The sequence below is a fragment of the Antechinus flavipes genome, chromosome 3, assembly GCF_016432865.1.
Source record: "Antechinus flavipes isolate AdamAnt ecotype Samford, QLD, Australia chromosome 3, AdamAnt_v2, whole genome shotgun sequence".
In the NCBI taxonomy this organism is placed as follows: domain Eukaryota; kingdom Metazoa; phylum Chordata; class Mammalia; order Dasyuromorphia; family Dasyuridae; genus Antechinus; species Antechinus flavipes.
The window spans coordinates 375,089,838-375,234,016 of NC_067400.1; positions in this window are offsets into that span (position 1 = coordinate 375,089,838).

Sequence of the window (144,179 nt, forward strand, 5' to 3'; positions counted from 1 at the left end):
GCTATGGGGAAAGCATTCTAAGGTCCCTAGAATAAATTTGTAGTGCAAAACACAATTTCAGACCAGGGACCAGAGATGGCAGAGATGTCAATCTATTCCTCATATAATATTTCCAAGTCTTTCTAGTACTTGCCTGTTTCAAAATTTCATTATTCTTTTTCTTTCTGAAGCAAATGATTCAAACTTATTAGCTTTTCAAATATTATAGCCCATTCACTTCTAAAAGGAGTACCAAAATGAATTATTTAATATTAGTAATATTTTAAATATAAAGTATCCTTTAAATTATAAAGGGCAATAGAAATATACAATATTATTGTTGTGGTGGTGGTTATTGTTTTTACTCTAGTTCTGGTAGAGTTGTTCCCACATTTGGTAGAAGAGGTGAAATTGGTATGGCAAACATATCTGCCAAGAAAGCATGACTGTAAAATTTTTTCTCCCTACATCAGATCTTAAATCAAAAGTGGTTGTGAACAATTATTCCTAGAGGCTTAGAAGAGTTATTGTAAATAATATTTCCCTTTGTTTTATTAACAATTTCATCATCATTGTGATTTTATATATTGATATTATAGAATATAAAGATATTTAAGCTTGGTTTGTACAAATTCAAACTCATTAATAAAAATAAGTTGGAGAAAATAGATACATAAATAGAAAAGTTTTAGGACTTTTGGGCTTTGGTTATAACTTTTGTTTAAACAAAATGCATATAATACAAAAATTTCTACAAAATCGGTGGTGAAGTTTTTAAAAGTAAATTAGAACCAATTATTGATTTCTAAAAAGCTTACTTCAGCCAGAAGCTTTCTCTCTTGTTTGCTCATTTCCTTATGTAAAAGAATTTTACCAAAGAAAGCCAGCATTCTAATTCAATTTCTCCTCCTAAGTATATAATTTTATTTTGTCATAATGGTTGCTTTTATTTCCAGGGTCAGATTTTATTTAAATTTCAGTCCATTAGGAACAAAAACTTGCCATTTTCTGATAAACAAAATCAGCAGGGGAGCCTCTTCAAACTCAAAATGTATTTCCATCAACCTTTGTTTTATTTGATCTAAATGCCAGGTATATACCACTTTTCCTGTGTTTACTTTTAAAGATTCCCAAAAAAAGGCTGACATTTTTAACAAAACTAGCAATCACCCTAGCAGTCATATGACAGACAGATGGAAGAAATGAAAAAAGAAAAAAAATAAAAGATGTAATCCATTCTTTAGACCACCAAAGAGGCCTAATATGAGTCATTAGCAGAAACCGTTAATTTTCTTTCCCTTCCATTCTGACTGTTGTTTTTAGAAGTACTTCAAGCTTTTGAGAATTAGGAAGTTTAACTATTTCTTGCAGTGCTCCAGCATGGACTCTAGGGCACAAAGTGAAAAGAATTAGATGATGGTAAGTGTATTGTTTTAAAAGTATGGACAAAAGGGGAAGAAGGGAGTGTTTATTCCAAACTCAATTTACTAGCTCAGATTCCTTGATGAAAAACTACTATGACACTCATATAATTCAAACACCTTATTTTGCAGTGAAGAACAAAGAGGTTAGCTAACTAGGCCAAAGTCACGTTATTAAGTAGTAGAATGAAGATTTGAACTCAGGTCTACTTTTTCCTCATTGTGCCATGCATTCAAAGCAAATTTTTAAAATTATATTAAAAAAAATAATAAAACGCCTAGAAAACCGCAGTCAAAACCAAGAAAACAAAAATAACATTTAATTTTCATTTTGACTAGATTATACTTTTTCATACTTTTTATTTTAATTTTAAATAAATAAAGTAATAAATAAATTAAATAAATTAATTTTAAAATGACAGCAATATCTGGAATTGGATGGATTGCAATTGGATTAATTCTTTAAACCAGTAGGAGAATGGAATATGAAGGTATTTGTCCAAGGAGCTTTAAAAGCTGACTCCCTATCTCAGATGAAATGTAAATATTTCCAGATCAGAATTCTAGAATGCAGGTGATTTGTAAAAAAACTGTAAATAACTGTTTTCTTAATAAATAAAGTTGTGTGAATCACAATTAATATCAGATTTATATACATTTATATTCAAAATTGTTAAAGTAAAAGATTAAAATATTTACATAGTCACATTACCTGAGATGGAAATATTTTGTAAAGGTATTTGAGGACTGATCTTAGAATCAGGAAAATCTGAGTTCAAGTTCAAGGCTACTAGTTCTATGATAATGAACAAGTCTCCTCTGTGGTAATGACAGTGAGGACTGTCAATGACTCGGCACCCTAAATCCTTTGGGTACTAAAACTTATTTTCCTAAATCAATATAATCACAAATATAATCCCCTCACTGGCAATAATTTATTTGAAATTCAAATTATACATATTGATGTGACTTAGAAGGTTTTAACAAATTGGCTTTTTGTGAGTGATGCAAATCAAGGTAAAAATCATTAAGTATAAAAAGAAATTTATATAAGCTTTAGTCATAACCTGATCAAATAGCATCTTTTATCATTAAGAAATGGAGAGGCATTCTCAACTACTACAAATTGATTAGAAAAAAAAAAGAATTCATGAGTTAACCATATTCTTTATATATATATATATATATATATTTTGCTTCTGTTTTTGAAAATCTCAAAGTTTGAACTTAATTTATATAAAGACTCTGAATTTATATAGTGTTTCAAGGCTTACAAAGCTTATCTCATTTAATTATTTTTTCCTAGTAAATTTATTCATTTTTAATACATATTATTTTATGAAGTATGTTGATAAAGAAAATTCAGAGCAAAAGGGAAAAACCATGGGAGGTATAAAAAACAGAAAAAAAGAAGTGACTATAGTACATGTTGATTTACATTCAGTCTCCTTAGTTCTTTTTCTGGATGCAGATGGCATTTTCTGTTCAAAAACTATTGGGATTGCTTTGGATCACTGAACCACTGGGAAGAATCAAGTCTTTGATGGTTGATAATTACACTTTTTTGCTGTTATTGTGTACAACATATTACTGGTTCAGCTTGTTTTGCTGTATATCAGTTCATGTAAATCTTTGTAGGCCTTTCTAAAATCAACTTGTTAAACATTTATATACAACAATATTCCATTGTCTTGGTCAACTATTCCCCAAATAATGGGAATCTACTCATTTTCCAATTCTTTGCTACCACAAAAATAGCTGCTACAAACATCTTTGCACATGTGGGTTCTTTTCTCTTCTTTAAGAGGGATACAGACCCAGTAATGGCATTTCTGGGTCAAAGGGTATGCACAGTTTGCTGCCATATAGTTGGGCAAAATAATGCCTAATTATTTCTTTAAATTCTTTTTCATTGGTGGTAAGTTAACCCTTTTCATTTGTGATGTTTGTGACTGTTTTTTTCTTTCATTTTTTCTGATCAAATTAACCAAAGGTTTATCTATTTTGTTGGTTTTTCATAAAACCAACTCTTAGTTTTATTTATTAATCCAATAGTTTTCTTAGTTTCTATTTTATTAATCTCTCCTTTGAGTATCAGAATTTTTAACTTGGTGTTTAATTGGGGGTTTTATTTATTTTTTTATTTTTCTTGCATGCCTAATTCATTGATCTCCTCTTTCTCTATTTTATTCATGTAGCTCTTTAGAGAGTAAAAAAAAAAATCCTCTAAGCCCTGCTTTGGCTACCTTTGGTATGTTATCTCATTATTGTCATTATCTTGGATGAAATTATGGATTGTTTCTGTGATTTTTTTTTATTTGACCCACTCATTCTTTAGGATTAGATTATTTAATTTCCAATTGTTTTTATTCTATCTGTCCCTGGCCCTTTATTGAATATATTTTTTCTTGCATTGTGGTCTGAAAAGGAAGCCTTTAGCATTCCTGTCTTTCTACATTGATTGTGAGGTTTTTATGCCCTTAGACATGGACAATTTTTGTATAGGTGTTATGGACTGCCAAGAAAAAGGTGTAATTTTTTCTGTTCCTGTTCAATTTTCTCCAGAGGTCTATAATATCTAAGTTTTCTATGATCCTATTAACCTCCCTAGTTTTTTTCTTGTTTATTTTGTTGTTAGAATTGTCTGATTCTGAGAGGGGAGGATTGAGGTCCTCTACTAGAATTGTTTTGTTGTCTATTTCTTCTTGCAACAGGTTTAAAATCTGCAGAAATTTTTCTATTCTACCACTTGGTGCATATATATTTAGCATCAATACTACTTCACTGTTTACAGTACTCTTTATCAAAATGTACTTTCCTACCTTATCTTTTTTTAATAAGATCTATTTTTTTTTTGCTTCATCTGAACATTTTTTTTACTTCAATTGAAATACAATGAATTCTGTTCCAGCCTTTTACCTTTACTCTGTATGTGTCTCTCTATGTCAATTTTTTTTCTTGTAAATGACATATTTTAGGATTCTGTTTTTTAATCCACTCTGCTATTCATTTCCATTTTTTGGGAGAGTTAATTTTATTCACATTCAGTTTTTTTAAACCAGTTCTGTATTTTCCTCTATTCTATTTTTCTATTATGTATACTTTTTTTCTCTGATCTTGGCTGTAAGCACAGAACCCCTTGTGTTTGCAGGGGTAGCTTTGCCTGCTCTGTCCTGAAGGACACAGCCTGGTTTCCCATTTTCCTCCTGAGTTGGGACTGGAGGCTGCCCCACTGCTGTGCTCCTCTGCTGAGCCAGGACTGAGGGTCTTAGTTGCTGCTTTGCTGTGAGTAAGACCCTCTCACCAGCTTTCCCAGAGTCTGTCTGACCTGGGCTGAATATCCTTTTCTCCCCAGTGACACTGACTTTATTGAAGTTTTTTCCGTCTATCTTGTTCTGGAGAGGGATTTCCTTCCATCAGACTCTGTCCAGAGGCTTGGTTTCATGGGGTGTTTGAGGGAAACTGGGAGAGCTCGAGCAGCTTCATGGCTTTATGATACCATTGTGAGTCCACCTCCAGAAGTCTCTTGGCTCCACCTCTAGAAGTCCTCATTTAATTCTCACAACAAACATATGAAGTAGAAGGAAATGAGTTTCACAGTTAAGTGATTTGCCCTGAGTTACATACCTAGCAAGTATCTTAAAAGGGATTCAGATCCAAGTTTTTCTATTCCAGACCTAAAACTGCTACCTGTGAAAAAAACAAAGTAAATGTAAAAAGGAGAAGCACATTATAGAAGGTGACACAATCTCTGTATTCTTTGTAAATGGTTTGTAACCTGTGATGGGACCTTTGAAAAATCTAATATAATATCTGAAATTAGTTCTTCAGTTCTTTAGAGTTGTCCCTTCAATCAATTATTGTGAATTAGAATATCAAGTATAGTCAGTCAGTATTTGGACCTAATAAGAAGTAATTTTAAAAATACCTTTGGTTTGGTTAATACCTAAGTATTAACTTAGGATAAACATGGTACAGAATTTAGTAATTAAATATATAATTTCTAGTTGAAATAAGCATAATTATAAAATGTTTTCTTTAGAAAATAAAAAAAAGGTAGATTGATAAATTTGGAACTATTTAATCTAAAAGTCAGGAAACCCCAAAGCATAGATGTGTTTTAGTTTTTTTTTTTTTTAATATTTAAATGTGTTCATTGTTGAAAGCATAAAGGTAATTAATTGCTTGGAAGAAGGTTCATAATCTATTGAGACTGTTATTCATCCACTCCACCAAAAAAAGTTCATCATTCCACTTTTGACTTAGAAAATTTTATCTGAAGTACTGGATGATATAAAATATGACTAAATTCGATTAAAAAACTAAGAAGTCTAAACATTATTAAAGCTGCTAAGGATATGAAATTTGAACATCTATGTCCTCATGGAATTCATAATCTACAGTATGGTAAAATATATTTCACAAATATGCAATAACTATATAATAATTTTAATGTTAAAAGGACTATAGAATAACAAACAAGAGATACTTTCATGTGAAGTATGAAGATAAAAAAAATTATACCCAAAAGAGATATAGGAGGAAATTCAAGAATAAATTCATGAATGAGGAAGCCTTTGTATTAAGTTTAAAAGATTTATATTTGGGGAAGATATTCCAGGCATAGATAATGTTACAGTGTGAGAAAAAGCAAAAAGTGAAAAAAATTTGGGGGTTGACAAAAGAATACAAAGAGTCAGATTTTCCACTATATGGTGCATTTCAATGGGAATACTAATAAGAAATACATCTGAAAATATTCAAAGGGACAAGATTATAAATATTCCTGAATTCCATGTAAAAAGTTAAGTATTTACTTCTGGGATTACCTAATGGAGAACTACTGAAGTTTCTTGGCAGAGGAGTAAAAGATCAGACCCATTAGTGAGAAAAATTAATCTAGCAATATTGTGAAGAGTGGATTAGAGAAACAAGAGAATGAAAGTGAAATGAGCAGTTAGAAAATTTCAGTTCCGGTTGGTCATCATAAAGTTGTAAACCAAAATAGAAAGAATAAATGAGGTGATAGTTATAAGAAATTTTATAAAAGAAGAATTTATGAAATTCTCTAGCTAATTTGAAATCAGAAAGAAGGGAGATTAAAAGCATTTAGCATTCTCAACTGGATAAGTAGTGGTGCTATTTACAAACAATACAGTAGAGAGAAGAGTGAAAGCAAGGAGAGAGAATGTGAATAATTCTATTTTTGATTAATTAAATTTGAAGTAATACCAAGTACAGTAACCACTAAATTGTGGGCATCAGGGTTTTGCCCAGAGAAGGAAGGCACCAGTAATACCATATTGCTATGTACTTTTTCCTCTTAAATAAGGTGTCCCTGATTTGCATAGGGAAGAGCAATCAGAATGGAACTATAGAAACCTCACTGTGTAGAAGCTCTACTCCTTCCTGACATCACACACCAGCTGACACATCCATTTCTCATAAAACAAATAAACTTTCATCTTTTCCAATCTCCAAAACTTATATTTATGTTTGTGAAACCAGGTCATGTACTTTAAAATGCTCAATATGCTGTTATAAATGTGTCTGAAACTAGAGAGAGTAGTTAAAGCTGAAAGATAACCATATGTTTCTACAACATCCCCTGAATACCATTCATTGAGAAAAGAATATGGGATTAGATGTACCATGGGTTCTTGTTAAAAAGCTAAAAAAATTCCATAATTCTAGTTATCTATCTACGAAGGTCATAAGTACATCCCATGAAAAGAACTCCAGATAAAAACTTTGTCATTATAAAGGATAGCAGTCAGTATTTGCTCAATAAATGCCAATTTAGGGGCATAATATTTGTGCTAGACTTCTCAAATTCCCAGAGAAAAGGTTTCCTGCACCTGAAGAGTGTCTTGGATAAAATTAGTCTCGGAATAGAACAGTAGAAACTTCCTATCAATCTGGGAGAGTACTACTGGAAATCACTTAATAATAATTGTTGATTTTTTTTTTACTAGTCTTTAAGGCTATTGCTTTTTAATATATGAACTTGACTTAATCTCGTAATAACTTTCTGAAGTTGGCACTATATCAGTGATTCTACCTTCAAAAAAGTTATAGATGAGAAAACAGCCTCAAACGAAATGGCTTACTTATAAGCAAAAAGCTAAAAACTTAGGGGCTGAATATGAACACAAATTCATGCCCTCAAGTTCATCATGATAGCCACTACACTACCCTGCCATTTTAGCAACAAATCCTCTGTACGAATCAAAACCATTGGACTAGAAGCCATGACTCAGAAAAAAAAACACCTTGACTGCCTTTTCACTCATAATAAATAGACTACCACATACAATCTCATCAATTCCCTCTTTCCCACTCATGTTGTACTTGTTTCATTGCCATTCACACTTTAGGGTTTTTAATGCAATATGATAGATTTATTTTTAAATGCTTTCAGTTTGCTTTTCTATTTAATGATTTGTTACATTATTTACAGGCTAATTTAGTGAACCCACATAAGATTAATTGCGTGGTCTTTTAGAACACGTGACAAATCATTAAAAAGTGATAAAACCAGGCAACTGAAAAACAAGCGGATTGTGACATATGCATGGAATCCCCCGTACTATTTATTAATGCATGTTTTGAAGTGATTTGTTACAATGTCTATGTCTAAAATGATACTAGCTCTGAAAATGAATATACGATTGTGTAATATTTGACCATAAGGGTTGACTCCATCAAGCAGAAAAGTAAAATTCAATAATTTTGAAAGCAAAATGGAACATTGACATATCTATTCTAAACACACATGCATACACACACACACACACACACACACACACACACAAATCCATTATATAAAGGTGCAATTTTCCCTTAAGGGAAATAGAAGGGAGAATTTAAGGAAAGTATGCTTAGTTCTTATAGGTTCCCTTTAAAGGAACAAATGTATTTTTTTTTCTCTTTTAATAACATGCTCAATGTCTAAATAAGAATAACAAATTTTCAAATTAAAACTGAGAAAGGTAAATCTGTGGTGTGAAGGTGGCTCAGACTTCCAAAGGCAATGAGCTCAGAGCACAAGTTCTAAAGAGGCTTTGGAAAGGCTTTGAACATGGGCTCAGAGAAGGAATATATCTGAAGACTTGTCTAAATATGGAAATGCTGTCAAACCGGAGATTTGGTGATGCTGTCCCAGATGTCCTTCTTGGGACCTAAGCAAGGCCCTCTTTTCTTTCTTTCTTGTAATAATTAGGAGGGTTGCTGTCTCCCTGTAGCTGTAATACCTACTGTGCTAAAGTAACAAAGTCCTGCTTTGGTAGCTGAGGCAAGGGTTCTGCGGTCAGGTTTGGGTTGAAGCAGCCTGTGCTGGGATTGCACACTAGACTCCTACACTGTGGACTCAAGACATTTTCTTCTGATCTCACAAGTCCTCTCTGATGTTTCTGGGCTGAGAGATAGTCACCAGTACTAATGATGATTCAGAAGTCCCCAGACCCACTCTTGCTTTATTTTCCTGGGGCTGGCATTGTGGCCTGCACCTAGGACTGCACCCTGATGTTACAGATCTCTTCTGCTGACCTTTCAAGCTGGATTTGGCTAGAAAATGCTCCACTTCATCTTCTTGACTGTTCTGATGTTCCAAAACTTGTTCAAAGTCATTATTCAAAGGAATTGGGAGTGCCTTGGGGAAGTGTTTGGATGAGATCCTTCCTTTACTCTACTATCTTGGCTTTAGTATCTTGTTTTCAACAAAGTCTTACAAAACAAATTCCATATGGATAAATTAAATAAATATAAAATTTATGGCATAAAACAATTAAAGAGAAAAATTGTCATATATATGACAACCATAATTAGGGTAAAAATGAACACTTAGACAAGTGATATAGGAAATTATGGAAAGGAAGTAGATAGTATCAATTATTTGAAGTTAAAGACCTAATGCATGAAAACATTCAATTAACAATCTAACATCCAAAATCTATCAGAAATATGAAAGTACATAAATCTTTAATAACTTTTTATTGACAGAACCCATGCGAGGGTAATTTTTTACAGCATTATCCCTTGCACTCACTTCTGTTCCGATTTTTTCCCTCCCCCCTTACACCCCCTCCCCCAGATGGCAAGCAGTCCTTTACATGTTAAATAGGTTAAAGTATATCCTAGATACAATATATGTGTGCAGAACGAACAGTTTTCTTGTTGCACAGGGAGAATTGGATTCAGAAGGTATAAATAACCCGGGAAGAAAAACAAAAATGCAAGCAGTTAGTATTCATTTCCCAGTGTTCTTTCTTTAGGAGTAGCTGCTTCTGTCCATCCTTGATAAATTGAAACTGAATTAGCTCTCTTTATCAAAGAAATCCACTTCCATCAGAATACATCCTCAAACAGTATCATTGTTGAGGTATATAATGATCTCCTGGTTCTGCTCATTTCACTTAGCATCAGTTCATATAAGTCTCACCAGTCCAATCTGTATTCATCCGGCTGGTCATTTCTTACAGAACAATAATATCCCATAACGTTCGTATACCACAATTTACTCAACCATTCTCCAATTGATGGGCATCCATTCATTTTCCAGCTTCTAGCCACTACAAACAGGGCAACCACAAACATTTTGGCAAATACACGTCCCTTTCCCTTCTTTAGTATCTCTTGGGGGTATAAGCCCAGTAGAAACACTGCTGGATCAAAGGGTATGCACAGTTTGATAACTTTTAGAGCATAGTTCCAAATTGCTCTCCAGAGTGGCTGGATGTGTTCACAATTCCACCAACAATGTATTAGTGTCCCTGTTTTCCCACATCCCCTCCAATATTCCGCATTATGAAAGTACATAAATCTAACAGCTAATATTTACTAGATAAGTAGTCAAACGTGTATGCAATTTTCAAAAGCAGAAATTCAAACTATCAATCACCACATGAAAGTATGTTTCAAGTCATGTATAAGAGAAAGACAAATTAAAATAATTATTATATCACTTAACAGACATCAAATTACTAAAGATTAGAAAAGGTAAAAATAATGTCTAGGTAGCTATGAGAAAACAGAAATATTTAAAACACTTTTGATGGAGGAAACATTTCCAGGAGTGGAGCCAAGATAGTGGAGTAAAGTCAGGAAGCTGCTCAAACTCTCCCTCTTTCTCACAAAACAACACATAAAATTAATCCTGTATGAAACCTCTCTCCAGCTCAAGACAGACTGGGAATATTTCAAGAAAGGTCAGTCTTATGGGGGTGAAAAGAGTGCTCAGACCAGCTCAGACAGACTCTGGGAAAGCTGGTGAGAGGGTCTTGCCACAGGAAAGCAACTAAGATCCTCAACCTGGCTCAGGGGAGGAGCAAATCAGTAGGGCAGCATCTAGCCTCACCTTAGAAGGAAAACTCTGGAATCTAGGCAGTTTCCTGAACATAGTAAGCAAAGATACCTGTTACAAACACAAGGAGCCCTTGTGCTCAAAGCCAAGGAGTAGAATTGCATAAGAAGCTGGGGTAGTGCTCCTTTTACCCAAGGAGCAGAGCTCAATGATAAAAGTTAAAAAAAAAAAAAAGAAATGCTAAAAAAATTAAAAGATCAAGAAACAGAAAAGAGCCTTAATCAGAGAAAGCTACTATAGTGATAGGACAGATCAAAACACAAACTGAGACAAGAAAAGAATGTCCACAGAAGAAATCTCAAAGAGTGATATAAATTGATCTCAAGCCTGAAGAGGCTTCTAAGAATTGTTCATAAAAGATTTTAAAAGGCAAATAGATGAGGTAGAAGAAAAATGTGAGGAATACATGAGAGTCAACAGATTGGAAAAGGAAGAGAAAAAATTGTCAGAAGAAAACAATGCCTTAAAAGTAGAATTAACCAGAAGGAAATAGAGATACAAAAGATAATTGAAGAAAATCACACCTTAAAAACTGAAACAGGACAAATGAAAAGTAATGACTCTGTGAGACAGTGAGAATCAGTCAAACAAACTAAAAAGAATAGGAAAAAATGGAAGAAAATGTGAAATACCTCATTGGAACAACAGCCAACTTGGAAAATAGATCCAGAAGAGACGAGTTAAAAATTATTATCATATCTGTAGGCTATAACCAAAAAAGAGCCTAAATACCATTCTACAAGAGATCATTAAGGAAAACTGCCCCTATATTCTGGAAACCAAGGAGCTATTCATTGAAAAAAATCATGAATCACTTTTGGAAAGAGGTCAAACAAGCAAAACTCCAGAACTACAATCAAGGGAAAAATACAGCAAGCTGCCATTCAAAAACAATTCAAATGAATACTCAGGATCTGACAGCTTCTACAATAAAGAGTCAAAGGGCCTGGAATAATGTTCTTATTTGGTTTTCTGGAGGTCTCTGAGCAGGATTCCTTTCAGCAGAGTCATCACAAGAATAGCCAGGTGTTAAAGTCTTAATCCTTTATTATCTTCTTCACAATCTAGTTTCCTTGCCTGGGGCTGGACAGCTTTCTGTATAGCTTTTCAAATGGGCCTTGGTCTCAGTGGGGGAAGTGCAGGAGGCCAGGCCAGCCACGATGAGGCTGATGAAGATGGAATGAATCTCTCTGAGTCCTAGAGTTTGAGCTCCCGCCTCCAGTCCACTTGTCTTGTCTGGCTCTATCTTTGAGTCTCTCAGTCCTCCAGGAGAGCCACCAAGAGCCTGACCAAAGATGGAATGAATTTCATCCAGTCCTTGCTGGCTGTTATATACTCTATTATCACAGGTGTGAATCTTGTGGAACTGTATTAAGTACTAAGTACATGTACTGAATTAAAGAACTATTAGTCACTATGCTAAACTAGATAACCATTGGATCATCAATTCCACTGACTTAACATTTTGTAAGAATACTTGTTTCAGAGTTCTGACCCATAACAACCTGAAATATCATATTCTGGAAGGCAAAGGACCCAGGGTTACAACCAAGAATTAATTACCCAATGAGACTCAACATCATCTTTTAAGAAAAGGAATGAAGTAATAAATAAGAGAATTTCAGCCATTTCTATTGAAAAAAAAAAAAAACAACAACCTAGAACTAAACAGAAATTTTAATCTATAAAACATAAGACTCAAGAGAAACACAGAAAGGTAAACAGGGGAAATATATATATATATATATATATATATATATATATATATATATATATATATATATATATATATATAAATAAATTTAAACATTAAATTGTTTACAATCTTCGATGGGAAAATGATATCTGTAACTCTTGACAACTCATTATGTCACAGGGGCAGACAGAGGTGGGAATCACTTGGACTGAGGGGGTAATTTGAAAGGACTTGATGGGATGATATCCAAGAAAAAGACATTAGGAATGGGAAGAGGTCGTAATTTAAAAAACGAGGAAATGGAATATAATGGGACAATTAGTTCACATGAAGAGGTGCAAAAGATCTATTATAATTGTATGGAATAGAGAGAGAAAGTGAAGAACTTACAGGAATGTAAGAATTCTTTTTCTGTATTTTATTTTCATTATTTCTGTGTTTACTCTATGACTTGTATAATATGTGCAGGCCCATATTTACTTGAGCCTTGGCCAGCTATAAACATATTTATTTAACCTGAGCTGATGGCATTTATCAATATTTAGTTTGACTACTATCTGCTTGATTAAGCCTGAAAGCCTGATTTTTCTGTTTCCTAGAAATCAGGTGATTTCAGGGAAACAGAAACCTTCCATTCCAATCTCTCCAAATAGCAACAAGCAATTAGTTGTCTCCCCCTCCCTTTCTCAATGCTCTCTTACTTGTGATGTAATCTCTTGTATAAAAGCTATGTATCTTTACTACTTCTTTAGCCCTCCTACCACCAGCTTTCTCTTTCTTATCTCTTGATGGGACAGCTGATCCTCCAGAGGTTTTAATATACAACTGTTCTGCTTTCTACTGAATAATCTCTGAGTATTCATTTTGGGTAAGGGTCTTCTACATCCCTCATGTAATAGATGGAAAGAAGGAATGGGGATGAGCATTGTTTGAAGCTCTATCTCATCAGTTTTAATTCTAAGAGGGAATAACTTAGTCATTTAGTTGGGTATAGAAATTTATCTAACTCAGTGAAGAAGTATAAGGAGAAAGATGAAAAGAAAAAGAAAGGATAGTAGAGAAGGAAGAACAAAAACACCAGGAGAAAAGGTAAGAAAAGAGGGGAAGGGGTGAAAGAAGATAAGGTACTAGATGGTGTAAGTTTAAAAAACCCTACTAAAAGAAAGGGGAAAGACAAGATAAGATAGTGAATGGGGTGGGTAAAAAAAAATACAACAAAGGACACAGTGGAATGAGTAAATAAAAGTACATACAGGGGAAAATAGGATGAAGGGAAATACAGGGCTGTCAAAAATAACTGTGAATGTGAACTGAATGAACTCTTCTACAAAACAGAAATGAATAGCAGAATGGATTAAAAAAGAGTACTAAAATATGTTGTTTACAAGAAAGCTATTTAATGCAAAGAGACACATATAGAGAAAGAAAAAAGGCTGGAACAGAACTTATTGTGCTTCAGTCAAAGTAAAAAAAGATAAAGCCAAATAAATTAGATTTTATTAAGAGATAAGATATGAAAGAACATCTTGATAAAGAGTACTGTAAATAATGAAGTAGTAATTATGCTAAATCTGTATGCACCAAATGGTAGAGTTGGCAAATTTCTGGAGAAAATTTTAAAAGTGTTACAGGAAGAAATCACTAGCAAAGCTATGTAGGGGACCTCAAATATCCCCTTTTGGAATCAGACAAATCTGACCACAAAATAAACAAGAAATAAACTGGAGAGTTTAATAGGATCCTGGAAAACATAGATAAGATAAACTTCTGGAGAAAATTGAATAGGAACAGAAAAGAATCTTTTTCTCATGGTACCTGCACAAAATTTGACCATGCATAAGGGCATAAAATCCTCACAATCAGTCCAGAAAGATGGAAATAGTAAATGAATCCTTTTCAGACCACAATGCAATCAAAATTATATTCAATAAAGGGCCAGGGAAAGATAAATAAAAACATTTGGAAATTAAATATTCTAATTCAAAAGAAGAAGTGGATAAAATAACAATCACAGAAACAATCATAATTTCATACAAGAAAAAGACAATCTTAGGAAATTCTATGTTTTTAAATAGCTGCATGATAAAATAGACAAAGGAGATCAATGAATTGAGCATGCAACTAATAAAGGTAGAAAAAGAAAAATGTTAAAAACCTCAACTAAAAAGCAAATTAGAAATTCTGAAACTCAAATGAGAGATTAATAAAATAGAAAGTAAGAAAACTATTGAATTAATAAATAAAACTGAGTTGGTTAATAAAAAAAAAACAAAATAGATAAATCTTTAATTAATTTGATCAGAAAAAAAGGAAAGAAAAAATCACCAGCATCAAAAAAAATAATAATGAACTTACCACAATGAAAAGAAATTTAAACAATAATTAGGAGCTATTTTGCCCAACTGCATGACAGCAAGCATGATAATATAACTGAATTGGATGAGTATTTACAAAAATATAAATTGCCCAGATTAGCAGAATAGGAAATGAATTACTTAAGTTCTTGCATTTTAGAAAAAGAAATTGAACAATACATTAATGAACATCCCCCGCCCAAAAAAAAAAAATCTTCAGTGTCACATGAATTCTCAAGTGAATTCTTCCAAACATTAAAAAAAAAATAATTCCAATTCTATGTAATTTTGGAAAAATAAAGGAGTCCTGCTAGATTTCTTTTATGACACAGATATGGCACTGATACCTAAACCAGGAAGAGCCAAAACAGAGAAAGAAAATTACAGAACAATTTCTTTAATGAATATTGATACAAAAATTTCCATGAAATATTAGCAAAGAGATTAAAGTAACTTATCAAAAGGATAATATACTATGACCAAGTGGGATTTGTATCAGGAATGTAGGACTGTTTAGATATCAGAAAAATTATTACCATAATCAACCTTATCAATAACAAAACCAATAGAAATCATATGATAACCTAAATAGACACAGAAAAAGCTTTTGGCAAAATGTAACACCCATTTCTATTAAAAACACTAGAAAGCATAAGGATAAAGAGAACTCTTCCTAAAATAATAAACAGCATCTATCTAAACTGAAAAGCAAACATTATTTTTAATGAAAAGAAGCTGGATACATTCTCAATAAGATCAGGGGTGAAATATGGATTCCCATTATCACCACTATTATTCAGCATTATACTAGAAATGTTGACTTAAAAAAATTAGAAAAGAAAAAGTAATTAAAGGAATTAGAATAGGCAATGGGATATAAAATTATCTTCACTGACGATATAATGATAGAGAATCCTAGAAAATGAACATAAAACCTACTGGAGAAATTTAACAGCTTTAGCAAAACTGCAGATATGAAATAAACCCATACAAATCCTCAGCATTTTACAAACTGCCTCTAGAATGATTTGATCTGTTCACAGTTCCACCAACAATGTATCAGTTCCCAGTTTTCCAACACTCCCTCTAACATTCATCATTACCTTTTCCTGTCATTTTAGCCAATCTGACAGGTGTGTAGTGGTATCTCAGAGTTGTCTTAATTTGATCAATAGTGATTTGGAACACCTTTTCATCTGGCTACCAATAGTTTTCATTTCTTCATCTGAAAATTATCTGTTTATATTCTTTGACCATTTAGCAATTGTAGAATGGCTTGAACTATTATAAATTTGAAATAATTCTATATATATTTTAAATTTGAATCAATTCTATATATATTTTAGAAATGAGGTCTTTATCAGATCTTTGGATGGAAAAATGTTTTACCAGTTTATTGCTTCCCTTCTAATCTTGTGTCTGCATTAGTTTTGTTTGTATGAAAACTTTTCAACTTCATATAATCAAAATTATCTATTTTATGATTGATAATGAACTCTAGTTCTTCTTTGGTCACAAATTCCTTCCTTTTCCACAAATCTGAGAGGTAAACTATCCTATGTTCTTCTGATTTGTTTATACTATTATTCTTTATTTCTAGAATATAACTTCATTTCGACCTTATCTTGGTATACGGTATTAGGTGTGGGTCTATGCCTACTTTCTGCCATACTAGTTTCCAAGTTTCTCAGCAGTTTTTGTCAAATAGTAAATTCTTATCCCAAAAGGTGGGATCTTTTTCTAAGTTATTATAGTCATCTGTTGGAATCTTTACAAACTGCTAACTCATTAGAGTTGATAGATTATTGATCTGATCTTACAAGAAGATGTTTTGGGCCAGAACCTGAAACAAGGTACTAAGTAGAACTAATTGATACAATGGTTGTGTTCACACCTTTACTCATTGGAATTCACAAGTATGAGAGATTCACAAAGTTAATTGTGTAACTTTGTGAATTCACACCTCCCTTGAAGCTCTTAGGGCCAGAGAGCACTGTAGGAGAAAACCCATAATCCTTCTCTCTCATATCCCACAATTCTTCTCTCTCATATAAAAGAAATAGAGGCTCTCAGACAGATTTCAGCAGAATTACATGAAGAGTGGAGCTGATCTGGGAGCTGAAGAGAGCAGAGGCAGAAGCAAAGGACAATCTGCAAGAGCCCTTGGAACCAAGGAGAGAGAGGAATTGTGGGATACGACAGAGAGGAATTGTGGGATATGAGAGAGAGGAATTGTAGGATACGAGAGAGAGGGATTATGGGTTTTCTCCCACAGTGCTCTCTGGCCCTAAGAGCTTCAAGGGAGGTGTGAATTCACAAAGTTGCACAGTTAACTTTGTGAATCTCTCATACTTGTGAACTCCAGTGAGTAAAGGTGTGAACACAAGCATTGTATCAATTAGTTCTACTTAGTACCTTGTTTCAGGTTCTGGCCCAAAACATCTTCTTGTAAGATCAGATCAATAATCTATCAACTCTAATGAGTTAACAGTTTGTAAAGATTCCAACAGTCATCAGCTACTTTGTTCTGTGAATTTAACCTGTGGTGATTCTTGTTCTTCTTTTAAAATAAGTAGAATAGTTCTCTCTGGGGGAGAGAGCAGGTTTCTCAGGGGAGGTTTTCTTGAAGCAGTCTTAGTTGCAGTTGAAAGTAATAATCACCCAAATGTAGCCAGCTGGTAAAAATACAAACGTTTATTTTCTCCTTCCAAAGTAGCCTGGTTACTTGAGGTCTCTCTCTTTGCTTGGTTCCAAGAGCTCCCTCCAAATGTCTCCAAATCCAAAGGTTTTGTCCTTCAGCCTCTGCCTCTGCTTTCTTCAGTCTCCAGAGCCTGCACCAAGTTGAATCGGTCTTGCCTCTGAGAGAGCCTTCTCAATCTTCACTGAACTCTCAACTCGTAGCTTCTTCCTCTGAAAACTCTTCTTCCGCTACCAGTCAGCCAAGTGGAAAAATATTCTTGAATAGATCTCTCTTGCCTTGGAGAGAAGGCTTCTGGCATAATTCAGCTGAAATCTGTCTGAGAGCCTCTGTCTGTTTCTTTTATACGAGAGAGAGGAATTGTGGGATACGAGAGAGGGGGATTATGGGTTTTCTCCCATAGTGCTCTCTGGCCCTAAGAGCTTCAAGAGAGGTGTGAATTCAGATATCTCATACTAAACCCTGAAATTTCCCAAACGTGTGAACTCCAATGAGTAAAAGTGCAAACACAAGCATTGTATTAATTAGTTCTACTTAGTACCTTGTTTCAGGTTCTGGCCCAAAATATCTTCTTATAAGATCAGATCAATAATCTATCAACTCTAATGAGTAAGCAGTTTGTAAAGATTCCAACATTTCCCCCTTTCTTTTGTTTTAGAACATAGGATGGTCATGACCTCCCTGACTTCTCAAGGATGTGAGAAGCCCCAACAAAAGGTGATCAGGCCTTCCCTGACACCTCAGGAAGGGAGAGGAAAACACCAAAGGAAATAGGAAGTCAAATCAGATTAGCGGGTTTCTGAAGGGGCTCACTTGAAACAGGTATGCATAAATCCATCAATATGGGCCAGAACTTTGAAACAGATACATATGGTATACATAAATCCATCAATATGGGAGACATTATACATAATTTACATAAGCACATAGCAATATAACACAGGCTAGTAGTAATGTAACAAATAACATGAATCAACCTGAAAATTTACACATGTCCATAAGTCCTAGAAATAGTCCATAAGGACTCCATTGTCCATTAGTTCATGTGCCAGGAATCTAATAATTCCTGTGACCTCTGAAGTACTGCAAAAAGTCTCATCAACAATTTTTCCTCTTAAGGAATCCAATGATTCTTGCTGGTTTTTTTCAAGAACTAAAACAGTCTCATCTTGTGTTAGGAAATCCAATGATTCCTAAAGTTTTTAAAAGTCCTTTTAACAGTCTCATTGTTAGTCATGCTGTTTCAATGGTGAGCACTGTCAACAACAGAACTACCCGATATTTCTTGGGTCTTCTCCTTTGTTTCAAGGGTCTGCTCCATCTCTCTGCGATGGACAAGGCAAATGCGGCTTGCTGGCACCCATCTGATTCCTTCTCCACATGTAGAGATGCAAGCAAACCCTCTCCCCCAAGCAGTTATCCTATCTGGTCCCTTCCATTCACCACTTTCTGAATCTCTCCACATCACCTGGAGATTATCTAAAGATAGTGGAGCTGCTTGCACTGGACACTGCTCTTCTGATGAGTTATAAAACCTGTTTGCTGGAGCCAGTGCATCTTTATCAAACATTAAAAAATTAATGGTATAGAGAACTAAATTTAGAAGTTCTCTAGGGTTACCCATGGCTCCCCCTTTCTTTTGTTTTTGGAGGAGTGTCTTAATGTCCCTGTTTCTTCTTTCTATGATTGCCTGACCTTGAAGATTAAAGGGTATGCAAGTAGTGTGTAAAATCTTATACTGTGCACAAAAGTGTTCAAAATGTTTGGAGGTATATGTCGGTCCATTATCTGTTTTTATTTCTTGTGGCACACCCATAATTGTGAATGCTTGAATGAGGAATTCAGTGACCACTCGGGCTGTCTCTTTTGCTGCTGGTATTGCAAAAGTGAATCCTACTACAACGTGGATAAAAGACAGATGACCAAAAGATTTATAATGGGTCACATCCATTTGCCAGATTTCATTGGGTCTCAAACCACGAGGGTTCTTCCCTGGAGGCAGTGTAGGAGCGTGGAAAGGAAGGCAAGCTGTACAGCTTTTTACTATGCTCCTAGCTTCCTCTTTTGTTCTCCCAAATTGTAAACGCAAAGCTTGAGCAGCCTGATGGTATTTAGAATGGGATTCCTGGGCCTCCTGAAATAAAGGCGTACTGGCTAACATAGTTAAAAGGTTATCTGTCTTTGAATTTCAATCAAAAATAGGACCTGGAAGTCCACAGGTAACCCTAGAGAACTTCTAAATTCTAAATTTTAGTTAGCAGTTTGTAAAGATTCCAACATCAACCCATTTCACTAATCAACTCCTCTATTTCTTAGTCAGTACCAAATGGTTTTGATGACTGATGCTTTATAATATAGTTTTAGATCTGGTATAGCCAGAACACCTTCATTTGCTCTTCTCTTCATTAATTCCTTTGAAATTCTTGACCTTTTGTTCTTTCAGATGAATTTTGTTGTTATTTTTTCTACTTCAGTAAAATAGTTTTTTGGGAGTTTGATTGGTATAGCACTAAATAAATAGATTAGTTTAGGGAGTATTGTCATCTTTATTATATTTGCTCGATCTCTCCACAAGCACTTGATATTTTTCCAATTGCTTAGATCTGATTTAATTTGTGTGGATAGTGTTTTGTAAGTTTGCTTATATAGTTTTGGACTTTCCCTTGGTAGATAAATTCCCAAATATTTTATATTATCAACAGTTATTTTGAATGGAATTTCTTTTTTATTTGTCTCTTGCTTTTGGATTATGTTAGTGTTATATAAGAATGCTGATGATTTATGTGGGTTCATTTTGTATCCTGCAACTTTGCTAAAGTTGTGAATTATTTCTAATAGCTTTTTGGTTGATTCATTGGGGTTCTCTAATTATACCATCATATCATCTGCAAAGAGTGATAATTTGGTTTCCTTATTACCTACTCTAATTCCTTTAATCTTCTCTTATTGACAAAGCTAGCATTTCTAATACTATTGAATAGCAATGGTGACAGTGGGCAACCTTGTTTCACCCTGATCTTATTGCGAATGGTTCTAGTTTATCCCCATTACATATGATGCTTGCTGATGGTTTTAAATACATGCTACTAACTATTTTAAGGAAAAGTCCATTTATTACTATATTCTCTAGTGTTTTTAATAGGAATGGGTGTTGGATTTTATCAAATGTTTTTTTGGTATCTATTGAGATGATCATATGGTTTTTGTTAATTTGTTAATTTGGTTAATTATGCTAATAGTTTTCCTAATATTAAATCAGCTCTGCAATCCTGGTGTAAATCCTACTTGGTCATGGTATATTTGGTGGGGGTGATTATCTGTAATCTCTTTGCTAATATTTTATTTAAGATTTTTGATCAATATGGTCAATTCTTTTTCTATTTTTTTATCTCTCCTATGGTTTTCCCTTTTGCTCTGATTTTTCTCTCCCAACATGATTCATAGAGCAATATGTATTAAAAATAAATAAATTTACTAGAAAAATTATTGGTGAAATTATAAATTCATATTATAATTTTTAGAACTATTTGGAATTATGCATGAAAAGCTACTAAATTATTTATGCAGGTTGATCCTGAAATCCCACTACTCAATCTGTATTTCAAGGAGATAAGTGAAAGAGACATAACCAAAAGTATAACAGTACTATTTTAAACCAAAATCGGAAATAAAATGGGTGTCCATTTGTTGGAATCCTTACTAACTGCTAACTAATTAGAGTTGATCTAATCTTACAAGAAGATGTTTTGGGCAGAACCTGAAACAAGGTACTAAGTAGAACTAAGTTCAATGAGTTCACACCTCCTTGAAGCTCGTTGGCCAGAGAGCACTATGGGAGAAAACCCATAATCCCTCTCTCTCGTATCCCACAATTCCTCCCTCTTGGATAAAAGAAACAGACAGAAGCTCTCGGTCAGATTTCAGTAGAGTTACGCCAGAAGCCCTCTCTCCGAGGCAAGGCAGAATATTTTCTACTTGGCTGGCTGGTGGCAGAAGTGTTCTTCGGAGAGAGGAAGACTCTACAAGTCGAGATTTCACCGGAATGACATGAAGAGTTGGAGCTGGCTGGAGGCTGAAGAAGGCAGAGGCAGAGGCTGAAGGACCAGACCTTTGGATTTGGTGACATTCGGAGAGAGCTCTTGGAACCAAGCAGAGAGATAGGCCTCTAAGCTAACCGGGCTACATTGGGATAATAAAAGGTCTGAACTTTGATCACCTGGCTGCGTTTTTGAGAAGAAAAAGCTCACCACATTTTGGCGCCCCACGTTGGGCGCCAAAATGTTGTGATCTTTTTCTTCTCAAAAAGCAGCCAGGTGATAAAAGTTCAGATCTTTTATTATCCCAATATAGCCCGGTTAGCTTAGAGGCCTATCTCTCTGCTTGGTTCCAAGAGCTCTCTCCAAATGTCTTTAAATCCAAAGGTCTGGTCCTTCAGCCTCTGCCTCTACTTTCTTCAGCCTCCACAAATGTTGTGATCTTTTTCTTCTCAAAAAGCAGCCAGGTGATAAAAGTTCAGATCTTTTATTATCCCAATATAGCCCGGTTAGCTTAGAGGCCTATCTCTCTGCTTGGTTCCAAGAGCTCTCTCCAAATGTCTTTAAATCCAAAGGTCTGGTCCTTCAGCCTCTGCCTCTACTTTCTTCAGCCTCCAGCCAGCTCCAGTCTTCATGCCATTCCGGTGAAAATCCCCCAAAGTGCTCTGTGTCTGTTTCTTTTATACAAGAGGGAGGAATTGTGGGATACGAGAGAGAGGGATTATGGGTTTTCTCCCATAGTGCTCTCTGGCCCAACGAGCTTCAAGGGAGGTGTGAACTCATTGAACTTAGTTCTACTTAGTACCTTGTTTCAGGTTCTGCCCAAAACATCTTCTTGTAAGATTAGATCAACTCTAATTAGTTAGCAGTTAGTAAGGATTCCAACATCCATTGATTGAAAAGTTAATCAAATTGTGTTTTTTCAATGTAACAGAATATTATTGTGGACTATAAATGCAACACAATTCAATACATTACACTTTTATTAAGTGTCTATGTGGCAGGCCTTGGACTAAAGAAATAGAAAGACAGTCCCTGTCTTCAAGAAGCTTATAGTGCAAGATAAGTACTGAAAGGAATTTGAGGAGGAATAAGGAAAAGGTTACCAATGGGTAACCAAACAAGTTCATGATGTTTTGTAGAATCCAAATCACCGAGCTGCTAATGAAAAGTAGAGCGTTAATTCTAACCTTTTGGAACACAGGAGGGCTTATTCTTCTTATGAGACTTAGTCACTTCTGAATCTATCTTAATTCCAAGTATAGTAGTGTGCGTGTGTGTGTGTGTGTGTGTGTGTGTAAATGGCAAAGATAGATTGATTTAAAGGAACTCAATGTACATAGTATATTCAATTGAATCATTTCTTCAGGTATTAGTGTTAGTTACTCTGTTAGTAAAGTAGAATATTCTATTAGTAAATAGGGATGCTACTTGCAACATATGAATTCAAATTAAGGGTTTATTGTTCTAATGGCAATATATCAAAGAGAGAAAGAAGGCATAAAAGAAAGATGAAAGGGAAGAATAAAAACAAAAAGGAAACCTAGGTTAGAAAAAAATGCCACATGAAGGGAACTGATAAAAAAAAATACAGTAGCTCTTTTTTCATCTTATTTTTTGTTTCTCTCAACTGATACAAGTCAGTTTCTACCTATCAAAAATATGTTTTTGACTTTCATATGACTAATGGGAAAGTCAGATTCTATCTTTGTCTTTTTTATTTATCTTTTTCTCTGTATTTCTTCATAAGTTAAAAGCTTTATTGGATAAAACATTAACCTCTTTACATTGTTCTTCCTAATAAAAGTGGAAAGACTAGTTTTCTACAATTCTGTTTTACAGATTTCACTCATATGAGGAAATTAATCATGATGAGTTAATCAGATTCCTCTAGAATAGAAAATGTGACTTATTTTTCTTTTCTTCCAACAATCTTAATTCTGAGTTGTTCACTTTTACCAGATAATGATGTGGTATAGATAATGGAAAAATTTGAATAGGAACTACCAAAAGATCTAAGGAAGCTCATTTTAATCTATTAACATAATAACTGATAAACAAAGTTGGAATTGGGTTCAGAATGAGAAAGCGAATGGTTAATAGTATTAGTACAATAAAGAAATTTAAAAATAAACAAAGGGAGAAAGGCTTTTTAACACTATACTGTGATTACTGGACATTTTCATGATGATAGTTTTTTTTCCCCTTGATATGGCACAAAATTATGTATGTAAAATGGTCAGAGTTGAGTTGTTAATAGACTGCATTTTCCAGAAATTTAATTATGAAGAATGACATAAGGTTAAAAAAATAGGGAGTACAGAAATATGATGTTTTAAAGCTGAATGTTGCATTGAAGGACTGAAATGAAAATGTCATCATTCAAATAAAAACCCCTTTGTCTAGCATTTAGCTCTTCACAATCTGGATCTACAATATGGATCACCTACCTTGGTAGTTTCCAGATAAATTATTCTCTTCACTTTTTCTAGCTTTAGAAAATCCACCAAAAAAAAGTAATTGTTTACTATATGTCAGGAATTGTATTGAGAGTTGGGGACATAAGGAAAGTTAAAACTAATCCTTACCTTCTAGAATTTTACATTCCAAGAGGAAGAAAGCATACAGATAAATATGCCCATATAAGATATATATGGTATTCATTGATGGTGAAGGGGGAAAAAAAAGAAAAAAAAAAAACATTAGCAGGGAATTTGGTGGGGCTGGGGATTATGAAAAATCTCTCATGGAAAATTAAGCTGTGTCTTGAATAAAACCATGAATTAGAAGTGAGGAGAGAGAGTGAGTTCTAGGGAGGAGGGAAGCAGTTTTAACAAGGGAAAGCTATGGAATTGAGAGATAAATTGTTATGTATAAGATTGGACAAATAGGCAAATATAGCTGGATTGTAGAATATGTGCACAAGAAAGATAAAACTAAAAAGTTAAAGGGGCCAAGGTAGAAGGAGCTTTTGTCAAATAGATTTTATATTAAACATAAAGTAGGAGCCAATGAAATCTATTGAATAAAACATTGCTGGGACAAAAGTTAACTTTTAGGAAGGACTCTATCAGGTGAATGTACCAATGGATTGGAGTACTAAGAGAATTAGAGAAAAAAAAAACAAAAAAAAACAAGAGTCTATTGCAATAGTCAAGCATGATTGTGTGACTAGAAAGAAGAAATATTATGAGATATTGTGAAGCTAGAAGCAGTAAGACTTGGTAACACACTAGAAAAATATGATGAGCATAAATAATGCTTTAGATGTGATCTTAAGACTGTAAATTTAGGAGACTTGAAGGATGATAGTGCCTTCAAGATAAATAAGAAAGCTAGTAAAGCTAGAGGACTTGAATGGGGGAAGGAGAAGATAATTATCTTCTCTTTTGAATGTGTTGAGTTGAAATGCCCATACAATTCAAGAGGTTTAAAATACTGTTATTAATGTGAGAAACTGGAGCGCAAATAAAAGATTCGGGCTAGTTATATGAAGGTGGGAAATCTGCATAGAGATCAGAGTTAAAGTTATGGAACATGATGAGATTATGAAAGAAAACATTATAAAGAGACAGAGCCTTGGGGAATGCTCAGAGTTAGCATAAACTGAATGAAATTTAAGTAAAGGAGACTAAGGGAGAGGTCATGAAAGGATAGTACTATGTAAATCCAGAAAAGAGAATGTATTCAGGAAAAGAGATTCACAAATATCAAAGGTTGATGCAAAATCAAGAAGCATTAGGACTGAGAAAAGGATAATTTGAAATAGTAATTATAAGTAATAATAGCTGTAATTTATATATTTCTCATTATTTGCCAAACTATGCTATGTACTTTACAAATATTGTATCATTACATCTTCATAACTCTAGCAGTAGGTGTTATTTTATTATTTTCAAATTACATCTTAATGAGACAAACAAATTAAATGACTTGCCTAAGGCCATATATAGTTAGTAAATGTCTGACATTGGTTTTGAACTCAGGTCTTCCTCATACAGACTTAGCTCTCCAGTTACTTTATCATTTAGCTTTTTCAAACCACTAGTAATGAGAGAGAGAGAGAGAGAGAGAGAGAGAGAGAGAGAGAGAGAGAGAGAGAGAGAGAGAGAAGTTTCAATTAGAGAATGAAGAAAGAAGTCAAATTTCACAACATCTAGAAATGATTCTTTTTTTTTTAATAACTTTTTATTTGCAGAACCCATGCCAGGGTAATTTTCTACAGCATTATCCCTTGCACTCACTACTGTTCCAGTTTTTCTCTTCCCTCCCTCCTCCCCCTCCCCCAGATGGCAAGCAGTCCTATACATGCTAAATAGGTTACAGTATATCCTAGATACAATGTATGTGTGCAGAACCGAATAGTTGTTGCACAGGGAGAATTGGATTCAGAAGGTATAACTAACCTGGGAAGAAAAACAAAAATGCAAACAGTTTACATTCATTTCTCAGTGTTCTTTCTTTGGGTGTAGCTACTTCTGTCCATCCTTGATCAATTGAAACTGAGTTAGATCTCTTTGTCGAAGAAATCCACTTCCATCAGAATACATCCTCATACAGTATTGTTGTTGAGGTATATAATGATCTCCTGTTCTGCTCATTTCACTTAGCATCAGTTCATGTAAGTCTCTCCAAGCCTCTCTGTATTCATCCTGCTGGTCATTTCTTACAGAACAATAATATTCCATAACATTCATATACCACAGTTTACTCAACCATTCTCCAATTGATGAGCATCCATTCATTTTCCAGGTTCTAGCCACTACAAATAGGGCTGCCATAAACATTTTGGCACATACAGTTCCCTTTCCCTTCTTTATTATCTCTTTGGGGTATAAGTCCAGTAGAAACACTGCTGGATCAAAGGGTATGCACAGTTTGATAACTTTTTGAGCATAGTTCCAAATTGCTTTCCAGAATGGCTGGATGTGTTCACAATTCCACCAACAATGTATCAGTGTCTCTGTTTTCCCACATCCCCCCCAACATTCCAAATTATCTTTCCCTGTCATTCTAGCCAATCTGACACATGTGTAGTGGTATCTCAGAGTTGTCTTAATTTGCATTTCTCTGGTTAATAATGATTTGGAGCATATTTTCATATGGCTAGAAATAATTTCAATTTCTTCATCTGAGAATTGTCTGTTCATATCCTTTGACCATTTATCAATTGGAGAATGCCTTAATTTCTTATAAATTAGAGTCAATTCTCTATATACTTTGGAAATGAGGCCTTTATCAGAACCTTTGACTGTAAAAATGTTTTCCCAATTTATTGTTTCCCTTCTAATCTTGTCTGCATTAGTTTTGTTTGTACAAATACTTTTCAATTTGATATAATCACAATTTTCTATTTTGTAGTCAATAGTGGTCTCTAGTTTTTCTTTGGTCATAAATTCTGAAGTAAATTCTTAAGGCAAAAATAAGGATGTCATTGAAGTCTGAAAGATTTTGAAAAGTTTTGGAATAGTCTGTTAGAATTTTTAAAAGGTGCTAAATCAGTGGAATTGAGGAGACAATGGTTAAATCTAATTTAGCATTGATTTAATCCTACAACAAATAATGGTTTCCTAGTGATGCAATGATTGGAGTATACTCAGTGTGCAGCATATAAGCAAGAAGCTCTCAGCATCAAAGAGTACTCTGGGAGATTGAGAAGCCAGGATTCAGTTGGGCAGAATGAAGGAAGACAGAGAAGAGGGGGCAGGCTGTCCTGTGGAGAACACTGAAACCAACATCCGGAAGGCCTCCAGACAGCTAGTCGAGCTCCAAGTGAAGGAAAGAGAAAATAAAGGATCTGGACTTTAACAGTTGGCTGCATTTGAATTGATTATTACACTGAACTGAAAGGAAGGCTGCTTCCCAGAAACCCCTCAAGAAACCTGCTCCCAGAGAACAATATATTCTAGAGAAGAGAACATTACATTAGTCCTTGTAGTTAAAGGAATAAGACTTATTACGGGGATATGACGGAATTACCTTGCTTCAGTGAAGTCCCATTTAAGATAATGTGACATATTATTAGAGTGAACATTCTACAACTGATATTATGTAACAGTAATATTTAGTGGTTTTTATGATTATCCCCAGCTCTATTTAAGAGCACATGAGAACAAACAAAACAAGAAAGTTGAGATTTGGCAAGTTTGATCAGTGATAAACCAAGAGAACAAGTGATTCAAGAGTATATAATAGAATTAATTCACTAAATGGATTTTCCAGGGAAGAAAAGATGATGTAGCTACTACAGGGGTATCAAAAAGACCTGAGAAGTAGACAGAATTGAAGTTCCATTGAGGAAAAAAAAACATGCTTAGGGATCATAAAGATAGAATGATAGAAAAATATACTCAAATAGAGAAATTAGGAATTTCACAGAAATGGAAGTGGACACTTGATTGTCAGTTTAATCGATTATCATCTGTGTTTTAACTGAAGTGAGTGAAAAAGTAAATCATGGAAAGTGAATAGATTAATAAACTAGGAAGTATTTCGGGGAATAGCCAACATAGACTTCACACTTTGCTCACAAATGAGTTTCTATCTCAGAACTTAAAAGTTTGTATTAATTATCCCCCATACCTATAATGTATTCTTTTTTTATTTGTCTCTTATAAGCACAGTTTTTTCAAGTTAATCTCAAGTAACATCTTTTCTTATTAGTGCTTAGTTCCTTTACGCACTCAATATCTTGTTTTTATTTTAAATATTTTGTCTAGATTTGTATTTACATTTTATATAGCTATATTGATGTATATACATACACACGAGTCAAAATGTTGTAGTAAAGGCAAGAACTCACCCAACCTCTCTACCAAACCTCTCCAAATTCCTTTAAATAATGAGTTTAAATGAATTTTAGAGCATCAGAACACCCAGCAAGATGGAGTAAAACATTTTCCAGCCAAAGCAACTTAGAAACTCAGCAGAACATGTCTGTGACTTCAGGGTGGGAGTTCAGTTTAGGCTCCTAATGCACGTCCTACAGCATAGTCCCAGGCTCAGCCTTGCCCCAGACTCAGATCCATATCAGCAAAGCAGGAATGAATTTACCAAGCTCTGGTTCAGCATTGGCACTTCATGTTTCCAGAACTCTAAGCCTAAGGACACCAAGGACAACTTAGAAGGTAAACAGAGAAGGTCTCTGGAATCAGGATGAAAGCCTAGCAGGCAATCACAGTGTAGGTCAGAGCAACACTCTCCAAGTCCCAGCTCTGGCCCTCACATCAGCAAAACAGGTCCTCTTAATCAATGGCAGTACCAGTGTATTCAAGACAGCTCTACTCAGAGACACCAAAGAACACTTGGAAGGCCAGCAGGAAAGGTCTGTGGCAGAGATTGGAGCCAAGATGAAGGAGAGCAGACAGGTTATCATCTGAGCTCCTCCTGGCTTCCCTCAGATTAAGATAAGATCAAGCCTCTGAACTAGTTTTGGAGTGACAGAACCAACAAACATTTGGAGTATAACAAATTTTCAACAGAAGATATTTTGTAAGAACTTCAGGAAAGGACTATTTGAATCAGGGTGAGGCAGCCCAACACTGGTGTAATGAAGTAACCCAAGGGGGAGAGCAGTTTCAACACTAGGGGAATCTACTGGAAAGCTCTTAGCCAAAATATAGCAGCATTGGCCACTCTGTTCTGGTTCAAAGCCAGTGGATCAACAGAATGGCTGTGAAACATCCCACACAACTAAAGAAGGCAAATAATGACCCCTAAACCCCAGAATGACATGGAACTTGGCAATACCTACCCAGCCTGGGAATGAAACCAGCAGCACAGGTCATAGAGCAGCATGAAACAGCTGTCTCCTATAGAGGAAGCTTGGGACAATCTCTCTTTTTCCCCAAGAGCAGACCTCAACTTTTAAAAAGGCACAAAAAAGCAAAAAAGAACTCTGACCATAGATAACTTTTATGGAAACAGAAGACACACCTCAAACACTGAGGACTCTAAAGGTAAACCATCTCCAGGTGAAGTTTCAAAGGGTGATATTAGTTGGTTTTCATCTCACAAAGTTCTCTTGGAATAATTCAAAAAGCATTTTCAAAGAGAGTTAGAAGAAAATTGGGGAAAGGAAACGAGAACTTTGCAGGAGAGGTTGGAAAAGAAAGAGAAATTATCTGAAGAAAACTACTTTAAAAATAGATATAGACAAATGAAAAATCCACATAACTTCTTACAATATCGATATGATGAAGTGGGGAAAAAATCCAACTCATTGAAAAATAGAATTCATGAAAAGGAAAAAAAAAAAGCAAATGACCAAAATAACTCATTTAAAATTCAATTGGCCAAATGCAAACAGAGACAAAAAAGCTAACCGAAGAAAGTAGTTCACTAAAAATTTGAATTGAACAATTGAAAATGAATAATTCAATGAGACATTGAGAATCAGTCAAACAAAATAAAAAAATATATATGAAAAAATAGAAGAAAATGTAAAATAACTCATTTGAAAAACAATTGTCCTGGAATAAGGATCCAGGAGAGACAATCTAAGGATTATTTAACTAATTGAAAACCATGATGAAAAAAGCCTAAACAACATTTTTCAAGAAATCATCCAGGAAAACTGCTTTGATGTTGTAGAACCAGAGGGTAAAATAACCATTGAAAGAATCCACCAATCATCTCCTGAAAGGAATCCCAAAATGAAAACTACAAGGAATAATGTTGAAGAGCCACAATCAGGTTGACCCAGGAGCTAGCAGCTTCCACTTTAAAGGTCCAAAGGGCCTGGAATATGATATTCCAAAGGGCAAAAGAGCTTAGATTACAGCCAAGAATCAACTATCCAGCAAAATTAAGCATTATCTTTCAGGGGAAATATGGACATTCAATGAATTATTGCATTTCATTTATTTTTTTTCTTTTTCTTTTCTTTTTTAAATTATTTATTTATTTATTTATTTATTTATTTTTATTATTAATATTATTATTTAATAACTTTTTATTGATAGAATGCATGCCAGGGTAATTTTTTTATAGCATTATTCCTTGCATTCACTTCTGTTCCAATTTTTCCCCTCCCTCCCTCCACCCCTTCCCCCAGATGGCAAGCAGGCCTTTACATGTTCAATGGGTTGCAGTATATCCTAGATACAATATATGTGTGCAGAACCGAACAGTTTTCTTGTTGCACAGGGAGAATTGAATTCAGAAGGTATAAATAATCCGGGAAGAAAAACAAAAATGCAAGCAGTTTATATTCATTTCCCAGTGTTCTTTCTCTGAGTGTAGCTGCTTCTGTCCATCTTTGATCAATTAAGGCTCTCTTTATCTTTTTTTTTTTTTAATTTTATTTTATTTAATTAGTAACTTTGCATTGACAGAATCCATGCCAGGATAATTTTTATACAACATTATCCCTTGCAATCGCTTATGTTTCGTTTTTCCCCCTCCCTCCCTTCACCCCCCCCCAAGATGGCAAGCAGTCCTATATATGTTAAATATGTTGCAGTATATTCTAGATACAATACATATTTGCAGAACCGAACAGTTCTCCCGCTGCACAGGGAGAATTGGATTCAGAAGGTTAAAAATAACTCGGGAAGAAAATCAAAAATGCAAATAGTTCACATTCATTTCCCAGTATTCCTTCTTTGGGTGTAGCTGTTTCTGTCCTTCATTTATCCATTGAAACTCAGTTAAGTCTCTTTGTCAGAGAAATCCACTTCCATCAGAATACATCCTCATACAATATCGTTGTCGAAGTGTATAATGATCTCCTGGTTCTGCTCATCTCACTTAGCATCAGTCCATGTAGGTCTCTCCAAGCCTCTCTGTATTCATCCTGCTGGTCATTCCTTACAGAGCAATAATATTCCATAACATTCATATACCACAATTTACCCAGCCATTCTCCAATTGATGGGCATCCATTCAATTTCCAGTTTCTAGCCACTACAAACAGGGCTGCTCAAACATTTTGGCACATACAGGTCCCTTTCCCTTTTTTAGTATCTCTTTGGGGTATAAGCCCAATAGAAACACTGCTGGATCAAAGGGTATGCACAGTTTGATAACTTTTTGGGCATAATTCCAGATTGCTCTCCAGAATGGCTGGATTCGTTCACAACTCCACCAACAATGCATCAGTGTCCCCGTTTTCCCGCATCCCCTCCAACATTCATCATTATTTTTTCCTGTCATCTTAGCCAATCTGACAGGTGTGTAGTGATATCTCAGAGTTGTCTTAATTTGCATTTCTCTGATCAATAGTGATTTGGAACACTCTTTCATGTGAGTGGTAATAGTTTCAATTTCTTCATCTGAAAATAGTCTGTTCATATCCTTTGACCATTTATCAATTGGAGAATGGCTTGATTTTTTATAAATTTGAGTCAGTTCTCTATATATTTTGGAAATGAGGCCTTTATCAGAACCTTTAATTGTAAAGATGTTTTCCCAGTTTGTTGCTTCCCTACTAATCTTGTTTGCATTCGTCTGTTTGTACAAAGGCTTTTTAATTTGATATAATCAAAATTTTCTATTTTGTGATCGGTAATGGTCTCTAGTTCATCTTTGGTCACAAATTTCTTTCTCCTCCACAAGTCTGAGAGATAAACTATCCTATGTTCCTCTAATTTATTTATAATATCGTTCTTTATGCCTAGGTCATGGACCCATTTTGATCTTATCTTGGTATGTGGTGTTAACTGTGGGTCCTTGCCTAATTTCTGCCATACTAATTTCCAGTTATCCCAGCAGTTTTTATCAAATAATGAAATCTTATCCCAAAATTTAGAATCTTTGGGTTTGTCAAACACTAGATTACTATAGTTGACTATTCTGTCTTGTGAACCTAACCTTTTCCACTGATCAACTAATCTATTTCTTAGCCAATACCAAATGGTTTTGGTGACTGCTGCTTTATAATATAATTTTAGATCAGGTACGGCTAGACCATCTTCATTTGATTTTTTTTTCATTAATTCCCTTGAGATTCTCGACTTTTTATTGTTCCATATGAATTTTGTTGTTATTTTTTCTAAATCATTAAAATATTTTCTTGGAAGTCTGATTGGTATAGCACTAAATAAATAGATTAGTTTAGGGAGTAGTGTCATCTTCATTATATTCCCTCGGCCTATCCAAGAGCACTTAATATTTTTCCAATTATTTAAGTCTGATTTTATTTGTGTGAAAACTTTTTTGTAATTTTGCTCACATAATTCCTGACTTTCCTTTGGTAGGTAGATTCCCAAATATTTTAAGCTATCAACAGTTATTTTGAATTGAATTTCTCTTTGTATCTCTTGCTCTTGGATTTTGTTGGTGGTGTATAAGAATGCTGAGGATTTATGGGGATTTATTTTGTATCCTGCTACTTTGCTAAAATTATGAATTATTTCTAATAGCTTTTTAGTAGAATCTCTGGGGTTTTCTAGGTATACCATCATATCATCTGCAAAGAGTGATAGTTTGGTTTCCTCATTGCCTACTCTAATTCCTTTAATCTCTTTCTCGACTCTTATTGCAGAGGCTAGTGTTTCTAATACAATATTGAATAATAATGGTGATAGTGGGCAACCTTGCTTCAATCCAGATCTTACTGGGAAAGGTTCCAGTTTTTCCCCATTGCATATGATGCTTACTGAAGGTTTTAAATATATGCTCCTAACTATTTTAAGGAAAAGTCCTCTTATTCCTATGCTCTCAAGTGTTTTTATTAGGAATGGCTGTTGGAATTTATCAAATGCTTTTTCTGCATCTATTGAGATGATCATATGATTTTTGTTTGGTTGGTTGTTGATATAGTCAATTATGTTAATAGTTTTCCTAATATTGAACCAGCCCTGCATTCCTGGTATAAAACCTACTTGGTCACAGTGTATTATCCTGGGATGATTTTCTGTAATCTTTTTGCTAATATTTTATTTAAGATTTTAGCATCAATATTCATTAGGGAGATTGGTCTATAATTTTCTTTCTCTGTTTTCAGCCTACCTGGTTTAGGTATCAGTACCATATCTGTGTCATAAAAGGAGTTTGGTAGGAGTCCTTCAATCCCTACTTCTTCAAATAGTTTATTTAGCATTGGAGTTAATTGATCATTAAATATTTGATAGAATTCAGATGTAAATCCATCTGGTCCTGGGGATTTTTTCTTAGGGAGTTGATTGATAGTTTGTTCTATTTCTTTTTCTGAGATAGGAGTGTTTAGGATATTTACTTCTTCCTCTGTTAGTTTAGGCAAGCTATATTTTTGGAGGTATTCTTCCATTTCATTTAAGTTGTCTAATTTATTGGCATAAAGTTGGGCAAAGTAACTCCTAATTATTGCTCTAATTTCCTCTTCGTTAGTGGTGAGTTCTCCCTTTTCATTTTTAAGACTAACAATTTGATTTTCCTCTTTCCTTTTCTTAATCAGATTTACTAAGGGTTTGTCTATTTTGTTGGTTTTTTCATAGAACCAACTCTTAGTTTTATTAATTAATTCAATAGTTTTTTTACTTTCAATTTTATTGATCTCTCCTTTTATTTTTTGAATTTCAAGTTTAGTGTTTGATTGGGGTTTTTTAATTTGTTCCTTTTCTAGCATTTTTAGTTGCAAGCCCAATTCATTGACCTTCTCTTTCTCTATTTTATACAAATAGGCCTCTAGAGATATGAGATTTCCCCTTATTACCGCTTTGGCTGCATCCCATACATTTTGGTATGATATCTCATTATTATCGTTTTCTTGGATGAAGTTATTAATTATGTCTATAATTTGCTGTTTCACCCAATCATTCTCTAGTATGAGATTATTTAGTTTCCAATTATGTTTTGGTCTACTTTCCTGTGGCTTTTTATTGAATGTAATTTTCAATGCATCATGGTCTGAAAAGGATGCATTCACTATTTCTGCCTTACTGCATTTGAGTTTGAGGTTTTTATGTCCTAATATATGGTCAATTTTTGTATAAGTTCCATGAAATGCTGAAAAGAAGGTGTATTCCTTTCTGTCTCCATTACATTTTCTCCAGAGATCTATCATATCTAATTTTTCTAGTATTCTATTTATCTCTTTGACTTCTTTCTTATTTATTTTGTGGTTTGATTTATCTAATTCTGAGAGTGCAAGGTTGAGATCTCCCACTATTATAGTTTTACTGTCTATTTCTTCTTGCAGCTCTCTTAATTTCTCTTTTAAGAATTTAGATGCTACACTACTTGGTGCATATATGTTTAATATAGATACTGCTTCATTATTCATTCTACCCTTTAGCAAGATAAAGTGCCCTTCCTTATCTCTTTTAATTAGATCAATTTTTGCTTTAGCTTGATCTGAGATCAGGATGGCTACCCCTGCTTTTTTGACTTCACCTGAAGCATAGTAGATTTTGCTCCAACCTTTTACCTTTAACCTGCATGTGTCACCCCGCTTCAGGTGTGTTTCCTGTAAACAACATATTGTAGGATTCTGGCTTTTAATCCATTCTGCTAACCGCTTCCTCTTTATAGAGGAGTTTACCCCGTTCACATTTATGGTTAGAATGACCAATTCTGTATTACTTGCCATCTTGTTAACCCCGGTTTATGTTTTTCTCCCTTCTTACTCCCTTACCCCCCTTCCCAGTATTAAGTTTGTGAGCACCACTTGCTTCTCACAGCCCTCCCTTTTTTTAGTATCCCTCCCCCTCCCCTTAAAGTTCCTCCCCCTAATTTATCCCTTTCCCTCCCCGTTACCATATTTCCTTCCACTTAGCTTATTCCTTCCCTTTTCACTTTTCCCTTCTCACTTTTCAATGAGGTGGGAGAAGTTTCACCATAGATTGAATATGTCTAAAATTTTTCTCTTAATGCCAATTCTGAAAGCAGTAAAATACTCACTATATTCATCCCTCTCCATTCTTTCTCTCAGATATAATAGGTTTTCTTTGCCTCTCCATGAAATGCAGTACCCCCACTTTCCCTTTTTTCTGGTACAATGTCCTTTCCACATCTAGTTTCTAGAACAAGGTATACATGTATTCTTTATACATCTTTATAGCCGAAATATAGTTCCCAAGATTAATCTTTACCTTTTTAGATTTCTCTTGAGTTCTGTGCTTGTAGATCCAATTTTTTGTTAAGTTCTGGCTTTTTCATCATAAATAGGTGAAATTCGCTTACTTTGTTGAATGTCCATCTTCTTCCCTGGAAAAAGATGCTCATTTTCGCTGGGTAAGTTATTTTTGGTTGCATACCAAGTTCCTTAGCCTTTTGGAATATCATATTCCAGGCCCTTCACTCCTTTAATGTGGATGCTGCCAGTTCCTGGGTGATCCTTATTGTTGTTCCTTGATACTTGAATTGGGTTTTTCTAGCTGCTTGCAGTATTTTTTCCTTCGCCTGAGGGTTCTGGCATTTGGCCACTATATTCCTTGGTGTTTTGATTTTAGGATCCCTTTCAGTAGGGGATCGATGAATTCTTTCAATGTCTATTTTACCCTCTGTTTCTAAGACTTCTGGGCAGTTCTCTTTGATAATTTCCTGGAAAATAGTGTCCAGGCTCTTTTTTTCATCATACTTTTCTGGGAGTTCGATGATTCTCAGGTTGTCTCTCCTGGATCTGTTTTCCAGGTCTGTTGTGTTCCCCAGAAGGTATTTCACATTCTTTTCCATTGTTTGATTTTTTTGGATTTGCTTGACTGATTCTTCTTGTCTCCTCGAGTCATTCAATTCCATTTGTTCGACCCTGATTTTCAGTGAAGTATTTTCTTCACTCACTTTTTTAAGATCTTTTTCTAATTGTCCAATTGAGTTCTTTTGTTCTATGGAATTTTTTTCCATTTCGCCAATTTTGTTTTCCAGTTCACCAATCCTATTTTTCAAGGATTTGGTTTCTTTATCCACTCTCTCTTTAACTGACTTCTCCAGGCTCTTTTGCAAAGCCTCCCTCTCCTTTTGCCAAGTCTCCCTCTCCTTTTGCAAAGCCTCCTTCTCCTTTTCCCATTTTTCTTCTAGCTCCCTTGTGAGAGCCTTTTTAATTTCCTCCATGAGATTCATCTGTTCTGAGGAACATATGATCTCCTCCTTTGGGGATTCACCTGGGGACTGTTTGTTTTTAGTCTCCTCAGGATTTGGAGTCTGCTCTTTATCTGTATAGAAGCTGTCAAGGGTTAAAGTCTTTTTCAGTTTCTTGCTCATTCTGTCTAATAATCAAAGACAAACTAGCAAAGAAACAGAAGAAAAAAAACCCTTGAATGGAGGCTGCTTTCTTTGGGGGAGGGGCAGGGTAGCCGTGAGGCACGGGTCCTACTGTGCTGCGGCGCCTGCGCTCTGAGATCCGAGAGTGTGCTGAGACACTGTGGGGGAGGGGTGGCCGGGTCCCGAGAGACTCCAGCTGTTTGGGGTTGTATTCTTCACCCTCGGTGTTTTTAGCTTTTCTGCTGGGCTGCTGACTTGCTGCCAGAGCAAAGTATCTAATCCTGTAGCAAAGCTCTCCCCTCAGAGACGGCTGCGATCATGCCCCACCCCCTCTCCACTCTGCTCTGCTCTGAGCTGCTTTCTGTGCTCTTGCTGCAGCTGCTGCCCGCAGTCTGCTTCCGATCTAATAACCGACCCCGCCCTCCCAAAAAACAGACCTTTCTTGACGAGTCTCAAGGATGGTTTCTCTCTTTTTTTTTTTAATTTTTATTTAATAATTACTTTATACTGACACTTGTTTCTGTTCCGATTTTTTTTCCCTCCCTCCCTCCACTCCCTCCCCTAGATGGCAAGCAGTCCTGTATATGTTGGATATGTTGCAGTATATCCTAGATACAATATATGTTTGCAGAACCGAACAGTTCTCTTGTTGCATAGGGAGATTTGGATTCAGAAGGTATAAATAACCCGGGAAGAAAAACTAAAATGCAGATAGTTCACATTCGTTTCCCAGTGTTCTTTCTTTGGGTGTAGCTGCTTTTGTCCATCATTTATCAATTGAAACTCAAGTCTCTTTGTCAAAGAAATCCACTTCCATCAAAATATGTCCTCATACAATATCGTTGTCGAAGTGTATAATGATCTCCTGGTTCTGCTCATTTCACTTAGCATCAGTTCATGTAAGTCTCGCCAGTCCTCTCTGTATTCATCCTGCTGGTCATTTCTTACAGAACAATAATATTCCATAACATTTATATACCACAATTTACCCAGCCATTCTCCAATTGATGGGCATCCATTCATTTTCCAGTTTCTAGCCACTACAAACAGGGCTGCTACAAACATTTTAGCACATATAGGTCCCTTTCCCTTCTTTAGTATTTCTTTGGGATATAAGCCCAATAGAAACACTGCTGGATCAAAGGATATGCACAGTTTGATAACTTTTTGAGCATAGTTCCAAATTGCTCTCCAGAATGGCTGGATGTGTTCACAATTCCACCAACAATGTATCAGTGTCCCTGTTTTCCCACATCCCCTCCAACATTCCCCATTATCTTTCCTTGTCATTCTAGCCAATCTGACAGGTGTGTAGTGGTATCTCAGAGTTGTCTTAATTTGCATTTCTCTGATTAATAATGATTTGGAGCATATTTTCATATGTCTATAAATAGTTTTAATTTCTTTGTCTGAGAATTGTCTGTTCATATCCTTTGACCATTTATCAATTGGAGAATGGTTTGATTTCTTATAGATTAGAGTCAATTCTCTATATATTTTGGAAATGAGGCCTTTATCAGAACCTTTGATTGTAAAAATGTTTTCCCACTTTATTGTTTCCCTTCTAATCTTGTTTGCATTTGTTTTGTTTGTACAAAAACTTTTCAATTTGATATAATCAAAATTTTCTATGTTGTCGTCAATAGTGATCTCTAGTTCTTCTTTGGTCATAAATTCCTCCCTCTTCCACAGGTCTGCGAGGTAAACTATCCTATGCTCTTCCAATTTATTTATAATCTTATTCTTTATGCCTAGGTCATGAACCCATTTTGACCTTATCTTGGTGTACGGTGTTAAGTGTGGGTCAATGCCTAGTTTCTGCCATACTGATTTCCAATTTTCCCAGCAATTTTTGTCAAATAATGCATTCTTATCCCAGAAACTGGTGTCTTTGGGTTTGCATTTCATTTATTTTTGATGAAAAAAGCAGAGCTTAACTGAAAATTTGATCTTCAAATTGAAAAAAAACCCTCAAGCATTAAAGGGTAAAAATGAAAGAAAAATAGCTCTTTTTAAAGTTTAAAAGTTTACATCTTTATATGAAAAGATAATATGTTTAACTCTTGAGAATTGTGTCTTTGTTAGGGGTATGCTTACAGGTATAATTTGATTTAATTGTAATGATATAAAAAAGAAACTAGGGATGGAAAAGGTATTGTGCTGGAAGAAGAGTAGAGAAGATAAAATGGGATAAATTATTTCTTATGAAGAGGCTAAAAGGAACTATTACAAGTCAGAAAAAGAAGAGAGGGAAATAATCATTTTGTGAACCTTAATTTCATCAGATTTAGTTCAAAGAGAGAATGTCAGACATATTTAGTTTCATAGAGAAACTTGTATCACCCTATCAGGAAGCAGGAGGGAAAAAGGAAATGGAAAGGGCAAGGCTAATAGAATGGAGAACAGAAGTAGAAGAGAAAAGGAATAAGAAAAAGGGAAAGACTGTAAAAGGAAAGGACTGTTTAACCATCTGTGGTGGTCAGAAGCAAAACACTGGGGAGAAGGGAATGGGGGAAAGGAAAGACGAAATATAATTTGGGGAAAATAAAATGACAGGAAATAGAGAGTTGGTCATTTTAACTGTAATTGTGAATGGGATGACCTACCTCTCCTATAAAATGGAAGCATGTAGCAAACTACATTAAAAGCCAGAATCCTATAGTATGTTGTTTACGAGAAACACATTTAAAGCAGAGTGATACATACAGAATAAAGGTAAAAAGCTGGAGCAGAACCTATTATGCTTCAGCTGAAGAAAAAAAAAAAAAAACAAACAGGTACAGCAAACCTGATCTCAGATCAAGCAAAAGCAAAAATAGATCTAATTTAAAGAAATAATGAAAGAAACTACATTTTGCTAAAAGGTACCACAGATAATGAAATAATAGCAATACTAAACATACATGCACCAAGTGGTATAGGATTCCTAGAAGGGAAGGTAGAGCTGCAAGAAGAAAGGCAGCTAAGCTATACTAGTGGGGGACAACAGACTTCCTCTATCAAAACTAAAGAAATCAAACCACAAAAAAATAAGAAAAAAAATCAAAGAGGTAAATATAATTTTAGAAAAGTTAGGTATGATAGACTTTAGGAGAAAATTTAATAGAGACAGAAAGAAATATAGATATTTCTCAGTGATATATGGAACCTACACAAAAATTGACTATGCATTAGGATATAAAAACCTCAACATCAAATGCAGAAAAGCAAAAATGGTAGATGCATCTTTTTCAGATCATGAAGCAATAAAAATTACATATAATAAAGGCCCAGGGGAAAATAGACCCATAATTAATTGGAAACTAAATATCTAATCCTAAAGAATCAAATGAGAGACACAATTAATAATCTCATCCAAGAGAATGACAATAATGAAACTACATACCCAAATTTATTGGATGTAGCCAAATCAGTTCCTAGGGGAAGTTATATATCTTTAGATGCTTACTTGCATAAAATAGAGAAAAAGAAAATTAATGAATTGGTCATGCAAGTTAAAAAAGCTACACAAAGAAATAAACAACCCACAATTAAATACCAAACTCAAAATTTGGAATATAAAATAAGAGTTTAATAAAATTGACACTAATAAAACTATTGAACAAACAAAAGTGTGTGTTTGTTTTATGAAAAAAAAATAACAAAATAGATAAACTCTTAGTTAATTTGAAAAAAGAAAAAAAAGAAAATCATACTATTCATATCAAAAATAAAAAGAATTTTCCACCAAGGAAGAGGCAATTAGAGCTATAATCAGGAGCTATTTTGCCCAACTGTATGCCACTAAATCTGATAATCTAAATGAAATGAATGAATACATACAAAGATATAGATTGCTCAGATTAACAGAGAAGTAAATACATTGCTTATATAGTCCTGTCTTAGAAAAATAGATTGAAAAAGGTATTAATGAACTCCCAAAGGGATAATTTCCAGGGACAGATGGATTTACATGTGAATTCTACCAAATATTTAAGAACACTTAATTCCAACATTATGCAAACTATTTGAAAAAATAGGGAAAGAAGGAGTCCTAGCAAATTCCTTTTATGATACAGATTTGGTGCTGATACCTAAAACTGGTAAAACAGAGAAAGAAAATTACAGACCAATTTTTCTAATGAATATTGATTCAAAAGTCTTAAATTAAATATTGGTAAAGAGATTACAGCAAATTATCAACAGGATAATACACCACGACCAAGTAAGATTTCTATCAAGAATGCAGGGTTGGTTTGATATTAGGACAACCATTTGCTCAATTGACTATATCAATAACCAAACCAACAGAAATCATATGATTTTCTCAATAGATGAATAAAAAATCTGCCTTTGACAAAATCCAACAACCATTCCTATTAAAGACACTGGAGAATAAAGGAATAAATGAAGTTTTCTTTAAAATTATCAGTAGCATCTATATATAAACCAAATTATCATTCTTTGCAAATGATATGATGCTATACTTAGAGAATTCTAGAAAATTAACTAGAAAAAATTCACAACTTTAGTAAAGTTGCGTGATACAAAATAAATCCATACAAATTCTATATGTTACCAACAAAATCCAGCAGCAAAAGATACAAAGAAAAATTCTATTTTAAATAACTGTAGATAATATAAAATATTTGGGATACTACCTGTTTAGGTGAAGTGGCAAACTGTATGAATACATTTATAAAACAATTTCCATGCAAATAAAGGCAGATCAAATTAATTGGAAAAATATCAAGTGCTCATGGATAGGCTCATGATATTATAATTAAAATTACAATTCTATCTAAATTAATCTACTTATTCAGTGCCATACAATCAAATCCCCAACAAATTATTTTAGAGAGCTAGAAAAAGTAATAACAAAGTTCATCTGGAAGAACAAATGGTCAAGAATATCAAAAGAATTAATAAAAAATAATGCAAAGGAAGGTGGCCTAGCTGTACCAGATGTAAAATTATATTATAAAGCAGCAGTCATCAAAAGCATTTGGTACTGACTAAGAAATGGACAAGTTAATCAGTGGAATAGGTTAGGTTCACAAGACACAATATTTTTCTGTTTGATAATATAATAATCAAGTGTTTAATAAACCCCAAAACCCTAGTTTATGGGATCTATCATATTTTATGACAAAAATTGCTGGGGAAATTGGAAATTAGCATAATATAACCTAGGTTTTGACCTATAATTAACCTACTAAAATAATGCCAATTGGATTCATGGTTGACACATAAGGAATGATAATATAAGAATAAATGATAATCTACTTCTCAGATCTGATGAGAAGGAATAAATTTGTGGCTGAAGAAGAATTATAGCACATTATGGAATGTAAAGCAGGTAATTTTGATTACATTAAGTAAAAAAAAGTTTTTGTATTTTAAAAAAATGCACACAATATTAGAAGGGAAGTAGGAAATTGAAAAAAAAAATACATCCAAAGTTTCCAACAAAGACCTCATTACTAAAATATTTAGAGAATTGACTCAAATTTATAAGAGTAGAAACCATTATTATCCAATTGATAAATGGTCAAATGATATGAACATACAATTTTTAGATGGAGAAATTAAAAGATTTTCTAGTCATACCCAAAAATGCTTTAAATCACTATGGATCAGAGAAATGGAAACTAAGGCAACTTCGAGGTACCATTATACACCTTTCAGATTAGCTCATATGACAGGAAAAGATAATGATGAAGTTGGGAAAACTGAGATACTAATACATTGTTGGTGCTTTTGTGAGCTGATCCAACCATTCTGGAGAGAAAAAAGGATCCATGCATGCAAAAATGTCCCAGTCATTTTTGTAGTGGTAAGGAATTAGAAACTGAGTGGATGACTGTCAGTTGGAGAATGGCTGAATAAAGTATGGTGTATGAATGTCATGGAATGTTATTTTTCTGTAGGAAACAATCAGCATGATGATTTCAGAGAGGCTTAGAGAGACTTATATGAAGTGATGCTGTGAAATGAGTAAAACCAAGAGAACATTGTATACACCAACAGCAAGATTATATGATGATCAGTTCTGATAGATGTAGCTCTTTTTTTTTTAATTTTTATTTTTTATTTAATGATTACTTTATATTGACAACATTATCCCCTGCACTCGTTTCTTTTCCGATTTTTTTCCCCTCCCTCCCTCCACCCCCTCCCCTAGATGGCAAGCAGTCCTTTATATGTTGGATATGTTGCAGTATATCCTAGATACAATATATGTTTGCAGAACCGAACAGTTCTCTTGTTGCATAGGGAGAATTGGATTCAGAAGGTATAAATAACCCGGGAAGAAAAACTAAAATGCAGATAGTTCACATTTGTTTCCCAGTGTTCGTTCTTTGGGTGTAGCTGTTTTTGTCCGTCATTTATCAATTGAAACTTAGTTAGGTCTCTTTGTCAAAGAAATCCACTTCTATCAAAATATGTCCTCATACAATATTGTTGTCAAAGTGTATAATGATCTCCTGGTTCTGCTCATTTCACTTAGCATCAGTTCATATAAGTCTCACCAGTCCTCTCTGTATTCATCCTGCTGGTGATTTCTTACAGAACAATAATATTCCATAACATTCATATATCACAATTTACCCAGCCATTCTCCAATTGATGGGCATCCATTCATTTTCCAGTTTCTAGCCACTACAAATAGGGCTGCTACAAACATTTTGGCACATACAGGTCCCTTTCCCTTCTTTAGTATTTCTTTGGGATATAAGCCCAATAGAAACACTGCTGGATCAAAGGGTATGCACAATTTGATAATTTTTTTGGGCATAATTCCAGATTGCTCTCCAGAATGGTTGGATTTGTTCACAACTCCACCAACAATGCATTAGTGTCCCAGTTTTCCCGCATCCCCTCCAACATTCATCATTATTTTTTCCTGTCATCTTAGCCAATCTGACAGGTGTGTAGTGGTATCTCAGAGTTGTCTTAATTTGCATTTCTCTGATCAATAATGATTTGGAACACTCTTTCATATGAGTGGTAATAGTTTCAATTTCATCCTCTGAAAATTGTCTGTTCATATCCTTTGACCATTTATCAATTGGAGAATGGCTTGATTTCTTATAAATTTGAGTCAGTTCTCTATATATTTTAGAAATGAGGCGTTTATCAGAACCTTTAACTGTGAAGATGTTTTCCCAGTTTGTTGCTTCCCTTCTAATTTTGTTTGCATTAGTTTTGTTTGTACAAAGGCTTTTTAATTTGATGTAATCAAAATTTTCTATTTTGTGATCAGTAATGGTCTCTAGTTCATCTTTGGTCACAAATTTCTTTCTCCTCCACAAGTCTGAGAGATAAACTATTCTATGTTCCTCTAATTTATTTATAATCTTGTTCTTTATGCCTAGGTCATGGACCCATTTTGATCTTATCTTGGTATATGGTGTTAAGTGTGGGTCCATGCCTAATTTCTGCCATACTAATTTCCAATTATCCCAGAAGTTTTTATCAAATAATGAATTCTTTTCCCAGAAGTTAGGGGCTTTGGGTTTGTCAAACACTAGATTGCTATAGTTGACTATTCTGTCTTGTGAACCTAACCTTTTCCACTGATCCACTAATCTATTTCTTAGCCAATACCAAATGGTTTTGGTGACTGCTGCTTTATAATATAATTTTAGATCAGGTACAGCTAGGCCACCTTCATTTGATTTTTTTTCATTAATTCCCTTGAGATTCTCGACTTTTTATTGTTCCATATGAATTTTGTTGTTATTTTTTCTAGATCATTAAAATATTTTCTTGGAAGTCTGATTGGTATAGCTAAATAAATAAATAGATTAGTTTAGGGAGTATTGTCATCTTTATTATGTTCGCTCGGCCGATCCAAGAGCACTTAATATTTTTCCAATTATTTAAGTCTGACTTTATTTGTGTGGAGACTTTTTTATAATTTTGCTCATATAATTCCTGACTTTCCTTTGGTAGATAGATTCCCAAATATTTTATGGTATCAACAGTTATTCTGAATGGAATTTCTCTTTGTATCTCTTGCTGTTGAGTTTTGTTGGAGATGTATAAAAATGCTGAGGATTTATGGGGATTTATTTTGTAGCCAGCTACTTTGCTAAAATTATGAATTATTTCTAATAGCTTTTTAGTAGAATCTCTGGGGTTCTCTAGGTATACCATCATATCATCTGCAAAGAGTGATAGTTTGGTTTCTTCATTGCCTACTCTAATTCCTTTAATATCTTTCTCGACTCTTATTGCTGAGGCTAGTGTTTCCAATACGATATTAAATAATAATGGTGATAGAGGGCAACCTTGCTTCACTCCAGATCTTACTGGGAAAGGTTCCAGTTTTTTTCCATTGCATATGATGCTTACTGATGGTTTCAAATATATGCTCCTGACTATTTTAAGGAAAAGTCCATTTATTCCTATGCTCTCAAGTGTTTTTATTAGGAATGGATGTTGGATTTTATCAAATGCTTTTTCTGCATTTATTGAGATGATCATATGGTTTTTGTTTGTTTGGTTATTGATATAGTCAATTATGTTAATAGTTTTCCTAATATTGAACCAGCCCTGCATTCCTGGTATAAAACCTACTTGGTCATAGTGTATTATCCTGGGGATGATTTTCTGTAATCTTTTTGCTAATATTTTATTTAAGATTTTAGCATCAATATTCATTAGGGAGAGATGTAGCTCTTTTCAATAGTGAAAGAATTCAAGCCAACTCCAATGTTCTTGTGATAAAGAGAGCCATCTCCACTCAGAGAGAAGACTGCGAGACTGAGTGTGGATCACAAACAGTATTTTCACCTTTTTTCCTTGTTTGCTTGTATTTTGCTATCTTTCTAATTTTTTTCTTTTTTGAGCTGATTTTTCTTGGGGAATATATTTAGAAGAATTGCACGTGTTTAACATATTTTAGGTTATTTGCTGTTTAGGGAAAGAGATGAGGGGAAGAGAAGGAAAAACATTTGGAACACAAGATTTTGCAAGATTAAATGTTAAAAATTATCTATACATATATTTTGAAAATAAAAAGCATTAAAAACAAAAAATGTAATTTATTTCCTCTTCTGTTAATCTGGGTAATTTATATTTTTATAAATATCCATTTATTTCAATTAGATTGGTGGGAAGTTCACTTTTTTCATTTTTGATATTTGTCATTTTTTCCTTTTCTTATTCTAATAGTTAGCTAATATTTATCTATTTTGTTTGTTTTTTCATAAAACCAACTCTTAGTTTTATTAATTAGTTCAATAATTTTCTTAGTTCCAATTTTATTAATCTCTCTTTTGAGTTTCAGAATTTATAATTTGCTATTTAATTGGGGTTTAAAATTTCTTTTTTAAAAAAAAAATTAGTTGCTTGCCCAATTCATTGATTTCCTCTTTATTTTTTTTTTATATAACTATACAATTTCCCCTAACTTAAGGGATAAGATTAATTAATTTCCCCTAATGTTTGAATTTCCCTTAAGAACTGCTTTGGCTGAATGTCTTAGGTTTTGGTATATTTTCTTATTATTGTTATTCTCTTGAATAAAATTATTGATTGTTTCTATGATATGTTGTTTGGCCCACTCATTTTTTAGAATTAGATTTTTTAACTTCTGATTTGTTCTTCATCTATTTTTTTACTGGCCTTGTATTAAATATATATTTCTTTTGTATCATTGGTCTGGAAAAGGAAGCATTTACTATTTCTGTCTTTCTGCATTTAATTGTGTGAATTTTATGCCTTAATACACAGTCAATTTTTGTGTAGTGCCATCAACTGTACTTAAAAAATATTTTTATTCAGTGAATTTTTTTCTTTTCATTTCACTAATTCTATTTTTCAAGAAGTTTTTTTTCTTTTTCCATTTCACCAGTTGTTGCTTAAGGAATTGTTTATATATATATATATATATATATATATATATATATTATTTTGCCAAATTTATTTTTTTAAGGAGCTATTTTCTTCAGTAAATTTCTTTCTGTTCCTAGCTATTGACTCTTTTCCCCAAATTTTCATATTTCTGAGTATTTTTTCTTCTATATCTCTTAGGAGAGATCCTTTTTTAACTCTTCTAAGAGAACATTTTGACCTGGAGACCAGTTCAGATCCCTCTTTGAGTCTTCGCTTGAATTCATTTTGCCTTCACTATCCTCTTCTGGGTTAGGGTACTGATCTTCCCTGTATCCATAATAGCTTTCTACAGTAAGTGCTCTTTTTTGCTTATTTTAAAAATTTGAGCTTTGATCCTAGGTCACAAAACAAATTGTCCCAAGTTCTTTTGTGGGGGGACAGGGGCCCCTCATTGACTATGCTGCTCTGAGGATGATGGGCTCCAGTGCTTTCCCAGTGCACTGGGTGGCCTTGGCCATGTCCCACCAGTTATACTGGTGTTTGGGGGTTCACAATTTGCCTTCTGTTTTTGCATTGGAAGTATCACAGTAGAACTGCTGATCCACTGACCTTCTCAACTAGGACAGAATAACCAATATTGCTGGATTTTGGCTAAGAGCCACCTCTTAGATTTCCTATACCAGGTGTCCCCATACCTCTGGGTACCAGACTTCTGTGTGGCTGGCCACAATCTCCCTTGCCCAATGAGACTGACCTTTCTGAAGTCCTTCCAATATATCTTAAGCTGGAAAATTATTACACTCCGAATGTTTATGGGTTCTTCCACTCCAAAATCCATTCAGAGAATTGATCTAATATTGATTCTGAGGGAAGCTAAGATCTCAGACAATGTCCTATATACTCTTTACTATCTTGGTACTGCTATATCAAATATGTTTGTGTGTGTGTGTGTGTGTGTGTGTGTGTGTGTGTGTGTGAGAGAGAGAGAGAGAGAGAGAGAGAGAGAGAGAGAGAGAGAGATGGTTCAGTAATATAAAACAACATTTTGGATTATAATGACTGACTACTTTGAATTTTTGTGGTGTTCAGGTATACCAGAAGTGCAAGCATCTTGTTCATTTTAGAGTAATATTCTGGATAAATGAAGTTTTCTTTTCTTTTTCTTTATTTTTCTGAGAATTTAGAATAGACATAACAGAGAGTTTAAGCTTTAGAGATAGCAAATCCACCTGTATTTGCATAAACTTAAAAGCTAAACTCTGCCAATCTGAGGTTCTCAAGGGTAAAAGCTTTCTTTTTTTCCTCTAGATGAATATCATGTATCACTTACTTGCTTATTCTTGGCTTAAGTACTTGAGAAAATATTACCCACTGATGTGACATCTACATCCATAGGGAAAATATAGTGGTAGTCAGCCTTATTTAAATATTAGTAATACATTCAAATTCAATTTCATATGATCAGCATATACAACACTAACAACATCAAGGTAGGCTTGGGGATTCCTTGACTCAAGATTGAAGGAAATTACATGACAGAAAACTAATTAGGGAAGTACTTAAAGTAAATTTGCTTAGTAGTCTCTTGTATGTAGTTAACATATGAGTAATGGATCAAATTTTTTACCTAGAAATGTGACTGCAATATTCAAGTAGAAATGTGTAATGCACTCACATTTCTATTGTTACTTCTTTAAGCTAAACATGTTTAAAGTATAATGACACCATTTTAGTAATAGTATTATTCAAAAGTTAATAAGCAAAAACAAATCCATATCAATAAATATTATAGAGTATTTATGAAAGATTGGGTGCTGCAAGCTTTTGAAGACAGATAAAGCTTTTAGATCCCAGTTTCCAACATAATTCTATTATTCTAATCTGGAAATATCTTTTGTCAATGAAAAGCAATACAATAATGTGTTCAATTTAGAATAGTTCTGTTATATCCACCTGTTATCCATCTACTAATATATATTAGCAATAGCACAATGGAAAGGCACACTCTATTGGGGGCTTGACATTATTAGGTTTCCCCTGGATCAATACCTAAGACTTTGACCAGTAGAGAGAAACATACACTCAGAACTTTAAAAGGGTTGAACCACCCACTAGATCTTGCAGGTTTTGTTTAGCACATCAGATCTTTCATTAACTTCTTTGCTCTATCAATGTATAGATAGAAAATTCTACTAGGAAGAAACTAGGTAGAATCATCAGTAAAGAATTTTCAGTGTTATAATTCACATAGTTCTGCTTTTCCTAGTGAGAACATGGTGATTCTATGGGCACAACCACAAGTAATTTTTGTAAGACCTTAGTTGTAAAGCTTAAGCCTATCTAATAGGACCCCCTGAGCTTCTCTGTTCAAAATTCATTTAGTTGGCAGTTGTGAAAACTCCAAACCCCTGATGCTAGCTAAGAATGATTTGTCTAAACAGCAAACCCAAAGCAGACTGTAAAACTGATTAAACTGATTTGTTGTGGGTTGCCTTGAGGTTGGAAAAACAACAGTATTTTAAAAGCCTTTTAAGCTGGGAGAAGGCAAGCTTTAAACATAATTTATTATAAGCAATGCTAAATATAGATTAAAATCAGCTGATCTTTCTTTACAACTATTTGCATTTTAATAAATTAATTCTAATACACACATTTTCCATATCAAATTATTAATGATTACATCAAAGAGGAAAGAGTTATTTTAGAAACTATAAAGTGGGTACCTTTCCTGTCTGCCTCCTTTCCACAACAAGGATTGATTGGTCTGATGGACTAGTGTATCTTTCTGGAAGATTAAATTCAACATCAAAGTAGAAGGCAAAAACCAAGACCTAGACATAAGTCTGTATATGTTCAGTGCACTCTCAGGGTATTTGTTTTCCATTGGTGTTTCCTAAGCCACACTTTAAGCATATCTACAGGTCTTTGAAGAAGAGTTATAACCATTATGGTCCTGTTATATAGGTTAAATAAGTTTTCTGAAAATCAGAGAAACAGTTTCTGAGATGTAATTGATTCGGGGATTGTCTCTAGATTTTCCTCTAAGTTTCCTAGTTAACATATAAAAAGGCAAACCCATATAGATTCAATACCCCTTGAACTTTCTAGTCTGATTGCTATGTGAGTCACCACATCCATATAGCCCAAAATACATTGCTGAATAAACACATTTCTGAATGGAGAAGAAGCCAGCTATGTCTAACTAAACTAGTATCATGACCTTCTGGGGTTTCCTATCCATGCTATTGTTAAGCAAATTTATTTTTGTTAAGTTTTGCATCATCTATCATTTATTCTAATCCTACATGTGAATCATTTTACCAGTCTCAGTCTACAAGTACAATAGATATAGAACATGGAGTATAAGTAAAAGTAATTTCAACTGACTTCATAAGTCTCAAAAACTGTTGTGAGTTCAAATGTTGGCGTTCTTGTTCTTCTCAAAACACAGCCGGTTTAGCTTAGAGCCCTCCGGATGTCTCCAAATCCTAGGGTTTTGTCCTTCAGCCTCTGCCTCTGCTTTCTTCAGCCTCCAACCAGCACAGAGATGGAATGAATCTCTTGTTTTCTTCTCTTGGGGCTCGGCTAGTTTTCTGGTGAGTCTTTCAGACCAGCTTGGTCTCAGTGGGGGGCGTGCAGGAGCCCAGTCACCAACTCCTCTCCAATGCAGCTGAACTCTCTTCTGCCACCAGCCAGCCAAGTGGAATATATATTCTCTCTTGCCTTGCCTCGGAGAGAGGGCTTCTGGCGTAACTCCGCTGAAATCTGACAGAGAGCCTCTGTCTGTTTCTTTTATCCAAGAGGGAGGAATTGTGGGATACGAGAGAGAGGGATTATGGGTTTTCTCCCATAGTGCTCTCTGGCCCAAAGAGCTTCAAGGGAGGTGTGAACTCATAAAGGTACAAAGTTTACTTTGTGAAGCTGGCATACTTGTGAACTCCAATGAGTAAAGGTGTAAACACAAGCCTTGTATTAATTAGTCCTACTTAGTACCTTGTTTCAGGTTCTGCCCAAAACATCTTCTTGTAAGATTAGATCAACTCTAATTAGTTAGCAGTTTGTAAGGATTCCAACAAAAAACAAGGATTCTTAACCTGGATTTTGTGAATATATATATATGTATGTGTATAAAGAGAGAGAGAGAGAGAGAGAGAGAGAGAGAGAGAGAGAGAGAGAGAGAGAGAGATATTGAAATTTACATTGTAAATTATGATAATTATATTTCAAAATAATTGATTTCTTTAGTTATTATGTATTTTATTTTATTTGAAAATATTATTCTGAGAAAGGATCCATAGGTTTCACCAGAATGGTGATGTCAATGACATCAAAAATACTAAGAACCCCTCTGCAACTTCTGCAAAAAAGCTTTTCTGATTATTATCCCTTAGTGCTAATATTTTCCCTTTATTGATTATTTCTAATTTAGTCTATATATAGCTTTTTATATAAAAACATATATATGTGCAATATAACATAACAAATTTACATGATATATATATATATATATGTATATATATATACACAATATATGTGTATAACATACACACATATATAATATGTATGTGTATTTATAATGATAGTTGTTTCATTCATTAGACTGTTAGATTTTGGTGAACAGGATCTATTTTTTGCTTTTATTTTTATCCCTAGCATCCTTAGCACTTAGCACAATGCCTGGCACTTGAGAGATAATGAATAACTGCTTGTTGAGTAATAAACTTTCTATTTGAGATCTTGCTCACTTTTTTCTTACTTTTTCCTAGAGGAGATAACACTGGTGGATAATCATGAGTGGAGCTCATTCTATAATGGAAAGTGAAGATGTCGGTTCATATTTTGATTTTGCCTTTACTTTCTACATGATCTTAGGTAAGTTACAATTACTGTTGCTTCATATTTCCAAAACCATAGAATGAAGTGCTTGAACTAGATGGCCTCTGGAGATTTTGTGATCTCTGATGCTAGATGGCCATCTAAGATCCTTTCCAGTTCAATAACTATGAACTTACAGAGTTTATGATGTACTCTGTACCATCTCCTTTCTGAAGACTACTTTTGCCTCTTTACCCTTAGTGTCATAGACCAAGTTGTCTATTCGTGGAAGGGGAGGCTCTTGAGTTTCTTCCCTTTCTTTAGCCTTTGAGTATATAGCATATTACTCTTTTGATTATGTGAGTTTTCAGATTACTCTATGCACTTCTGCCATGTGTTATTTTGCACTGTGGATAATTGTGTTTGGTTCCTATCCCCCAATATTTTCTCTAACCTTTGTATTCCCTTTGACAAATATATTGATCTGTATATTGTATCATGTGATCTAAACTAGGTTGAGGATAACTGATAGACCTCAGACTCCTCAGTGAGTGAGGGAGATGTCTATTTCAAGCATGAGAAGATTTTCTCTAGTAGAATGGCAGGGTGAGAACAATTCTTGCAATAGTCACCCACCAAGAAAGGTGAATCAGGCATTGTGGGAGTTTAGTTCTTGGTAGAGCCAAGGTTATCCACTGCATCCCACACTGTTACTAGTTATTCTGACTTTCATTTTATCAATGAACTGTGATGATTCTGAAAGAGAGAGTTCTGCGAGAGACTTTGTGCAAAGCTGTTCCATTTAATTCCAGTTCATGAGGCAGTCAAGACATCACCCTATGATGTCATTTGTCCTCTATGAAAACAAAGGATGAATAGCAATTGGTTTCATTTTTCTATATATCAACTTGGAATTAGTGCAAGATGAGTGATTGAACTGGTAATTTCAGTCCATATACACCAATGAAATAAAAAAGACATAAAATTTTACTATAAATCTAAATATTTATAGCAGCATTTTATAGGGTAAAGAACTCAAAACAAAATAGATACCCAGCATTTGGTTGAAAAAATCTATTCAATATGTATATAATAAAATAATTTTATGTATTAACAAAGGACATATATAGGAATAGTAAAGAAAGAGAGAAAGATGTATATAAACTGATAATAGGTGAAATAAGGAGATTCCAAAATGGAACAATTATAAAAGGACTATAATGTAAATGACAAGATTTATTAAGGGAAACATAGCTCTGAATAATTGGGAGGAAGGACAATGGTGATGATTTTGGAAAAGAGCTAAAGAAACAATTTTTTCTTCCTAATGGCAATAGGAAGAGGCCTACTAGGGCAAAATATTGCAAACATTTACTTAATATTAAAGAAAATCAGTCTTTGGTATTGGGAAAACAGACCCCCAACTGCCTAAAATAATTACTAGTTTATAAGCATTTATTAGGTATTTGCTATATATCAGGAAATTATATCAGATGTGGTATACAAAGAATGAAAACAATTCTAACTTACAATGAGTTTATAGCTTAATAAAGGATGCATATAAATATATGCAGACTAAATAGTAATATATATGCACACGTACTTGGACATATGTATATATTAATTAGGGAACTAGTTCACTAGCATTTGAAGAGGGATCAGAAAAAGCTTCAGGTAACTTGAAGAAAGATATACACACAGTGGCACTAATACTATAGCATACCACCCAATATTCTAGTCCAGTTTGATTGAATCACAAAGAAAAAAGATGCATTAATAAAATATATTTTTAAATGAAATTGTTTCCACTTGTTACATTTATGTTTAGGCATTACCCAATATCTTAAATATGTAGAGCTAAAAAGTTAATAATTCTGAATCATTAGCATGAAAATACTCTAAAGTTTCATTCAACATTGATTTCAGACACATTCAGTCTTCAAGAAAAGTCTGCTGTCTGAGTTATTTTCTTTAGCATCTACACTTTGGTAATTATGACTTCTCTCCATATATGTATCAATTTTAATTTGAAGGTGAGTAATTTTCAAGCACTCTTTCATCTTCAGTGTCTTCTCAAAGGAATTGTAGCTATTATAAGTAAATACAGTAGTTTACTAGCAATGGACAAAAATAAAAGTGTTAATGACAGTCCTAATAAAGTTAGGGAAAATTCATCCCAAGTTTTATGTCATGAAAATCTTTGACTACTTAACATTCAGAAAAAAAAAATCTCTGACTGGTTGACAAAGCAGTGTCCTGAGGTTTCTAGAACTAAGTTTACAGATATACCTAGAGCAGTACATAGGGTTTGTATGACTTTGGAGATAGGCTTTGTTGTCACAGTTGCAGAGTGTTTAATCACTATGTAAAATTAACAGCTGGATGGAGTCTTATGAATCATTTACCAACTAGTTATGTCTCCCTAACAATCACTCCAAATGCATTGACTTTATTCTTGAAAAAGCTGCTGACAACTCTGGGAAGACTTTGAAAATATTTTATTCCCAGATAATTCTCCTAGGACTGCATATGATTTCTATGTTTATTTTTTCCCCTCTGTCTGTTACTGACAGTGTATTTTGGTTCCATTTGTTAACTTCAAAAATATTTACCACTCTTTGGAAGAATGATTTTCATGATCACAGCCTCTTTAGCTGTTTCAACATCATCCACCCTCCTACTAACTTGTCACCTGACATTATCTTTTGTGTCTGAAATCATGGTTATTTAAAGTTGGAATGATTGTAATATCACAAGCAGTAAAGAATCAGGGAAAGATGACAATTATTTTTTCTCAGACATAGATTCCATTTTGAGTCTGTTATGCATTTACATAACACCTGTTGTCTTGTTCCTGCATGTTTTGTATTTTACATTCATCATTTTTCTGCATCTCACCTTTGTGGAGCAGGCCAACATTATCATGCAAATAAGGAAAACAGTAATACTGAGAAGCCAAGTTACTTGGTTTCTGGGCAAGTTTTAAAGACTTCAAGGATCATTTATAATACTTTAGCATATCACCCAGTATTCCAGTCATTAAACCACTGCTTCAGATTGCCAAGCAAAATTCTTTTCGTTTAATTAAAATAGCAAGCCAGGAGAAAACAATCATTTTAAAATGTCTTTTGCAGAATGGCTAATAAGAATATGATCTGCCTCCCAAAGTTCAATAGATACCATGGCAAATATGGCATTTTAAAGTTGAAAGTGATATTGGAGATCATCTCATCTAAGCCCCTCATTTTACAGATGAGGAAACTGAGGGCATCAAGGTTAAATAAATTGACTAATGTTGCAGAGACTGCTCAGCTTTTCTAAATGGGAATACATTCCAAATCTCCCCTTTAGAGTCAGCACAACAAAATTATCAGTCTGAAGCTAGTTCAACATAGCATATTTCAATTAATCTGAATCTCAACAGACTCTCCCTCCCCCAACAATTTGACAATCCATCTCTAGTGAGTCCATAGAAAGGCAAAGTGAGTCTAATTAATGTCCCTATGCATGTGGCTAGGATACATACCAAATATATTAGTCTCATTTTAGCCCCAAACAAGCATATAAATATATAGTTATTGTTACTGTAGATAGAGAATCAGTTTTCTACTACTTTTTTGTTTCTATAGATACTTAGTAAGCATTTATGGTTATATATATTAATTCTCCCAGATATTCTGCTTGGCACATGACAACATTGTGTTTTGTTTTATTTTGTTTTCCTTTTATGTCTTTTTTCCATTTTGGTTTTTTAAACAAAATAAAAAAGAAAATACAGTGTTTAAGATAAATAGGAAGATATGACATAATAAAAATAACTATATAGAAACAATGTAAGTTAAATACATAAAAGCATAAGGTTAAATTTGGAAAATAATGTAGAGCTTCCAACAATCCTAAATTTTCCAGGAATGAAACTATTCTTTCAAAAAGATATATATACAACTCTGAGATACCACTACACACCTGTCAGATTGGCTAAGATGACAGGAAAAAATAATGATGAATGTTGGAGGGGATGCGGGAAAACTGGGACACTAATGCATTGTTGGTGGAGTTGTGAACGAATCCAACCATTCTGGAGAGCAATCTGGAATTATGACCAAAAAATTATCAAATTGTGCATACCCTTTGATCCAGCAGTGTTTCTATTGGGCTTATATCCCAAAGAAATACTAAAGAAAGGAAAGGGACCGGTATGTGCCAAAATGTTTGTAGCAGCCCTGTTTGTAGTGGCCAGAAACTGGAAAATGAATGGATGCCCATCAATTGGAGAATGGCTGGGTAAATTGTGGTATATGAATGTTATGGAATATTATTGTTCTGTAAGAAATGACCAGCAGGATGAATACAGAGAGGACTGGCGAGACTTACATGAACTGATGCTAAGTGAAATGAGCAGAACCAGGAGATCATTATACACTTTGACAACGATATTGTATGAGGACATATTTTGATGGAAGTGGATTTCTTTGACAAAGAGACCTGAGTTTCAATTGATAAATGACGGACAAAAGCAGCTACACCCAAAGAAAGAACACTGGGAAACGAATGTGAACTATCTGCATTTTAGTTTTTCTTCCCGGGTTATTTATACCTTCTGAATCCAATTCTCCCTATGCAACAAGAGAACTGTTTGGTTCTGCAAACATATATTGTATCTAGGATATACTGCAACATATCCAACATATAAAGGACTGCTTGCCATCTAGGGGAGGGGGTGGAGGGAGGGAGGGGGAAAAAAATCGGAACAGAAACGAGTGTCAATACAAAGTAATTATTAAATAAAAAATTAAAAAAAAAAAAATATATATATATATATATATATATATATATATAGTTTCTTAATAATATTTTTTTTCCAAAGACAGGCTAATATAGTTTTCAACATTCACTTTTAAAAACCTTGTGCTCCAATTTTTTTTTCCCTTTTCCCCTTTTCCCCTCCCTAAGATAGCAAGTAATCTAATATAGGTAAAATATGTGCAATTCTTTTAAACATATTTCCATATTTGTTACACTGTGCAAGAAATATTAGGTCAATAGAAGGGACAAACAAACATGAGAAAGAAAAAAAACAAGCAAACAAACAACAATAAAAATGGTAAAAATACTATTTTCTGACCTACATTCAGTTTCCATAGTTATTTCTCTGGATGAGGATGGCACTTTCCAGCAAAAGTCTATTGAAATTGTCTTCAATCACTTCATTGGTGAAAAAAACCAAGTCTGTCAGAGTTGATCATCACACGATCTTCTTATTGCTATGTACAATGTTCTATTGGTTCTGCTCAATTCACTCAATATCAGTTTATTTAAGTCTTTTCAGATTTTTCTGAAATCAGCCTGCTCATCATTTCTTAATTAACAGTAATACTCCATTGCATCCATATATCATAACTTATTCAGCCATTCCAAACCTGAGGAGCATCCACTTAATTTTCAGGAATTTACCACAATAAGAAGAGCTGCTTCAAATATTTTTGCACATGTGGGTCCTTTTCCCTCTTTTATGATTTCTTTGGGATATGGATCCAGTAAAGACACTGCTGGATCAAAAGGTATCCACAATTTAATAATCCTTTGTAGCTGGAATGGCTGGATCATTTCACAACTCCACCAATAATGCATTAGTGTTCCAGTTTTCTCACATCCTCTCCAACTTTTATTTTTATCTTTTCCTGTCATCCTACTGAATCTGAGAGGGGTGAAGTAGTATCTCTTAGTTTGCAATTCTCTAATCAATAATGATTTAAAATATTTTATATGGTTAGAAATTGCTTTAATTTCTTCATCTGAAGATTGTCTGTTCATATACTTTGACCATTTATGAATTGGGCAATGGGTTGTTCAATATGATATATTTCTAAGGATACTGTATCTGCAAATTGTAAATACCACAGTCTTCAAATGGTCAATGTACAGGCTGACTCAAAGGGTAATAGAGAGAAGTGTGATGGTGTAGTCAAACTGCAACATCTTACTAATGATGATTTGCATTCAATAAGTCATGTGAGTTTCACCTGCAAGATATATGATGGGAATAAGAAGTAGATTAGATAGACTGTCAAGTGCTCAAGTATTACCCACATAGCACGAAGATTTAATAAATAGCCTCCAAACACATTAGTTATTTTTTTTCTGGAGAATTTGTGAAAGAGTGGAATTTCACAGAATGAAAAGGATTGTGTGAGTGAGTGCTAGCGCGCGCGCGTGTGTGTGTGTGTGTGTGTGTGTGTGTGTGTTTGTGTGTAAGAGCAATCTAACCAGAAGGAGATATGAACAAAGGAATAGAAGCAGAAGACAGCATCTGTTCAGATGGATCATAGAACAATGAAACTTACTCCTTCTCCCAATTTGGAGAACTTCAAACAAAAGCTGTTTGACCATTGGTCAAGTATGTTGCAGGCTACATACTGTTTTAGGTATTGATTATATGATGTAGTCACTGTGTTCTTTTCCAATTTTAAATTCTAAATTCTCTAAATATTATTAGATAAACTTTCGATGTTAGGTATCACAATATTAATTAGGACCTTGAATGCTAGGCTAATTCTTTTGCATTACATTAGTAACCAATGGAGAAACACTGAGGCTTTTGAACACAGGACAGACATGGTCAGATCTATGCATAATGAAGATTAATCTAACAAGATTATTAAATATATATTGGGGATTTCAGAGTGGAAGAAAGAACACTGTTAGATTATTGCAATCTTCTAAATGAATAGAAGTAAGAAATATTTGTAGTTTGGAAAGGCAACTTTTGGATTTTTATGTAGAGAGCTGGAACTTTGGAGAAATATACTTGAAACAAGGGTATTTATACCAAGGTGTGGAATTGATGAGATGATGGTTCTTTAGTATACATATATTTAATACTTAGTATGGTGATATAATGGTTCCCTAGTTCACACATATTCATTATGCTGTAATGATCTAATTTTAACATAGTATTTAAGGGCTGAGAAGGACTGGAAAACACACATTCTATTTTTGACTGTCCTCCTGTTGTCTCTCTTGCCTTCTGTATTCCTCCACTAAGATTCAAGACTGGGCCAGAATAAAGACTCTAAACTCTATGCTTGACCATTCTCATGGTATCTATCCTATTGAGACCAAGGCCCATCCAAAGGACCTCCAAAAAGCTAGCCCAGACATTACATTTTTAAATCTAGTATTTGGAAGAACATTTTCTTTTTGGGCTCTTAAGTGAACATGTATTACTAAAGTACTTGAGTATATACCAGAATATTCTCTAATGAAGAAAAAAGATAGGAAAAGCAATTCTTACTTCTACCAATAGATAAATAGACCACTATTATGAAGGAGTATACATATGTATTTTTATTTTATTTTTCTTAATTCCAATATATTCAGAATTCAGACAGGAAAGTAGACATGCTCTAGAAAACTATTCTAAGTCCAAGATACTTGAAGAGTTAGCATCCAATCAAAACCTTATCTTGTAATGTTTCCCATCTCTCAGTATATTGGCACTTATGAAAGCTATGAAAAAGATAGAAATCAAAGCAAAAAAATTATTTAATCAAACCAAATAACAAATTAACTCACCTGAAAGGATCTTTTCATACCCATACCAACAGTTGGGGTGGTAGACTAACATAGGTACATGTAGCTTAATTATATGGATGGAGGATACAAACATTGAAAAATGTGAGCAGACCTCATTTCACAAGCATAGAGGGAACTGAATCAAATGTATTAAAAATAAGTGTATATGGACCCACACTTAACACTGTACACCAAGATAAGATCAAAATGGGTGCATGATTTAGGAATAAAGAATGAGATTATGAATAAATTAGAGGAACACAGGATAGTTTACCTCTCAGACTTGTAGATGAAGAAGGAATTTGTGACCAAAGAACTAGAGATTATTATTGATCACAAAATAGAAAATTTTGATTATATCAAATTAAAAAGCCTTTGTACACACAAAACTAATGCAAACAAGATTAGAAAGGAAGCAACAAACTGGGAAAACATTTTCACAGTTAAAGGTTCTGATAAAGGCCTCATTTCCAAAACATATAGAGAATTGACTCTAATTTATAAGAAATCAAGCCATTCTCCAATTGATAAATGGTCAAAGGATATGAACAGACAATTTTCAGATGATGAACTTGAAACTATTTCCACTCATATGAAAGAGTGTTCCAAATCACTATTGATCAGAGAAATGTAAATTAAGACAACTGAGATACCAGTACACACCTGTCAGATTGGCTAAGATGACAGGAAAAAGTAATGATGAATGTTGGAGGGGATGCAGGAAAACTGTGACACTGTTACATTGTTGGTGGAGTTGTGAACGAATCCAACCATTCTGCAGAACAATTTGGAATTATGCCCAAAAAGTTATTAAACTGTGTATACCCTTTGATCCAGCAGTGCAACTACTGGCTTATACTACAAAGAGATACCAAAGAAGGGAAAGGGACCTTTATGTGCAATAATGTTTGTGGCATCTCTGTTTGTAGGGGCTATAAGCTGGAAAAAGAATGGATGCCCATCAATTGGAGAATGGTTGGGTAAACTGTGGTATATGAATGTTATGGAATATTATTGTTCCGTAAGAAATGACCAGCAGGATGAATAAAGAGAGGCTTGGAGAGACTTACATGAACTGATGCTAAGTGAAATGAGCATAACCAGGAGATCATTATACACTTCGACAACGATACTGTATGAGGATGTATTCTGATGGAAGTGGATTTCTTTGACAAAGAGATCTAACTCAGTTCCAACCGATCAATGATGGACAGAAGCAGCTACAACCAAAGAAAGAACACTGGGGAATGAATGTAAACATTTTGCATTTTTGTTTTTCTTCCCAGTTTATTTTTACCTTCTGAATCCAATTCTCCCTGTGCAACAAGAGAACTGTTCGGTTCTGCACACATATGTTGTATCTAGGATATATTGTGACATATTTAACATGTATAGGACTGCTTGCCATCTGGGGAGGGGGTGGAGGGAGGAGAAAAGTTGGAACAGAAGTGAGTGCAAGGGATAATGTTGTAAAAAATTACCCAGACATGGGTTCTGTCAACAAAAAGTTATAATTATTAAAAAATAAAAATAAAATAAAAAATAAGAGTAACTTCCCAACTGATAAATGATCAAAAGAGATGATCTGTGCCCAAAGAGCTATAAATTATTATTGATCACAAAATAGAAAATTTTGATTATATCAAATTAAAAAGCCTTTGTACACACAAAACTAATGCAAACAAGATTAGAAAGGAAGCAACAAACTGGGAAAACATTTTCACAGTTAAAGGTTCTGATAAAGGCCTCATTTCCAAAACATATAGAGAATTGACTCTAATTTATAAGAAATCAAGCCATTCTCCAATTGATAAATGGTCAAAGGATATGAACAGACAATTTTCAGATGATGAACTTGAAACTATTTCCACTCATATGAAAGAGTGTTCCAAATCACTATTGATCAGAGAAATGTAAATTAAGACAACTGAGATACCAGTACACACCTGTCAGATTGGCTAAGATGACAGGAAAAAGTAATGATGAATGTTGGAGGGGATGCAGGAAAACTGTGACACTGTTACATTGTTGGTGGAGTTGTGAACGAATCCAACCATTCTGCAGAACAATTTGGAATTATGCCCAAAAAGTTATTAAACTGTGTATACCCTTTGATCCAGCAGTGCAACTACTGGCTTATACTACAAAGAGATACCAAAGAAGGGAAAGGGACCTTTATGTGCAATAATGTTTGTGGCATCTCTGTTTGTAGGGGCTATAAGCTGGAAAAAGAATGGATGCCCATCAATTGGAGAATGGTTGGGTAAACTGTGGTATATGAATGTTATGGAATATTATTGTTCCGTAAGAAATGACCAGCAGGATGAATAAAGAGAGGCTTGGAGAGACTTACATGAACTGATGCTAAGTGAAATGAGCATAACCAGGAGATCATTATACACTTCGACAACGATACTGTATGAGGATGTATTCTGATGGAAGTGGATTTCTTTGACAAAGAGATCTAACTCAGTTCCAACCGATCAATGATGGACAGAAGCAGCTACAACCAAAGAAAGAACACTGGGGAATGAATGTAAACATTTTGCATTTTTGTTTTTCTTCCCAGTTTATTTTTACCTTCTGAATCCAATTCTCCCTGTGCAACAAGAGAACTGTTCGGTTCTGCACACATATGTTGTATCTAGGATATATTGTGACATATTTAACATGTATAGGACTGCTTGCCATCTGGGGAGGGGGTGGAGGGAGGAGAAAAGTTGGAACAGAAGTGAGTGCAAGGGATAATGTTGTAAAAAATTACCCAGACATGGGTTCTGTCAACAAAAAGTTATAATTATTAAAAAATAAAAATAAAATAAAAAATAAGAGTAACTTCCCAACTGATAAATGATCAAAAGAGATGATCTGTGCCCAAAGAGCTATAAATTCATGCATATCCTTTGACTTAACACCACCCCTACTAGACATGAATACCAAAAGATATTCAAACAAAAACAGAAAAAAGGAAAATAACAAATTAAAATGACAAAAATATTAATACAGCTCCCTTCTCAGGACAAAAAGATAGAAATTGAGGAGATATCCATTAATTGGAGAATTGCTCAATAACCTGTTATGATGGAATATTTTTGTTCTTTTGGAAATGATGAGAAGGATCTTATCAGGAAAAAAAACTGTAAAGTCTTTCATGAAAAAAGTGAACTATAATATATGCAAAGTAATAGTAATGTTCTAGGATGACCAGATGTAAATGACTTAGTTATTCTCAGTAGTAAAGTGATCCACAACTTCTTTGAAGAATTTATGATGAAAAATCCTATCTATACCCAGAAAAGGAACTGATTGTGAATGAACATAGATCGAAGCATTCTCTATTTCTCTATCTCGCTCTTTCTTCTAAAGTCAATTTTTCTTGAGGGTTTTTATTTTCATTAGATTAGGAGATTGGTTTTCTTTTACAACCTGACTTTTAGGGAAATGTTTTGCATAACTTCACATGTGGTTTCTTAATTAATTGCTCATAGGGATAAGCAAAAGAATACAGAACTCAAAAAGCTTAAAAACAAATGTTAAAATAAATAAAGAAAAATGGGGGAAAAAGAAAATGTGGTCAGAATATATACATATATATTATATACATATACATACACACATATATGTATGCGTGTGTGTGTGTGTGTGTGTGTGTGTGTAGAACAACTCTTTGCTGCCACTAAGTTACTGATATTCCTGAATGATGTTATGATATTATCTTTTGTACCTCTCTACTATGCATCATATCCCTCTTCTATGAGATAGGTCTAATTACAATATGTCTTCATTCTGTACTGGATTTTGCAACATCATTTTGAGTGTGGTATCTTCATTTTCTTCTGAATTTCAGCTAGGCATCTCTACTTTTCTCAAACTTTAATACTTATAGTGATGCCTTTAATTATAATCTTCACAATTTAGCCACTGACATGACTCTATCTTTAAGGTTAGGGGTAAGTTCTTTTGGACCTCAGAGATCCAGGGCTATGGTCATCCATCCAAATAATAAAAATCATTGTACATCCTTAGGCTGTTCTTTTGACTTTATTTCTCTGGCTTTCACTCATAGTCCTTTGACCAAATCAATATCTGACATATATTTGAAAATTTTGTTTAAATTCCTGTTAAATGACTGACATTCTGATAACAAATTCTAACATTGCTGGGGACTTGATTTAGCAAATAGTACAAGAGCTACTTAAGACTGGGGCTATAAGGCTATGCTTAGTCCTAAACTCCTTGATCCCTTCCATATCTAAATCAATGATCTAAAAATTATTAATTTTTACCTTACTAAAAGTCTAGGCAACAAATCTTATAAAAGCCAAACTTTTCAAGATGGGGAAGGAAGGTTGAAGAGGAATAAAGGGTGAAAGCTGTAACTACATTCCATTTCTCTATACTGGCTCAAGGTTCTTTTCATTATATCAGGTCACTCCAAAAAATTCCCCTCAAAACAGTTTCATATTTTTATTGTTTATCTTCCCTTCCATTGTTTTAAATGGTCACAATTACAAAAGGTAAGATTAAATATAATAACACTTTAGGAGAAGGAATAGTTAATAGGTGAAGAGTAAGTAGAGCTGATTGCAAACAATGATTGGGCATCTTATTGTCTTGTCCTTATGCTAAAAAATGTGACTCAGTCATGACTTAATCATGGCCTTACCGAGTATAATCTTCCTTCAATTTAACACTATGGATTTTTCTCCCACTGCTCTATTAATGATGTTCTCAACAGTTATATAATAGTATACACAATATCATATAAATATTTTACAAGGCACACTTTATTGTCACCTATTTATCATTTATAACAAAATCATTATAAAACATTTATTAAGCACCAATATATAACTATATTACCATGTATTTTAAATAATGATTAATCTTTATCAGGAGTTTTTAAAAATATTGTGAATCTTTGTTTTCTCCTTCTTAATGTTGGGGAAAGATTCTAACAGTTTAACTATGTAACTCATAGTGAGAGATTTCTGAAATAAAAATGTGCAGTCATTTTAAAAAGGTAGTAGGAATGCAGATAACACACAACATATGATAAGAAAAACATTTGAAAGACTAAAAGAGGTAGTGATTCAAATGACATTCAAAATCTTTTTCTATCCATTCATGGAGAAATCTTATGTCTAAATGTTCAATGTATATTTTCTGTCTTTTAGGTATAGGTATAAATTAAAAGACTTATTAGATTTTGTTTTGTTTTTAATTCTGGTTTTATGTCAGCAAGCTATTGTAAAAATAATCTTATGTCTAAATGTTCAATGTAGATTTTCTGTCTTTTAGGTACAGGTATAAATTAAAAGACCTGTTAGATTTTGTTTTGTTTTTAATTCTGGTTTTATGTCAGCAAGCTACTGTAAAAATAGAGATTTTCAGCTAATGTCTTTTCTATGAAAAAGTGGTATGTGCACAGAGAAAAACTGCTAAAGAGATTGTGGATAACAAATACCTGACATAGGTCAGGTTCCTGCCTCAAATTGCTAATCATATTAAAACAATAAAAGTGTTCTCAATTTTCTTTTATTTCTATAAGTAAAATCACAGGAAGGAATCAGAAGAGTTGCCATGTTTTTGCTAAATTAAGTTATACCTTGATCAAGAGCAGAGATAGAGACCTCTAATAGTAGCAATGACTTATTTAGGTATGTTAAGTACTTCCTTATTTATAAGCTCAGGCCAGATTCACTTAGGAAAGAACATGTACCCAAAAGTCATCTGAACAAAGGATACCATTGGAACAGGGATTGTTCTACCTTTTTTTTTTTTTAAATATCTATAATAGCTATAACAAGAGTTTGATACATAAGTACTTTTAAATGCTGATTGATCAATTGATTGATTGAGATGCATTATATTTCTGAATGGTTATCAAATGGCTTGGATTTAGAGTATTTAGAAGATTAGTTGTCCCACTTTTAAACATTGGTACTTAGTTTTTGTTTTTTTTTGTTTTGTTTTTTTTTTCAGGAAAAAATGCTTCAACTGTATTCTGGACTCAAGGGTCTAATTTCAGAGGCTTGAAGAAGTGATCAGTCTTTTTATACATTCCCCAACATTTAGCAGCAAATATTCTCTAAATGGGTGGTTATGTGGTAAATGTTACCACCATTCCACTAAAAATAAAAGTAGAGTCCAACAAAAATATATATGTACTAAGGTGAAGTTTATGAAGCACTTAGCACAGAAAAACTGCTCCCAGGATGATAGAGAAGGGTATTAGAATGCAACTGATTGCAGTGAATCTTCCAGACCTGGAGCTTGTCTTTTTAGCTGCCATGTGTTTGGGTGGCAGAGAGCAAGGGAACTTTAGAAGCAGTTTATCTTCAGTAGAGTATGATGTGAGTACTGCAAAGTGCCACATTTGTATCACTTATCTGAAAGGTCCTCCTGATTTTTGCCTGAGAATCTTGAGAAAAAGAATAGAAGAATATGGGATTTCAGCTAAGCCTTGAAGAAAAACAAGGGACAGAAGTAAGGAGATAGAGAATTCCATTCATGAGATAGAGGCAGTGCAAAGGTACAGAGAAGGAGATGGAGAGTTCTCTCAAGAACTGCAAGTTCTTATAGATTGTAGAATGCAAGGAGGGAATTAAAGTATAACAAGGGTATAATTTTTCTCATAAAAGCTTTATTAATGCTAGAAAAAATGATTTTTTAATAATATAATTCTTTATGTCTTAATCATGTACTCATTTAGACCTTATCTTGGTATGAAGTGTTAGGTGTAGGTCAATGCTTAGTTTCTGCCATAATAGTTTCCAATTTTCCAAGCAGTTTTTGTCAAATGGTGAAATGTTATCTCAAAAGCCGGAGTGTTTGGGTTTGTCAAACACCAGATTACAATAGTCATTGACTATTTTATCCTGTGATCTTAACCTATTCCACTGATCTACTAAGTTCTTTCTTAGCTAGTACCAATTGGTTTTGATGACTGCTGCTTTATAATAAAAATTTATTCATTAATTCCTTTGAAATTCTTGAACTTTTGTTATTCCAGATGAATTTTTTTATTATTTTTTCTAGGTCTGTAATATAATTTCTTGAAAGTTTGATTGGTATAGCAGTAAATAAGTAGGTTAGTTTAGGGAGTATTGTAATTTTTATTATATTTGCTAGACCTATTCAAGAGCACTTGATATTTTCCCAATTGGTTATATCTCACTTTGTGTGGAAAATGTTTTGTAATTTTGCTCATATCGTTCCTGACTTTCCCTTGGCAGATAGATTCCCAAATATTTTATACTATTGACAGTTATTTTAAATGGAATTTCTCTTTGTATCTCTTGCTGTTAGATTTTGTTAGTGATGTATAAAAATGCTGGTGATTTCTGTGGATTTATTTTGTGTCTTACAACTTTGCTAAAGTTGTGAATTATTTCTAATAGCTTTTTAGTTGACTCTAGGTATTTCTATTTATACCAACATAGCATCTGCAAAGAGCAATAATTTGGTTTTCTCATTACATAATGTAATTCCTTTAATCTTCTTGGTCAAATTGCTCCTATATATAATAAGACCTAATTTTTTTCACTGTGTAAGGGCCTCTGTTCTATCCACACTGGTGTATCAGTTTTCTCTTGAATGGGAACGGTTCACTATACTCAGAAAGCCAGAACAAGTTTTGTCCAGGTTCTAAACATGTCCTTACTATGGATTTTCAATCACGAGGGGTTAACATTTCAAAAGCCAAATTCTCTAATACCATCTAAACATAATAATATGTAGACTCAAAAAGAGTGCAAGCCTTTTTCATACTTTTGATAATTTCTAGATTAAAAGGAATGTATCTTCTTTTTTCTTTACCTGAAGAATCAAATGCTGCAATCACAGTGTATGCTTTTATTCTTAAATCAGAAGTATCCTGCCCTTCCTCTTTAGCTTTAATTAGTGCCCTTTGATTAGGGGCAGACAAAGATGGTTCATGTATGGTACTGATGGTGTCAACTGTCCTTCCCCCTCCTCTTTCTCCTCCCTCCACCCATGAAGGCAAAATTGAGGGAGAATGGTCAATATATGGGAAATGCCCTAATGTTGCCTGCTTGGGTATAACTGAGACGTGAAAGTGAGAAACACCACACTCCCTAAGCTCATCAGTGCTGTACTTAACTCCTCTCTTGTCCAATTCTCCATGCTTTTCAGCTGCTTTGTCAGTACCATTCCCCCTCCTCCTGTTCTTTCTCTTCACACTTTCTTGTCCGGCTGTCCACCCTAAAAATGGTCCTTTTTTTTTTTTTTTTTAGAACTTGTGGGATTCTTTAAAGCCAATTGTATTATATTGTACATAAGGGATGTTTCCTCAGGAATTGAATCAGGACCCATAGCTTTTTAATATTCAGTTAGTTGCTCTTCCACCATTTCCCACCTATATGGCTCTAATTTTTCTTGGATAGCCAAGGAGACATTCACTCTAATATATTTAAGTGTTCAGTGATCTGCTTCCAAGTTATCAACAAACTTTGCTAATTTATTAACCTAACTCTGCATTCTACACCCTTCCCTTGGAGTGGGGGAGGCTCTTTTCTTAGTATTTGCCCATTTCAGCTGAAAAATGAAAATGACTAGTTTAGACCTTACCAAAGTTTCCTGCTTGTCTATTTTTTTACTCATCCTATTTTCAGGTCACAAGGATTTCTCTGCTGAACTTACAATTGTATCAGTCAAGCTGATTTTTGCCCTGCTCTGCAAGGCCCTGCCTTTCTAGGGTCCCAAGTTTGGCTGCCAAAATGTATGTTTGGAATAACTATGTAGAAGACCTCAGAAATAGCCCAAGTCCTTGGTCTTCGTAGAGGATTGAAGGAGGCAGGATACTCACAAGGATGAGTGGTCAGAGATGAAGTCCAGAGTCTTCTTTGTGTCAGTAATTGAGTCTCCTCTGTGTCTGTGGTTGAGAGACTTCTTCTGTGTCTGTAGCTGAAAGACTCTTCTATGTCTGTGGCTGAGAGAGTCCTCAATGTCTATGGCTGAGATTCTCCCCAATTGTTATCCCTTTCTCCCATCACATTGCTTCTCAGCTGATTGATCATGTCTGAGTACTGAACTTCTAAAGACTCTCTGGGTATAAAATCAGCTGCCATCATGCCTTCAGTGTCTGTGGCTGAGAGACTCTTTCCCAGACCCCCCAGTCCTTTAATATTTCAGTATGATTACATTACTATAGCAACTGAGCATGTGCAACCATTTCATTACCATATTACATCAAGTATATGTTTAGAGAACCATTTTCTGATACTCAGTTGGTGCTTAACTGTAAGTACTCTGCTGTCCTTGATTCAAGTACACCTTTTCAGAGTTTTAGCCCTCTACAATCCACTTATGCTTTATGGGAGATTTCACCTCATTCACATTTATGGTTAAAAGTACTAATTCTGTATTTTCTGCCTTCTTATTAACCCCAAATTATACTTTTCTCTGTCTTTTTCCCTTTTTCCTCCTCCCCACTATTTTTCTTATGAGCACCACTTGCCTCAAGCAGTCTTTCCCCTTTAGAATGCCTCCCTCTTTTTTATACCTTTCCCCTACTATTTCTGTTTTCAGTTCTATTTAGCTTACCATTTCCATTTTCCCTTTTACCCTCCCACTTTTCTATAAGGTAAGAGAAGTTTCTCTGTGAAAACAAATATATCTAATATTTTCTCTTTGAACCAAATCTGATGAGAGTAAGATTCACATAATGTTCATCTTCTCCTTTCTTTCCCTCAATTTTAATAGGTTTCCTTTGCCTCTTCCTGAGATGTAATTTTCCTCATTTTACTTCCACTTTCCCCTTTTTCCACTACAATACCATTTCCACCTCTAGTTCTTTTTATATTATAACAGTAAAATCAAATTATACATGCACTCAATTCAGTTCTCAAGAGTTCTTTTCTTTTTACTTTTTTTTACCTTTTTTAGGCTTCTCTTGAGTTCTATATTTGGAAGTCAATTTTTTTTGTTAGCTCTGGTATTTTCATTAGAAATAAATAGAATTCACCTGTTTCATTGAATGTCTATCTTCTTCCCTGAAAGAAAATGCTCAGTTTGGTTTGACAGTTTATTTTTGACTGAATTTCAAGTTCCTTTGCCTTGTAATATCAGATTCCAGGGCCTTCTATCCTTTAAGGTGGAAGCTGCTAGGTCCTGAGTAATCCTTATTGTGGCTTTTCCATATTTAAATTGTTTTTTTTTTTTCTGGATGCTTGTAATATTTTCCCTTGGTTCAATAGTTGTGAAATTTAGCCACGATATTCCTTGGAGTTTTAATTTGGGGACTTCTTTTGAGAAGTGTTTGGTGAATTCTTTCAATGGCTATTTTACCTTTTGATTTTATGTCATCTGGGCAGTTCTCTTTGATGATTTCCTGAAAAATAGTGTCTAGGCTCTTTTTGTCATTATGGTTTTTAAGAAGTCCGATAATCCTTAGATTGTCTCTCCTAGATCTATTTTCCAGGTCAGTTGTTTTCCCAAAATGATATTTTCCTTTTTTTCTATTTTTTTCTTTTCTTTTTTCTTTTTTGGTTCTGCTTGACTAATTCTTGATGTCTCATTGAGTCATTCATTTTCATTTGTTTAGTTCTGATTTTTAGTGAATTTTTTTTCATTTACTTTTTAAACTTCTTTTTATATTTGTCCAATTGAATTTTAAATGAGTTGTTTTGTTCAATGGATTTTTTTTCCATTTCAAAAATCCTTTTTTTAAGAAGTTATTTTCCTTTTCCATTTAACAAATTCTGCGGGGAGTTATTTTCTTTTTCCATTTTGTCAACTATTTTTAAGAAGTAATGTTTCCATTTCACTAAGTATTTCATAGTGAATTTTCTTCAGATAGTTTCTGTGTTGCCTTTTCCAAACTCTCTTGCAAAGCTCTTATTTTCTTTCCCCATTTTTCTTCTAGCTCTCTTTTAAGATCTTTTATAATTTCTTTTAGGAGAGACTTGTATGATGGGGACCAATTTATATTGCCCTTTGCAGCTTCATCTGGAGACAATCTGCTTTTACTTTCCTCAGGGTTTGAAATCTTTCTTCTCTTTCACTATAAAAACTGCTTCTCAGTCTCCTTGTATCATCATCATCTTTTCACATGAAGAAATCCATTCTACAGGTCTGAGTTAGACCTCCATCAGCCACTGGTAGGTGGCTCCTGTATCACAACATATTGTCAGAGTTTTTTTTTTTTTTTTTTTTTTTTTTTGTTTTTTTTTTTTTTTTTTTTTTTTTTTTTTTTTTTTTTTTTTTTTTTTTTTTTTTTTACTAATTTTTTTTTTTTTAAAGCTGAGATTCGTTTTTAGGATAGGGGAGGTTGTCCAGACTTCCTCAACAAGCATCAGCAGCTGTGCTGAGTTTTTGCTGACTGACTTCAGGAGCTGAGTGGACTTGACCAGATACTATAAGATTCTGACATTTTGATGTTCACTCTTTACCCTTTGTGTTTGTATTAGATGTTTAGAACTTCTCTGCTGATCTACTGGCTTGCAGTCAGGGCAGAGTAGCCAATATTGCTATAGGTTTCTCTCCATAGATTTTCTCCTTCATGGAACTCTCACCACCCAAGGACTCTGTAATACACTAGTGTCTGTGCTCAGCTTACTTGTACTTGGTCTGCCTCCCTCCATGTCTGATTGAAACAGATCTTTTTTTTTGGCAATCTTTGAAATTATCTTCTGCTGATAATGTGTTGCACTCCCAATATTCATGGGTTCTGCCTGCCCAAAACTAATTCAGAGGCTGGGTTTGGTCATTGGTCTAAGGGTCATGGGTTGAGGTCAGAAGAAAGTGTATGACCCACTCCACCACCTTGGCTCTGCCCTCCAATATCCCTTTCTAAGTGATTTGTGTCCCACTAGTGGCTCCATGTGAAAAGAAGCTTGATATTTCCTAGTGAAACATTAAGTACACTAACACAGACATTAAGAAAATGGTTTTTGGCACAATTACAATCATGCAAAAAGAAAATATTCTTATAGTTCCTATGAGATAACTATCCAGAGAGCTTGTCCCTATCTTGCCTGTACTTTCATTACATTGTCCTCAAATCAGGGTGAAATTTTGATTCTGCTAAACAAACTAAGATCTTTCAAAGGCCAGTCAATCCTAGCATCAACATCATTCTCAGCTTGACATTTAAAAGCTTACACAATCAGGTTCTTATTTTTTTTTTCGAGTCTTCTTTAGTAATTCTTCTCTTTTCTGCACTTATAGGATCCCTAGCTTTTTTGAAAGTGTTACTTAAGTGTTTTCTCTTATGGGAAGCCCTTCCTAATGCCTCCATTTCATTTCTCCGATCCTCACCTCTACCTATCTTTAGGAGTCAAGGCTTTATGGAGCACTAAGGGGATTGGTGGTAGGCTTCCTGGAAGACAAATCTGTATAAGTTACAATTGGTATTGGAGGCTGGAGCTGCCCATGTGTGCCAGAACCTGATGGATCCCAGTTATGCTCCTCTTGATTAGCATTCTGTGCATGCATGGGTAGTACCAATGTCTATGATATCCCAGTTGTCTCCATTGCCAGTTTATCTGCATAGACTATTTGGACAAGAGTAATATAAATCAAGGGTCGAAAGTTAAAGTGACTTCATCAGATGCTATAGGGGGCTTACCACTATAAGTTTAAAAAGTTTTAAACATATACCATATTATATACATTTACTACTTTATAAATTGTCTCCATTGGTCAATCTATCTACCTATCCATCAATATATTCTCTTTGCTGGATTCTCTATTTTCATTCAAATTGAACCCATTTTGTTGAGTAAAAATTCTAATGCCCTTTCTAAGTTACCTCATTACTCTCTGTCTATCAAGGAAAATTATAAATTTAAGTGAAGCATTTTAAACAGATCTTTCATGAAATCTCCAGTTACATGAGAAAAAGACACTATCTAAATGATAATACAGTAAGTGAATTTAGAATTCTTTGAATAACTGGACCTACCAAATCATCATTTACAAACTGATTTTACTTTAGGATAGTAACTCTATTAGAATTTTCCTATTGATTTGCACTATTTTGTGAAAGTCAATATTTCTCATTTTATAAATAGTAATTTGAAAGTGGCTAACTAGCAGTTTGTCAAGAAAAAAAAATGTTGTTGTTATTATTATCATTTGACTTCAAACTGTATGCTTCCACCTGTAACCTGTAACCCAGGAATGAAAAAGGCTGATGCCATCCCATTTTATTTAGAAATATAATTCTGGAACTAGTATAATATCTTTGTACTATGTTAGAGATACTACAAATGGAGTTGTGTGTTTGGTTTGGGGGTCCACAATTTAGAATGAATATAAATAAGATAGAGTTAATCCAGATGATTGCAATCAGGATAGTGAGAGGACTAAAGATGCAAAGAAGAGTTTAAGGAATTAAGGAACTGAGGCTTATTGGTATTAGACTTCCAATATTTGAAAAGACTTAAATTTATTTGAATTTGGAATACTGTTTAGGAGGAATAAGTAACACAAAAATCAGAATTGGATTCAGGTCTCCTTACTCTGTCTGCTGTTGTTTCTATGGCACAACCTTACCTTTTTTTTTTTTTTAAGAAGAAAATAAAGTACAATTAGAAATTGTTTCCATTAAAACCTTTGTTTCAAATAGCAAGTGAAGAGAGATTTGCAAGTCAAAGGTTTCTGATTGTAGCCCTGGGAGCAAATTCTTAGATGATTTTAAATTAAATATTTGCTGTTTTTTTTTTTTTCCTAGAACATTTGGCTTGGAGTATGGAGCATGGGGTGAAATGGGTGCTTTTCTTGAAGTCCCCAAATGCATAGGGTTTGTGTTTCCTTTACCAAGATACATACAAAATATCATTCAATAGCTAAGACATTGAGTTCTTTTAAAAAGGCTCATTCATTAAATCTTTACCTATCTTAAACTCTGAAGCTTTTCTAAACCCTCCTATATACCAAATCCCCCCAAAAAAGTATTCCTGATGTCAGCAAATGGAACAAAGATTCATTGTCAATAAAATGTCAAAACATATGAACATATCTACAAATAGTTTAATTTAAAATAAATGAAACCATCATTTATATAATTCCATTAGATTTTTCTGTCAGGTCCTAATTTGAAAAGTGTAAATTATTAAGCATATTACATTGTATTCTGTTCCTCATTTTTCACTAATAGGTGGCTGCCTAAATTTCTACAGTTGCTACAATTATTCTTGAGAAATTATAGAATTTTAATATTAGATTACATGGGGAAAATGGATAATTTCTAGCATTCTATTTTCTTACCTCACTTTATCCATTACATTAATGACAACTGAATGGGCAAAAGTGAGATGTAAAATCTCGAGGTAAAAATACAAGATTTAGAAAGTAATTCCTATATTAAATCTGTTTTCATTGTTCTTTGTCTAGCATAGTACCTCACTCATAGTGTTCAACTAATAAATTGTTGCTTAATTTATAGGAATATCAATTTTGAGAAGCATTCCACAATTTTATTCAGTCCAACACCCTTATTTTGTAAAATGAGTAAACTGAGGTGTGATGTGACTTGGTTAGTGACATATAATAAGGAGTTAGGATTTAATTATAGGTCCTACAAATTCAGCTCCCAAGGGAATAATTATTTTCTAATAAGATGGACATTTTTAAAATAATTCATTTTAGAGTCTTAAAAATCATCAGACAGAGAAGTAAGGAGAAAGAAGTGCAGAAAGGGATACAGTCTAAGCAAGGCAATGTTAACATTTAAAGGTTAAATTTAAGAGGAATGATCATGTAGTAGGTCCCCTTTATTTCTTTTCTAAGCCTATGAACACCTATTGCTTACAAAATACTTGTTGCTTTAACCTGACTTAAAAAATCAATATACATATAATAAAAATGTACTTTCATATATAATTTTCTTTTCTTGCTTGTTTTATATGGTAATATTAATGTTTTTAGGTTTATAAATATAATAGTAATTATATTGTTCAGTAGTATTATTTATTAACCACCCCACTTCCTCTGCTATATTTTTGACCAATTTGATCTAATTACTTCCAAGGTTGATAACATTTGGATGATATACAGCTGCAATTATACTTCTGGCACACCCTGTATGAATGTCAAAAAAAAAAAAAAAAAAAAAAAAAAAAAAAGGAAAACAAGAGGGCAACACTAAATATTGAAGGAATCTTATCAGATGTATGTCAGGATTTGATATATCTGAATCACTTTGAAAATATTTAATTGAATATCATTAAAACATTGAGCATTTTGAAAAGACTTATTGGTTAAACAACCTTTGGTCCTTTAGTTTGAAATAGTTTTTAAACAAATGTCAAGCCAGGAAACACTTATTAGATGTAGTATGTCAGGCACTGTATTAAGTACTATCAATTGTCTGAACTTTCTTTAAAAGAAAATAAAGCCAATCTGTGTTAATAGATACATGAACAACGCAACAGGACTCTAAATGGGCCTTTGCCAAATTTTGATAAAATAAAAATTTTGCTTTCAAGACTTTGTGGCTAAGGCTCTGTAACACTTCATGTTGTCCTAGGAATGGAAAAACTGAATCTGGGCACTGAATATTTTCAAATATCCAGATGTTTGGCAATCCATTGGAAAAAAACATAAGAAAAATCATTAAAATATATATATTTAAAAAACTTTCCTCCAGATGTCTGGCATTGTGTAGATGACCATGGCTTCCTTCAGAATCTCCCCATGATAATTTGTTTGTTATAAACTTGTGAATTTTCATGAGGTTCAACATAAAACAAAAACAAAAATCCCATCAACAAAATAAGTGCCACTTTTCCAAAGTGACTTCTGTCATCAGAAGCAATTAGATGTGCTAAGTGCAAATGGTCACTGAACTGTAAAGTGGTGCTTGCCTCTGTTTTTGCCATTTCCTACATACAGGCTAAAAACCTCAACTCACCAGAGAATAAGCATTAACATTGCCTGAAAATGAAAAACAGATTTTCCCAAAGAAATTGTTCATGGTATTTTTCCTTATTGTTTTAGTTTGTGGGAGTTTCTTAAGAACTGGACAGCTGTTTATAAAAGAAGAGCTTGCTGACTACCAGTTGTCATCTGAATCTACTGAATTACAGAAAAAAGGAAACAAATGCTTTATGTGGGTTTGCAAATAGGATTAGAGATCCTCCCCTGTGTACAATATCCATTTTAGGTGAGTACCAATCTTACTATCATCATAAAAAAGCAGCAACTGAGCCAGTTAAATCTCAGATTTGTCACTTTGGGTGATTACTCTTTCAGCACAGAAGTTTTGGCCACTCTAGACATGGGCATAGTAGATGGTTGTCTCCAGGCCTATTATCCAAAAAAAGGTGCATGATGTTATCTTCATGTATTGAAGATGAAGAAGGCTGAAACTTAATTTATTAGATTATTTGATTGTTACCTTGGACAGGGAATATGAGTCTTGTGAGATAGGAACATGAATCTAAGCTTGAAGCAGAGAAAAGGAAAGAAAGGGAAGAAGCATAATTGTAATAGAAAGGCTATCCTGGGTTTTGGGGAATGGCAGTGCCAGATTAGGTAGGGAGAAGGGAAGAAGACACACATCCATACACAGAGAGAGAGACATACAGACAGAGACAGAGAGAAAGAGAGAGACAGAGACAGAGACAGAGACAGACAGACATATAGAGAGGTAGAAAGACAGACAGACCGAGAGGAAGATGCAAAAACAAAGAGAAAAATTACACAAATGGTACTGAAGAGGAAAGGAAAAGGTACACAAAAGAAGAGAAAAAGTAAAACTAGAAAATGGTGACAAAGGTGGAAAGAGCTAGGCCCTTATTCGGTATTTATTTACATCATCAATGGAGCCTGTTGGGGAGTTCACAATTGCTAGTTTGAAACTACTTAGGAATGGACTTCCGGTTAAGATGGCGGAGAGGAGGCTCACAGTTGCATAAGCTCCGCGCTTTCTCTCACTATCCACTTCATTACAAGCCTCTGAATCAATGCTTGACTGAAAAAAACCCACAAATAGTTACCAAGAGAAGCCATCCTTGAGATCCGCCAAGAAAGGTCTGTCTTTACTGGAGGGCTGGGGCGGTTTTAGATCGGGCGCAGGCTGAGGGCAGCGGCAGTGAGAGCACGGGAGCAGACTGGAGAGGGGGTGGGGAGTGATCGTAGCCGTCTCTGCGGGGAGAGCTTCGCTACAGGTTTGGAACCTGCAGCAAGTCAACAGCCCAGCAGAGAAGCTAAAAACACCGGGGATGAAGAACACAACCGCAAACAGCTGGAGTCTCTCAGGACCTGGCCGCCCCCCCTTCCCCCCCCTCAGTGACTCAGCACGCTCTGGGATCTCAGAGCGCAGGCGCAGCACAGTCCTGCTAGTGCCTCACTGCTGCCCCCTGCAGTCTGTAGAGGAAGCTCGATAACACACCCAGCCCCCCCCCAAAGAAAGACTCCAGTTTTTTCTGTTTTTCTTTGCTAGTTTGTCTCTGACTAATAGACAGAATGAGCAAGAAGCTGAAGAGGACTTTAACCCTTGACAGCTTCTATACAGATAGAGAGCAGACTCTAAATCCTGAGGAGACTAAAAACAGACAGTCCCCAGGTGATTCCCCAAAGGAGGAGAGCGTCTGTTCCTCAGCACAGATGAACCTCATAGAAGTGATTAAAAAGGCTCTCACAAGGGAGCTAGAAGAAAAGTGGGAAAAGAGCCTGGAGAAGTCAGTTAAAGAGAGAGTGGATAAAGAAGTAAAATCCTTGAAAAATAGGATTAGTGAACTGGAAACAGAAAACAGCTCTCTAAAAAACAAAATTGGCAAAATGGAAAAAAATTCCACAGAACAAAAGAACTCAATTGGACAATTAGAGAAAGATTTTAAAAAAGTGAGTGAAGAGAATACTTCACTGAAAATCAGAATTGAACAAGTGGAATTGAATGACTCGAGGAGACAAGAAGAATCAGTCAAGCAAATCCAAAAAAATCAAACAATGGAGAAAAATGTGAAATACCTTCTGGGGAAGACAACAGACCTGGAAAACAGATCCAGGAGAGACAATCTGAGAATCATTGGACTCCCAGAAAAACATGATGAAAAAAAGAGCCTGGACACTGTCTTCCAGGAAATTATCAAAGAGAACTGCCCAGAAGTCATAGGAACAGAGGAAAAAATAAACATTGAAAGGATTCATCGATCACCCACTGAAAGGGATCCTAAAATCAAAACACCAAGGAATATAGTGGCCAAATGCCAGAACCCTCAGATGAAAGAAAAAATATTGCAAGCGGCTAGAAAAACCCAATTCAAGTATCAAGGAGCCACGATAAGGATCACCCAGGATCTGGCAGCATCCACATTAAAAGATCGAAGGGCCTGGAATATGATATTCCGAAAGGCTAAGGAACTTGGTATGCAACCAAAAATAACTTACCCAGCGAGAATGAGCATCTTTTTCCAGGGAAGAAGATGGACATTCAACGAAGTAAGCGAATTTCATCTATTTCTGATGAAAAAACCAGAACTTAACAAAAAGTTTGATCTACAAATATAGAACTCAAGAGAAATCTAAAAAGGTAAAGATTAATCTTGGGAACTATATTTTGACTATATAGATGTATAAAGAATACATGTATACCTTGTTCTAGAAATTGATGTGGAAAGGACACTGTACCAGAAAAAGGGTAAAGTGGGGGTAGTACATCACATGAAGAGGCATAGGAAACCTATTATATCTGAGAGAAAGAATGGAGGGGGATGAATATAGTGGGTATCTTACTGCCTTCAGAATTGGCTTTAAGTGAAAAATCTTAAGACATATTCAATCTATGGTGAAACTTCTCCCATCTCATTGAAAAGTGAGAAGGGAAAAGTGGAAAGGGAAGGAATAAGCTAAGCGGAAGGGAATACGGGAACTGGGAGGGAAAGGGGTAAGATAGGGGGAGGAACTCTAAGGCGGGGGGAGGGACACTAAAAAGGGAGGGCTGTGAGAAGCAAGGGGTGCTCACAAGCTTAATACTTGGAAGGGGGGAAAGGGGAAAGAAGGGAGGAAAGCATAAATCGGGGTTAACAAGATGGCAAGTAATACAGAATTGGTCATTCTAACCATAAATGTGAACGGGGTAAACTCCCCCATAAAGAGGAAGCGGTTAGCAGAATGGATTAAAAGCCAGAATCCTACAATATGTTGTTTACAGGAAACACACCTGAAGCGGGGAGATACATGCAGGTTAAAGGTAAAAGGTTGGAGCAAAATTTACTATGCTTCAGGTGAAGTCAAAAAAGCAGGGGTAGCCATCCTGATCTCAGATCAAGCTAAAGCAAAAATTGACCTAATTAAAAGAGATAAGGAAGGACACTACATCTTGCTAAAGGGTAGCATGGATAATGAAGCACTATCTATATTAAACATATATGCACCAAGTGGGGTAGCATCTAAATTCTTAAAAGAGAAACTAAGAGAGCTGCAAGAAGAAATAGACAGTAAAACTATAATAGTGGGAGATCTTAACCTTGCACTCTCAGAATTAGATAAATCAAACCAGAAAATAAATAAGAAAGAAGTCAAAGAGGTAAACAGAATACTAGAAAAGCTAGATATGATAGATCTCTGGAGAAAATGTAATGGAGACAGAAAGGAATACACTTTCTTTTCAGCAGTTCATGGAACCTATACAAAAATTGACCATATATTAGGGCATAAAAACCTCAAACTCAAATGCAGTAAGGCAGAAATAGTAAATGCATCCTTTTCAGACCACGATGCAATGAAAATTACATTCAACAAAAAAGCAGGGGGAAGTAGACCAAAAAATAATTGGAAACTAAATAATCTCATACTAAAGAATGATTGGGTAAAACAGCAAATCATAGACATAATTAATAACTTCACCCAAGAAAACGATAATAATGAGACATCATACCAAAATGTATGGGATGCAGCCAAAGCGGTAATAAGGGGAAATTTCATATCTCTAGAGGCCTATTTGTATAAAATAGAGAAAGAGAAGGTCAATGAATTGGGTTTGCAATTAAAAAGGCTAGAAAAGGAACAAATTAAAAACCCCCAGTCAAACACTAAACTTGAAATTCTAAAAGTAAAAGGTGAGATCAATAAAATTGAAAGTAAAAAAAACTATTGAATTGATTAATAAAACTAAGAGTTGGTTCTATGAAAAAACCAACAAAATAGACAAACCCTTAGTAAATCTGATTAAAAAAAGGAAAGAGGAAAATCAAATTGTTAGTCTTAAAAATGAAAAGGGAGAACTCACCACTAACGAAGAGGAAATTAGAGCAATAATTAGGAGTTACTTTGCCCAACTTTATGCCAATAAATTCGACAACTTAAATGAAATAGAAAAATACCTCCAAAAATACAGCTTGCCCAAACTAACAGAGGAAGAAGTAAATATCCTAAACAGTCCCATCTCAGAAAAAGAAATAGAACAAACTATCAATCAACTCCCTAAGAAAAAATCCCCAGGACCAGATGGATTTACATGTGAATTCTACCAAACATTTAAAGAACAATTAACTCCAATGTTATATAAACTATTTGAAAAAATAGGGATTGAAGGAGTCCTACCAAACTCCTTTTATGACACAGATATGGTACTGATACCTAAACCAGGTAGGCTGAAAACAGAGAAAGAAAATTATAGACCAATCTCCCTAATGAATATTGATGCTAAAATCTTAAATAAAATATTAGCAAAAAGATTACAGAAAATTGTCACCAGGATAATACACTATGACCAAGTAGGATTTATACCAGGAATGCAGGGCTGGTTCAATATTAGGAAAACTATTAGCATAATTGACTATATCAATAACTAAACAAACAAAAACCACATGATCATCTCAATAGATGCAGAAAAAGCATTTGATAAAATCCAACATCCATTCCTAATAAAAACACTTGAGAGCATAGGAATAAATGGACTTTTCCTTAAAATAGTCAGGAGCATATATTTAAAACCATCAGTAAGCATCATATGCAATGGGGAAAAACTGGAACCTTTCCCAGTAAGATCTGGAGTGAAGCAAGGTTGCCCACTATCACCATTATTATTTAATATCGTATTAGAAACACTAGCCTCGGCAATAAGAGTCGAGAAAGATATAAAAGGAATTAGAGTAGGCAATGAGGAAACCAAACTATCACTCTTTGCAGATGATATGATGGTATACCTAGAGAACCCCAGAGATTCTACCAAAAAGCTATTGGAAATAATTCATAATTTTAGCAAAGTAGCTGGCTACAAAATAAATCCCCATAAATCCTCAGCATTTTTATACATCACCAACAAAACCCAACAGCAAGAGATACAAAGAGAAATTCCATTCAGAATAACTGTTGATACCATAAAATATTTGGGAATCTATCTACCAAAGGAAAGTCAGGAATTATATGAGCAAAATTATAAAAAAGTCTCCACACAAATAAAGTCAGACTTAAATAATTGGAAAAATATTAAGTGCTCTTGGATTGGCCGAGCGAACATAATAAAGATGACAATACTCCCTAAACTAATCTATTTATTTAGTGCTATACCAATCAGACTTCCAAGAAAATATTTTATTGATCTAGAAAAAATAACAACAAAATTCATATGGAACAATAAAAAGTCGAGAATCTCAAGGGAACTAATGAAAAAAAAATCAAATGAAGGTGGCCTAGCTGTACCTGATCTAAAATTATATTATAAAGCAGCAGTCACCAAAACCATTTGGTATTGGCTAAGAAATAGATTAGTGGATCAGTGGAAAAGGCTAGGCTCACAAGACAGAATAGTCAATTATAGCAATCTAGTGTTTGACAAACCCAAAGCCCCTAACTTCTGGGAAAAGAATTCATTATTTGATAAAAACTGCTGGGATAATTGGAAATTAGTATGGCAGAAATTAGGCATGGACCCACACTTAACACCATATACCAAGATAAGATCAAAATGGGTCTATGACCTAGGCATAAAGAACAAGATTATAAATAAATTAGAGGAACATAGAATAGTTTATCTCTCAGACTTGTGGAGGAGAAAGAAATTTGTGACCAAAGATGAACTAGAGACCATTACTGATCACAGAATAGAAAATTTCGATTACATCAAATTAAAAAGCCTTTGTACAAATAAAACTAATGCAAACAAGATTAGAAGGGAAGCAACAAACTGGGAAAACATTTTCACAGTTAAAGGTTCTGATAAAGGCCTCATTTCCAAAATATATAGAGAACTGACTCAAATTTATAAGAAATCAAGCCATTCTCCAATTGATAAATGGTCAAAGGATATGAACAGACAATTTTCAGAGGATGAGATTGAAACTATTACCACTCATATGAAAGAGTGTTCCAAATCATTATTGATCAGAGAAATGCAAATTAAGACAACTCTGAGATATCACTACACACCTGTCAGATTGGCTAAGATGACAGGAAAAAATAATGATGAATGTTGGAGGGGATGCGGGAAAACTGGGACACTAATGCATTGTTGGTGGAGTTGTGAACGAATCCAACCATTCTGGAGAGCAATCTGGAATTATGCCCAAAAAATTATCAAAATGTGCATATCCTTTGATCCAGCAGTGTTTCTATTGGGCTTATATCCCAAAGAAATACTAAAGAAGGGAAAGGGACCTGTATGTGCCAAAATGTTTGTAGCAGCCCTGTTTGTAGTGGCTAGAAACTGGAAAATGAATGGATGCCCATCAATTGGAGAATGGCTGGGTAAATTGTGGTATATGAATGTTATGGAATATTATTGTTCTGTAAGAAATGACCAGCAGGATGAATACAGAGAGGCTTGGAGAGACCTACATGAACTGATGCTAAGTGAAATGAGCAGAACCAGGAGATCATTATACACTTCGACAACGATATTGTATGAGGACATATTTTGATGGAAGTGGATTTCTTTGACAAAGAGACCTGAGTTTCAATTGATAAATGATGGACAAAAGCAGCTACACCCAAAGAAAGAACACTGGGAAACGAATGTGAACTATCTGCATTTTTGTTTTTCTTCCCGGATTATTTATACCTTCTGAATCCAATTCTCCCTACGCAACAAGAGAACTGTTCGGTTCTGCAAACATATATTGTATCTAGGATATACTGCAACATATCCAACATATAAAGGACTGCTTGCCATCTAGGGGAGGGGGTGGAGGGAGGGAGGGGAAAAAAAAATCGGAACAGAAATGAGTGTCAATATAATGTAATTATTAAATAAAAAATTTAAAAAAAAAAAAAAGAAACTACTTAGGAATTAATGGACTGTTTTATTTAAAATTTCTGAGTTTAGCGATGGAACATAAAATAATTTTGCTGTTACTGACCAACTAATAAAAGTTTTAAAAGGTTTTTTTTTTGGTAATCACTATTTCCCAGTAGGTAATAAAGTTTTTTTTCTGTATCTAGTTTGTCCTTTATCTAGAGATCTAGTGCTGAAATGAACCTTAGAGATTTTCTTATCCACTTCCTTTCATTTTGTGAATGAGAAAATTGGAGCACAGATTTCTTAAATAGTCTGACCAATTTCACATACATGATAGAAAAAAATTCAAACTCAGGTCCTTTAACTCTAAATTCAATGCTGTCTCTCTTATTCTGTTTAAAACTCCTTGGGCATAGTGGCTAGAGAGTTGGCTTTGAAGCCATGAAGATCTGGATTCAATCCCTGACTTTGAAACATATTAGTCATGAGATACTGGAAAAAATCATTTATTTTCCCTATGATTTAGATTGTTCTCTAAGACTACAAAGTGCAGAGGAGACAGAAGCAGATACAGGTAAAAGGTATTTTCTTTTCTGTTATGTTTTAGATAATATAGAAAAAGAGGACAAACTAAAATTATGAGTCTGGGCCACCATGAGCCAGATAACCTTGGATCAGTTTATGGAATTAATTTCATTGTCAATACTCAGTGGTTGGAGAAGAGATTGATAACTAATAAAAATGACTCCTTTTGATGAATATCACACTCTCTTTTGGGGATTGAAAACTGATTTAGTTCCCTGTACCCTTTCTGAATAGACAAAAATAAAAACAAACAAAAAAAAGTGTTCCTAGTATTCCACCTCCCAAAAGAAAATGGATAAATAGATGATTTACAGTAACTGTGACTTTTATTTTAAAAGTTTGGGCTCTGATTCAATTTATCCTGGGAATTTACCTATCTCCTTCGAAATTTACTTCTTTGACAATGTTCCTTGGCAATGTCCTGGTCCTTATAGGTCTCTAACAAATATCAACAGTTTCCTTACACTGAGCAATAGCTTTAGAGTCACAGAACTGCAATTCAGATCTAACTTGCCATTTATCACCTGTATATCCTTAGGAAAATTATTTAAGATGTGGGCCTCAGTTTCCTCATTTGTAAAATGGGGGAGTTGAACTAAGTGCCTTTGAAGGGCCTTTCCACATCTGAATCTGTGATTCTGTTACATAAAATGATTCAGAATCTCATGTGATATGTATATAACACCTCTATTTCCTTATTATGCAGATATACTAGTAATGCTACTTCTTTCAGTTTTGGTCCAAGCCAAGCTATACAAGAATTGTATTTTAATATAGATCTGTCGTTATTTGACATTGGAGATCTACATTTCTGTTTTTAAGGGTTGCCTACTTCCTTGCATTGTAATTTCAGGGAAAATCTGTAATTAATTATTGGCAGTGAAGAAAGAACAAAATTCATAAGTTTCATTCTAGATTCTTTTAATAAAGACGAAAAAAATTAAGTCAATTTTAAGATTTAGTGTCAGACAATGGCATATGTCATCTTATGCACGCCAGGGAATGCACCTTGGCTGGGAACTGTAAGAGGTAAATAACTAAATATGGAACAGAAAATCGAAGGGTAACCTAGTGCTCACCACATAAACAATTTTTGGTTGCTTTCTAACTAATATACAATTTATATTCATATATATTTCAATAAACTATTTCTGCCTCTTGTGCCTTATACAGAAGTATTGAATATGTTTCTACTAAATAAGATATTTTTCATTTCTAGTAGAGTTCAGACATTTCTTGCCTTTCCCCTACCTATTTACTAACTCTGACCATTCATAAAATCCAACCATCCTGTCCCTAGGTAGGCCCAAATTTCTTATTCTTAAGTCACTTCTGCTCACTTTTCCATATGGACCATGATTTTTTTTTATTAATATGTAATCAAAATTATATATTATATGCTGCCACTCCTGCCTAGATCAATTTGATGAATAAGCTTGACTTTTTTTGGGGATATATATGCGTGATGTTTATTTGTGATTTTATAGTTATTTCCTAAATTATTTTCAGCTCACATGAGCACCTCCTGTATGTGAGTCAGTATAACAGGCATTGGCAATATAAATGTGAAATAGACTCTGTCTCAAAGTAGAATTAGTCCCTGTTCTCAAGGTCTTTGTATAATTGATTAGTGAGATATGATATATATATATATACAAAATATTAAAAATAAAAGAGAAAAATAATTTTTAAGAAAATGAGAATTTAATGACTTTCACTGAGTCACACAATTATTAAATTTCTGAGACAAGATTTGGCTGTAAGTATTCCTGAGTCCAGGGCTGTTGCCTAACTGCCCTTAAAAATAATTTTGGGGTGCAGGAAAGATAATGCTAGTAACTAGAAAAACTGGAAAGGATTTCATATAAGAAGTTGCAACTGATTTTTAATATACTTTTTACACAATTTCCAATAATCTTTATTTTAAATTTTTTTCTTATTTTTATGAAACATCTAATCTCCATATTATACACTGAAACAACACCTTTTAGAAATATGTTTATGCTTGCATTAAAACTAGAAAGTCCCAAAGAATAATTATTAGCAGAGAATTGCTACTTGTGATAGTTTAGGAATTGAAAAGAGAATGTGAAACTGTCTTAAATCAGTTCTAGTTTTGAGACTAAGCCATTACCAGTGACCTTGGGAAAAGTGTGTAGATTCCAGAGGATTGTGTGATTTAGTGGAAAGAACATGAAGCTTGAAGCTAGAGAAATGGGTAGAAATCCAGCTTCTTCTACTTATTTCCTGGATGATTTTGGAAAAGCCACTTTTCTTTTCCTCAGTTTCTTAATCTGCAACATGACCACTTTTGTAACCACTGAAGTATCTTCCAGTTTTAAATAAATGACTCTTTAACTGAAGATAGACAAAATCCTAATTTTCAGCAACTAAAATAACCTCCCAAATCCAAGAATACATGTCCTTTTTTCTGTAGACCAAAGATTTTTGATTGCTGGCAAAAAATCATTAAATCTCTTATTTTATTTTTTATTATAAACTTTAAAAATATCAAAATTTAAACATTTCCACATACTTTTACAAAGAAAAAGAAAAGAGAATTGCATGTAAAAGGACAAAATTGGAAGGACAAGATTCTATTATTATGACTTTTAAAATTAGAATTATTTAGTTATCAAACATTTAGTTTCTCCTGCCCACAAAAGAGAGAGGAAGAAAAAGAAAGGACTCTTATAGCATTAAAACATAGGAAAGCAAAGCAAATTCTCGTAACCAAAAATGTATTTTTTATCTTTCATATTAGTCTATTATCTCTTTTTCATATGATATGAAGAATTTTTCTAAAACCTTAAAATAATTGGTCTTTTGGAATTATGATTGCAAAAACACTATTCAAGTCACAATACTTTTGATGTTAATTGTGAAGTGACCTTAACACAGACCATTTTTTGACATTATCATGAACTATATGTAAATAACTGCTTTTCTCAAATAAAAATAATTTTCTTTGTTTAATTTGCATATCTCTCTTATGTTCTTATATAAAAATATGTTTGTTCTCTTGACAGAATGCAAGCTCTTTGAAGGCAAGGATTGTTTAATTTTTGTCTTTGTATCCTCAGTATATAAAACAAGCATTTATTAAGTGTCTACTGTATTACAGACTTTGTAAATACAAAGACTTGAAACTGTCCCTTCTCTGAAGGAGTTTAGATACAAATTATTCCAGTTTTATAGAGGAAAAAACTGAGAGTCAGTGATGTTAAATAACTTGTCCAGAATCCCATAGGTAGTGTGAGAAGCATACCTTAAGCCAAAAAAGGCTTCATATCCAGTGATCTATTATACTGAATAGATTCACTGAATAGATTATACTGAACAGAATCACACAACAGTGATTCTGATTAACCCCTTTTAAAACTTGGCTGTATTTTCAGACTCTTCCCCCCTCTTGACAGTTGTGACTGTGGTATTGCTATTGCTGCTCTTTCTGGTGATGATGTTTATGTTTATGTGTTGGTATAAATGTACTACTCTTTTATTTGTTCTAGATTTACCCCTTTTTAGATTCCAAAAGCTCTCTCTCTCTCCATACTATTTATAATATTAACTGACTTTCCTATCTGGGGCAACACTAAGGCTATCTTTTTTAATACAGTAGTTTAAGCTGTTAATTGCTTTTGCTGTTAATGTTTTACTTACTATGAGTAATGTGCTAATTCTTTGTACTTAAGCCTCGAGGCAGTTTGCAAAGGGTGTAATTTTTTTAAATGTTCGAAATAAATAAAATGATGCATGTGTATGTGTATTGCGTGGCTGATTTAACTTGTGAACCATTTCTTAACTGTCATTCTTCTGTTTGTATGTATTTAATATTATGGTAGGTGACGTCTTCATTCACCTTCGAGTTCCAGTTTTTCTAGGGCTGAAGCCTTGTCTGTTTAATTCACCATATCTAGAAACTTTGTAGCTTTACTTAGCAAATAGCACCATTAAATTTACATTGTATTTGATGATCTTATTATAAGAATTTAATGTAGAAAAGTTCTTCCCATTGCCATGTACCAGAGTTGGACAGTAAAGAGTCTAGAAAAACCTAGCTTCAAGTTTTGCCTCAAGGAGGGTATCTTTGAAAAAATAATATATCCTGTCCGGGCCTTGTTTACTCAGCTATAAAATAGGGACTTTGAAATAAGTTCTATACCAGATTTAAAATCCCTCAATTTTCTCTAAAATAGCATTAACTAGAATGGCAGCTTAAAATAAAAAAAAAAATGTAAATCAAATACAGGTGGAAACAAGTCATTTCTAAATACCTTTGCTTCATTCAACTTCCTAACAGTTCTAATCAATTAAAAGCATATTTTTCTTTGGCATCTCTGTTTCTAGCCTGATATCTACCAGTCTAATATCAGAAATTTATTTAATAAAATGATAAGGAATCCCATTAGTTCTCCATTTCTTTAGACAGAATATGTTCTTTGGGAAGGTGTTGAAACTTTTTTATGGATTGTTCCTGGTCAAAATAATATTTTCTCTGAATTTTATGGAAATCAGATGATTGTGACTAGGTAGTAAGACACCTTTTACTTTTAATATTTTTGCAGGAAATGAAGGAATGAGGAATTTCATGGGATATTGATATCTGGGAAATTTTTAGGTTTCATGTTTTAGAATTAAAGTATTTTGGTAAATATCTACATGTTCCAGATATTTCTTCTTAGTGATGATCCATTACATATTCAGTCGAGTCATATTCTGTATTTCAATTCACATACAAAATAAACAAGCAAAACATATATAAAATCAAAATAGAGTTCTTTTATTTCTTTGTTATAAGATACTTTAAAACATCACTAACAAAGAAAACTTCACGTTTGACATGAAAGAAGTTGGTGACTTGAACTTTCTAAATTTTCTTCTTACTTAATCCCTTTCCTTCAAATTATTTTTCTTTGTCACCAACTATAGATAGAAATGAAGGAAAAGGGAGCTATAGAGTTTTGGGAGTGGAGACAAAGAGCAACCTTCTCCTCAAAATAGCTTCTTTTATTATATGCATTATATCAGAAATATTAGAAAGACCAGATTGGATTACAGTTGGTCCAGAATGTTTTTAGCCACAGGGTTTAAGTAAAGACAGAAGACAAATGGCCCTCTCCAGTTAGGGTGTTCTGTTTTGCATACACCAACAAGAGAATAAGAGAAATATTATTCCATGGATGCATGTGAAATGATTGTTTTAAAAAACATATCAAAATGCCAAGCAAAGTAAATAAAAAAAAAAAAAAAAACAGAAAATGTCCCTTTATGATGGAAGCAGCAGATAAAAGCCACACAGATAGAACCTATTTACCCAAATTGTGATAAGGGCAATTCTTTATCCCTCCCCCCCCCAAAGTAGATTGTATGACAAAGATATATTAATTCAAAATTATCTGAGTGGTTTATGGGGATAGGGAGCTAGTATTGAACTCAGACCTGCCATTGATGCATCCTAGATATTTGATGATAGGTAAGCCATTTAGTGCCACAACAACTCTCTAATAAGTTACAGAGAAGTTATTGTTCTCCTTTACAAGAGGAAGTCTTCATCCCCAAAATTTATTCTAACTGATAAAATCACAAGTTGGAGAGTATCATTGGGAATGTCAGCAAATTATTTATGGAGGATTCTTTTAAGGAAATTTCATGTCTGAAGTTTTGAGAAATTCCAGAATTTGTTAAGCTTAAATTCTAGTAGGGAGTATATCAGGTAGTGAGATAAGGTTTAATACAAATTGTGTGAAAAGTAACATTGGAAAGAGGTTTTATGGAAATCTGAGAATAGAATATGTTTCTATTCATTCATTCCTTTGTTTGTTTGTTTGTTTAGTTTGGCAATCTGAGTTATTGTGCCAAATGTGTCAACTCAGGTTCCTTTCACTCCAGGGTTAGAATTCTGTCCACTGGGCCAACAAGCTGCCTCTTAGAGTATGATTTTAAAGGGGAAAGAGCAATCTAGGTAATCAAGAAACTAATTGTATTTTTAAAGTTATAAAATTAGAAAAGTTAAAGATTGTAGAAGATTTAGAATATTATATTAAGGGGTTGGTACTTTATTAGGAAGGTGGTAAAGATACCCTAAAGATTTTGGAGCAGAAATATAATTTAACAAAATCATTCTGAAAATGAAAAGAAGGATAGATGAAAAGGGAAATAGTAAAAGTGGGGAGATTTCAAAGGGGACTATTACTTAGAAAGTGATAATGAAGGCCTAAGTTACCATGATGTCAGTGATTGAGTGAAGGACATTGTCATGTAGCAGAAATGGAACTTATAGTACCAGGTAACTGCTTTGATATTAAAAATAGCAACAGAAAGGAAAGAGTTAAAGAGAAGCTCAAAGTTCAATTTGAAAGAACTACTTCTTCTGTAATGGCACCACATATAGAAAAATAATAAAAGGTAAATGAGGAACAAGTTTAAAAGAAATGTGAGTTGTTTCTTTTTGGATAAGTTGAATATAGAAGTTGAATAGTTGAAGTGAGAATCCATGTAAAACTTCCTTATAAAAATTTGGTAATTCAAGCCTTGAGCTTAAAAAGGGAGCTGGATGACTTTGCCTAAAGTTCAGTGAAATAAGACTAGAGAACCAAGGACATATGGGAAAAGTCCATATGAAGAGATTATGAAAAGAATGAGCAACCAGGAGAGAATGTTCAATTAGACATGTCATAGAAGAACTAGTCCAATGTTAGATTTCTGAAGATTCTATAGCAAAAGGAAGTCAACAGTATCAGAAATTTCAAAGAGTTCATGAAATACAAGGGTTGTTAATTTTTTACATTCTAGCACACTTTAGATAGTGTGAACTAGAGATGAGACCTTTTGTATTAAAAGCAACTTAATAAAAAATGACCTGAAAAAAAATGGAAATGTAATTTCAGAATAGTGATTCACTATTGTGAAAGTGATATAAGACCAGGTAAAAGACTATCTACTAGGATAGAATATTTTTAAAAATGATTGGTGTTGGATACAGAAAGTCTCAGCTTGGAGATAACAGTGACAAGAGAGCAGAAAAAAATGAGGAAATTTCTCAACTGTGCTCAGTTTCTCTCAGAAACAACATTAAATTGACCCTAATCTTTCAGATAAAAAGAGGGATATTCAATGACTCAAAAGAACCATGAAAAGACAATAAGGAAAGGGAAAAACTTGTTATTCAATAAGATCAAATTGTTTACATACAGGAAGATAATATTTATAATTCTTGAGAATTGTACCTCTAATAGGGTAGGTAGGATTGTGTATAGACAGAAACAGTGAATATAAGTTGAGTTTAATGTGATGGCATTCCAAAAAACTAAAGAATAAGAAAAAAGAATTGCACTAGAAGAAATCTTTGAGCTAAAACTGATGCAATAAAACTTCAATGTTCATCCCCTTCCTTTCTTTCCCTCTATTGTCATAGATCTTTTGTGCTTTTTCATATGTCACATAATACCTCCCCTTTTCTTTTATTCAAGTATAGTCTCTTTTGTATCTCTAAATTTCTTTTTTCTTTCATATCATCACATCAAAACAGTGGCAACAAGATTATGTGACGATCAACTGTGATGGACTTTACTCTTTTCAATATTAACACAACTCAGCGCAAATTCAATGGTCTTTTGATAGAGGGAGCCATCTTCATGCAGAAAGAATATGGTGGGGCTGAATGTGGATTGCACATTTTTCTGTTGTTCTTTGCATGATTTTTTTTCCTTTATCATATTTTTTCCCTTTTTGATCTGATTTTTCTTGGCAGAATGATAAATGCGAAAATATGTATAGAAGAAATGTTTAAGATAATGGATTACAGTGATAGTGGCAGAGAAAGCAGTTGCTTCTGGACATCTCACCCACAGGTAAGGAAGAAGAACAGCTGATCAAAGAGAGATAGTAAGGGTCTCTTTGCCGGCACTATGACAGATCTCTGTCTCTTTGCCCAACTCAGATCTGAGTAGCAATGCTGACTCACAATACTAATCCCTAGATGGATCTCTGAAAATAGTTACACAAAACCCATGAACTTTGGAATATTGCATTCTCCCTCTAAAAACAGAGCTTTATTTTAACAAATAGTTAAAAGCCAAGTAATAGGCTGGGATAACGTGCAAACAACAGAAAAATATTCTGACCATGGAGGGTTACCATGGTGACAAGGAAGATCAAAATACATACTCAGAAGAATATAACAAAGTCAAAGCTTCTACATCTAAAATCTCCCAGAAATATAATAATTAAACTCAGAGCATGGAAAAGGAAAAAAAAAACTTTTTTTGAAAAATCAAAATCAAGTAAGAAAATTGTGAAGAGAAATGAGAATGATGTAAAATAAAGTAAATAAGATGTTAATTAGGAGAAGAATGTTTTTAAAAGGTGAAATAGTCAAATGGGAAGGGAGATACAATAGCTCATTGAGTAAAATGACTTCTTGAAAGTAAAATAGAGCTAATGGAAGCTAATTTCTTTGAGAAATCAAGAAACAATAAAACAAAACTAAAGAATGAAAAAATAGGAAACAATGTCAAATGTTTCATTAAGAAAACAAGTGACCTGGAAAATAGATCCAGGAGAAATAATTTCAAAATTATTCTACTTGGTCTACTTGATTGGTCTACTTGGTCTACTTGAAAGCCATGATAAAAAAGACCATAGTCATGATTTTGCAAGAAACTATCAAGAAAAATTGTTGTAATAATCTAGGACCAGAGGATAAAGTAGAAATTGAAAGAATCCATTGATTACTTCCTGAAAGAGATCCCAAAGTGAAAACTTTCAGGAATATTATAGGCAAATACCAGAACTCTTAGGTCAAGGAAAAAATATTGTAAGCATCCAGCAAGAAACAATTTAGATATAGTGGAGCCACAGTCAGGATAACATATGATTTAGCAACTTCTATATTAAAGGACTGGAGGGCTTGGAATATGATATTCTAGAGAGTAATGGAGTTAAGATTACATCCAAGAATTACCTATTCCCTAAAAACAGAGCATAATCCTTCAGTAAAGGTATATATTAAATGAAACAGAGGATTTTCAGGCATACTTAATGAAAAGACCAGAGTTGAATTGAAAATTTGATTTTCAAATACAGGACTCAAGAGAAGTACAAGGGGATAACCCAGAAAAGGAAATCATAAGGAACTTAATGATATTGGTTAATATGTTTACATTTCTACATGAGAGCATGATAATTGAAATGCATAAGAACTATCTCATTATTAGGGAAGTTAGAAGGAGTATATATAGACAGAGGACACAATTGTGAGTGGAATATGAAAGGATAATATTTTCTAAAATATAATTAAAGGATGATAGAGGGATTTACTAGAAGTTATCTGCCACAAGAGAGTCAAGAAAAAGCTTTTACACTGGAAGGAAAGGGGGAGAGAAGGAGAAACTTACTCTTATCAGAATTGGTTTAAAGAGGAAATGTCATAGACACCCAGTATGAGTAGATAAATCTATGTTTCCCTATAGAAAAGTAATGGGAAAAGGATACAAGAAGGAGGAAGGGTGATAGAAAAGAGGGCATATGTGGGGAGAGGGTGTTCAGCAGCAATACACTTTTAAGAAAGGACAAGGTAAAAGAAGAGAGAATAGAATTAAATGGTAAAAACAGAGTCAGAATAATAATTATTATAAGTTTGAAGCAAGTTTCTCTGATGAATTTCCCACTTCTAAAATGTATAGGCAACTTAGTCAAATTAATTTTTAAAGGCATTTCCCAATTAATAAATGATCAAAAATATGATTTATGCCTAAACGTTTATAAAATCATACATGCCCTTGGACCTAACAATACTACTCTCCAAAAAGAGCTTTAAAACAAAAAAGGAAAAGGATCTACATATTCAAAGATATTAGTAGCAGGTCTTTTGGAAATTCAGGGGATTCCCATCAATTGGGAAGTGGCTGAATAAATTGTGGTATGTGATTATGATGGAATACTCCTGTTCCATAAAGAATGATGAGCAGGATGATCTTAGAAAAGCCTCAAAATTCCTCCATGAGCTCATGGCAAATAAAATGTACTGTGTACAAAGTGATAAAAATGTTCTGCAATGATCAGCTGTAAATGACTTTGCTGTTCTTATCAAAACAATGATCCAAGACTACTTTAAAGGACTTATGATGAAAAGTGCTATTCATATTTTGAGAAATACTGATTGGCTCTAAATACAAATTGAAGTATACTTGTTAAAAAAACAAACTTCACTTTTTTTGAGGGTTTTCATTTCATTTTGTTTTGTTTGTTAGTAGTAATCTATTTTTTTTTTACAATGTGATTTTTATAGAAGTTATTTGTATAACTTCACTTGTGCTTTTTCAGTGTAGATGGGTGTTAGGAAAAGAGGAAGGAACAGAATCTGGAACTCAAAATTTTAAAAAGAAATGTAAATTTTTTACATGTTATTGGGAAAGAATAAAATATATAAAGTTAAAAAAAGAAAAGAAAAAAACAGATCTGGAGAACAGATCAAAACCAGAAAAAATAAGAAAAATTTTGCTATCTGAAAGCTATGACCAAGAAAAAAAAAAGAAACTTTAAAATATAATATAAGAAATAATTAAATAAAATTTTCTTGAAGTGATAGAACAAGAGGGGAAAAAAGATAAGAAAAATCCACTTGTCATCACCTCAAAGAAATACTATAAGCAAAACATATAGATATAGCATTACTTAATTCCAGAACACACAGATGAAAGGGAAATTTTTACAAGTAACAACTGCAACACAAATTCAAATATTCTGGAACTACAATAAAAATTGCACAGGATTTATCAGAGGCTATGATTAAAGACCACAGATCCCACAACACCATATGTTGACAATTAAAAGAACTGGGATAATAGTTGAAAATATTATATTCAGAAAAATCAAGGATAATATTTAATGAAAAGGAATATACATTCAATGAGCTGTCAGCTTTTCAGGATTTAATCTCAAACAAAACTAAACCCAATAGAAAAATTAACATTTAAGAGTAATCAATATGCAGGTGCTTCCTTGAAATGGAAATTATCATTATGTATTTTGAATTTTTCCCAATGTTTTGCTGAATATATGACAATGTTTTTTTTGTTTTTATCCTGTCTTTCTTTTTCCTATGTATTTCTTATTTTTCATTTAAGTCTTAAATATATGAGCACATAAAATTTTAAGAGGTAATAAGAAATTAAATGATCTAATTCTAATAATGAAAGAGTGGGTCAAATAAGAAATTACAGAAACAATTAACAATTTCATCAAAGAGATAAACAATAATGAGACACCATACCAAAATTTATGGAATGCAGCCAAATTGATTCTTAAGGAAAATTCCATATCATTAAATACTTACATAAATAAAACAGAAAAAAGTCAATCAGTGAATTGACATTCAACTAAAAAGAGTTAGAAAAAAGAACAAATTAAAAATTCCCAAATAAATATCAAAATAGAAATTCTGAAAATCAAATGAAAGATTTTAAAAAATTAAAATTAAAAAAAAAACAACTACTGAACTAATAAATAAAACTAACAGCTGGTTTTATGAAAAAATGAACTTTTGGTTAATTTTTAAAAATAAATAATAAAACTTAATTACCAATATCAAAAAATTTAATAATATAGCTTTATCAAGTTAAAATAATAATTAGGAAAAAATTTGAAAATTAAAATTTGTGCATGATTTAGACATAAAGGATAAAACTATAGGTAAAGTAGGAGAATAATGAATAGTTTACCTTTTAGATCTATGAAGAAGAGAAGAATTTATGATCAAAGATAGAGAACATACAAAATGAAAAAAATGCATAATTTTGATTACATTATTTTTTTTTGCATAAATACCAGCAGTGCAAGAAAGATTAGACAGAAAGCAAAAAACTGGAAAACATTTTTTTTTTTTACAGCCAGTCTTTCTGATAAAAACCTAATATATCAAAAGAATAGAGAATTGAGTTAAATGTTTAAAAATGCAGGATATTTCCCACCTGATAATGATCAAAGGATACAAACAGACAGTTTTGAGATGAAGAAATTAAAACTGTCTTAGTCATATCAACATGTTCTAAATCATTAATGATTAGGAAAATGGGGGAAACAACTCTGAGGTACTACCTCACAACTATCACATTTACTAATATGACAAGAAAGAGAAATGATAAATGTTGGAGAAGATGAAGGAAATTGGAACACTAATACCTTGCAGTTGGAGTTGTGAGCTAATCCAACCATTCTGGAGAATTTTTTTTTTTTTTTTTTTTTTGAGAACAGAGAATTAAACATATTTTATTCCTCATGAATGAGAAAGAAAACTAGGGTAGAAGATTTGATACATTCTTTTTTTTAATAGGTTTTTATTAACAGAACCCATGCCAGGATAATTTTTTACAACATTATCCCTTGCACTCACTTCTATTCCGATTTTTCCCCTCCCTCCCTCTACCCCCTCTCCCAGATGGCAAGCAGTCCTATACATGTTAAATAGGTTACAGTATATCCTAGATACAACATATGTGTGCAGAACCGAACAGTTTTCTTGTTGCACAGGGAGAATTGGATTCAGAAGGTATAAATAACCCTGGAAGAAAAAAAAATGCAAGCAATTTACATTCATTTCCCAGTGTTCTTTCTTTGGGTGTAGCTGCTTCTGTCCATCCTTGATTAACTGAAACTGAATTATATTCCTTTGTTGAAGAAATCCACTTCCATCAGAATACATCTTCATACAGTATTGTTGTTGAGGTATATAATGATCTCTGGAGAATAATTTGAAACAATGCTGATAAGATGTGAAACTGCATACTCTGATTTAGAAATACTGCTATTAGGTCTGTATGACAAAGAAGTCATTTAAAAAAAAGGAAAAGTACTTATACAAAATTATTTTAGCAAATCTTTTTATTGTGGCAATGAATTAGAAATTGAGGGGTATGCCCATCAACTGGGAAATATCTGATGAAGTTATAATATATAAAAATGATGAGAAGGAAAAATTCAGAAAAAAACTGGAAATACTTACATGAACTGATACTGATTGAAGTGAGCAGAACAAAGAGAACACTGTATATAGTAAAAGCAACAATGTATGATAATCAACTATGACAGACTTGGCTCTTCTGAGCCACACAATGATCAAAGATAATTCAAAAAAGCTCATGGTATCCATTTCCAGAGAAAGAACTATGGAGTATGAATGCATATTGAAGCATATTTTTTTACTGATTTTTGTTTGTTTTGTTTTTTGTTTCTCTTGGTTGTGTTATTCCTTTATGTGATTATGCATGGATAACCTACATGGATGGGGCTGCTTGCTGTGTTAGGGAAGGCAATAAAGAGGGAGGGAGGGAGGAAGAAAATTTTGGAACTCAAAAATCTATAAAAACAAACACTGGAAGCTATAATTACATGTAATTGGGAAAAATACTATTACATGGGGGGAAAAGAAAATGAAAATCGCATCTACCATCTCAAATATCAGACATAAAATAAATCAGGAAGTTCTAAAAATAATAAAAGTCCCAATTTGGAAAGGAAGGAAAAAAGAATCTATGTTTGCTATATGTTCTAAAATATTCATAATAATTCTCTTCATTATAGTGAAGAACTGGAAATTTGGGGGATGTCCATCAATTGGGGAACAACTGAGCAAGTTATTTAATGATTGTGATTGTATACTAACTACTGTGTTATAAGAAAAGATGAATTCGATGATCTTAGGAATGTGTGGTTGATTTGGATGAAATAATGAAGAATGAAATGATCACAATCAAGAGAATATTGTATACAGTAACAGCAATATTATTTTAATAACTTTAAGTGGATGTCATTTTAATTATTATAAACACATTTTTGTATCTAATGGTAGACAGCTCAAGAGCATGAGATCTTAAAGGAAACATGAAGAAATTCACAGGTTACTATTTGACCTGTATATTTGAAAGGAGTAGGAAGTCATACATAATAGATTTGCTGTTTCATGTGCAATCATCTTTTTAAATATTATACTATATTATGGAAATGATTCTTTTATTAAACAAATGAAAATGAAATAAATAAAATTAATTTAAAAAAAAGAAAAAAGAATCAGATATAGTTTTCCCGTAAATGGATATTCTGGCAGGAGCCATTTAATCAGAGGAAGATGCTTAAGAGGGTAAAATCAATGGTATATTGGAGACAACTCTAATACAATGGTCCTATAAAACTAATTGTTAAATTTTCAGTGTGACCATTTACACCCCAGAAATTGGCTACAGATCATTACTTTATTGTTTTGTTGATTATCTAGACCCAAGAAAGTGTTAAAGCAGATTAAACTTGAAAATCTGTGTGCATTTATTTATTTTTGGAGAGGGGAGAGTCTTGTTAAACATTTACAACACATCCTTGCACCACTCTATAAACATTTTTCAAGTTCCACACTAGTAGAATAGAAAGCTCGGGGGCTAAAGCCTAGAGACTGTAAGCTTGTTGTTGATGCTGCTGCTGCTCTTCCTCCATTTGTTCCTCCTTCTTCTTTTCCTCCTGTTGCTCCTCCTCATCATCTCATCTGCACTATCAACACTACCACTATTACCAATGCTTAAAGATTTGTAAGCACTTTACATCCACTATCTTATTTGTTCCACAAAATTAGGAAATCTGCTTCTATGAAATAAATAGTTAAATGACATTCTTTGGAAAGATAGGTCACATTTATAATTTCCTTCAAATCTTGTGAATTAAGTTACAAATAAAAGTAGAATCTCCACACTGCAATTATTTTCATCATATGTTTGTTTTTACTGAAACAGATGAGAAATCAAATAATATAAATCTGGAAGAGACCTCAAAGATTTTTTAATTCAAGCCTTTAATTGTACATGTAAGGAAAATATGTGTTAGATAAGGGAATAACTAGCATAACATAAGACAGGTCTAGAATCCAAGGCTTTGGATTTTCTTCCAGGACAATGCTCCCTCAATTCTCATTTGTAGTTATATTCCCCAATTCTTAGCACTAAACTATTACTGATCCTTAAACTTTTTTTTCCATCTCCTCACTACCATCACATATTAGATTAGATCTAGGAGATGATTCATCTGATGCCATACAAAATTGGGAGCCCATAAACAGTGAAGAAATATCTATGATCCCAAAATTCCTGCTCTGCACTCAGCTTTTTCCTTGATTTTGTACAGAATATACAATAAAAAAAGACTGCCCCTATCCCCAGGGAGCGCCAAACCTAGTTGTGCTAAGATTTACAAATACCAAAGATAAATGGGATGTTCTGTGAGTAACATATAACTTTCTGATGTATCTAAGACTTAAGAGTAGGCTCATGCTTTCTATTTTTATGATTGTCAAGATTGATTTGTTATTATTGTAATTGTCTATGTCTGATGCATAATAAATTTGTTGTTCAGTTGTGTCTGACTCTTCCCAACACAAATGGGGGTTTTACTGACAAAGATCCTGGAATGGCTTGCCATTGGTCCTTTAGTTCATTTTACAGATAAGGAAACGGAGGCAGAGTTGTGACTTGTCCAGGGTCATAGAGCTAGTACGTGTCTGAGGCTAGATTTGAACTCAGGAAGCTGAATCTTTGTAACTTCAGTTTCTGCTTTTTATCCACTGCATCACTTAGCTGCATAGAGTACATAATGGACACTTAAGGCAGTATCTATACATAACTCATGGGAGTAAACTGGTAAATGTAGAAATATCCCCACTCCATACATGCCTATGGCACTTAATAATTGTTCAAAGAATTAACTTGAATATAGTTTTGAAAGACTGTATGATATTGTGGAAAACAGATTTGATGTTAGGAAACTTGGGTTCAAATTCTGCCTTTGACATATTTCTAGTCTTAGTGAAATAAAGAGGTTTTTTAGATGACCTTTAAATCCCTTTCAAGCTCTAAGTAAATGAACCTATGAATATCTTCTATTGATAATAATTATGCCAAAGAATTTATGGTGTTTTGCTATTTGATTCAAGGGAGAAACTTGTCTCCCTAATTTGAGCCAGTTGTTAGTTCATAAAAGGAAAGGGTTTCCTGAGGCCATATTTGGCCCATTTGATTATTATATTGAGTGCTTTTTCTAGCATTACTTGCTATATAACATCATTGTAATTTATATGAATTTCCAGAAATTTGATATACTCAAAATGAACTTAACCTGGCTGCCTACCTATTTTTCGTAGTTTATAGTTAGGGTTTTAACATATGCAGAGATAATTCAGTTCATTTCCATTTAGACTTAAATCTGCTTTAAAAATCAGGCACTACTCTCTGAAGTGTAACCTGGCATATTGTTGACCCATTTTTCTCTCTTTGAAGACTTGAAGACCTTTGGGGGTAAAAAATGTTTCTACTGTGTCATGTGATCAATAGATACAAGTACCTTCATTTTTTAAATTAGTCTAAGGCTATTTTCCTTTTACTGTTGTATAAACAGGGAATTGAAGGGCAAAATAGTTAAAACTTAATGCTATAGTGCTAATGTGGCTTTTAAATCACGTCAGCAGCAATCACTGCATTATAATTAACAATTTATTGAACCAGCAATAAAATGAACATCACATTACTTCTTAAAGCAGCAGAATAAAATGGCTAATAAATAGCATAAGCCAGACAAATTGCAGAGTAATAGAAATTTTCTTAAGATTTATGGTGTGCAAAAAGATGGATGTGCTATTAGTGGGAGCTCCAGTACTTGACAAAACTCTTTTACAAAGACATAGTTACCATGCATGTCAGAGTTCACAAGTCTAAGTGGTTTATCCAAATATCAGCTCTCTGCTATTACAGTGGAAAATACTCATTACAAGGTTTTGAAACTGCAAGCAATGTGTACATTTGCCAACATTCAAACTGCTACTGCCAAAAAGATACTAAAATATTTTATAAACTGTCAAATAACAAGTCTGCTAGCTTAATCTGAGTCTATTTTATACTTTACAGACTGTAAAAACTATTACATTAATTCACTTCCTACCAAACTTTTCGAAGCAGAGAAAGCCGATATGGAACCTTTACAGAGTAGCTTTGCTACTTCGGCCCAAAGTCTCATTTCTTTGGAAGCTACAATTGCATCCTCCAGGAGTGAGCTAAAGCAAAGGAGCTGCACTATAGAGGCGGTCAGAATGGGAGCAAATCCCAGCAGTTTATCCCGGTTAGGGTAAAGTGATTGACCTTTCAACTTTTGCTTTCAGTATTCCTGCTTCCCAGTTACGTTGTGAAATCTTGAGTCAGCCTGTGATTCTCACATTTTCAATTCAGTGCAATAGAGACTTCCACAGCTCGGCAGCACCCAGTAAGAATACTTAGAAAGAGATTTGTTTCACTTTTAAACATTAAAAAAAAAAGAAGGTTAATCTCTCCATTAAAAAAAAAAATACAAAGGCAGGATGTTTTCTCCCCCAGATTTTTGACTGATTAGCATATTAGTAATGAGGATCATATTTTTATAGTCAAAGTGAAATGTAGTCATCAAATATTCATCAAACATTCCAGGTCCAAGTCTACATATTTGAAGTGAAATGTATAGTTAATATTTTTTACTAATTACTTACTGAAGATGAGGGTGATTGATTAGTGTGTATGGCGCAATTTAGTGATATGTTCATGTATAAATCTGGAGGATAAAGGAATGATTTACACATCTCATAACACATACAGAACTAGTTTAATTTAAGGTAGCTAAACTGCAAACTGTTGTCTGCAAATAAGAACAAATTCTTTCCAGTTTTTGGAGTTCTGCAATATTTGGGTTCTAAAGTGATTAACCAAGGACTTTCATACTGCTTCTTTCTAAAAGATACAATTGAATCTAAAGTTGATTCAAATATATATGACAAATACAAATATTTGCATATCCCAACATGATAGGATGGGAAGAAGTTAGTTACTTTGGAGACAATGAAGGTAATAAAGTTTGGAATATTTGAAAGAAGATAGAAGTGAGATAAAACTGGAAAAATAAGTCAGCATTCAAATTTTGACAGCCTTGAATGTAAGGTTAAGGAGTCTGGTCTTTATTTGGAAGGTCCTGGAAAAGAACTACATCAGGAACACAGTAAAATCATTCTCATCATGACCATTATGACCATCAGGACACAGGCTAATTCCATTGGTCTAAAGGGGCATGTTATTTCCTGGTAAGACCTAGGCATAGAATTTGCATGTCTTTGATCTCAGCAACTTGTTCATAATAGTGATGAACAAATAGTAGAATTTAATTATTTCTTCAAAAGATGTGTCCTATTATGCCCTGGAACATACTTTCTTCTCATCTCCACATCTTAAATTTTCTTTTTTCCTTCAAAACTCAGATGAAGTGTCAGGTTCTAGGTGAAAGGATTTCTTAGTTCTCTAACAAATAGTACCTCCATCTCTCAATTGCATACACATATCATAGAATTAACTGTTATAATTCTATGTCATGCTAAATTATAATTTTATGGCACGTGTATATATATCCACGCATGCATAAACGTGTTCTCAAAGAACTCCAATGTGAGTTTTTTGAGAATAGAAAGTGTTTAATTTTTATCTTTGTCAATGCAGTGCTTAATACAACACTTGTCCCAGAGTAGTCCCCCAATAAATATTGTTGAGTGATTGCTTGCCTATTAATATTTATAGAATCAAACATTTTTAACTTTTTGCTTCTTTCCTTTGATTTTCTAGACATTATTCATGACCCCCTTCAAAAATTAGCTTTATCAAATCAGAAAAGCATTTTAGAGAAATCTAAATATCTGAAGTGTTGTCAGATAGATGGATTAAAGAAGGCTGAACATTCATTAGGATAAGACATAGTATGTCTGTAAAAAACAACAACAAAACACAATACTCAGTTTCTTTAGAAAGACCTAAAGGGCTTTTGTAGGAAAGGGAAGTTTTCCTCATTTTTGCCTTTTCTTACCCCACATTTCCTTTTGGAAAACTGCTTATATTTTGTTCCTTGATTCAATAATGATGAAACAAAACAAAAACAAAAAAAATTAAAATAACCACACAATGAACTTTGATTCACCTTGAAGGAATATGAATAATTTGGGATCTTAATTCCTTTCAATTAAACTGTTCAGCTCTATAATGGAAGTGGTTATATTTCTAGCCAGAAGTGATTGGCAAAGTGAATAGGCCAACCAATTCCTTGGCTTGAGGTTATGTCAATAAACAATACTTATAAGATTTCATGATTTTACATGATTTTTGTTTATATGATGGACATTTTAGTCCAAATACAATTAAGTATAATGGGAAGTTTTAAAGAATAAGTATTTCAGAAAGAATAGTAGACTGGGAATCAGGAAAAATTGGACACCATTTCTACTTTATAAATATTTCAGTCACTAATCATTTACTGATATCTCAGTTTCCACACCTGTAAAATTGTATTAAAATGTTAAGAATATTAAAAAGTAATACAGAATACTTTAGAATATTTAAAATTTTGTATAACTATTAGTTTAAAATGCTAGCTATTTAGAAGTGGTCCTAGGTAGTATTCTGAAATTGGAATAAAATAAATCAGACCCTAGACTTGGTCTTACCTATAACTAGCTGAGCAAACTTTAACAAGGCTCTACACTTTTTTATGTCTTCATTTCAAATTATATTAAATGAGGAGCGATCTATAAAAACATTAGTCTTCCATGCTATAAAATATATTTCAATATCCATATAGGGCTTCTAAATATCTTTACCATGTCATTAAGAGCCTTGTGACTTTGTCATCTTTGCAACAGGACTGTCATAGAATGTCTTAATCTTTATTTTTGGTAATGCTTACCAGCCGTGACTTGTAGATATTTTAATTCCTTTTAAGAAATTACAATGGGAGTTATCAGGTTTGTAGTAAGTGATAGTGATATTGTCCAAATATTCCCATAATTTTATTGAGAAAATAGGGGAAGTCAAAGTCAATTTTGAGGAAGACCAAACCAGAATATCAATAAATAAAATTTTAGATTGTTATAGTTGGGTTGCAGAGAAATGACCTTACAATGAGGATCGTTGTTTTTGTTCTATTTCCCTCCTAACTTTAATACTTTAGAGAAACAGCAGTACAAAAATGCAAAATAACAGCTATATATAGATATACTCCCACACAGACTCTAAAGCTTAATATTTCACTGAAAACCACATGGAAACTCTGAATTAATGTCCATAACTCTTCCACATCACTCATGTTTCAAAGTATTGTAGCTATAGATTTCTTTACCCTATATTTCTGCAAATTTAGTCAACAAAGAAAACCTTCCTTCAATGCTAGACATGGCATCACAATTCCTTATGGAAATTCTGTGATGATTTATCCTTATTTTTAGGCAGTAATATTTATAGAATTTTCATTGATGTTGATATGAATTAAAAGTTTACATCAGTCAGAAATGGAATATAAATAAAATTCTTACTCAAAACAAAATCGTTCATATTTAATTTTAAATGAATCTAACACTCTAATTTTGAAAGATCAGTTCTCTTCCCAAATAAAGAGGGCAGGGATTAATGATCCACACTAACGGACAATTTCATTGTATTTTCATGTTATGCTGTTCAATTCAGTAAATAATTATTGAGAGCCTATTAGATGCAAAACATTTACTAATGGTTCAAATTTGATTTAAAAAATTCACCTCCCCATTTGATCATTTATTTTCTCATCATAGGTGCTTTAATTTTATCTGAGATTTTTTGTTTATTTTTTGTTTCTAGTTTCAAGGATTCAAAGGTTTTTTATTGTATCTTTTGTAATTATCTCAATCTCTTGTTTGGTTAAGAATATATATCCCCTATCCATAGATATTAGAGCCATATGATTTCTTTGTCTTCTACTTTTTAAAGTATAATATGTAATACTAATATCCATACCAATTTAGAATGGACTATATATTTTATTATAAGCTATTGTAACCAATTTTTCCTAGATTGCTTTCCAATTTTGTCATCATTTTATCAATAAGGAGTTTTTTTCTTAGGTAATCTTAAGTTTTCCACTTTATCAAACAATAGGTTATTGACCCCTGCTATTTCTGATATTTTGTCTAACCTGATTCATTAACTTTTCTCTAGTTTTTAAACAAGGGCTGGCGCAGGGCGGTAGTGGGAGAATAAACCTTTATTTTCATTTCTGCTGCTTTAAATATATTTTGGGATCTGGAAGTGCTATTCTCCTTCATCTCTATTTCTTTGTGTCATTCCCTCTGCATTCTAAATCTTTTGTTTTTTCCAAATTAATTTTGTTATTATTTGACAATTTCTATAAAATATCTCCTTGGTGATTTTATTGGTATAACATTAAAGCGCAAATTAGTTTTGGTAGTATTATAATTTGTATTAAAGTCATACTGTCTGGTCATGAGCACTTAATATTGATACAATTATTTAATTTTTTGGTTTCTTAATGAGAACTATAAAATTAAATCTATACAAGTATTTTGTGTGCTTTAGTAGATTCAACCCCTCACATTTTAGGAATTTTATAATTATTTAGAATAAAATTTTGCTTTTTATTACTGCTTCTCTTTTTGTTATTATCCTATAGAAATAATGTTATTTTTTGAAGATTATATTTTATAGTCTACGGTTTTGCTTAATTGTCTCAAATAATTGAGATTTTTTTCTGATTGCTTTTTGCCATTTCCCTCGTATCTTCTAGTAAAACTATCATATCATCAGCAAATAAGGATAGTTTTATCTCCTTTTCACATATTATTATGACTTTAATATCCTTCTCTTGTCTTACTATTATTATCATTTCCATTTTCAGAATTATATGAATTAATAAGAGCATACTTTATTTACTCCCATATTTATTGGAAAATATTCTTGTGTATCCTCATTGCATTCAATGCTGACTTTTGGTTGTAGATAGTCTTTTTATGATTTTTTAAAAGTCAAGTTATATCTGTACTTTGCAGGGTTTTTAGCATGAAAGTGATTGCACTTCATCAAAGTTATGTGCTTAACCTATTTAAGTGATAGATTTTATATGTTTTGATTTTTAATATAATTAAGTTTATTGTTTTCCTAAAGTTGAACCTAACACCTCATAAATCTCAATTGATCATAATGGGTCATTATCTGGATAAATTTCTGTGGTATGTTTGACAAGATTTTGTTTAAGTATATTGGTATATAGTTTGCTTTCTTTGTTTATCTTTTCCTACGTTGGGTATTTGTACTGTATGTGTCTCATAAAAGGTTTCTGGTAGGATGTTTTTTTCTCAGTTTTAGGGAATAATTTTGAAGACTCCTAAATGTTCTTTAAAAATTTGACAGAAAATGTTCAAAGCTTATGAATAGACAGTTTTCAGATGAAGACATTGAAGCCATTTCTAGTCATATGAAAAGTTAGTCTAAAGCACTATTGTTTAAAGAAATGCAAATTGAGACAACTCTGTGATACCACTAGACACCTCTCAGATTAGCTAAAATGACAAGAAGAGATAATGATGAAAGTTGGAGGGTATGTGGGAAAACTGGGATACTGATACATTGTTGGCAGAATTGTGAATGGATCCAATCATTCTGGAGAGCAATTTGGAACTATGCCCAAATGGCTATTAAACTGTGTATACTTTTGATCCAGCAGTGTCTCTACTGTGCCTGTATCACAAAGAGATCATAAAAAAGAAAAAAAGACTCACATGTGCAAAAATGTTTGTGGCAGCCATTTTTTGTAGTGACAAGGAATTGGAAACTGAGTAGAAGCTCATCAGTTGGAGAATGGCTGAGCAAGTTATATAGTATATGAATGTAATAGAATATTGTTGTTCTATAAGAAATGATCAGCAGGATGATTTCAGAAAGTCCTGGAGAAACTCACGTGAATGGATGCTCATTGTACATGGCAACAGCAAGATTATACAATGAGCTGTTCTGATGGATGTGACTACTTGCAACAATGAGTTGATTAGGCCAATTCCAATGATCTTTGATGAAGAGACTCATCTGCACCCAGAGAGAGGACTGTGGGAACTGAGTATGTGGATCACAACATAGTATTTTCACTTCTTTTGTTGTTTGCTTGCATTTTGTTTTCTGTGTCATTTTTTCCCCTTTTGATTTGATTTTCTTGTGCAACATCATCATTGTGTAAATACCTGTAGAAGAATTGCACATGTTTAACATATATTGGATTACTTGCCATCTAGGGAAAGGAGGAGGTAAAGGAGGGAGAAAATTTGAAACACAAGGTTTTGCAAGGTGAATGTTAAAAATTATGCATATGCCTTGAAAATTAGAAAAAATCTTTAATAATAATAAAAAGAAAATAAAGAAAAAAATCTTGACAAAATTCTATTTTGAGTCCATCATAACCAAGGGGTCTTTTATTTTGTTTTCCCCTACAATCCCCTTTGTAAGTTATTTTATAGTTAGATCTAATTTTTCCTGATGGAATTACTTATGATTTATATTTTGCCTTCTGATAATTTGACTATTTTATATTGTTTGTTTTTTTAATGATATTCCTCAATTTTTTATCTTCCAAGTTTTGTTGCTATGTAACTGCATAATAAAATGATTATTCTTTTTAATGACTTCCATGTTTTATATCCTTTTGTTCATTTGCTATTTTACTGATTTTATTTTCTTCTTTCCTCTTTTTAATAAAATTATCTAAAGGGTTTAAAATTTTATTAGACTTTTAATTTTATTTCTATTGCTTTATTACTTTCAATTTACCTATTTTTCTTGTAGTTTTTCATATTTTCTGTTTAGCACATTTTAACTTAATTTATTTTTGTCTTTCTTTTTTAAAATGTGCATTCAATTTACTAACCCTTTTGTTTGCTTAATGTTTTTAGGAATATGAATTTTTTTTTCCTTGCGGAGTACTTTGTCCAATTCCTTAAATTTTTGTATTTTATTACATCATTATCATTTTGTTTTTAAGAGTTATTTAAGATTTATTATTTAAGATTTCATTGTTAAGATTCTCATTTTGGTTTGTGTCTTTTGTGGACCCTAAACCAATTACTGTTTTTTATTTTACTATGAACCTATAAAGATCATATTAACTATTTTTGTCTTTTTATTTCTATTTATCCCTTCTAAAATAAACTAATACTCTGCAAGGATAGCATGAGAGATGGGTATATTCATTTGTTTTCTCTTATTGTAGGTTTGATAAATCTTTCATCTCTAATTTTTCCATCAAATATTTGTTGCCACATTTGCCCTAATCTTTCTGTTAGTCTTATCCACAACTGAAAGAAAGCTATTTAAATCTCTTCTTATTATTAGGTTGCTATCTATTTCTTCTTGTGGTTCAGAAAATTTTTCTTTACGAATTTAGAGGCTAAGATAATAGGAGTTCATAAGTTTTTTACTAGTATTTGGTGATTTGTTTATGATTTCTTCTCAGCATAATACATTTACATTTTTATTCCTTTTTAATATCTGTGTTGTTGCTTTGTCTGATGGCATGATTTTTAAAATTAATTTGATATATAGTAATTTTACTACCTTCTCATTTTATTTTGTATATTCTTTTATGTGTTTCTTGTAATGTACAGATTGTAGTGTTTTATTTTCTGAACCAAATTATCATTCTTCTTTTTCTACTTTGGGGGGTTGTTTAGTCCATTCATCTTTAAAGTCCCTTATTAGGCAGCCCACCATATACTTTTCTTTGGTTGTTCTTTTTTCCTCATTTGCCTCAAAGTCTACTTCCTAGATTTAAGCTGTCTTTTCTATATTAAGGATTTTGTTTCTAAAAATTTATCAGACACTAGAACTACAACTATAGAGTAAAACAATTCCTATTCACAAAGGGCTTGCCATTTAATAGGAGAAGATAAGTATACAATTATATGCAAAGTTAAATATATGGTAGTTTGGTATGGAGAGGATACTGATGAGTAAATCAAGAAAAAAACTTCACAAAGAAAATGTTACTTGAACCATATCTTATGAGTTTATGAGGCAGGGATAAGGAAGGAGGCTATTCTAAGCATGTAAAATACTAAGTAAAAAGGAATGTAGAGCTAGTTGTGAGGAACAAAGAGAAGGGTAGTTGACTGGATGGTTGAGTACAGAACGTGGAATACTGTTTGATAAGGCTGGAATAGTATATTGGGGCCAGATTAAGAGTTAAAGAGAGAGCTGTCTTTCTTTTGATAAATTTTGTACACTGCCTGGCACATAGCGAGTGCTTAATAAATGTTTATTGGATTATATTAGATTGAAACTCACTAGAAAAACTGAGTCTGGATTTAGAGATTTTGTAGTTATTGACATAGAGATGAAAGTTCCACTCATAAAAGCTAATGAAGTTATGGAATGTGTGTGTGTGTGTGTGTGTGTGTGTGTGTGTGTGTGTGTGTGAGAGAGAGAGAGAGAGAGAGAGAAAGAAAGAGAGAGAGAGAGAGAGAGAAAGGAGAGAGAGAGACAAAGAGACATAGGCACTGACACAAAGACTGAGAAAGTATTGAAGGAGAAAATTTAGGAAAAGAGCCTAGGAAAGAATTATAGTTATCTGTCATTAAAGGGATAATAAACTAGCAGAGAAGATCAAGGGGGGAAAAAACAAAAACAAAAATTGCGAGACAGAAGAAAAATGAGAGGAAAGTGTTAGTATGTTCCAGAGAAGACAATAACCAGCAGAAAGAATAGTATTAGATTTAGCAGATAAGTTGAGAAGCATTAGACCTGATTTAATTTTTTTTATTTTAATTTTAATGTCAGATTTGATATTATTTTTTCCCTTAAATCTTCCCCACCTTCAAAATTCCCTATTACTATCAAATTCAACCATCATTTTCCAAGTCCCCCAGTCTAGCCATCTAAATAACACCTACTTTTCTCTGTCTCTCATTCTACCCCACTCCATCCACCTGGTTGCCAAGATCTATTTTACCTTTGTAACAATTACTGATTGTGTCCCTTTTTCTTGTCTAATGTTTCCACCACCCTGATGCAGCTTCTCATCACTTCACACTAGAAGTATTGAGCCTACCTGCCTCCAATCTCTCCTCATTCCAATTCAATCTACCTTAAATCACCAGAGTGATTTTCTTAAAACAGATATTCAAGATGTCACTCCCCTAATCAATAAACTACCCACATCTCCAACAAAATAGAAAGTCTTCTTTATTGGTATTTGGTACTCACTTTCAGTCTTCTCACATTTTTTCTCCCATCCATCAGTTATTCTGGTCAACTAGTTGCTCCATGAACTTTCCATTACTTAGCTACAGACATTTTCTCTGACTATCCCCCATGCCTGGAATATTCTTCATCTTGATCTCTGCTTCCTAGTTTCTCTGGCTTTCTCTAATTCCTAATTAAAATATTTCCTTCTTTAAAAGAAACCTTTTCCAACCTTTAAGTTCTAGTTTTTCCCTCTTTGGTTTCCTAGTTTTCCTATGCATGTCTTATCTTTACCCATGTGTGTTTTTTTTAATTTATTTTCTTTCTTTTTATATTGTAAACTTCTTGAGAACAAACTATGTCTTTTTCTCTTTTGTATTCCCATAGTTTTTTACAGTGCTTGGTAAAAAAAAAAAAAAAAAAAAAGTGCTAAATAAATGCTTATTGATTGAGTAATCAATCATTGATACCTTTGATTGAAAGAGTTTTAGTTGAGTGATGAAGTCAATTAATCAATTCTAATTCAAAGGTTAAACAATAATGGAATGGAAAAACAAGGATGATTGATACGATGGTATGGAAAAGGTAGAATTACTCAAAATTCATATTTCTTTTATTTTCTCTATCAAGGAGTATACTTTTTGGACTAAAAAAGGACAAAATAAGGTTACCAAAGCGAAAGTGAAACCTGGGATAAGTAAAGAGATAGTGAGAATCTATCTAAAATGCCCTTATTTTATTTCAAGTCCTTATACCCAAACTAAATCCCAAAGCCCTGAAAGAACTGACATATATTCATAATGAGTTACTCTCAATAATTTTTAAAAGCATGGAAAATGAAAGAATTTCTCTGGAACTGGAAAAAAAAACTAGAGATTCCCTTTATTTAAAAATATTAATAATAAATAATGAGAAAAGAATGGAAACTGCCAATTACAGGTCAATCAGTTTAATTGTACTTTCTAGAAAACTTCCAGAATTTATTATTAAAGGTATGGTACATGAAAAACTAGAAAAAGGAAGTGCTTTTCACAAAGAACTGGATTAAGAACAAGAAATACTAGCCACATTCCCCTTTTATGATACCAGGTTGCTACATCAAAAGTTTAGATATATTTTGTCTTTATTTTTAACAATGATTTCATAATTTCTTTCATTCTATTCTTGTGGGAAAATATAGAAAGATGTACATGAGATGATAACTAATTGAAAAAATGGATTCAAAGATTATTCCTTAATGATTTGATGTTTACTTGGAAGGTGGTTTCCACTGTAATATTTAACTTTATTTTTTTTAAATCAGCATATTTTGGCAATAATAGAAGAAAAAGAGAGTAAAGGAATTAGGGAGGTAATGAAGAAGCCAAATTTTTACTCTCTGCAGATGATATGATAGTATACTTAGAGAACCTTAGAGAATCAACCAAAAAACTACTAGAAACAATTCACAACTTTAGCAAAGTTGCAGGATACAAAATAAATCCACATAAATCATCAGCATTTTTATATATTACCAACAAAATCCATCATTAAGAGATACAAAAAGAAATTTCATTCAAAACTGTTGATAGTATAAAATATTTGGGAATCTATCTGCCAAGGGGAAGTCAGGAACTATATGAACACAACTACAAATCACTTTCAAGACAAATAAAGTCAGATCTAATCAATTGGAAAAGTATCAAGTGCTCATAGTGAGGCTGAACAAATATAATAAAAATGACAATACTACCTAAATTAATCTATTTATGTAATGCCATACCAATCAAACCCCCAAGAAATTATTTTACAGACCTAGGAAAAATAATAATAAAGTTCATCTGGAAAAACAAAAAGGTCAAGAATTTTGAGGGAATTAATGAAAAAAAAATTGCCAATAAAGGTGGCCTAAATGTGTCAAAACTGTATTATAAAATAACAATCTTCAAAACCATTTAATAATGGCTAAGAAATACAGTAGATGATCAATGGAATAGGTTAGGATCACAGGGCAAAATAGTCAAAAGCTATAGAAACCTAGTGTTTGACAAGTGCAAAGACCCCAGCTTTTGGGATAAGAACTCACTATTTGACAAAAACAGTTGGGAAAATTGGAAACTAGTATGGTAAAAACTTGACATTGACCCTCACCTGACACCACATACCAAGATAAGGTCAAAATGGATTCATGATTTAGACATAAAGAGTGCAATTATAAGCAAATTAGAAGAACTATCCTGTTACTTCTCAGATCTGTGGAAGAGGAAGGAATTTTTGTCCAAAGAAGAACTAGAGATCATAAATGAATACCAAATAGATAATTTTGATTATATTAAGGCAAAAAGTTTTTGTACAAACAAAACTAATGCAAACAAGATTTGAAGGGAAGCAATAAATTGGGAAAACATTTTTTATATTTAAAGGTTCTGATAAAACCTCATTTCTAAAATATATAGAGAATTGATTCAAATTTATAAGAATTCATGCCATGCTCCAATTAACAAATGGTCAAAGGATATGAACAGACAATTTTCAGATGAAGAAATTAAAACCATTTCTAATCATATGAAAAGATGTCCTAAATCACTATTGATCAGAGAAATGCAAATTAAGACAACTCTGAGATAACATTATATATCTCTCAGATTGGGTAAAACGACAGGAAAGGATAATGATGAATGTGGGAGGGGATGTGGGAAAAATGGGACACTGATACCTAGTTAATGGAATTGTGAACAGATCACCATTCTAGAAAGCAATCTGTAACTATGCTCAGAAATTTATCAAATTGTGTATACTCTTTGACCCAACAGTGTTTCTCCTGCGCCTATATCCCAAAAAGATCTTAAAGTTAGGAAAGGGACCTTTATGTGCATGAATGTTTGTGGCAGGTCTCTCTGTAGTGGCCAGAAACTGGAAACTGAGTGGATGCTCATCAATTGGAGAATGGCTGAATAAATTGTGGTATATGAATGTTATAGATTATTATTGTTCTATAAGAAATGATCAGAAGAATGATTTTAGAGAGACCTGGAGAAACTTACATGAACTCATGCTAAGTGAAATGAGAAGAACAGGAAATCATTGTACATGACAATATCAATATTATAATAGGATCAATTGATTCTGATGAAGATGCCTCTTTCCAACAATGAGATGATTGATGCCAATTGCAATGATCTTGTGATGAAAAGAGGCATCTACACCCAGAGAGAGGACTGTGGGAAGTGAATGTGGATCACAACATAACATTGTCACTTTTTATTGTTTGCTTGCATTTTGTTTTCTAACTCTCTTTTTTCCCTTTTTGATGTGATTTTTTTTGTGCAGCAAGAGAATTGTATAAATATGTTTATACTTGTTGAATTTAACATATATTTTAACATGTATAACATATATTAGATTACTAGCCATCTAGGGGATGGCCCACAATTCCTCTCTCTCGTGTAAAAGAAACAGACAGAGGCTCTCGGACAGATTTCAGTGGAATTACATGAAGAGTGGAGCTGGCTGGAGGTTGAAGAAAGCAGAGGCAGAGGCAGAGACAGAGACAGAGGCTGAGGGGGTGGGGGGAAGGAGGGGAACATTGGAAACACAAGGCTATGTAAAGGTCAATGTCGAAAAATTATCTGTGCATGTTTTGAAAAAAAAGCTTCAAAAATAATATATATCAGCACATTTAACTAGTTTACCAACAGTTTAGATAAAGATACTAATGACATGCTTAACAAAATTACCAAATGCCAAGAATTTAAAGAGGTAGCTAACATGTTAGATGACATAGACAAGATTGAAAAAAAAAAAAGATATATATATATGTGTGTGTGTGTGTGTGTGTGTGTGTGTGTGTGTGTGTATGTGTGTGTGTGTGTGTGGTATGTGTGTGTCTTATTCCAGAACCAATAGACTGAAATTTAATAATAAATATAAAGTCTTATACTTTCACTCAAAAAATTTACTACAAGAATGAAATAGGGGATAGGTTGCTAGACATCAAATTATAATTAAAAAATTGAAGCTTTAGTGGACTTTATGCTCAATTTATCAGTGACATAAAAGTCCAAAAAGCTACACTATCTTAGACTGCATGAAGAAAGACATATCTGGAATTTATTCTTGCTTTGCTTTGGTCAGAGAACATTGAAAATATTATCTTCAGTTGGAGCCACTACACTTTAGGAAAATTATTAAAGTTTTGAAACACTCAAAAAGAGGACAAAAATGTTGTCAAAAGACATGGAGTCATTCCATATGAGGATAAAGAGATATTAAATTTAATTTAGAGAAGAGCAAATATGGTTGGTATGTCATAATCATCTCAAATATTTGATGGACGGTCATATGGAAGAGATATTAAACTCATTTTGCTTTGGCTCAGAGGGAACCAAATTAGGAGCAAGATAGGAAATGGTAAGGAAATATATTTTGACTTAATAAAGATTTTTTAGAAGTCAGGGAAGATCTATGGGATTTTCTATTATATGAATGAAAAGGAAAAAAATTCTTATTAACACAAAGTAATATTATAGTGATCAAATCAACAAGACATGCTAATTTCCTTGATAAGTATAGAAATGGAGAAGAAAGACATAAGGTATACTTTAAAGTTTTGAATGTGTTTGAGTGGAAATATGTGGTTCCTTCAATAGAGATGTAGAGTTTTGGAGAAGGGAGAATATTTTCGTGGGGAAAGGTACCACAAAACGCTGAACATGTGTTTGAGTTGACTACAAGATATTTAGTTAGAGATGTCTAAGAGGCAATTAATGATGTGGAACTATAACTCAGGAGAAAAATTAGGGCTGAATTTCTACTTCATTATATTGGGGAGCTTTTTTGGTGGGATATTATTGAGAGGCGAATTTTGGTTTAATCTTTACAATTCAAGTGGAATGGATTGATTCTGGAGGTAGTAGGTTTTCCCTCAATTTGGATCATATTAAAACACAACTGGAAGACTAATACTCAAATCTATTTTAGAATGAATTCTTGTTTGGGCATAGTGACTAAGTGACCAACTCAGAGCAATAATCCTGATCCAAAACTTCATTCAATAAAAGAAGTAAACACTTATTAATTAGGTACTTACAATGTATCAGGAACTTTATTAGGTCCTAGAGATGTAAAGTTTTGTTTGTTTACTTGTTAGTTTTGTTTTGGTTAAAGCCCATTTTTACTTTTAAGAAACTGAAATCCTATTGTGGGAGAATATAAGCAGACATATAAGTATAAGGATGAGGGTATTTTAACACTATTTAGTTAAAGTAATTATACAAAGTCAAGAATGTGAGTATAAGATCCTTGAATTCACTGACTTAGAAGCAGCAGCAATGAAATTCTGGGAATCTGATAGTCCAAAGCTAACCACAAGCCTGAAGAAGCCTCTTGACGCCTCTCAGGCTGGAAAGCCTGGCCATTTTGAATCACTGTGAAGAGTGGATGGGTAATATGATATCACTGCAAGAGGAGTACATATAGGTATCCCGAATATATCTAAACTTCAATGATAATAAGAAATTCAATTAATTCAATAGTTTTCTTATTTTTTTGTGAATCTCTCCTTTGATTTGTCAAGCTTTTCCATTTGGTGTCTAACTGAATATTTTTAATTAGTTCTTTTTTTGAGTTTTTTTCCTAATTTAATTGAATGCTCAATTCAGTGATAATTTTTCCATACTTTATTGAAGTAAACATTTAGAGGGAGGGATAAAATTTCCCCATAGAACTGCTTTGGCTGCCTCACATAAATTTTAGTATATTGTCTCATTATTGTGACTCTACTGAATCTATTACTTATTTTTATGATTTGTTCTTTGTACCACTAATTCTTAGCGTTAATTATTTATTTTCCATTGATTTTAATTTCTTTCCATGACATTTTTATTGAATGTAAATTTTATTGCATTATAATATAAAAAAATTAATTTATTATCTCTGCTTTTCTGTGTTTGATGGTGAAGTTTGTATGTTTTAATAAATGATCAGTTTTTGTATAGGTATCATTTACTATCAAGAGAAAAAATATGTATAAATAATAGATTGCTATGTACCTATCTATCTACACAGATATAATCTTTTTTTTCATTCAATTTTTTACAGATGATAATCATATCTAACCTAAGAATCTGTTTGACTCCTTAGCTTCTTTCTTGGTTATTTTAATTTAGATTTATCTGGTTCTGAAACAGGAAGTTGAGTTCTCCTTCTAGTATAGTTGTGATGCATATTCTTCCTGGAATAATTTAATTTCCTCTTTAGAAATGTGGCTGCTATACTATTTGTTATATATGGCTCATATTAATATTACTTCATTGTTTATGGTAATTTTGGTAAAGCATAGTTTCCTTGTTAATTTATTTTAGTTAGTTTTTATTGTTTAGTTTGTTTTTGATTTTTTGTGTTATCACAATTCCTAAATCTACTATTAAAAAAAATTAACCTCAGCTGAAACACAATGGAATATGTTCTGAGACCATTAACTTTACTGCTACAAATGTGTTTCTTGAAAACACCAGATTGTAGTATTCTGCTTTTTAATCCACTCTGCTATGCCTTTTCATTTTATGGATGCACAATTAAGATTACTAAATGTGTATTTCTCTGGATTTTAGTTTTCCCCTGCTTATTTCTCTCACTCTCCTCTCTTCTTTCACCTTATCTCTCCTCAACTCTGCTGTGTTTCTCACCATCACTTCTGAGGATTCTCTATTTTTTAGTATTTTTACTCCTCTTTACCTCATTTCCTATTGTTTCCCAATAAAGTAAGATTGACTTTTATACTTAATTGATTCTGTGTGTTATTTTCCTCTTTGAGCCAATTCCAATGAAAGATTATCAGTCCCTCCACGTAATAAGTCTTTTGCAGTTCTTCAGGTAATATGATTTACCTCCCACATCTTGCTTCTCTCTTATCCTGTTAGAGTACTGTTTGCTTTCTCATAACTCTCTTTCCTTCCTTCCTCCCTTCCTCTCCATTCCAAGCCTTCTACTCCTTTAACTTGAAAACTGTTAAATCTTGAGTTATCTAGATTGTGGCTCCATGATATTTTAACTGTGTCTTTCTGGGTTCTCATAGTATTTTTTCCTTGCTCTGAAAGCTCTAGAGTTTACCTATAATATTACTGGGAACTTTTATTTTTGGGTTTCTTTCAGAAAGTAATATGGTATCAGGTCAGTTTCCTTTGAAAATTCTTGAAATCTTATTTGAAGGATCTTTCCCCCCTGTTTTTCCTGAATTCTTTTAAAATTAATTTCTCAGTAGATAATGAATTTCAACAATAATGATCCAGACAACCAATAAAAATACTAAACACCTTCTATTCATGTGCAATCCATTAAGACTGTAGAGATGGCAGGAAAAAAAAAAGGAGGAGGAAGAAAAGCTAAGTCTTGAATTTTTTTGTTTGTTTGTTTTAAGTAGTATTTTTCCAATCACATGTAAAGATATTTTTAATGATCATTTTAATAAAATTTTACATTTCAAAGTTTTTCCTTCCCTCTCTTTTCTCCCCCTTCCCTAAGATGGTAAACAATTTAATAGTTTTAAATGTTAAATCATTTAAATCATTTTTATTTGCCATGTAGTGAAAGATTAAACATTCCAAAAAGAAAAAGGAATTAGGTATTTCCTAATTTAGTCTCCATTAGTTCCTGAAAATGGATATTTGTTTGTTTGTTTGTTTGTTTTTTCCATCATTAATCTTTCAGAATTGGATCATTATGTTGTTGAGAAGAGTTAAGTCAATCATAGGTGATCATTATACAGTTTTGCTGATAATATCTATCTACAATGTTATCCTACTTTTACTCACTTTACTTTGCATTAATCTATGTGAGTCTTTCAAGTTTTTTGGAAATCATCCTGCTTGTCATTTTTTATAGCACAATAGTATTACATTATAGTCATATATCACACCTTATTCAGTCATTCCCCAATTGAGAGGCATCCTCTCAATTTCTAAGTCTTTACCACCACAAAAAGAGTTGCTATAAGATATTTGTATACATGTAGGTTCTTTTATATTTTTTATGATCATTTTGGAATACAGCCCTATGGTGGTTTTCTTGGATCAATTTATACAAACAGTTTTATAGTTCTTTAACATAGTTCCAAATTGCTCTGCAGAATGGTTAGGTCAGTTCATCACTCTACTAACAATGCATTGGTGTCTCAATTTTCCCACAACTTCTAAAACATTTATCATTTTTTATATTTTTGTCATATTAATGAGTTTTATAAATGTGAGGTGGTACCTTAGAATTGCTTTAATTTAATGTCTCTAATGAATAATGATTTGGAATATTTTATATGACTAGAAATAGCTTTGATTTATTCATTTAAAATCATCTGTTTATATCTTTTGACCATTTATCAATTGGGGAATCACTTGTAGTCATGCAAATTTTACTCAGTTCTCTATATATTTGAGAAATTAGGCCTTTCTTTGTGATACTTGCTATAAAAATGTTCCTCAGTTCTTCTCTTCTCCACATATCTATGGTACTATTCCTTGTCCTCCTCATTTGCTTACAGTATCACCCTTTCTAAATTGTATATTCATTTTGAATTTGTTTTAGTATATACCATAAGGTCTAGACATAGTTTCTGCCATGCTATTTTCTAGTTTTCCCAGCATTTTTGTCAAAAAGTAAGTTTTTATCCCAGAAGCTAGGATCTTTAGATTCATCAAATAGCTGTGCTTATTTACTAATGTGTCTTATATTCCTCATATATATTTACTGATCCATCATTATGTTTCTTAGCCAATATCAGATAGTTTAGATAACTGTTGCTTTATAGTATATTTTAAAATATGGTTCATCTTAACTTGCACTATCTGATTTTCTTTGTATTCTGGACCTTTTGTTTTTACAGATAAATACTCTTATAATTTTTCTAACTCTATAATATATTTTTGGTAGTTCAATTGGTATGTCACTGATTGACTTAAGAGTTTAACTCGTAAGACAAAAAAACTTTACATTTGAAGTCAATATCTATCTATAACATCTATCTATCTATCTATCTTTCTCCCAAAGAGATACAAATTGCTAAATTGAGTTTTTCTCCCTAACTTGGTAACTAAACAAAACCTACACTCCTTAATAAATAAACCCCATCACCTATTTTGTAAAGTCCATTTCAACATATTTGAAAAGGAAGTATCCAAAATATGCGATTTTGAAAAATGGAAGAGAAATTGTTGATGGTAGTGGTGGTGGATAGATCTGTGAGTTGTGTGCATGTTGGGGGGCTGTTTGTATATCTATGCACTTGAGGAAAATAATTGTAAATCTAAACAATTGAAAATATATTACAAAACATAACATTGGAAAAGGATTTTGGAATCATATTTGAGAAGCGTTTGAATTAAACTATAAAGCATTTATACTAGGAACATTAGGCAAAAGGATTATTTGGGACAGGAGAAAGAATATAATAAGTTCATCTTGGAGAAGCTTGAGTATGTGTTGCCAGCATGATATTAAGAAAGCTATTCCTAGCAAGCAAGAGGAAATGTCCCTGGAACTGAGAGAAATCAAAACTTAAGCCAGAGATGTGGGAGTTTTTTCCATTGTATAGATAAATATATCTGCTCAGATAAGAAGAAAGACATTTAACTTGACCTATGAAAAATAAGTAGGGTTTTTGTGTAATCAAGGGTAAGGAAAATGAATTCTGTATACAGATTCAACAAACTATACAGGTAAGATGTTTGTAAGTTGTGAAGGAAACTAATGTGATTAGAACATTCCAAGATTATTGAAAAGTGATTAATAAAACCAAATTTTTAGCTCCAGATAAATAGGTTTAGTCTAAACACATGGAAAATTGCAGCCATGAAAGCTCTTTGAATACAGAAATATATTAATTGATGCCTCATGTATCTGCAAAATATCTGCAAGGTATTTGTTCAAGTGCTCTATAACAAGGCAGTCCTTGGGTTATTTTTAAAGAGAACAAGATTATAATTAGGGATTAATAAACCAGAGGTTCTTTGGGATGGTTGACAAAGCATTTGTGAAAGGGCCATGTTAATATCACCAAAATAAATGTTACTGTGGTATCATGGCCACAAGCTGAGCAGCAGGACTTTTGTAAACCTTTGAGGGCTTTATAAATTGAATGCTGACTAGGATTAAAAATTTCATTAAGACTCTAGTATGCATTTGTTCCAATCTATTTTCAGATAAGAAAGTTGAGGTCTAGAAAACTGAAAGAATTTGTCTATGGTAAAATGGGTTTTAAGTGGGAGAGCTAAAATTTGTACCCAAAGCCTCTGACTCTGAAGTCATTATTCCTTCCATTACATCCTATTTATTCCATCATTATCTAATTAGGAAGATTCTGTTTTTAAGACAATTATACCCTAGCCCTATTGTTTGAACAACATGAAACAAAGTCAGCAGAGATTAAGAGAAATGGTGCAAGAATTGAATTGGGTATGGTGTCAATGTATTAACTTCATGTGTCATGTGCAATATGCCTTCTTTCACTAAAAAAAAAAACAAAGATAACCAACAACTCTTGATACTTTCTACAAATATAGATGTAGAAAAAGGTCTAAGGAGATTTTAAATAGTTGTTTGATGTGCCTTTCAATAAGCTATACAAATTAATAATAAAATTGAAAAATTAAGAGTAACATGGAATTTTATATTATTATTGTTGTTTGGATAGTTTTCATATGTATAAGATTCAGAAATCTTAACTAGCATACATATTGTTTTTTGTTGTTAAGTTTTGATAGAGGGGCCAAGTTTTGGATTTTTCTCAAATGTATAGGAAAGTTCTATAAGAATCATAATAACCACAGTCAAAAGAGCCCAACCAGTAGCATTTCAGAGTACTGTCAATACAATTTATTATATCCTACCAGCCCCTTCACCATGCCTGACACTCTACAAATATACATCATTACTCAACTTTTTTACTCAGTTATTACTCCTCTTTTTCTTTCTTTATAGTCATATTTATTATTTCTCTGCCAACCTTATCACAAAGTGTCTGTATTACTCAATTCTACATTTTAAAATTAGATGTTAAAATTTGCTCTTAGTGAAAGAGGTGACAGATATATTGTGGCCATCCCTACCATCACACTAACTATAGAGTGAGGAGAAAACTTTCAGGAGAATGTGTTGTGATCTAGTTCAGATGGATCTGAATAGGCCCCACGTTGCTTTTTCTTCTCAAAACACAGCCAGGTGATCAAAGTTCAGATCTTTTATTATCTCCAATATAGCCCGGTTAGCTTAGAGGCCTATCTCTCTGCTTGGTTCCAAGAGCTCTCTCCAAATGTCTTTAAATCCAAAGGTCTGGTTCTTCAGCCTCTGCCTCTGCTTTCTTCAGCCTCCAGCCAGCTCCAGTCTTCATGTCATTTCGGTGAAATCTCGACTTGTAGCGTCTTCCTCTGAAGAACTTCTTCGACTGGCCCATTGGCCTATTTATGCTCCTTCCAGAGAGAGGGATTATAGGTTTTCTCCCATAGTGCTCTCTGGCCCAAAGAGCTTCAAGGGAGGTATGAACTCATTGAACTCCAATGAGTAAAGGTGTGAACACAAGCCTTGTATTAATTAGTTCTACTTAGTACCTCGTTTCAGGTTCTGCCCAAAACATCTTCTTGTAAGATTAGATCAACTCTAATTAGTTAACAGTTAGTAAGGATTCCAACAAGAATGAAAGAAAAGAAGAATCACAACACATAATCATTATTTTCCATAATACCTAACTTAGTGTTCTGCATAAAATGAGCATTTGATACATATTATTAAAATTAAATGCATGAGAGAAAAACATTTTCAATATGTAAGGGACTATATTTATTAATAAATAGAAAAAGAATCTGGAAGCATTTCAATCATAATTTTTGGTCAAAAACATGCAGATCAAGAGACACAGGGACAATGGGAACTTTTATTTTGACTGATGGTTGCATTACCTTATAGGGTACCACAGTTAATCAAAAACAGCAAAGAATAAATCAAATATTACCCAAATATTACCCATTCCCTATAAGGAGAATAAAAACACCTTAATGAATAGCAACCACATTTTCCCCCCTATTTTAATCCCCAATAATACATTGTGACATGGATACATATAAGTACTCAAAAACATTTGTTGAATGGATTTGAAATGGTGATTTGCAAGTGATTAGATACTAAGTGGGGACATCAAAAACTTTCCCAAGTCAGTCTATTTCTTATTTTTAGTTAGTCTTTAATATAGGCCTTTTTCTTACTCTTCTCAAATTATATGCTTGGTGATAAGTTTGTTCACTTGCTTTATGCTCTAACCCTTTTCCCTAAGAGCTATTAGGTTAGATATTCAAAAAAGTGCCTTCTTCTCTACCCTAATGCTTTGGTGACAACAATTACAACAAATTCAATTTTTTCAATTTGCTAATAAAATTTGTTCAATTTAGCTTAATGCTGTTAGTATGATTCTTTTTTTTCCTATGCCAGTTGGTAGCCTTAAAATAAATTCTTATTTTTAAAAATGCGATACAACATATCACATATTTTATTTGCTTTTATTTTCTGCCTACTTAAATAAATTTGTATATGTCTTTATATTGAATGTTGCTGCATTTGTGCTTACTTTATACTGATATAGTAGAATAGAGCTGGGAGAGACCACAAAAGAATATCTTAGTAAATGATTCTCTACAATGATCCATAGTAAATGCACATTTATTATTTCCTCAAATATCTTCAGTGCTGTGACTTCTCTCCATAATCTACTGTACTTTTAAAATCACCCTTTTAGTCAAAACAGCCTTGTATCTAACTTAAAAAATTCTGCTTTTCATTTAAACTGATTCGTCTTGTTTCATCTACTGTATAGAATTAATAAAATGTCTTCATATTCTTGAAGGAATAGTCAAATTATCACTTAACTTTTTTTCTTCTGTATCAATAACAATAACTTAAATTCCATTAATAGAATTACTTTTACTGTAACACTTACAAAGAGCAAATAAGATGAAATCTCAACAAAAAGAGAAGAAATTTTTTATATAAGAATTTTCAAAACAGAATAGGCTAAGAAAAGTGAGAACATAAAACAGAGGAATAACTACAAAAATATAAAACACTTGAGATAACAAAAGATTAAATAGACATCTTAAAAACTAATCTCAGAAAAATAAATAGAATTAAATATAAAGAGGAAAAGTACAGGGAAATAAAAACAATATAAAAATCTTTCTCTTCACAATTCTGTCAATTTTTTTAAAGATCTAGGGACATAGATAGCACTGTGGATAAAGTTCATATTTGGCATCAACATTAGCATACATTAGTTACATTATTTCTATATGCCTCAGTTTGTCATGAGGAATCAAATACTTTTACAGGTGTTAGCACAAAGCACTAGAGCATTGTAAGAACTTAATAAATGTTTGTTCCCATTCTTCCTTAAAAATAATTAATATCAGTACTATTAATAATATTCCCCAAAGCTGAGAAAGTGCTCTGCTAGATTAGACTCCATTGTAGATTTAAATCCCTACAAAGCATAGACAAACTATATATATATGTGTGTCTGCCTATATGTATATACATATATACATAAAGTGTCTATTGAAAGCAAATGTAAGTATCTAATGAAAAAACATAAATAAGAAATTCCTTCAATAAATATAGGAGTAAACAAGAATGGTTTTTATCTGTGATATTATTGGTTAAGTTTCATAAGTGATAGTAATAACAAGAAGACAGGAAAAAGAAATAAAAGGTATAAAAATAAGCAAAGAAGAGATAAAACTATATAATTATTTGTTGATAACATAATGATTTAGACATTCTAGGAAATTAAAGTTTACAAATAAATGTTATTAGCTTTAACAAAATTGTGAGCTATGAAATAAATATATAAATATAAAAATTATTTTATATTATAATAATAAAGTTAAATAGGGAATAGAAAAGGATATCTCATATAAAATACTTTTCCTCTAATAAAAATTTAAATGTTATCTAAAATAATTCATCATGAGACTTCCGGCCAAGATGGCGGAGAGGAAATACACTGCTGTGTAACCTCCGTGTCTTTCTCTCACTATCCATTTCATTTCATGCCTCTGAATTAATGCTCGACTGAAAAAAAACATACAATTACTTACCAAGAGAAACCATCCTTGAGACTCGTCAAGAAAGGTCTGTTTTTGCGCAAGGGCGGGGATGGTATTTAAATCGGAAGCAGTCTGCGGGCAGCAGCTGCAGCGAGAGCACAGAAAGCAGCTCAGAGCCGAGCAGACTGAAGAGGGGGTGGGGAGTGATCGCAGCCGTCTCTGCGGGGAGAGCTTTGCTACAGGATTAGATACTTTGCTCCGGCAGCAAGTCAGCAGCCCAGCAGAGAAGCTAAAAACACCGAGGGTGAAGAATACAACCCCAAAGAGCTGGAGTCTCTCGGGACCTGGCCACCCCTCCCCCACAGTGTCTCAGAGCGCAGGCGCCATAGCACAGTAGGCCCCGTGCCTCACGAATACCCTGCCCCTCCCCCAAAGAAAGCAGCCTCCATTCAAGGGTTTTTTTTTTTTTTTTCTGTTTCTTTGCTAGTTTGTCTTTGATTATTAGACAGAATGAGCAAGAAGCTGAAAAGAATTTAACCCTTGACAGCTTCTATACAGATAAAGAGCAGACTCCAAATCCTGAGGAGACTAAAAACAAACAGTCCCCAGGTGAATCCCCAAAGGAGGAGATCATATGTTCCTCAGCACAGATGAATCTCATGGAGGAAATTAAAAAGGCTCTCACAAGGGAGCTAGAAGAAAAATGGGAAAAGGAGAAGGAGGTTTTGCAAAAGGGGAAGGAGGCTTGGCAAAAGGAGAAGGAGGCTTTGCAAAAGGAGAGGGAGACTTGGCAAAAGCAGAGTGAGGCTCTGCAAAAGGAGAGGGAGGCTTTGCAAAAGAGCCTGGAGAAGTCAGTTAAAGAGAGAGTGGATAAAGAAACCAAATCCTTGAAAAATAGGATTGGTGAACTGGAAAACAAAATTGGCGAAATGGAAAAAAATTCCACAGAACAAAAGAACTCAATTGGACAATTAGAAAAAGATCTTAAAAAGTGAGTGAAGAAAATACCTCACTGAAAATCAGGGTCGAACAATTGGAATTGAATGACTCGAGGAGACAAGAAGAATCAGTCAAGCAAATCCAAAAAAATCAAACAATGGAAAAGAATATGAAATACCTTCTGGGGAAGACAACAGACCTGGAAAACAGATCCAGGAGAGACAACCTGAGAATCATCGGACTTCCAGAAAAGTATGATGAAAAAAAGAGCCTGGACACTATTTTCCAGGAAATTATCAAAGAGAACTGCCCAGAAGTCATAGAAACAGAAGGTAAAATAGACATTGAAAGAATTCATCGATCCCCTACTGAAAGGGATCCTAAAATCAAAACACCAAGGAATATAGTGGCCAAATGCCAGAACCCTCAGGCGAAGGAAAAAATACTGCAAGCGGCTAGAAAAACCCAATTCAAGTATCAAGGAGCCACAATAAGGATCACCCAGGATCTGGCAGCATCCACATTAAAGGATCGAAGGGCCTGGAATATGATATTCCGAAAGGCTAAGGAACTTGGTATGCAACCAAAAATAACTTACCCAGCGAGAATGAGCATCTTTTTCCAGGGAAGAAGATGGACATTCAACGAAATAAGCGAATTTCATCTATTTCTGATGAAAAAGCCAGAACTTAACAAAAAATTTGATCTACAAGCACAGAACTCAAGAGAAATCTAAAAAGGTAAAGATTAATCTTGGGAACTATATTTTGGCTATAAAGATGTATAAAGAATACATGTATACCTTGTTCTAGAAACTACATTTCATGAAGAGGCAAAGAAAAACTAGTATATCTGAGAGAAAGAATGGAGAGGGATGACTATAGTGAGTATTTTACTGCTTTCAGAATTGGCATTAAGAGAAGAATTTTAGACATATTCAATCTATGGTGAAACTTCTCCCACCTCATTGAAAAGTGAGAAGGGAAAAGTGAAAAGGGAAGGAATAAGCTAAGTGGAAGGGAATACGGTAACTGGGAGGGAAAGGGGTAAGTTAGGGCGGGGAACTCTAAGGGGGGGGAGGGATACTAAAAAAGGGAGGGCTGTGAGAAGCAAGTGGTGCTCACAAGGTAATACTGGGAAGGGGGGTAAGGGAGTAAGAAGGGAGAAAAGCATAAACCGGGGTTAACAAGATGGCAAGTAATACAGAATTGGTCATTTTAACCATAAATGTGAACGGGGTAAACTCCTCTATAAAGAGGAACCGGTTAGCAGAATGGATTAAAAGCCAGAATCCTACAATATGTTGTTTACAGGAAACACACCTGAAGCGGGATGATACATGCAGGTTAAAGGTAAAAGGTTGGAGCAAAACCTACTATGCTTCAGGTGAAGCCAAAAAAGCAAGGGTAGCCATCCTGATCTCAGATCAAGCTAAAGCAAAAATTGATCTAATCAAAAGAGATAAGGAAGGGCACTATATCTTGCTAAAGGGTAGAATGAATAATGAAGAAGTATCCATATTAAACATATATGCACCAAGTAGTGTAGCATCTAAATTCTTAAAAGAGAAATTAAGAGAGCTGCAAGAAGAAATAGACAGTAAAACTATAATAGTGGGAGATCTCAACCTTGCACTCTCAGAATTAGATAAATCAAACCACAAAATAAATAAGAAAGAAGTCAAAGAGATAAATAGAATACTAGAAAAAATAGATATGATAGATCTCTGGAGAAAATGTAATGGGGACAGAAAGGAGTACACCTTCTTTTCAGCAGTTCATGGAACTTATACAAAAATTGACCATATATTAGGACATAAAAACCTCAAACTCAAATGCAGTAAGGCAGAAATAGTGAATGCATCCTTTTTCAGACCATGATGCATTGAAAATTACATTCAATAAAAAGCCACAGGAAAGTAGACCAAAAAATAATTGGAAACTAAATAATCTCATACTAAAGAATGATTGGGTGAAACAGCAAATTATAGACATAATTAATAACTTCATTCAAGAAAACGATAATAATGAGACATCATACCAAAATGTATGGGATGCAGCCAAAGTGGTAATAAGGGGAAATCTCATATCTCTAGAGGCCTATTTGTATAAAATAGAGAAAGAGAAGGTCAATGAATTGGGCTTGCAACTAAAAATGCTAGAAAAGGAACAAATTAAAAACCCCCAATCACAACACTAAACTTGAAATTCAAAAAATAAAAGGAGAGATCAATAAAATTGAAAGTAAAAGAACTATTGAATTAATTAATAAAACTAAGAGTTGGTTCTATGAAAAAACCAACAAAATAGACAAATCCTTAGTAAATCTGATTAAAAAAAGGAAAGAGGAAAATCAAATTGTTAGTCTTAAAAATGAAAAGGGAGAACTCACCACTAACGAAGAGGAAATTAGAGCAATAATTAGGAGTTACTTTGCCCAACTTTACGCCAATAAATTCGACAACTTAAATGAAATAGAAGAATACCTTCAAAAATATAACTTGCCTAAACTAACAGAGGAAGAAGTAAATATCCTAAACACTCCTATCTCAGAAAAAGAAATAGAACAAACTATCAATCAACTCCCTAAGAAAAAAACCCCAGGACCAGATGGATTTACATCTGAATTCTATCAAACATTTAAAGATCAATTAACTCCAATGCTAAATAAACTATTTGAAGAAGTAGGGATTGAAGGAGTCCTACCAAACTCCTTTTATGACACAGACATGGTACTGATACCTAAACCAGGTAGGCTGAAAACAGAGAAAGAAAATTATAGACCAATCTCCCTAATGAATATTGATGCTAAAATCTTAAATAAAATATTAGCAAAAAGATTACAGAAAATTGTCACCAGGATAATACACTATGACCAAGTAGGATTTATACCAGGAATGCAGGGCTGGTTCAATATTAGGAAAACTATTAACATAATTGACTATATCAACAACCAACCAAACAAAAACCATATGATCATCTCAATAGATGCAGAAAAAGCATTTGATAAAATCCAACAGCCATTCCTAATAAAAACACTTGAGATCATAGGAATAAAAGGACTTTTCCTTAAAATAGTTAGGAGCATATATTTTAAACCTTCAGTAAGCATCATATGCAATGGGGAAAAACTGGAACCTTTCCCAGTAAGATCTGGAGTAAAACAAGGTTGCCCACTATCACCATTATTATTCAATATTGTATTAGAAACACTAGCCTCGGCAATAAGAGTCGAGAAAGATATTAAAGGAATTAGAGTAGGCAATGAGGAAACCAAACTATCACTCTTTGCAGATGATATGATGGTATACCTAAAAAACCCCAGAGATTCTACTAAAAAGCTATTAAAAATAATTCATAATTTTAGCAAAGTAGCAGGATACAAAATAAATCCCCATAAATCCTCAGCATTCTTATACACCACCAACAAAATCCAAGAGCAAGAGATACAAAGAGAAATTCCATTCAAAATAACTGTTGATAGCATAAAATATTTGGGAATCTACCTACCAAAGGAAAGTCAGGAATTATATGAGCAAAATTACAAAAAAAGTTTTCACACAAATAAAGTCAGACTTAAATAATTGGAAAACTATTAAGTGCTCTTGGATAGGCCGAGGGAATATAATAAAGATGACAATACTCCCTAAACTAATCTATTTATTTAGTGCTATACCAATCAGACTTCCAAGAAAATATTTTAATGATTTAGAAAAAATAACAACAAAATTCATATGGAACAATAAAAAGTCGAGAATCTCAAGGGAATTAATGAAAAAAAAATCAAATGAAGGTGGTCTAGCTGTACCTGATCTAAAATTATATTATAAAGCAGCAGTCACCAAAACCATTTGGTATTGGCTTAGAAATAGATTAGTTGATCAGTGGAAAAGGTTAGGTTCACAAGACAGAATAGTCAACTATAGCAATCTAGTGTTTGACAAACCCAAAGATTCTAAATTTTGGGATAAGATTTCATTATTTGATAAAAACTGCTGGGATAACTGGAAATTAGTATGGCAGAAATTAGGCAAGGACCCACACTTAACACCACATACCAAGATAAGATCAAAATGGGTCCATGATCTAGGCATAAAGAATGAGATTATAAATAAATTAGAGGAACATAGGATAGTTTATCTCTCAGACTTGTGGAGGAGAAAGAAATTTGTGACCAAAGATGAACTAGAGACCATTACCGATCACAAAATAGAAAATTTTGATTATATCAAATTAAAAAGCCTTTGTACAAACAGAACGAATGCAAACAAGATTAGTAGGGAAGCAACAAACTGGGAAAACATCTTTACAATTAAAGGTTCTGATAAAGGCCTCATTTCCAAAATATATAGAGAACTGACTCAAATTTATAAAAAATCAAGCCATTCTCCAATTGATAAATGGTCAAAGGATATGAACAGACAATTTTCAGATGAAGAAATTGAAACTATTACCACTCACATGAAAGAGTGTTCCAAATCACTATTGATCAGAGAAATGCAAATTAAGACAACTCTGAGATATCACTACACACCTGTCAGATTGGCTAAGATGACAGGAAAAAATAATGATGAATGTTGGAGGGGATGCGGGAAAACGGGGACACTGATGCATTGTTGGTGGAGTTGTGAACGAATCCAGCCATTCTGGAGAGCAATCTGGAATTATGCCCAAAAAGTTATCAAACTGTGCATACCCTTTGATCCAGCAGTGTTTCTATTGGGCTTATACCCCAAAGAGATACTAAAAAAGGGAAAGGGACCTGTATGTGCCAAAATGTTTGTAGCAGCCCTGTTTGTAGTGGCTAGAAAGTGGAAAATGAATGGATGCCCATCAATTGGAGAATGGCTGGGTAAATTGTGGTATATGAATGTCATGGAATATTATTGCTCTGTAAGGAATGACTAGCAGGATGAATACAGAGAGGCTTGGAGAGACCTACATGGACTGATGCTAAGTGAGATGAGCAGAACCAGGAGATCATTATACACTTCGACAACGATATTGTATGAGGATGTATTCTGATGGAAGTGGATTTCTCTGACAAAGAGACTTAACTGAGTTTCATTGGATAAATGATGGACAGAAACAGCTACACCCAAAGAAGGAATACTGGGAAATGAATGTGAACTATTTGATTTTTGATTTTCTTCCCGAGTTATTTTTACCTTCTGAATCCAATTCTCCCTGTGCAGCGGGAGAACTGTTTGGTTCTGCAAATATGTATTGTATGTAGGATATACTGCAACATATTTAACATATATAGGACTGCTTGCCATCTTGGGGGGGGGAGGGAGGGAGGGGAAAAAACGAAACATAAGTGATTGCAAGGGATAATGCTGTGTAAAAATTATCCTGGCATGGATTCTGTCAATACAAAGTTATTATTAAATAAAATTAAATAAAAATAAAATAAAATAATTCATCATGTTGATGCTCACCAATATATCAAATATATAGTTTATAGAATTCAAGAAAATAACAAAATGCATTTCAAAGGAAAAATCTAGAATATTTATAAAATTATGAAAAAAGAGGTAAGGATGAGGGAGAAATAACATTTTAAGATACCAGAGTATAATATAAAGCAGTTGTTACCCAAACCATCTGTTATTTTTTCTTTTCTTTTTTTTTTTATTTTTAAATAGGTTTTTATTGACAGAGACCCCTCCCCTAGATGGCAAGCAGTCCTATACATGATAAATGGGTTACAATATTTCCTAGATACAATATATGTGTGCAGAACCTAACAGTTCTCTTGTCGCACAGGGAGAATTGGATTCAGAAGGTATAAATAACCTGGGAAGAAAAACAAAAAATGCAAGCAGTTTACATTCATTTCGCAGTGATCTTTCTTTGGGTGTAGCTGCTTCTGTCCAGCATTGATCAATTGAAACTGAGTTAGATCTCTTTGTCAAAGAAATCCACTTCCATCAGAATACATCCTCATACAGTATTGTTGTTGAGGTATATAATGATCTCTTGGTTCTGCTCATTTCACTTAGCATCAATGTAAGTCTCACCAGTCCTCTCTGTATTCATCCTGCTGGTCATTTCTTACAGAACAATAATATTCCATAACGTTCATATACCACAATTTACCCAACCATTCTCCAGTTGATGGGCATCCATTCATTTTCCAGCTTATAGCCCATACAAACAGAGATGCCACAAACATTCTTGCACATAAAGGTCCCTTTCCCTTCTTTAGTATCTCTTTGGGGTATAAGCACAGTAGAAATACTGCTGGATCAAAGGGTATGCACAGTTTGATAACTTTTTGAGCATAATTCCAAATTGCTCTCCAGAATGGCTGGATGTGTTCACAATTCCACCAACAATGTATCAGTGTCCCTGTTTTCCCACATCCCTTCTGACATTCTGCATTATCTTTCCCTCTCATTCTAGCCAATCTGACAGGTGTGTAGTGACATCTCAGAGTTGTCTTAATTTCATTTCTCTGATTAATAATGATTTGGAGCATATTTTCATATGGCTAGAAATAGTTTTAATTTCTTTGTCTGAGAATTGTCTGTTCATATCCTTTGACCATTTATCAATTGGAGAATAGCTTGATTTCTTATAAATTAGAGTCAATTCTCTATATATTTTGGAAATAAGGTCTTTATCAGAACCTTTGACTATAAAAATGTTTTCCCAGTTTATTGTTTCCCTTCTAATCTCTGCATTGGTTTTGTTTGTACAAAAACTCTTCAATTTGATATAATCAAAATTTTCTATTTTGTAGTCAATAGTGATCTCTAGTTTTTCTTTGATCATAAATTCCTTCCTCTTCCACAGGTCTAAGAGGTAAACTATCCTATGGTCCATTTTATTTATAATCTCATTCTTTATGCCTAGGTCATGGACCCATTTTGACCTTATCTTGGTGTATGGTGTTAAGTGTGAGTTAATGCCTAGTTTCTGCCATACTAATTTCCAGTTTTCCCAGCGATTTTTGTCAAATAATGCATTCTAATTCTAAAAACTGGGGTCTTTGGGTTTGTCAAACACTAGATTATTAAAGTTATTGGCTGTTTTGTCCTTTGAACCTAACCTATTACATTGATCAACTAGTCTATTTCTTAGCCAATACCAGATGGTTTTAGTAACCATTGCTTTATGATATAATTTTAGATCTGGTATAACTAGGCCATCTTCATTTGATTTTTTTTCATGAATTCCCTTGAAATTCTTGACCTTTTGTTTTTCTATATGAACTTTGTTGTTATTTTTTCTAGGTCATCAAAATAGTTTTTTGGAAGTCTGATTGGTATAGCACTAAACAAATAGATTAATTTAGGTAGTATTGTCATCTTTATTATATTTGCTCGCCCAATCCAAGAGCATTTAATATTTTTCCAGTTGGTTAGATCAGACTTAATTTGTGTGGAAAGTGTTTTGTAGTTTTGCTCATAAAGTTTCTGATTTTCCCTTGGCAGATAGGGTTCTAAATATTTTATACAATCAGTAGTTACATTAAATGGAATATCTCTTTGTAACTCTAACTGTTGGGATTTGTTAGTGATATATAAGAATGCTGATGACTTACGTGGGTTTATTTTGTATCCTGCAACTTTGCTAAAGGTGTGGATTGTTTCTAATAACTTTTTAGTAGAATCTCTGGGGTTCTCTAAGTATACTATCATATCATCCAGCAAAGAGTGATAATTTGGTTTCTTTATTGCCTATTCTTATTCCTTTAATCTCTTTCTCAACTCTTATTGTCAAAGCTAGCATTTCTAATACAATATTAAATAGAAACAGTGATAATGGGCAAAATTCTTTCACTCCTGATCTTATTGGGAATGGTTGCAGTTTGTCTCCGTTACATATGATGCTTACTGTTGGTTTTAAATAGATGCTACTGATTATTTTAAGGAAAAGTCCATTTATTCCTATACTCTCAAGTGTTTTTAATAGGAATGGATGTTGGATTTTATCAAATGCTTTTTATGCATCTATTGAGATGATCATATGGTTTTTGTTAATTTGATTATTAATATGGCCAATTATACTGATAGTTTTCCTAATATTGAACCTGCCCTGCATTCCTAGTATAAATCCTACTTGATCATGGTGTATTATCCTGGGGATGATTTTCTGTAGTATTTTTGCTAATATCTTATTTAAGATTTTAGCATCAATATTCATTAGGGAGATTGGTCTATAATTTTCTTTCTCTGTTTTCAACCTACCTGGTTTAGGTATCAGTACCATGTCTGTGTCATAAAAGGAATTTGGTAGGACTCCTTCATTCCCCATTTTTTCAAATAGTTTATAAAGCATTGGGGCTAATTGTTTCTTGAATATTTAGTAGAATTCACATGCAAATCCATCTGGTCCTGGGGATTTTTTTTAGGGAGTTGATTAATACCTTGTTCTATTTCTTTTTCTGAAACAGGACTATTTAAGCAATTTACTTCCTCCTCTGATAATCTGCGAACCCTATATTTTTGGAGGTAGGCATCCTTTCGCTTAGGTTATCAAATTTATTGGCATAAAGTTGGGCATTAATATTATTTCTTTAATTATTAATTAATTATTATTATTTCTTTAATTTCCTCTTCATTGGTGGAAAGTTCTCCCTTTTCATTTTTAAGACTATTAATTTGATTTTCCTCTCTCCTTTTTCTAATCAGATTTACCAAAGGTTTATCAATTTTATTGTTTTTTTCATAAAACCAATTCTTAGTTTTATTTATTACTTCAATAGAATTTTTGCTTTCTATAGTGTTAATTTCTCCTTTTAATTTTAGAATTTCAAGTTTAGTAATTGATTGGGGGTTTTAAATTTTGTCTTTTTTCTAGTTTTTTAAGTTGTAAGCCCAATTCATTGATCATCTCTTTCTCTATTTTATTCAAGTAAGCCTCTAAGGATATAAAATTTCCCCTTATTCATTTGTTATTTTTTCAAAGAGAAGATTGGTTGAGGGTGAGTGGAGAAACTAGACTAGTGAGAATCCGAAATTGTGGAACTCAATAATCCAGTGTTTGATAAACATCCAAATAAAAATCATGTAGGAATTTTTTTCTTTTTATTAAAAAAAAACTGCTGGAAAAAACTACAATGTAGGCTGGCAGAAATTGTATTTAGAGAAAAATTTTATATCAAATTCTACAATAAATTCAAAATTCAAAAATTAAAGATCATATAATAAATGATTCAATGTTTGTCTGGCTTGTGGGCAGGTAGGCACACTAGTATATTTTATGGCAAAACTATGACTTATTCCAATCATTTTAGAAAACAATTTAGAATTATGAGATAAAATGATTTAAATGTCCATAATTTTTGAACCATTGACTCTATTCCTAACATGTTCCCTAAAGACATTATTGACAGTAAGATAACCTCTATCTACTCCAAAATATTGATGGCATCCTTTTTTGTGATATGTGTGAATGGAAAAACAAAGTCAATTCCCATTGTTTGGGAAATGGTTAAACAAATTAAAGAGTATTAATATAATCAAACATTACTATGCTTAAGAAATTAAAAATAAAATATGATGAGTACCAAAAAGGATGGCAAGGCTAACATGAATTTATGTAAGATGAAGAAGGAAAAAATGCGTGATTATAACAATGTACACCGAAATATCAATAATTGACTAAATAATTGAAAGTAACTCAAAGGAGAAATATAACATCTCTCTTTCTCTTCTCATTCATTTTGTGAGATGAAAACTCCACAAATAGAGACCATGTTTCAATGCAGTTTTTGGATTATACTTTTCCTCTTTTTCTTTTCTCAAAATTTCTTTTAAAATATTTTTGTTATAACTGGTGACTCCTTAGCTAGACGGATAGGAAGGAAACCAGGAAGAAATTTTTGCAATGTAACAACAAAAGATAATAAGAGAATGTATTTTAAAATGTATAACAGTGTCATTAATCCTTCTTGTCAGAGCCCACAACAGTTCAGGGTTAAGGACCAAATGTCCATAGGGAACAATCTATCTTATAGTCAATCTCATTCATGAGGAAGTGGTAATAGCAAAAGAAAAAGCTAGAATTTAATATAAAATCAAAAAAAATCTACCAAGAACAAAGCCATTTTAACTGCAGTAGCCATTTAAAAGTGTATGTGCCAGTCAATAAATAAGTTAACATTTAGGGAGTAAATCTTCCAAGCACTATAGAAGAAAGAACAGTTACCTTTAACTGCAGAACTACTAGGATTTACTTATTCTGAAATTTTAGTTTTTATGCATCCAATCTCAGGTTAAAGTAAATTTAAGTTTAGGCCATGGATGATTGAAATTACAGATTGTGGCTTTACTTGCTGAGTTCTAAGAACAGTGATAAAAATTCATGGCTCGCAGTCCTAGGTCTTGAAGATAAAATCAGCCTTTTCTTTTTCTCTGTAAAATAGGATTTTTCAGGAATTCAATTTCTGTGCCAGAATTACATCTTTTTCCATTAGAGAATAATGCATAGTGTTACTACTGTGCTATCTCTCAAAGTGATACTAAAGAAGGGAAAGGGACCTGTATGTGCCAAAATGTTTGTGGCAGCCCCGTTTGTAGTGGCTAGAAACTGGAAAATGAATGGATGCCCATTGATTGTAGAATGGTTGGGTAAATTGTGGTATATGAATGTTATGGAATATTATTGTTCTGTAAGAAATGACCAGCAGGATGAATACAGAGAGGCTTGGAGAGACTTACATGAACTGATGCTAAGTGAAATGAGCAGAACAGGGAGATTATTATGTACTGCAACAATAATACTATATGAGGATGTATATGAGGAAGTGGATTTCTTCAACAAAGAGAAGGTCTAACTCAGTTTGAATTGATCAATGCTGGACAGAAGCAGCTACACCTAAAGAAAGAACACTGGGAAATGAATGTAAACTGCTTGCATTTTTGTTTTTCTTCCCAGGTTATTTATACCTTCTGAATCCAATTCTCCCTGTGCAATAAGACAATTTTTCGGTTCTGCACACATATATTGTATCTAGGATATACTGTGACATATTTAACATGTAAAGGGCTGCCTGCCATCTAGGAAAGAGGGTGGAGGGAAGGAAGGGAAAAGTCAGAACAGAAGTGAGTGCAAGGGATAATGTTGTAAAAAATTACCCAGGCATGAGTTCTCTCAATAAAAAATTATAATTATTTAAAAAAAAGAATACTAGTTCCTGGAAGAACAAAGCTCATATTGTTGCCCTTTTTTGTGTCCCCAGCACTTGGCACATTACTTGACATAAAACAAGTATTTCATTCATTAAAAAAAAAAAAAGAGAATAATGCATGGAGTACAAAGGCATATACCTTTAATTCTTGCAATTGAAAATGCTGAGACTGTTGAATTTCTTTAGTTTGAGCGTTCTGAACTGCAGTAGAGATAATTCCAATCAGGTATGCACATTAACTATAGCTATGGTAAGTCCCTGGAAACTAGGGCCACCAGCTTACCTAAGGAGGATTTAAATATGCCCAGTTCAAAGCAGTTGGAATTGGAACAGTTCAAAATTTCCATGATGATCTTCTCATATTTCTCCGTTGGGGTGATTTTCAATTATTTTGTTATTATTGTTCTTTCTGTGTAAATTGCTATAATCATATATATTTTTCCTTCTTATTCCATGCTGCATAACTTCATCTTCGTCTTTCCATCATTCTTGGATTGGACCTATGAGTTGTCACTGCTTAGGACAAATAAAAAAGATCCAATATTAGTTTCAGCTTCCTGAAATCCAGCCATTCAAAAACAAAACAAAACAAAAAAGATGATATACTGTAGAGACACTATTATAATACTTAATGTACACATAAATATACACAATCTTTTCTTTACTGGAATTTCACAGATGGTGCCTTATTTTCACCTTTTTCAGTGAAGAAAGGAGGTAGTATCAGTAAATCAGTGCATTCCTATGAAAGAATCAGAGCTGATGAAATTCTATATTTGGACCACTTGAAATATGTCTTTGAGGGGATATTAAAGCAAATAAATAATTGAAAATAAATCTAAAGTATATATCATCTCAAAAAGTAGCAAATGTCAATGTTTCATATTGTCCATTATTTTTCTGAATGAAACATGTGGAACCTCTTTTTTATTTGAATCAGAACACATCATTTCCTCTTTTTGTTGAACTAAAAACAGATATTTACATTTTTAATTCTATATTTTATGAACAACAAAAGAGTTTTTGAATAGTGATTGGCATTATTGATGTACTTTGTTAATTACCTCATAAGGTAAGTGCCCAGAGGCATTATTCTCATGTTTAGAGGAAAACAAAACAAAACAAAACAAAACTGAAGTTCACAGAGCTTGAGTGATTCATCCATCAGACACATTTACAATCAACATAGGCAGGATTTGAATCAAATTCTATTTGGGCTTCAAGTTACACATTCTTTTCAACATACTACACTGATTTTTGTTTCATCATTATTTATATTGAGAGAAAAAACAAATTAAAGAATGTAGTATCTACTTTTTTAGCTTGAAACATTGATTCAAAAGTATAGATAAAATAAAACAACTAATTCTTGGTAAACTACTAATTTCTCTATTAATGAGAGTTATATTCTGCCTTATAGAAGAGTAATTATGGGCAATATGCCAAGGTAAAATGAAGAGCCTTTAGCTGCTGCAAGATGTTCCACTTTCCAATCTTAATCGAACTTTATCCTAAGATGATAGATAATGGTGGATATGATTGGCAAGGAATTATCAATGACCCCCAGAAATTTATGAAGGGTAATAAAGATAAGAAAATATCATCATTGTTTTCCAAAATGGAAATCATGTGAATTCTTCCATTTTCAAATTGGAAACTTGGAATGGTATCCATACAAAATTGTAAACATCATTAAAGGGATATTAGATAAAAAAGAGTAATGATGATCATTATAATGAAGAAAAGTTTAGTCAATGTCAAATTATTCCAGACTATTCTTTTTTTTTTTTTTGAGGTATACCAAGACTATATACATATTTATTTATTTTATTACATATTGCTTTATGAATCATATTGACAGAAAAATCAAAACAAAAGGGGAAAATCAGGGGAAAGAGGGAAAACAGAAAAAAAAAAAAAACAAGTGAACATAGCATGTGTTAATTTACATTTAATTAATATAATTTTTTTCTGGATGCTGATGACATTTTCTGTCCAGATTCAATTGAGATTGCTTTGGATGGGGCAACTAGGTGGTGCAGTGGACAGAGCACCAGCCCTTAAGTCAGGAGGATCTGAATTCAAATCTGATTTCAGACCCTTAACACTTTCTTGCTGTGTGACCCTGGGGCAAGTCACTTTGCCCCAATTGCTTCAGCAAAATAATAATTAATAATAATAACAACAACAACAATAATAATAATAATAATAATAAAGAGATTGCTTTGGATCACTGAGACACTGAGATGAACCAGGTTTTTCATAATTGATCATCACACATTCTTGTGGTTATTGTGTAAAATGCATTCCAGTTTCTGCTTCTTTCACTCAGCATCAGTTCATGTTTCCAGGCTTTCTAAATTCAGCTTGTTCATCATTTTTTTCACATACCACAGCTTATCCAGCTGTTCCCCAAGTGATGGGCATTTACTCATTTTCCAATTCTTTATCCCACAAAAAGAGCTGCTACAAATATTTTTATACATATAGGTCCTTTCCACTACTTTATGATTTCCTTGAGATACAGATCCAGTAGTGGCGCTTTTAAAAAGTTATTAGACGCAAGGGGTGCTCACAAGCTTAATACTTGGAAGGGGGGGAAAGGGGAAAGAAGGGAGGAAAGCATAAACTGGGGTTAACAAGATGGCAAGTAATACAGAATTGGTCATTCTAACCATAAACGTGAACGGGGTAAACTCCCCCATAAAGAGGAAGCGGTTAGCAGAATGGATTAAAAGCCAGAATCCTACAATATGTTGTTTACAGGAAACACACCTGAAGCGGGGAGATACATGCAGGTTAAAGGTAAAAGGTTGGAGCAAAATCTACTATGCTTCAGGTGAAGTCAAAAAAGCAGGGGTAGCCATCCTGATCTCAGATCAAGCTAAAGCAAAAATTGACCTAATTAAAAGAGATAAGGAAGGACACTATATCTTGCTAAAGGGTAGCATGGATAATGAAGCACTATCTATATTAAACATATATGCACCAAGTGGGGTAGCATCTAAATTCTTAAAAGAGAAACTAAGAGAGCTGCAAGAAGAAATAGACAGTAAAACTATAATAGTGGGAGATCTTAACCTTGCACTCTCAGAATTAGATAAATCAAACCAGAAAATAAATAAGAAAGAAGTCAAAGAGGTAAATAGAATACTAGAAAAGCTAGATATGATAGATCTCTGGAGAAAATGTAATGGAGACAGAAAGGAATACACTTTCTTTTCAGCAGTTCATGGAACCTATACAAAAATTGACCATATATTAGGACATAAAAACCTCAAACTCAAATGTAGTAAGGCAGAAATAGTAAATGCATCCTTTTCAGACCACGATGCAATGAAAATTACATTCAACAAAAAAGCAGGGGAAGTAGACCAAAAAATAATTGGAAACTAAATAATCTCATACTAAAGAATGATTGGGTGAAACAGCAAATCATAGACATAATTAATAACTTCACCCAAGAAAATGATAATAATGAGACATCATACCAAAATGTATGGGATGCAGCCAAAGCGGTAATAAGGGGAAATTTCATATCTCTAGAGGCCTATTTGTATAAAATAGAGAAAGAGAAGGTGAATGAATTGGGTTTGCAATTAAAAATGCTAGAAAAGGAACAAATTAAAAACCCCCAGTCAAACACTAACCTTGAAATTCTAAAAGTAAAAGGTGAGATCAATAAAATTGAAAGTAAAAAAACTATTGAATTGATTAATAAAACTAAGAGTTGGTTCTATGAAAAAACCAACAAAATAGACAAACCCTTAGTAAATCTGATTAAAAAAAGGAAAGAGAAAATCAAATTGTTAGTCTTAAAAATGAAAAGGGAGAACTCACCACTAACGAAGAGGAAATTAGAGCAATAATTAGGAGTTACTTTGCCCAACTTTATGCCAATAAATTCGACAACTTAAATGAAATAGAAAAATACCTCCAAAAATACAGCTTGCCTAAACTAACAGAGGAAGAAGTAAATATCCTAAACAGTCCCATCTCAGAAAAAGAAATAGAACAAACTATCAATCAACTCCCTAAGAAAAAATCCCCAGGACCAGATGGATTTACATGTTAATTCTACCAAACATTTAAAGAACAATTAACTCCAATGTTATATAAACTATTTGAAAAAATAGGGATTGAAGGAGTCCTACAAAACTCCTTTTATGACACAGATATGGTACTGATACCTAACCAGGTAGGCTGAAAACAGAGAAAGAAAATTATAGACCAATCTCCCTAATGAATATTGATGCTAAAATCTTAAATAAAATATTAGCAAAAAGATTACAGAAAATTGTCACCAGGATAATACACTATGACCAAGTAGGATTTATACCAGGAATGCAGGGCTGGTTCAATATTAGGAAAACTATTAGCATAATTGACTATATCAATAACCAAACAAACAAAAACCACATGATCATCTCAATAGATGCAGAAAAAGCATTTGATAAAATCCAACATCCATTCCTAATAAAAACACTTGAGAGCCTAGGAATAAATAGGCTTTTCCTTAAAATAGTCAGGAGCATATATTTAAAACCATCAGTAAGCATCATATGCAATGGGGAAAAACTAGAACCTTTCCCAGTAAGATCTGGAGTGAAGCAAGGTTGCCCACTATCACCATTATTATTTAATATCGTATTAGAAACACTAGCCTCGGCAATAAGAGTCGAGAAAGATATAAAAGGAATTAGAGTAGGCAATGAGGAAACCAAACTATCACTCTTTGCAGATGATATGATGGTATACCTAGAGAACCCCAGAGATTCTACCAAAAAGCTATTGGAAATAATTCATAATTTTAGCAAAGTAGCTGGCTACAAAATAAATCCCCATAAATCCTCAGCATTTTTATATATCACCAACAAAACCCAACAGCAAGAGATACAAAGAGAAATTCCATTCAGAATAACTGTTGATACCATAAAATATTTGGGAATCTATCTACCAAAGGAAAGTCAGGAATTATATGAGCAAAATTATAAAAAAGTCTCCACACAAATAAAGTCAGACTTAAATAATTGGAAAAATATTAAGTGCTCTTGGATCGGCCGAGCGAACATAATAAAGATGACAATACTCCCTAAACTAATCTATTTATTTAGTGCTATACCAATCAGACTTCCAAGAAAATATTTTATTGATCTAGAAAAAATAACAACAAAATTCATATGGAACAATAAAAAGTCGAGAATCTCAAGGGAATTAATGAAAAAAAAATCAAATGAAGGTGGCCTAGCTGTACCTGATCTAAAATTATATTATAAAGCAGCAGTCACCAAAACCATTTGGTATTGGCTAAGAAATAGATTAGTGGATCAGTGGAAAAGGCTAGGCTCACAAGACAGAATAGTCAATTATAGCAATCTAGTGTTTGACAAACCCAAAGCCCCTAACTTCTGGGAAAAGAATTCATTATTTGATAAAAACTGCTGGATAATTGGAAATTAGTATGGCAGAAATTAGGCATGGACCCACACTTAACACCATATACCAAGATAAGATCAAAATGGGTCTATGACCTAGGCATAAAGAACGAGATTATAAATAAATTAGAGGAACATAGAATAGTTTATCTCTCAGACTTGTGGAGGAGAAAGAAATTTGTGACCAAAGATGAACTAGAGACCATTACTGATCACAGAATAGAAAATTTCGATTACATCAAATTAAAAAGCCTTTGTACAAATAAAACTAATGCAAACAAGATTAGAAGGGAAGCAACAAACTGGGAAAACATTTTCACAGTTAAAGGTTCTGATAAAGGCCTCATTTCCAAAATATATAGAGAACTGACTCAAATTTATAAGAAATCAAGCCATTCTCCAATTGATAAATGGTCAAAGGATATGAACAGACAATTTTCAGAGGATGAGATTGAAACTATTACCACTCATATGAAAGAGTGTTCCAAATCATTATTGATCAGAGAAATGCAAATTAAGACAACTCTGAGATACCACTACACACCTGTCAGATTGGCTAAGATGACAGGAAAAAATAATGATGAATGTTGGAGGGGATGTGGGAAAACTGGGACACTAATGCATTGTTGGTGGAGTTGTGAACGAATCCAACCATTCTGGAGAGCAATCTGGAATTATGCCCAAAAAATTATCAAATTGTGCATACCCTTTGATCCAGCAGTGTTTCTATTGGGCTTATATCCCAAAGAAATACTAAAGAAGGGAAAGGGACCTGTATGTGCCAAAATGTTTGTAGCAGCCCTGTTTGTAGTGGCTAGAAACTGGAAAATGAATGGATGCCCATCAATTGGAGAATGGCTGGGTAAATTGTGGTATATGAATGTTATGGAATATTATTGTTCTGTAAGAAATGACCAGCAGGATGAATACAGAGAGGACTGGCGAGACTTACATGAACTGATGCTAAGTGAAATGAGCAGAACCAGGAGATCATTATACACTTCGACAACGATATTGTATGAGGACATATTTTGATGGAAGTGGATTTCTTTGACAAAGAGACCTGAGTTTCAATTGATAAATGACGGACAAAAGCAGCTACACCCAAAGAAAGAACACTGGGAAACGAATGTGAATATCTGCATTTTTGTTTTTCTTCCCGGATTATTTATAAACTGTTCGGTTCTGCAAACATATATTGTATCTAGGATATACTGCAACATATCCAACATATAAAGGACTGCTTGCCATCTAGGGGAGGGGGTGGAGGGAGGGAGGGGGAAAAAAATCGGAACAGAAACGAGTGTCAGTATAATGTAATTATTAAATAAAAAATTTATAAAAAAAATAAAATAAAATAAAAAGTTATTAGACGACTTCCGGTTAAGATGGCGGAGAGGAGGCTCACAGTTGCATAAGCTCCGCGCTTTCTCTCACTATCCACTTCATTACAAGCCTCTGAATCAATGCTTGACTGAAAAAAACCCACAAATAGTTACCAAGAGAAGCCATCCTTGAGATCCGCCAAGAAAGGTCTGTCTTTACTGGAGGGCTGGGGCGGTTTTAGATCGGGCGCAGGCGGCGGGCAGCGGCAGTGAGAGCACGGGAACAGACTGGAGAGGGGGTGGGGAGTGATCGCAGCTGTCTCTGCGGGGAGAGCTTCGCTACAGGTTTGGAACCTGCAGCAAGTCAACAGCCCAGCAGAGAAGTTAAAAACACCGGGGCTGAAGAACACAACCGCAAACAGCTGGAGTCTCTCAGGACCTGGCCGCCCCCCCCTTCCCCCCCCCTCAGTGACTCAGCACGCTTTGGGATCTCAGAGCGCAGGCGCAGCACAGTCCTGCTAGTGCCTCACTGCTGCCCCCTGCAGTCTGTAGAGGAAGCTCGATAACACACCCAGCCCCCCCCCAAAGAAAGACTCCAGTTTTTTCTGTTTTTCTTGGTAGTTTGTCTCTGATTAATAGACAGAATGAGCAAGAAGCTGAAGAGGACTTTAACCCTAGACAGCTTCTACACAGATAGAGAGCAGACTCTAAATCCTGAGGAGACTAAAAACAGGCAGTCCCCAGGTGATTCCCCAAAGGAGGAGATCGTCTGTTCCTCAGCACAGATGAACCTCATAGAAGTGATTAAAAAGGCTCTCACAAGGGAGCTAGAAGAAAAATGGGGAAAGCAGAGTGAGGCTTGGCAAAAGGAGAAGGAAGCTTGAAAAGGAGAGGGAGGCTTGGCAAAAGAGCCTGGAGAAGTCAGTTAAAGAGAGAGTGGATAAAGAAGTAAAATCCTTGAAAAATAGGATTAGTGAACTGGAAACAGAAAACAGCTCTCTAAAAAACAAAATTGGCGAAATGGAAAAAAAATCCACAGAACAAAAGAACTCAATTGGACAATTAGAGAAAGATTTTAAAAAAGTGAGTGAAGAGAATACTTCACTGAAAATCAGAATTGAACAAGTGGAATTGAATGACTCGAGGAGACAAGAAGAATCAGTCAAGCAAATCCAAAAAAATCAAACAATGGAGAAAAATGTGAAACCTTCTGGGGAAGACAACAGACCTGGAAAACAGATCCAGGAGAGACAATCTGAGAATCATTGGACTCCCAGAAAAACATGATGAAAAAAAGAGCCTGGACACTGTCTTCCAGGAAATTATCAAAGAGAACTGCCCAGAAGTCATAGGAACAGAGGAAAAAATAAACATTGAAAGGATTCATCGATCACCCACTGAAAGGGATCCTAAAATCAAAACACCAAGGAATATAGTGGCCAAATGCCAGAACCCTCAGATGAAAGAAAAAATATTGCAAGCGGCTAGAAAAACCCAATTCAAGTATCAAGGAGCCACAATAAGGATCACCCAGGATCTGGCAGCATCCACATTAAAAGATCGAAGGGCCTGGAATATGATATTCCGAAAGGCTAAGGAACTTGGTATGCAACCAAAAATAACTTACCCAGCGAGAATGAGCATCTTTTTCCAGGGAAGAAGATGGACATTCAACGAAGTAAGCGAATTTCATCTATTTCTGATGAAAAAACCAGAACTTAACAAAAAGTTTGATCTACAAATATAGAACTCAAGAGAAATCTAAAAAGGTAAAGATTAATCTTGGGAACTATATTTTGACTATATAGATGCATAAAGAATACATGCATACCTTGTTCTAGAAATTGATGTGGAAAGGACATTGTACCAGAAAAAGGGTAAAGTGGGGGTAGTACATCCCATGAAGAGGCATAGGAAACCTATTATATCTGAGAGAAAGAATGGAGGGGGATGAATATAGTGGGTATCTTACTGCCTTCAGAATTGGCTTTAAGTGAAAAATCTTAAGACATATTCAATCTACGGTGAAACTTCTCCCATCTCATTGAAAAGTGAGAAGGGAAAAGTGGAAAGGGAAGGAATAAGCTAAGCGGAAGGGAATACGGGAACTGGGAGGGAAAGGGGTAAGATAGGGGGAGGAACTCTAAGGCGGGGGGAGGGACACTAAAAAGGGAGGGCTGTGAGAAACAAGGGGTGCTCACAAGCTTAATACTTGGAAGGGGGGGAAAGGGGAAAGAAGGGAGGAAAGCATAAACCGGGGTTAACAAGATGGCAAGTAATACAGAATTGGTCATTCTAACCATAAATGTGAACGGGGTAAACTCCCCCATAAAGAGGAAGCGGTTAGCAGAATGGATTAAAAGCCAGAATCCTACAATATGTTGTTTACAGGAAACACACCTGAAGCGGGGAGATACATGCAGGTTAAAGGTAAAAGGTTGGAGCAAAATCTACTATGCTTCAGGTGAAGTCAAAAAAGCAGGGGTAGCCATCCTGATCTCAGATCAAGCTAAAGCAAAAATTGACCTAATTAAAAGAGATAAGGAAGGACACTATATCTTGCTAAAGGGTAGCATGGATAATGA